General features: G+C 37.4%; 2 protein-coding genes and 2 long non-coding RNA genes across 15 annotated transcripts; 3 read left to right on the top strand and 1 right to left on the bottom strand.

Moving 5' to 3' along the window:
- The first annotated feature begins 2,209 nt into the window (after positions 1 to 2,209).
- Positions 2,210 to 69,628, top strand: cntn3a.1 (contactin 3a, tandem duplicate 1). Of its 2 annotated transcripts, XM_084099889.1 has the most exons (24): positions 2,210 to 2,316; positions 2,415 to 2,526; positions 10,869 to 11,008; positions 19,467 to 19,599; positions 22,962 to 23,137; positions 30,412 to 30,507; positions 32,321 to 32,524; positions 33,153 to 33,255; positions 33,801 to 33,985; positions 35,228 to 35,367; positions 47,222 to 47,351; positions 52,162 to 52,312; positions 57,276 to 57,403; positions 59,168 to 59,343; positions 59,503 to 59,620; positions 59,892 to 60,050; positions 60,720 to 60,869; positions 62,460 to 62,530; positions 62,899 to 63,133; positions 64,666 to 64,781; positions 65,060 to 65,246; positions 67,821 to 67,933; positions 68,188 to 68,356; positions 68,548 to 69,628. In XM_084099889.1, exons 3-24 carry the CDS (start codon positions 10,954 to 10,956, stop codon positions 68,637 to 68,639), a joined length of 3,087 nt encoding a protein of 1,028 aa, XP_083956015.1. In that variant the 5' UTR covers positions 2,210 to 2,316; positions 2,415 to 2,526; positions 10,869 to 10,953; the 3' UTR covers positions 68,640 to 69,628. The 2 variants fall into 2 exon arrangements, with proteins under 2 accessions (XP_083956015.1, XP_083956016.1); XM_084099890.1 differs by lacking the exon at positions 19,467 to 19,599 and having other exon boundaries at positions 2,234 to 2,526.
- LOC311073849 lies at positions 37,236 to 40,679 on the top strand. Its single transcript, XR_014604216.1, has 3 exons — positions 37,236 to 38,044; positions 38,458 to 38,533; positions 40,630 to 40,679. It is a non-coding gene; the product is annotated as an uncharacterized lncRNA (long non-coding RNA).
- A 5,553-nt stretch (positions 69,629 to 75,181) lies between the features above and the next one.
- On the bottom strand, positions 75,182 to 138,202 carry LOC311073301 (band 4.1-like protein 1). Of its 11 annotated transcripts, XM_084098927.1 has the most exons (25): positions 137,961 to 138,202; positions 106,934 to 107,001; positions 106,541 to 106,705; positions 98,619 to 98,723; positions 96,978 to 97,020; positions 96,812 to 96,887; positions 95,428 to 95,646; positions 94,583 to 94,670; positions 93,827 to 93,991; positions 92,693 to 92,790; positions 91,749 to 91,924; positions 87,096 to 87,292; positions 86,545 to 86,583; positions 85,527 to 85,562; positions 84,625 to 84,777; positions 82,776 to 84,020; positions 81,517 to 81,567; positions 80,728 to 80,905; positions 80,516 to 80,637; positions 79,870 to 80,115; positions 79,612 to 79,671; positions 79,313 to 79,399; positions 79,147 to 79,227; positions 77,627 to 77,743; positions 75,182 to 77,270 (listed from the first exon to the last, which is right to left on the bottom strand). In XM_084098927.1, exons 2-25 carry the CDS (start codon positions 106,982 to 106,984, stop codon positions 77,265 to 77,267), a joined length of 3,804 nt encoding a protein of 1,267 aa, XP_083955053.1. In that variant the 5' UTR covers positions 106,985 to 107,001; positions 137,961 to 138,202; the 3' UTR covers positions 75,182 to 77,264. The 11 variants fall into 11 exon arrangements, 10 of the variants coding, with proteins under 10 accessions (XP_083955053.1, XP_083955045.1, XP_083955048.1 ...); XM_084098919.1 differs by having other exon boundaries at positions 80,516 to 80,905; XM_084098922.1 differs by having other exon boundaries at positions 80,516 to 80,905; positions 84,625 to 84,774.
- On the top strand, positions 117,918 to 119,308 carry LOC311073708. Its single transcript, XR_014604201.1, has 2 exons — positions 117,918 to 118,241; positions 119,157 to 119,308. It is a non-coding gene; the product is annotated as an uncharacterized lncRNA (long non-coding RNA).
- Positions 138,203 to 144,179: the final 5,977 nt, after the last annotated feature.

Below are 144,179 nucleotides of genomic sequence, written 5' to 3'. Positions count from 1 at the left end.
CGGCAGTATGTAACCGTTGTATATCGACATGAAATATGAAATCAAATTCACCTACGTGCATTATAGCTGCGTTATACTCGAGAATGCTTTGACGTGCTGCCTTACTACTGGTGAAATTGTGCCAATTATTCCCTGTATGTACAGGACACAATTTGTTTTTTATAAAAAAATACTTTTATTCACCTAAAGGGGTTAATTATGTTCCAAAGCTTGTAGTGGGTTCCTATTGGTAAGACTGACTTACTACAGATGAAATTGTGCCAATATGTATGTACAGTAAACAACTACAATATTTCATGTCAACATACAATGGTTTCATACTGTTACTTAAAACTAATCATGGTGTTGATATCTTTGTAGACTCTATAGAAAAGTGGCAAGGAAAACTAACTTTATCGCGTCTCAGGAGCATTTTCGTTGTGTTGTGAACTTATGTTTGCTTTTTAAATTTTGTTGTGTTGTGCACTACTGGGCCACCGTACATTCTTCCCATAAAAACAACATACCTTGCTACAAGGTAATTTCTGGAGAGGCTAGCAATAGCGAGCTAGCTTTGAAAGCATAAGATCCCACCCTCCCTTCAGAGCATCTCTAAAGACATGCCTCCTTCAAAACACATGAACGAGTACAGCAGGGACCGAACAAAGGTGAACGTGATTTCACCAAGTACCACATCTTTGTTGATCCTGGAACAACTTTCCAATCAACCAATCAGATTTGAGGGACAAGTTTACAGTTTATGTCAAGTTTAGGCTTACAACCAGGGTGAGGTGCTTCAACATCAGTGTTATTCACCTATCATTTCCCTCTGACTTTAGGGAAAAGTTATGGGTAGGGTTAGGTTTAGGGTTAGGGATAGGGTAAGGACTAAATTTTGGGACAGGAATGTTATTCCAGGATCAACAAAATATGTCTTACTTGGCAAAATCACGATGACCCCGAAGGAAAGCGCCACGAGAGACAGCGTTAAACTTCACGTCTCAAAGCACATAACATTACAATAATAATGAACATTAAAGAGCTCTGACCTGTACCACCTGACTGCTGACTGTGATTAATTTCAGAGTCGATATAGTGTTGCCATTGAAACACATTATCTGAGTCACAAACCTCTCTGAGTATAACATCACAGGTTTCCATCTATTCCAAACTACAGTTATGGTGTGAGCACAGCATAAGCTCGTTGTTTTGGTTCAGGAGGAACTGTAAAAGGTGGCTGCTGTTTCGGTTGCGGCGCTCAGTGACTGACGTATGTCTAACTCTGCATAGCATATGACACGCTGATGACGTATGGTATGGAAATACATACGTTGACAGGCAGGTAGGACATTGTATCAGGACATTCAGACCAAATGCAATGATTGGATTATATACATATAAATACATTTAGACCATATAACTTAGTTATCCCTATCAAGATGTGAAGAGACTTTAAACCAGCATAACAAAAAAAAAATTCTGGAACAAGTCTACCCTGCATTTAATGAAACTTTAACAAAAATGTGACATTTCATTTCTCTTTAATGAAACATGACACACTGATTATGCAAGCCTAAATGAGAATGGGAAGGCGTAAAGTCGAGCAACAGCTGCTAAAAGGCTGATACAGCCTCTGATTTTGGTCTCTGATGGTATGTTAAATATCAGTGTATTCCTGAAATTGAAGTGAGAATGCATTGCACACAGGATGCAGAAGTGTATTTTTTAGGTTAAGAAAGTAATATATCTATTACCCCATTTAGCCTAACACACAGCAGAGTGACTTTCACACTCATGAATTGAAAAGAAGCCAATTCTTCATTGTGGATTTTGCCCAACCCTGAGGGATGCGTTTTATTTCCTCATTAATTCATGAGGTCATTTAAAATGAATATATTTTCTAAATGTCTTTATATCTTAGAGGAGAATAATACAGCTCAGATCAGCAGGCACTTGCCACAACTTTTACCCAATGAGGAATGAGCATAAAGAGTAAGTATAGCACAGGTCTCAAACACTGAGGACAGTTTAAACCCGATATCGTGTTTTTTAATCCATTATAATCTTTTTATGACTCAAGTCTCTGTACCTCCCACTCTCTTTCCACGGGACGCGGTGTTTTCTTTCATGTGCTGATGTGCTGATGAGCTGACAGCAGCAGATCAAGTGATGTGAAGTTTGTGTTGCGTCACAGCGGGGATGTGAGCGCGAGCGCGTGGCGCAGTGTGGAGTGGGTCCGCGCATTCACCTCTGTGTGTGAGGCTGAACTGGGGATACTCCACGCGTAACGCCTTTGCTTTAGGCTACTTCTCATTTGCTGCACAATAATTCAGTGGGGTATCATCACCGCGGCTTACCGTTTCTCAAGGAATATCTGTGATTTCCGGAGGCAGAAAATAGGAGAAATATATGAATATATATGTTTTCTGTGGCAGTTGCACTTGTGAAGCGCGCTCGACTCGTCTCTGGCATTGTGGAATGGCTAGAGAGATGATGCTCTTACACTGGCAGACGCGAAGAGGCTGAAAACTGTGGGAAGTCAAACAGGTAAACGAGTTTTGAGACAGAAACACGAATAGTTTTAGGACTGTTAAAAAGAAGAGGAAGAGCTAAATGTTCTCTGTGTTTAGATTACATATTAAGTTCTAAGATTTTCACAGAAGCAGATTAGTGTTTTCAGTTCGTATGGTTATGATCAGAACGCTTTGCTACTTTATAAAAAACATGTTTTCTAATTGGCTCTATTCTTTAAAAAAATAAAGGTTTCAATTAGAACCAGACGGATTTTAACGTCTGATGTCTTATATGGAAACCATTTCAAGCTCTACAAAGTGCTTTTTATTTTCGAGTTCTTTAGAAAACCATGAATGTAACGAACCAAAATTCTGTTCTGAATAGCTGTTTAAATCATATATAACCAACTTAAGAACCATTAAGGAACCTTTTGCCATTGCAAACTTTGTCATTCAGATTAAGAATTACTGTCTCCATTCCTCTTTTCATTTAATTAATATTGCATAATTAGTCCACCTTCTAAGATTCTCCATTGAAACTTTCCATTTTTTCCCCAACCATGTTTGGTCAGTGAACCTCAGCAACATCTGTCCAGACACTGCCATGCTACAGCCTAATTGGACCTCTCTCAGTTAACCATCTGTGAAATAATTATGAAACATAGGACTGGGTGGAATATATTCCAATCTATCTAACCATTAAAACACTCAAATAAATGTGTGGGATATCATTAAAAATGTATCCTGTCTTTAAATTATTAATCCTCTTGTGTTCATGATGACACCAGAGACTTGGGTTGAGATCAACTGTCCTTTTAATGATGTGAAAAATTTTAATCAGTGTGGATTGCAACTAACTACTATTTATTTATTTGTTTGTTTGAATGAGGTAGACTAATTGTTTTCCCTCATGCTTTGAATTAGATGTTTTTGATAAAGATAGATTTCTTTCTCAAGACGAATCCAAGTTGTATTTTTCTTGACAATGGGCTGGATTTGACATAGGAGGAAAAGTCTTTCACAATGCCACATCCATGTACCTCTCTCACATAGTTATTCTGCAGATTAGAGAAGTGGTAGCGATAAGACATCTGATCCCTTAAATTGCATGTTTTTTATTATATGATTTTAGGTGTTAAAACTCTTTTTTTTTTTAGGAATCACAATCTTTATATAATAACAAAACCATGTTTTGTTTTATTTTATTGAGACTTGATACACAGTAAGGCAGTCTGTGTTTAGGTTAGGCAGCGTTTTGCAGAAAGAATAAATTCCAGAATAAAAAATGAGGACTTATTTATACATAGCAATAATTTGCACTGGAGGTTTGGCAGTTTTTGCTGCACTCTGCTGGCTTGTCAGAGTATTAAAAAAACACTGGATGATTTCTCAAGGCATCATTAGGGAAGCCAGATTGTTTGCACACTCCTCTGTGTTGATGCAAGTCAAGGGGGAAGAGACAAGGAGGGAGGCTTGTCTTCTGTGACATATTACATTTCCCCCTTCTCCCAGCATTGCTTGTTAAGTCATAGAGAGCTGATGTTTATATGCAGCAGGTCGAGGCTGAGGTGTGAGATGATATGCTTCAGATTTCTGCACCAGAGATTTTACAGACAAATAATACAGGTTTTTGTTGGAAAACGCATGAATAGTTTCAGTCTGAGTGACAGACCTTTGTCATTAAAGAGAGAGAAGAAAGGAATATTCGGGATCTCATGCCACAGATGCTGGTGAATATTACAGAAAATATTTTCAGCTCTTCCCTCTGTTTGTAAAAACAAGCAAAAAAAATAAATAAAAATTGTTGATGCATAGAAACTTACAATGGAAGTTTATAACTAGGGAGACTGTGGTATAATATCCCTTACAAATAAGAAGTTTATTCAAGTGTACTATTAGTATATTTCTTTTAAACTAAAAATAAGAAAGTATACTTTCAGTCTACTTTTTATACTTCTCAGAAATATTAAAATTCCACTTAAGTATAGGCTACTTGACTTATTCTGACAGAAAAGTATATTTGGCCTACTTGGTCTCAATCTTTTGATTGTGATATACTTAAACGTATAATTAAGTATTCTAACTAATGGCTTGTAGTTGTGTTTTCTCTTTTGATTGCGTAGCCTATTAGATACTGTTTCACATAGTTTTATACTGGCCTATAAACTTACATTGTTTGGAAATATTGATTTATAAAGAAAACAGACATGTTCCTAATTCTGAGTATCTGAATTTTTGTGTAGGCTAGTCCACTGGAATTTACTTTAAATCTACTTCACTGAATTTTCCAGCTATCCATGTTTTCACTGTTACACTGAAAGAGTGCTGAATCTCCTGATCAAAACACATGCGAAGAAGAAGCAGAAACAAGTCATTTAAGATTGCATATGCAAATGTAAAATAATGCGACCATCAAACATTAAACAGCATTTGTTTAAAACTGCCTAATGTTACTGAATGAAATGTCGACCCAGGAATGGGTAACGACTGTAACAATACTTTTCTCAGCTTTTTGTTTGAAATGTTGCTTTTTTTAGTGAAACTTACCCACATAAAAAAGGATGCATGAAGCTAGAAAATGGTCAAAGTACAGTTAAAGGTATATTTCAAGTATAAAAATGTATACCTAAATAGGAACATAGTAGTATACTTAAAGTGCAAAAATAATATATAATTAAAGCTGCAAGCAGCGATGAAAAGGGCCCTCGCACCCGTGCCACCGCCACCCGCCGCCTTTAGGAAAACAGAGCACGGTGGGCAGTAAATATAGGAGGACTATGTTAAGGTAATTTGCATTTGCCACACTTCCTGCTACCAGCAGGTGGCGCTATTACTATAACCGAATATGAGCATGGTCATGTGTTCAGGACAGGACTCTTATCAAACAAGTGAAGTTAGGGGCAGATTGGACATTGTATGGCTGAGTTACTGCAGGCTGTTTGTGGTTGCCTAGCAACATCGGAACTGCAAGCAATATTGACAGAGAACTTATCTGATGATGCATATATCACCAAAAGGCTGAAATTGGGTGTGCACATCTACATTTGTCAGGCCGCCGAGGACACGCCATTCGACGAAAACTCAAGATCTTCGCAATTTAATGTCGCAAAGGCCTTAAGATTACACTCACCAAAATTGAAGAGGATCAGATCAAAACTGTAGGAGGAGTTTGTTAAAGTACAGCGTCTGGAAATGGCAAAAACTACACAAAATCTGAGAGGAAATTCAAAATAGCTGACTTCCTGTTGTGTTTAGGGCTATGCTCCAAGATACTTTTTTGTAGGTACTGTGTCATTACATGTATGTACCGAATTTCACACCTGTACGTGAAACGTAGAGCCGGGGCAATAATGTAGGGGGCGCTATTGAGCCATTTTGCCCCACACATTTGTCAGGCCACCGAGAGTACACCCTTCGACGAAAACTCAAGATCTTCGCAATTTACCTGTACGTGAAACGTAGAGCCGGGGCAAAATGTGGGGGCAATAATTTACTGAATTTGCCCCACCCAATTTTGAAAACCATATCACACGTACATTTTCACCACTTCTGAAGCGTGTGCAAAGTTTCATGAGTTTTTGAGCATGTTTAGGCCCTCTAAAAAGCGATTCACTTTAGAGAAGAAGAGGAAGAAGAAGAAGAAGAAGAATAAAAGGAGCAAAAACAATAGGGTCCTCTCACCATCGGTGCTCGGGCCCTAAATAGTAAACTATAAGTATGATATTAAGTTCACTAAATAAACGTACAAGTATATGTGCAGTATAAAACTACTAAAGAAGTTTACTGAGAGTATACTTCAAAGTGTACTTTCATAAACTAAAAAATGTGCTACAAGTATTTAACTCGTAAACTTTAAGTATACCTATAAGTTAATTTGTAGTATAGTTGCAGTACAAACAAAACCCGTAGTTGTAAACTAGTTTACTACTGTTACACTTAAGGTATACTTAACTTTATACACCAAAAAGTGGGCCAATTTACTCTCAAGCAGTATTGATATATTACACTTATGAGTTTACTACTATTATATTAGTTTACTTAATACATAAAGTATACTTAAAATATAATTGAACTTAACTTAAGTATACTTAATAAAATAAACTTTGTAAGGAATGAATAGAAGTGTGAACGCAAACCAGCAGATTTCTATTGGTGCTTCATTCAAAATTCAGTCATATCCAGCTAGATGAATCATGTAACTGTCGTTTCTTGGCTCTTGGATGCTGAACATTAATTTTTCATTCACACCCTCTAGATTAGAGTTCAGTCAGAGTGCACTATACCAACTGGAGAATTTTTACACGCTCCTCTACCGTGTTGTCAGCCACTATACTCACGAGTGTTCATGTTAGCTGAGATATTAACAACACCAGCACTTTGCACTCTAAAGGAACTGGTTGCCTATAGGTGAAACCATGCTTGGGTTTACGCAGACACCCAGACTCAGAGATGGTGTTTGTGGATCAAGTGAAGTCAAGGAAACCAGATAAAAGATTTAGTGTTACTTTCAACCTGAGATCGTGCCAGAACTGGAAAGAGTGGGTGTCTCATTTATGTTTAAAAAGTAGAGAGCACACATACATTTCATGTGAATCCCATGAACAGCAGAGTGAAGATTCTATTAATACAGACTTCATTGAAAAATTGATGGTTTTCTAGACAGAGGTAGTGCCAAGGTCAGGCTCACCATCGGCACTGCCTTTAAAGCCAGATACTGCATGCTTTTTCGCATTTAAGAGTCTTGCTCTTAGATGTGTTTTTCTGGTGCAAAATAGTTCTGTGCTGTATTTTGCTCCCCTTTGTCCCACTGCAGTGTAAACATGAATTTCTGCAAATATTCTAGTCAGATCCCCTTTTTAAAGAATAAAACATGCTATATTTTGGCTTTTATTTGTTACACCAAGCTGAGTTATGGCATCAAGCAGAATTTAAAGGACAAAGAAATTCTCTGTGGGCTCGTTTTCAGCTCAGATTGTTGGCTGTGATCGCTCAGCCCACAGCATTACAGCAAGACATATATTGCGTGTCATGTGCAGAGTTCTGAAATGCATCCACAGGCCACATCACACAAACGAAGCAAACATTCAAAGCGGTCAGTTTTTACAGAGGAATGTAATAGGCCTAGTTATGCTGTCACTTTCCAAGTTTATATTGTAAGAACCATTTATTGATTGTATGTGGACCCACAATATATGGTTAATGATGCTGTTTTGTTGTCTTTGTGTGCGCAGATTTGTGATGTGTGGATTCCATTATTTCACTCTTGCAAGGGGTCAAGGTTTGGCTGGTTAACATGGTCAGTTTACCCCTGCTATTTGTAGATAGCATGTACACAATCTTATGTGGGCAAAAGGCTTCTCTCCATTGACAGCTATTGAAAAGTAGCCAAATATTCAAGCAAAATGAAATTTTAGCCATATATGATTTGCAAAGAAACTGTCTGAGATGAACAGCAATGCTAATGGAAATTCTCTCCAGGAATTTTAGACTTCCCTGGATGTGACAGATGAAGGATGTCTAATTTGTTAGACAACATTTAGGTAAAGATGTGGGTTGTTGGCTGGATACTAGTTTTAATCTGCCCTTCAGTTCATCTCCTGCTAATACGTCTGCCACTGGTGAGCATTTGATTTTTGCATGGGTAATGAATAAATTCATATTTGTTGTGCTACGTAAAGCACCTGCTTACTGGATGACCCTTGTGATTTAAAGCCTCATTGAACATGACAATTTTCAGACCTTGCACATCGGCAGTCTTTTAGTAAAATAAATGTAATGATGCCAAATGATACCAAAGCTAATCAGGAATATCATTTTAAAAATGATGACATGGGTACCACAGCCCATAAAAGTATCACATAAAATTAGAGTCAGCTTGAGTACACCCAAGCTGTTTTCATTGAATTTGATTGGCTCAGGCAGAGTTCCAAGAGTGCTGATAGGATTCAGTCATGTGACGTTTACTCCTCATCATCCATATTTATATACCGTACATGGTATGGATCATATCCAAAGATCTGTCTGTTCATGTGTTATTGAATTCACTGTAAAAGTCCAGGGTTTTCGGAAAAGTCACAAAACTGAAATAGATAAATAGGACTTTTCACTGTTTGCCTCACTCCACTTTTGTTGCACAAGTAGGGGGCGACAATTGAATTTGTCATGTGTCTTTATGAGTCATTGAATCGTTCACTCAAACAATTTGTTTGAAACATGATGGCTGTAGCTTAAATCGTCCTTTACACCCTCTTTCACTATTCCCAACATTACTCTGCTAATATAGTCCACTGAATGAGTAAGTGAAAATGAGTGAGTGAATTCAGACAGTCACGGAATTTGGACTGAATGAGTGCACTTAATGTCAACTATGATTTCAACTATGTCTCCTCAATAGTGCACTATATGGGTAAAGGGAGTGATTTCGGACAATTGATAGAACAAAAATACACAACATAACCAACAATATTGTCTCTAAACTGTTAACATTTGATTAAACAATGGGGCTGCTGAATGCTTGATTCTGATTGGTTGACGAACGTTATTCGGTGTGCAATATTTTCCAGTAAACACACAGATATAAAGTATTTCCAGGTCTATCAACCACATTACAATTCCATATCACTTTGCCAAATGATTTCATTTATTTCCTCATAGCCTACAACAGCAAAAGAACCACAACCCACAAAGACACTGACCAAGCAATACCTAAATATTACCGAAATATCTCTCTGCATGGACACGCATACTTTACAGACACACACTTGCACACACAGACAGAAACATACTTGAAATAAAACATCTGAACTATGTCTTAACCGTATGAATGAACCGGTTCGCTGAATTATTGAACAATAAACGCTTTGTGTCATGGCTGTATTACCACCTCGCCTATGCATTATTATTCAATAATCCAATGGCCAATCGTCAATGTTTCCTTACTAAACTTACACATGAACTTCTTGTTTATTGAACTGATATATATCTATAAGCATACCAATTTTTCACTGTATCACTCTGTGTGTCTGTATTCTCGGCTTTCCAGACAGTGTGTCAGTTTGTGTTCAGTAATGCCAAGTTTCACAAGAAGGGTAAAAATGGTGGGGCATTTGCACATCATGCAGTCTGCAGTTTTCTATTATGTTCTACTAAAAAGGTTGATTGTTTTTATTCCTTGAACCGTTTCTAGTCCCATTAAAAAAAGTCCTCCTACATCCCCGGCACGTTATTCAAGGACCAAATTACCCTTTCATCACAGCATAAATGCAATGAATTAAAATAGTGATTTTATTGTCTTCAAAACTATTCAGACATGTGTAAACTCCAGCCATTTTATTTTCCCTGGCATTCTAAATAAGATATTATATACAAGTATAATATGTGTGCATTGATTACTATGAATTTTATTATTGAAGGCAGCAAAAGCAGCTTGTAATGGCATAAAGATGCTGAATCAAAATACTTTCAAAAGAGGTCAAAACAGACTGGTAAATAAAAGTTACAGTCAGTTTGTGGGTTCAATAATGTATTCTTTAAATGAATAACAGAACAATTTTGGTTGAAAACAGAGCAGTCTAACATGCCTCGACACTACAGCGCTCATTTAAACAGACAGAGCAGCGATCGCCATGGCATTGACAGAGGCGTCAGAGAAAAATCATTACGCACAAAAATAACGGTAAAGTAAATGACTAATTGTTGGATAGCTAGGTAGAGAGGTAGGCCTAGATAGTTTATGTTAAGTTATTGTTGCAGGGACTGTTCAATATCACTCTTGCACTTTTGCTGTTGTACTGACAATATGGTTTACAAACGTCATTTTAGCTTTAACTAAAAAGAACATTGAGAAAAGAGGAATGACTTGAGTGTGTGCAGTGGATCGCTAGAGTAATCTTGTGTTAGAGCAGATGTGTGAGAGCCAGCTGCCTGAAGTCTGTCCTCCAGATGATCAGAGCTGTGGAGGCCAGAGAATGGCATAAGGGGATTGGTACCTTGGGCCAAGTTTTTAACCCTCCTAAAAGCCTTGTGTGATGTTGGCAAAAAAAGGTTTATTTAAGGCCCTACTTATATCCTTGAGTATCAGTGTAGATACGCCACACTGTCTGTCAGCTTTTCCTGATCAAATATTTAGAAGATTATCACTGTACATGTGGTAAAGCATTTCTAACACACTGCTTAGACATTTTACAGGTAGCCAATTGATCTGTACATTGTGTAATTTTACATTTTGACATTATACACAAACGATAACTTTTGGCAATGGTATATTCCTCTGATATCATCTGTGATTTCTTTCTCAATTTGAAATGTTTCTGAGTATAGCTGCTTTTAGTCTGGCTAACTCTTTCTAACTCTTCTCATCTTGTCTTTTGATTTCAGGGCACAGAGGTTCAAGTCTGGACAAAGGCGGCATTCTATTTACCCTCAATCGAATGTGAGCTCTTGCTGACCTCTAATATTTAAAATGGGGTTGTCATGGAAACTGCTGTTGCTGCAATTATTCATGGGATGCCTTTCAGGTAGGCATCCTAATAACCTGCTCTATAGACTTTCCTGTCTGTTTCTATGGCATACACTTGTCCTTGTCATTTACTATTAAGGGCAGACCTCCCATTAATGAATGTCTCTTATCTTCTGGAGCCAATTAAAGTTTCCACTTTTTTATTTTGTGAAAGCTAAAGTCATTGAACTCTTCCAGACTGGCACTGTGGCGAGGTGAGCAAAGACACGATGTTTGAGATAGGCTAGCCTTGGGGAGGTTGTTCATATTAAAAAAAGCTTTAAATCAACATAAATATAAAGTGGTCAAGGAGACGTGGTGCTCAATTGAAAGTGAGGTTGTTTTATTTGTAGTGCGGGTCACCAATGCCATTGTGTATGTTCAGGTAAGAGACTGTTTTCTGGAGAACAGGTACTGTTGCCCTTTTGGCAGCGGTGAGAAAATGCCATTATGTTCTCCTTGGTAACACTTTATTCCTATCTTAAATGATGGGATTTGACGTTTAGGCTTTATACTCATTCATCTTGGGCAAAATAAACCGTTGACATATTTCCATTGTCACTGAACTGTGCCTTATTGCATAGGCCTACAGTGTGGCCATTTTACCATGGCAGGCAGACTTCATGATTTAAAGACCACCTTACTTTGTGTCAAAGTTGGAGAACAGATGTGATAATGTGTAATTTAACAAGCCCTTTGAGAGACATGAATAGGTTAATGTGCAAATGAATCTACCAGCCATTATTTTATTGGAGAGCACAATTTATGTTCTCATTTAGCCAAGTGGAAGCACAAAAGCCCCTTTATTGATCTCTTTTTGATGAAGCAGTTACATTGTCTTTCAGTCACTGGGAGGGTCAGACTTAATCCTCTTGCTTTTAATTCTTTGATTTAAAAAGGGCTGTTTGCTCTTTTTCATGATGTTCAGGAACTCCTTCAATGTGTGATTTTTGAAACCACTCGTTTCTCCGCTAGCAGGTTGTGTAGAATTATTATCTCTCGTTATGTGGAAAGACGTCACAATGGGAACCTGCGTTATTGGCTTCCATCCGATTATCAATCAGATTTTTTTTTTTTTAAGTATACATAAAACATATATTAGTTAACTATTATTAATAAATTGCATATATAAGCCACACACATAACATCTAGCTCCGAAAACATACACTTATGCAGGATTAGATTTAGATTCTGCCAGTGGTGTTCATATTTATTTTTAAAATAACAGTTAATTGTTCATTAATAACAGCAAATAACTGATACTGCTAAAAATCTTACAGCATTGTGAAATGGTCATGATATTCATCCACTCCAACCAAATACTAATTACATTAACAGCAAACCCACTCGAAATGATTATTGGATACCTCTGTGATTTAATTACCAGCCCTCAATACGCTCTAGAAAGTAAAATATTTTACCTGTGACTCTAGATGTGAAAAAAAGGCATGCTAATGCCCACTAACTGCATTCGTTTGCTTCGTCTCTTCGAAAGGTGACTAAACAACCTGTAAACAATTACATCAGTTAAACAGTTTGCTTTAAATTCTGTCTTTTGAGCATATAGCACCAGATCATTTTAACTGCAGGAGAACACAATAGACACACGGATGTAATTGTGGTTGATTAAATGTGCTTTGATTGAGGAGTAGAAACACAAAACACAAAGAGCACAATCAGAGAAAAGCACTTACATATAGTCCTGATTCATTCAGTTGTGTTTCTCACCAGTTGAAGCCAAACTGAATAAGATGCTTTTTTACATTTTGGGAAGATTTTTCCCTCTTATTAATTTTTATCATGAGCAGATAGCCTGTGTTAAATAGAGTAAGGAAGATACTGGTGAGAATGAAGAGAAATGGGATTGGGAAATATCTTGACTCGACTGAATCTTGAGTCGAACCTGTTAATAAATGGGTGCCACAGCTCAACATGTGCAAATGAGTATATGTACACAAAATAAGTACACAATATAGCATTCTTTTAAAACAAGCACTTATTTTGGAAATCAATCATATACATTAAAAGAATATACTTCAATGCGAACTGTAATATTTTCAGACTCTTGAATGTAATTAAATGAAAAAGTATTATATAAAATGCAATTAGCTGAGCATTAGAGTGCATTTTAATTAAAGTAAAAATGTACTTAAGTGTGTTAAGAAACATAGTCATGAAAGTGTACTTTATTTAAGTACACTTAAGTGGCCTTTATTTCATTAATATTATATTTTCTGCAAGTAATTTTTTTTAAAATATATACTTTTAAGCTTTGAACACTTCTTTTCCACAAGGTTAGACACAGCTTAAAACAATTACGAAGAACATTTATCATTAAATTATATTTACCATTATTGACATATAATTGATACATATATACATTTAAATGCTTATTTGTCTTTCAGTAAGATTGAGCAGAAATGTCAATAAAAAAAAAAGCTCAAAATCATAAATACACTTAACATAATTGATCCATTGGGGTATATTTTATGACTGCATAGCTTACTGCAAGCTCATTACAATTAACAACTGAGTTAGCCTAAATATGCCGCACTTAATTCCTTAAACTGACAGTCCTCTACACTCAGAGCTTCAGGGCCCGTTGTGTGTGTGTGTGTGTGTGTGTGTGTGTGTGTGTGTGCAGGTGTGTATTTTAACTTACCAAGATTGGCTTTTTCATTTGATAAATAAAACCCTTGAATCAGAATCAAACGGATTGGAGGGCACACAAACGTCTAAACCCTCTCTCTCTCTCTCTCTCTCTCTCTCTCTCTCTCTCTCTCTCTCTCTCTCTCTCTCTCTCTCTCTCTCTCTCTCTCTCTCTCTCTCTCTCTCTCTCTCTCTCTCTCTCTCTCTCTCTCTCTCTCGCCCTGTGCGCCCTGTCTGTGGCTGGATATTCATGCTGAGGTAAGCTGGCCGAATTCATCGGCTTGTCAGATGGTATTGAATTTGAGATTAGTTTTTATTTGGGCCTCCAAATTGCTCCTTGCCCCCCCCCCCCCCCCAAGCCCCGGTGCTGCTCCGGAGGGCTGCACTGCCATATAAATTCTCCTCTCAGGTAAAGAGAGAGAGAGAGAGAGACAGAGAGACCAGCTTTCTCCGACTTCCTCAATAATGACCTCCCTTTCCACCAAGGTGGGCTTTGTGTTGTAAACCTCTTGTTAGTATTCTGTGCTGAACAGAGATAGATAATTTCTCGGCGACAGTGTCTCTCTTTGGACAGCTGTGGTCTGTTGACAGAAATCACAGCACCAGTAAAGCCCTCAGTCGAATCCTCACAACGTAACGTCAAACCCGCAGGCGACGACATGGTTTCAAATTACTCCCCATCAATATTTTAATAACATCTTGTAATATTTGCAGCATCACCAAAGCTTGTAATTACATGGTGTTTCTGAAATAGACTGTTCCGTCCTCTTGTCCTCTGGCAAATGCGAACCTTAATTGCAGCATTAATTCCTTGTATGATAGAAATTCGCTCTCTGTTGCATTTCTCAGGTTTGCATCAGCTCCAAGCTCAACCTGAAGTTTTGAAATCTCTCTCGCCCTTGTCTTTATTATGTCTTATGTCTTTTGGTTCCAGATTTGGGTATCATATCTCATTTAGAGGTTCCATGCATGGAAAATTGCTCATGCTGATTTTGAACAGCTTGATCAGATACAGACAGATGCTTTAGTCAATACTGGCTCCCCCAACTGACGTATTCCAGAGCCTTGATTATGAGACCAGTCTTTGTTTAGCATGGATGAGTCACTTGATAATTAATGTGTGTTTGTGCATCATAAGATTGCATAATAAAGTTTTTGGCGGGTACATGTGTAAGACATTATATCTACTAATCCCATGGGTGTGACTTTAGTTTAAAAAACAGAGTGGGCGGTAGGAGGTTTTGACATCACGAAATGGCACATGCTTGGAGCATGAAAATTAAGTTATGAAAAAATTATTTAAAATTGATCAGTGGTTGCTGGTTTGCTGGTCCCGATGTCTGGGAATCGGGAGTGCTGGTGGGCCAGCTACACCAGCTCAGTTTTGCTTGAAAACAGCATGACTTTGCTGTTAGACCAGCACTGTATCAGCTCTATCCATTTAAAACAATCTCATAGCAATTCGTACCTTTTTCATGTTTTCGTGAATTGGTGGCTATAATTGAATCTCATTTGTATGTTTCGTACGATCTGTTTACACCCCAGTGACAGGTATGTTTAGTGGCCGACTTGTTGATTTAAGACAAGTTGGAGGTTGTCCTAACATTAAGAGGATATTTACAATGATTTTAAAAAACATTTTTTACAATTCTTCTTACATTTTGTCTTTAGAACAATCTTAAGAAAAAAGTTATGAACATTCTTTAGAACTGTTTTTGGGACATTCTTTTTAGGGCTGTCAAGCAATTAAAAATTGTAATCTAATTAATTACACGATGGGGCGATTAATCTAATTAATCGCAAATTAATCGCACATCAAATTTAGCTGAGAAATAACCCCCAAAAGATCATTTAAAGTCATCATTGTGTTAAATGAGAAAAAGCAAAAAGACATTACAATAAAAGTAGCTTTAGAAATAAAAATATTTTATTTGATTCAACATTATTGATTAACAGTATTTATTATGTAAATGATGTAAATGATGACACAATTTTTGTTTTTGGGTGAACTATACCTTTAATGTTTTTTTATTAATATGGAAAAATAAAATAAAAAAACATTAATGAAATGATACTCTAAATAAGCAACTAAAACTGCCAGTAGGTGGCGGTAATTGTCTAAATGAGTAAGTCATTGGGCCCTAACATACACCTGGTGCAATGCAGCGCCAGGCGCAACGCAAGTGTTTTTTTGCTAGTTTCAGCCCGACGCAGTTATCATTTTCACGTCCTGCGCCACGTTGTTTAAATAGCAAATGCATTTGCACCCATTTGTGCGCCCATGGGCGTGCTGGTCTGACAACGAGGTGTGTTCCGACGCATTGTTGGCGCGATGCTATTTTGAGGCAACTGAAATAGACTGCATTTTTTTGTTATTTAAAGAGCGCTTAAGTAATGTGCGCCTATAGGCGTGTCCACAACGCGCGTACACTTTGTCCCGTAGATGGTCTGCTCGCGCGATTTAACCTCGCGCATGAGCAGATCCATTTTCTCGCTAGATAAGTGTTCAGTTTTTCCGCTTGCAAATTCCGCCTTGTAAATAGTGAATCCGCCATAGGCGTGAGCACAACTGGCCTTTAAAGGGAATGGGAGATGAGACTCTGATTGGTTTATTGCACGTTATGCCCAAAACACACCCATTACTCATTAAGAGAATAGGGACAACCCTTTTAGACCATGCGCCTGGCGCGCCGACCATTTTTCCCGTCGTTAAACTAGCAAAAGTGGATTCGGACACATTCATTCAGAAACGAAACCGCTGTGTGTTGCTCGGAGAGGCACATTTGGACTATTTGGGACAAAAAAAATTGTGTGATTTTGCGCTCGTTACTCGTGTGATATTGCTTAACAATATCATGATATAAAAATGAGACAAAAACTCATAAACCTGATATCTTAAATGAATTTTAGGGTCATTCTAACTGCATTCTATAGGCTACATCATGCAGTGAATTGTTCATGTTCATCACCAATCAACTATATGAAGGTCTGGGGCGGGGTTGGTGCTTTTTTTTTCTTTTTTTTTTTTCATAACTGATAAATTAAATGAATGTGTTAAATTGACAGCCATAATTCTTATATAATATTCTTAATAACAAGAAAATCAGTTAAAGTCCCCCTGTAGTCAATAACTGTATCCCTTAAAACTCATCTTTGATCACCAAAATGACATATTTAAAAAAAAATTCTTGAAAAAAAATTTCTTCACGTCTTAAAATAGCTTGAATGTAACCCTTTCCCTTATTTAGTATTCGTGGTTCTATGAATATGCCAATGAGCCCCGCCTCCACTCACTCACACCAGCTCTAAGATCCTCTCGTTGACAATCACGCGTTGACGTGATTGGTTAAAAGGTAGTTTGTGACGTCAGAAACACCAACGATTTCAAAACGCGTTTTTGAGACTTTCTTTAGATCACTGCAGTTTGAAAGAGAAAATACTCAGCAATGGTGTTGATGACTGATGAATTTGCACATGGTTTGACTAAAAAGCATATTACAAAACATTACATAGACATATAAACAACATAAAAACTTGATTTTCACAACAGTGGGACTTTAAGAAGAATTTTATTCTTAAGAATGTTTCATGAATCCAGCGCCAGGATGAACAGTATTTGCTCATAATTAAGTCAAAACCGAAATTTAAACAAAATTCAGAATGTCCAGAAATCATTTAAACCACATCAGCCATGGCAAAACGTGTAAATGACACCTATATTGAATCCTTTTCATGAGCATGTGGTTGAGTTTATGATTGTGTAAGTTATGAATATTGCTGCACATGTATGTTAGTAGTTTGTTAGTAGTCTAAGTGCTGCAGATGTTTTGTTTAGCTGCAGTTATTTGTAAAAGCATTAACAAGCTTCACATTTTCATATAAAAATAATCTATAATAATCTAAATAATGTAAAAATATCATAAGAGAGGATGCAATGGGAAGAGGTTGGGCTGTTGGAAAATGACTCAACTAAACAGTGGAAAGCACTGTGGTAGCTAATGGGACATCAGAGTAAATATTATGGTTGTGAAGTATCTCTTTATCATTTGCTCTCACTCTCATGTCTTTTCATCTTCTCATGTTTCCGGTTGCATTTAAGAGTTAAATCCCTTGTTGACGGTGAGATTGAAATTAGCCTTGGTGCAGTGTATTCCCCATTCAATAGATTTCAAACACCTCCACTGAGAGCTCTTCTGTGCTCTATTATCACCCAGAATCACAATAAACTCCACCTCTCCTGCATTAGTGAGATGCTAATTGAACACTAGGTAGACCAATTTAGCATTCCAGCGTGGAAAAAACTGTTAGTTCCGAATTTTCAGATGCATTAATTCAGTTTACACCCCTCTGGAACTTGATATCTGCACATGGTAAATAAACAAACCGGTGTGTGGTTAACATGAAGTGATTTCTCAAGAGGATGGTTTCCTTTGAAATTAGTCCCGTAAATGTAGGTTAAGAAAGTAGTTGGTGAGCTGTGAACGCTTGTCCGTTGCCTCAGACTCTATTGAAGAGAGATTTTCAGAAGTTGTTACAGTACACTGGAACACATACAAGTCAGACATTTTCCATTAAGGGGAAAAATTTGTGCTTGATTGCTTGATTTTTGAACCTTTATTTGGGCTTTTTTTTATAATTACATTATTAAATGTATATGTTATCTTTCATGTCAAATATACGGTGGCCGAGAGAGCTCAACGCGCTGCAACTGAAGAAAACACATGCAAATAGAAAAAACACCTGCAAATTAAGAAAACATCTTCATCAGTTTCACAACACATGTGTGCTCCAAATACTCACAACACAACCAAATACAGAAACGCGCTGCAAAAGTTCACAACACAACCAAATACAGAAACGCGCTGCAAAAGTTCACAACACAAACAAATACAGAAACGTATTTTCAAGACTTCAAAATTTTTTTCAGTAGCATGAAAAAAAAATAGCTGCTAATTTCTCTGGATAACATGTTTGAAAGGTCACAAAAGTCTAACGGCAGATACAGCAAGAAACAACGAATAGTTTCAGTGCAGATCTCATTTAAATGCTCACAGTTTATCACATTTTTTTAGACAAACCATGGAAACGTTTTGTGAAGTTTTGGACACAATGCAGTAGCATTTGACTCTATGTTGTGTTAATCGGCATAAAATGAGTTTTAGATTATGCAAATTGCATTCACTCTCGCATAAAAACTCTCCGTCCTGTTCATTGTTGGGTGGATGTCTCATCTTGCTGAAGGCCATTTGTGCTTAATAAGACAGGATAAGTGGTTTGCGCTAACCATCAACATGTAATTACGGAGAATAATAAACCACACAATTTCCAGACTTTTAAGTGTTTACACGATACACACAATTAAGCTACTTTCCTGCAAGTTAGTGGCTTTGGTATGAGGAAATCACATTAGAAAGCTTAATGGCTCACCATGTGTTTCTTGAAAATGTAATAAGCTCTTGTTTTTTTCTGTGACTATGAATTTTAAACATAGGTGGTGGATGAGCAGTACAGTATGTAAGGATGTACTGCCTCAACAGTGTTTAAGCTCAAAGCTCTGTATTTCAACATTATGGTTTGCTCTTTTGGGTGTTTGCGATATTAGCATCTTGAACGTGCAGGGTTGCTAACATCCTGCCAACAATAATCTCAAGTGTTTTTAAGATGTCTTTGATTTCGCCAAATTTATGCTGCCCTATTGAATGACAGCTAGGCTTTCGTCCAGTGAACAGATGGATACCTTTCAGATTAGCTTTGCTCTAAAAAGCACACTAAGCTAAACTTAGCACTGACTAGCCGTGTAACTGTGATCTTTTACTCCTCACCTTTAGAAGGCAGCGGTCCTCTGAGGCCAGTATTCACCAAACAGCCGGGAAGTATTGTATTCCCTCTCCATCTTAATGAGCCCAGCCGGGAGGTCACCTTCAGCTGTGAAGCCCAGGGACATCCGTCCCCGTCCTACAGGTGAGATCCCAGCATGCTGATGAATTTTGGTATAAAAAAGCAAAGACAAGCTTTATTTGATCACTATTTTGTCATTGCCAAAGACACATAACACTTGATTAACCTGTTCAATCTAGGCTTGCGTTCGAGTGTAGGGACCTTGGAAGTTTTCCAACATGTTGCGCATCCACATGTTGGATATTTCTAACATGAAGGGAACTCTTTTTCAGGCTGCCAAGGACACATTATTTTATCAAAGCCTGTAAAAGTCCTTTGCAAAACTCACAAGTGTAAGGGAAAAGCTAGTGAATTTAACACTCCATAGAAATATTTTTTTTCCGAAGTGTTGACAACGTAGTGTTAACTAATAACTGTTGCAAACTGGTACTACCAACAAAATATTAGTGGCATTCCTGGAACTGGGCGTTGTTACACTACATCCTTATCCATCGCTTTCTGCCAGGACTTTTACGGGCTTTTCCCAAATCTCGGAAGTGACCTCGATATCCAGGTTAGCGGTAGCATAAGCCATCAGGCAAGTGTTATTTAAATAAAATCCTAATATACTTACAAACTTTCCAATGCCTCGTTTTATGAGTATAGAACCTATTTGTACTACTGTAGAAGTTTGGTACCATTCTGGGCATTATTAGTGGGGTAATTTACGAGATACAACCTTGGATCCATTAGCGCCTGCACTAAGCCATTCATCTGATGGCTTGATATCAGATGATATCTGATCAGCTGATATCTCTAAATAAGCCAAATTAAGTTTGGCTCGAGGTCATGGTGCAAAGGACCCTAGGTTGAAATTACTCCGAACCATCCCTTTAACTAGAAGAAAGAGATGATCGGTTCATGAGCAGCTTTAAGAGGCTATACAGCGATCTGTCAGAACACATTAAAGATCCACAAAACTGTATTTATTGTTTAAAAATTTTAAAGTTGAGACTTTGTTTCATATCAAAAGCCTGGTCTGTTCTATCTGTCAGCACCTTTTCAGTGTCCTCTTTGCTCCGCGATGTATATTTCACTGTTTGCGAACATGGTGTGTGGCGTGAGAGCGGCGTGGCTTGTTGGACATTGCAACAGTAACTGAAGTGGGCGGGTCTTTGCGAACGGTCAGTTAGATTTAATTTCTCTTTGAAAAGTTATTTTCTTCTCTTCCATGGATGCTTTCTTTCTTTGACACCATCTTGTTCTTGACTCCTGATCTCTTTTTCTTTGTTTTCAATTTAATTGAATCTTGTTTTATGTATCAAACATTATTTTGGATGTTAAACAAGGGGTCAGACTCAGAGTCAATTTACTTAATTTAATTGAATCTCAAACACAGAACGCTATAGGTTTCTCTAGTCAGGCAGCTTATATTGTGTTTCTCCTCAATGACTATAAAAGTTACTTAAAGGGATGGTTCGGAGTAAAATCAGCCTAGTGTCCTTTGCACCATGACCCCGAGCCAAACACATTATTAAAGTTAGAGCTTATTTAGAGAAGATAGTACCATATATACAGACATATATAAGACCTGCATTATTTTCTTATGAAATCGCTATATTCAAGTTCAGTTATAAAAATAAAAAAAAAACATTTCAGACTGAAATCCACCACTTTAAGGCCCTGACATCTGTCTACAATGAGTGTAAAAATAATAATTAAAGTGTTCAAATGCTAGACACTTTGAAACAGTCTGTCCTTGATTTTTGTGCTTCTGTTGAGCTGATAAATTATAAATTTGAATATTTTTTCAGCACTCGGATGAAGCTGAAAAGAGTGGAATGTTTCTAACTGCACTATTTGGGCATTCACCCTCTCCTCGGTAGTCTGGAAAACATGCTCAATGTATTCAGAATATAAAATGTCTAGAGCAAATAGCCCCTGAAGGAATTCCATTCAGCTGAACCAATTTATTTCTTTATTTTTTTCTCTTAAAGTGCATCATTGAATTTGAGTGACAGGCAGAGCGAACAGTGAGCTGTTCATGCAAATATATCTTCCAAGTCCCATGCATTAACTTGTGCAGCACGGTACAGATTTCTATCAGTATGGAAAGGTCGTAGACGTGGCCTTTAGTGTGTGGGGGGAAACGTGACCTCATGGTTTCTTCAGTTTTTTGTGTGTTGTATTGATTTCCTTTGTACATAAACTCAGACAGGTAATTGACATGGATCATGGCTTTGTCCACATTACATCCAGATGGCCACTATAGTGCCCTTCTCTGTTTTCTCCTGTTCGTAAATTGAAATGGCCGTTATTTGCTGTGGTATACACTGCAGACTCATTTGTTTTCATTTGTATGTTACATTGACAGAGAGGTCTGGTTTTTTTCAGTGATTACGATTTACTAATGAGGAAATTCAGTGATTACGTTACTTGACTGTATTGATTAATTGTGTGATGACGTAAAGATGAGGCTTTTGTTGCAGTGGATCTGAACTCATGTGCGTCTCTTGGGTTTTGTGGTTTCTGATGTCTTAGGTGTGACTGGACTGGGCCATCGATCTGTTGTAAAAGTCATGTCTTTCTACTTAACAGCCTTTGCTGTTGTTTTTGTTTTTGTCACTTTGTGTCCATGAATGCTGAGCACTTCTTTTTATTTCTTTTTTTTTTAGATCAAAATTAATTTAAGTGTCTTTCCTTTTTTGTTCATGTTTGATTCATGTTGATAATGAAAATATATGAATAAATGCTAAAAGTATGAAAGGATTATTATTTAAAGTTCTTTAGGCCTAATTCTTTCTGTAAAATTATAAAATCATACAAATCTGTTTCAAACCATGCGTTTTAATATTGGGGTTTCAAAACTTGCAAATATCTTGAATAAACTTAAAATAACATAAGACTAAAAAATTAAACGGCTCATATATCTAGTTTGACTTGAAAGGTCAGTGTTATTTTTATAAAAATTTTGTTCTTATTTTCAATCTTCAATTTAATTTTAGTTTAAGTTTTAGTAATTATGTTATGTGATTTTGTCATTTGTATTATTATTATTATTATTTTAGTTTTTATATTTCTGTTGACCTTTATTTTATTTTAATTTCAGTTTTAGTAATTTTAGCACTTCTTGAATTTATTTTATTTCAGTAGTCCTCAAGCAAATAGTTATAGTTTTCATTTAATATTTTAGTTTATTTCAGCTTTATTTCAGTTTCAGATTACACTGCTTGAGGTGGACAGTCAATATTACCTTTCACTCAGTATTTTTAAAAGGTTCAGGTTCTATTTTGTATTCTGTTTGTGTAAAGTACCATATATTATGAATATCAAACAAACATATCTCACTATGAACTATATTACTTCGAATAAGGAGTAGGAGACTTGAAAAATATTTTCAAGTATCTACTCCAAACTCTCCATTTACTCTCTGCTGTGTTTTATAGGTGGAAATTGAACGACAGCTTCATTTCCCCTCAACCTGGCTCTCGATACAGCATCTCAGGAGGAAACCTTCGAATCAGCCAGCTCAATAAAGAAGAGGATGCTGGTATTTACCAGTGTCTGGCCTCCAACTCTTTCGGGACCATTCTCAGCAGAGAAGCTAGTCTTCACATTGCTTGTGAGTCACTGTTTAAGTAATTTCTCTTCCTAAAAACCTAAAAAACTCCATCAATGATGCTTGGTTAGTCTTTTCCACATCATTTGAGGTGGTTTTAGTGGATTTGCGAACTGTAGACACATTTTACCTTAAAGCAGGTAAAGCATGTGCTCTGAATGTAGTCGGAGTTAATATAGCGAGCAGCAATGCGGAAAGCGTATGATCCATATCGTATAAAAATGGCTTGTTAATGATGACTTAAATTAACCATGAACTGAGGGTTTGCATTTCTGGAATTACAAAGCACTTTCTCTGCAGCTTATGGTAAAAATGTTCCTTGATCTTCTGAGATAAAGTAACCATTTATGAATGCTAAACATATTGTTATAACTTTCTAAACATTTTGTGAACAGATCAATCAAACCACATTCAGAGGTAGTAAAAAATGTATGTAACCGCATTGGAGTTAGTATAAACGTTAATCCACCCTGATGCATCCTGGGCAAAGCAAAAATACAACCTACTCACTTGTTGCTCTAAAACAAGAGTTTTTGCACTAAAACAAAAGACTTTGTGGAACTTCTCCGATTTGCCCGACATCAACATGCAGTGACATACTGTAGATCATATGAAGCATGCACATCCAATATACAGTATGTAGGATCTTGACTAAAATAACGAGCATTTTGATCACAATGTCACGTTTGCATTGAGAATGAATTGTTAAATCATTTATGGAACCAGTAGTCTGTGTCACAGAAGATACTGTACATCTGAGACATGTCTGACACCTGCAAGAAGATGCTGAACGCGGTGTGTGTGTTAGAATTTAGGAATGGTGAGACAACCTTGTGCTTGATACGTTTTTCATCTTTAAACCAAACTTGGGTCTTGAGTCGATAACGTTTAAATCCTGTCTGGCTAGCGCACTTCCTATAATGTTTACACGTTAGGTCAGTAGGCGGAGAGTAGGTGGAGAGTAGGTGGTCTTTTGTGGCTGTTTATTGTACTGGAATTGTATAGCATTCAGGTTGTCTGGAGTCATTATGATCCACATAATAGGCTGATGAGATCTTGGTGAGAACTGATGTTGCATGGCTCTCGTTGACCTGTTTTCTCTGTGTGATGTCTGCTGGATGTCTGTGGCAAGGTGAACTTGGTGCTTGTCTCTTTTTGATGACTACAGCTGGCTCAACTGTAGCAATGATGCCCTGTGATGGATGTGAGACTGAGTTCAGGAACCTGTTCCCTGCTGTCAAACCCAGTGTGATCTTTAAAACGGCTCTGGTTTCTGTTATATTATATGCGGAGTGAAGGTGGAACGCATGCAGGTCCTCAAGCTTTATGTGTTATCAATGTTTTCTCTCAATTGCCTGGACCCCTAACCTGCTGTGTCTTCCGAATTGATCGCTCTCTTATTGTCCAGTGCCTGTAAAGCATCAGGGGAGGCTGATCTGAGACCTTCCTCTGCGTCTGACTCTTAGTATAACATAATGGTGTAAATTTGAGAGATTGAGTTTCTGAGTTATATTGAAGACAAAAAGTAGTTAAGCACATCTGAACACTATACAAATATCCTGATAAATTTATGGTAAATAATCAGCAGCTGTTGTTACCAGAATTGCATCAAATTTTTTGGTGACAATGTTTCAGGTTTTAAAGGATGGCACATTTCACTCTTAAAAACAGTTTGCATAAATGTTTTTGAGATTACTCTAAAGAAATAAGTTGCTCCAACTACTTGAATTGTTGTCCTGGAACCAGTTAATCTTATCTATTTGAGTTAAATACACTGCTATTATAGCACATCCTAAATGTAGCTTGTTTAACGTGTGAACAAGTAAGATATTACTTATCACTGGCATTAGCTCAATCCTTGCTTTTAGAGTCAATGTATTGTTTACCTTCATCTACAGTACTCTTTAGCACAATGGTAACCACAAAATCTTCAACATTACAGAAACTCTTTTAAATGTCAAACATAAGAGCATTAAACACTAACAGGTATTTCCCTTCACTAAAAACAAATAGAAATAACACATTTCAACATTTATTCTCCTTATCCAGTCCTATGTAAAGCATGCTGATAACTGGAAATCAACTGCCCAATTTCCAAAGTTATCAAGACAATTTCTTTAAGTTACTACAAATTATTTTTTTAACAAAAATAAAATAACACAGAAATTTGAGTTTAAATTACACACAATATTAAGTTAATGTAATGATCATCAGTTTTACATTAACAGCATTTTATCATTTTTAACTTGAAGCCATGGATTTATTTAAGTTGTGGTAAAAGGTTCCCTGGATTACTTTTTAGAGCCCCTGCTACTGCCCCTGCCCCTTTAATCGCTAATAGTAAAGTGCCCTTTCGGTGTTATTGCGGTGCCCCCCGGAACACGATTTCAACCAAGGGGGACCGCTGGGGCAGGGGTCTATTCACGCCACTGAATGGCAATGTACAGTAAAGTCAGTGCACAAAATTCTAGACCCAGAACTAACTGAAGTTACTTCACAATAGTAGTGCACAATAGTAGTGAATCTCATTTTGTGTACAACAGAAAACACCTTTCATGAACAAAATGCACCCAGCATGTAACAAAAGGATTTCATCCATGAAACGCTCAGTATTTGAATGAGATATAGTATGTACATTTGGTTTATAATTCCATCATTCCACAAAATTGGCCAGGTTACACTTATTAGTAATAGTAGTAGCAGATACTTTTCCAAAGAGTGACTTTACAGTTTGGCTGTTGCCAAAGGTTAAATTAGGCCAGAACGGCATTGTACCACCTTCAAAAAGAAAAAAGAAAGACAATTCTGGGCAAGTGGGAAGTATGTGTGCATGGCATTTTGGGTTCTCAATCTCCTCCCACCATCAATTCAGCCATGGTATCTCCCTCTACCTGCTCCTCCTTGTCCCTGTCCATCATCAGCTCCACCTCCAAAGACACCCCTCCACAGCTGGATTATAAATTAGTTCCTGTTGTCCTGCTCTGGGGTGTGTTTCCCAAAGCCAACTAGTCGCAAGTTCTGTCATTACCAATAGAGTTCAATGGAAACTGCGATCATAGTTGGCCAACTATGCTTTTGGGAAAAGCACCCCTGTTTAGTTACTGTCACGGTTCATGAATTCACTGTTTTCTTCGTGTCTCGTGTATTTGTTGTTCTGTGTGTATGGGTGTGTGTGAGTGGGCGTTACCGCTCATTCCAGCTGATCAGCGCGCCAGCTGATCTCATTCCCCGCACCAGCTGCTGCCAATTCACTCACCTATAAGTTCTCATCGCACTCTCCTCTCTTTGTCAGATCGTTGTTTGGTGTCCTTAGTGTGTGTTCATCGTGTTCCCGTCTTCAGTCCCGTTCCTGGTTCGAGTTCCTGTTCGGTGTCTTCGTGGTTTCCTTAGTTTCTGATTATCTCCTCGTTTGTTTCTGTGGTTACATATAATTTTCACCTGTCGGTCATTATGTTCATCTTGTGTACTCCCTGATATGTTCATCCCTTTTCAGTTCTCGTATGTACGTATTTAGCGGTTTGCGATTTCTCCTACTTTTCCCTGTGTGTTCCTGAGTGTTATGAAGTTAAAAAAAATACTATTCTGAGTTCTTATTCAATCTCGTCAAGCGTGCTGCAGACCACACCGTTACATTGTGTGTCTATATATATATTTATAACACTATATACACAAATTTCAAAATATGTGTAAAATTGTGAGGTATATTTTTTTACTTTGGCTCTGCTCCAAAAATCCATGCTAGCCATACTAGCCATTAATGCTAGCCTGATTAGTTATTTTAAGCACTCTGTCACTTGGTGCAGCGTAGCCATTTATTCTTTCTTCGCTTAATCATGTTGATCTTTTGTGCTTTTCTGCTTCATTTGGTTTGGCATTTGTATCTAATCTGTATCTATGGTTGCTAGCAAGCTATAAAATGCTTCACAAGCCGATGATTCCCTAGTGAATGTGCTTAATAATATGACGCACACATTAATAATATGTGTGTATCTGCATATTTTATTATGGTACACTAGTACTCAAATAATTTATATATATATATATATATATATATATATATATATATATATATATATAATTCATAATGATTCTCTCACATCCTGAGAATGGTTTGAGGAAAAACTCAAGGCAGAAGAGGAAGATTTTATGTTACTGTAGATGCTTTTGTGGACCATTTTTAAATCATTTTGAGTTTATGGTGGAAAGGCAAGGCTATTGCGGTTGAGCCAGAATGACTGTTTCTACATTAGCCTGTAACTGCTCTGAATGTTAAAGGTAGATGTTTACTTGAAGAATAAAACTTTTTGGACTGATGAATTTAACACTAAAGCATTACAGTGTTAAATCAATAAAGCTACACTGCATTTCCACAGCTACCCTAGAGAAAATCTCCTGTGTGGTCCACTTTAGTTCATGCACTCAGCCCTATATATTTTTGGTGTCTGGAGACAGCAGAGGACAATATATGAAGGACTAAAGCTTCTTCTTGGTGCAGATATAAATTCTGGTTGTTTCAAAGTATTTTTTGCAAGCCTAACCTTCAGTATGGCTCCAAGAACAAAGCTAAATTTAATTTGGAAATGGTGTCAATTTGTGTGACATTTTGCCAACATACACTCAGAAATTGCTAGTATTTTATCTCATAGTATATTAAATTCCAGCCTTGTTGAAAGTGCATCACCTTTCAGTTCAGTTAAATGTTTCACCTGGATTCTTAAAGACAACTCTGTATCTGAGTCATTGCAGTTGAATGTTTTTGAGTTCATATTAAATCTTATTCTCTACTTTTGAAACTAATTTAGTCAAAGTCTATTTACAGTAAAGATTTGGATTTTTTGAACAAGAGTAGTGCAGGGTACTATTGAATGAGATGCCTGAATAATAATCAAAAGAAATACTTCTGCTGCTGCTTATTCATTTTGCCCAAGGCAGTGCTGGTTTAATCTGCAGATTATGGCTCTTATAAATGACTATGAATGTATAAACCAAAAAATAGCCTCCAGTGGCCAAAAACTGTTACCAAATGTACTTATTTCATTGCAGTATAAGTAGAATTTGTTTTACTTTGAAGTTACAACTTCTCATCTCACATACACATTTTTTAGATGATTTCAAAAAATCACTTTCCTATCCCAATAACTGCAACAGAAATACCCCATCAGCAGCATTGACCTGTGTGTACCATTGATTTTAATTTCCAGAAGCATGCAAAGATAATGTTTAGATTTCATTACACTTAAATATGTTATTTAATTAGTGCTATTTTTTGTACATTTAAAATAATTAAAGTGTTGAAGGAATATAATGGTTCATTTAACCTCTTTGTTTTCTCAAATTCATTATTATCGTATTATTATAGAGATGCTAGAAAAAGCACTTTCCTTCACCCTTTCTTTTTACAGATCACAAATTCATTACTTCCAATACAATACTGTATTCAATCTCTGCAGCTTCACAAGGGCTTACAGTGTTTACTTTGCCGAAAGCAATGAACAGAACACAACGTATAGTTGATAACCGAGAAGCCAATTAGAGGCAGTGGAGTGTGTCTTTCTCTTGATGAATGCTCTATATGTACAGTATCCGAAGGAGTGGAATGATTTTATTGCATATGTATAGCAGAGAGCTGTCGGTTTATTTATTCTGGCCTCATAGAAATGTTTTGTAAGGACTCTGTAATGAGATATTATGTGAACTGAAAAATTTGTTGACTGAACATTCTGGAAGAAAACTTTTCTCGATGTGTAGTTCAGTGGAACTTGCGTGTGAAGCACAAAAAAGTTCCCTCTCTTACCAGAGACATGCTTTAAAGCCTGATCAAACCCCTACTTTGTGGATGGTGTCGAAATAGTTTGTGTCGCGGAGGCGTGGGGGGGGGGGGTTGTTGTGTTTTGAGTGGATGTGTGGTTCATGCATATTCCGTTTGAATTTGCCGTTCTCTAGACACAACCCCCTCACTGAATTCAGTGCAGGTGATGCAAACACAACCTCCATCAACTTCAATTATCTGTTTGTTCCATTCACAGAAAAAAAAAAGCTTAAGATATTCACAAATGAAAGTATGCCGTTTATTATTTTATTTGTTGGTTTATTATTCATTCTTTTCTATGCTTGTTGGTTTTAAAAGCAATCAAGGAGAAAAGTATTGTTGCCGTTTAATAATTTATACAAAAATGAAAAATTCTCTGATCATTCGCACTCATTATAAACCTATCCGATGCTCTTTATTCTGTTCAACACAAAAGGATCATTTAGGCACAGTGTCCACGCTGCGCTTTATCAAACAATGAAAGTGAATGATGTTGACCATGGACAAAAAAAAAAAAAGAAAGCTGAATAAAGCAAAGACAATAAAGCATCATAAAAGTAGTCCATGTGACTTATATTCCAAGTTTTGACACTATATTCCAAATCTTCCAAAGCCACAGAATAGTTCTTCATGAAGAACAGATTGAAAATCTAATCTTTAGGCTCTCAGATTTCATTTGTGCAATTTGCTCATTCAAGTTTTGTGCATCTTGATCAGTTTTGAGACACGCAAGAACTGGTGATATTTGACATCATTGGCATTTAAATATAGATTTAAGAGCTGCTAGACTAAATTATCAGTATTTAGCTTCAGTTGTGTAAGCTACAGTACATATATGGACTTTTTTATCATGTTTGAAGATTTACAGCTCCTGATCATCTTTCACATTCTTTGTGGGGAAAAGAGCAGCATGAACATTCTACTTAACATCTCCTTTTGTGTTCCTTAAAAGAAAGAAAGTCTATAACATTATGAGGGAAAGTTAATTTTTTGGGGGAACTATTTTTGTGGAAAGTAGATTCCAAACTTAATGATTTCATATTTGTTTAAAATAATATACAGTGTTAAATACTGTACATATAATTGTTATTAAAGTAAAGACTACTCAGGCTATCAAACAAGTCATTCACTGTAAAAAGTGTTCAGTTCACTTTCTTAAAAAAAATGTGTAAACCCGTTGCCTTAAAATGACATAGGCCTACATTATTACAAGTTACATAAATTAAGACAAGTTACTTAAACTTGACAATTCCACATTACTTAATTTTTTCGATTAAGCATGAAGTTTATTTACATAATAATTTTAAGGCAACGGGTTTCCACATTTTTTTTTAAGTTAAGTCAACTGATCACTTTTTACAGTGTTGTTTTATTGAAGTTAGGTTTATATTGTGACTATTAAATTGTTATATATTACAATTATTGCTTATTTCCGTCTTTTCTGTCTGACCTGTGTTTTTTCTAATAGATCTGGACGAGTTTAAAACCCAGAGGAGAAGTCCAGTGAGTGTCAGAGAGGGGCAAGGTGTGGTTCTTCTCTGTGGGCCGCCAGCACATATGGGAGGTGAGGTGATTTAATGTTTAATAATATTCTCATCCTGCACTTTTGGGTTATGGTTTACAATATGTTGTACGTGAGTGTTCAAAGGTCACACATTTAGAGTTAAACATGCAGATATAACCTGTTACCCCCCCCCCCCCCCAACCAACCAGCAATTAGAGTCCACTGTAATTACTGTAGCTCACAGCATAAAGGCTTTTCAACCCTCACTGCCCATATGCAACAGCATAAACACATATTACCTCCTTTTTTCTGCTCTTGATTTGCTGCCCTTAAGTGGCACACTACTGTGAAAATGTTATGCAAGGCAAACGTGAGTGGCCACAGAGCATTTTTAACTCGCAAAAAACAGGGCACTTTCAAAAGTACAAACAGGAAAGGTTACTACATTGATGTGTAAAACAATGTTTATTTGCTGACAATTGAGACAAATTATTAGCAGTGTCATTTCCCTATAAGAAAAAGTCTTTAAGCTGTCAAATGTATAGTAATGTTTCCAACATATTATAAACAGACATGTTTTGGTCTATCTTCGGAGACTCACTTCTCATTAAAAAGCTTTGTCTCAGATGAAAAGTAGTTAGCACAGTTGTGCTGCATTACTGTTGCGTCTGTCTGTCCCCTGCTGTCTTGATTACTGTGTTTAGTGTTGGGCTGAACACTTCAGAACTTATTGCTTTAATGGAGCCAGACCTTTTAAAACTGACAGAAGGCTGAAATCACTTTTTTTTATGTGGATCCATTAGGGGGTAAAAAGGACATAACCTGAGTTATTTTAGACTCAAGTTTTATTTTGCAAGTCTTTTTCTCATTTTATTTCTATTTTGAAATATAAGAAGTGCTTGAGTGTTCATACTGTAAATTACTTAAATCGTTTTTATTGTTTCCCCATAAATATATCATTGCAATCATGATAAAAGTTGACTTTTGGATGGATGGATGAATGGATGGATGAATGGATGGATGGATGGATGGATGGATGGATGGATGGATGGACGGACGGACACCTTTATCCAGGCTGTGTGAATTACACAAGAAAGGGAGGACAATTATATGTGATTTGTATATTATTATTTTTTTTTTCTTGAAATGAAAAATATTTCTTGTGTTTGCAATGACAATTGAATTTTCTTTATTTAAATAGATTATGAAGATATTTCATACTTGGTTTGAAAATATTACTAGTTGAGTCAGATTTATTGGTAAGACTTTACAATAAGATCCCATTAGTTAACATTAGTTCATGCATTAACTAACAACGAGCAACATATTTGTTACAGTTAATGTTACCATGGGTCATAAAAATACAACTGTTAGCTCAGGTCCATTCAATAATATGAACAAATTTTGATGTCAATAGTAAATGTTGAAATTGCCATCAAATAAGATTGATATATGCTTTAGAAAATGTTGTCATTGTTAGCTCCTGTTAACTAATGTAGTTATCCAATGTTAACAAATGAAACCTGAAAGTGTTACCAAATTAGGTCACATTGTATTCTGTACACGTGAGCTCAGGCAATAATCAGATATGCTCTTCTAGATATCTCTCTCAAGTCTGATTCATTTTAGTAAATCGATTTGCATGGATGGTTAATTTCAACGATTCCATTTGATTCGTTTGAGTTATCGCTCACTAGTGTTGCCAAATGTCCAAGCATTGCATTTTACTTTGTGTTATCAGCCATGATCAGGATTGAGTGTCTACTCACATCACAGGGTTTCTGAAATGGATTAATATTAAATTCTCTAAACATTTTTGAAAGCAAGCAATGTGGTGCAGTACAGCTAGTTTCACCTCTTGTCTTTCCCACAGAGTTGACCTTTTCTTGGATCTTCAACGAATATCCCTCATTTGTGAAGCAGGACACGCGGCGCTTTGTGTCACAGAAAACAGGCAACCTGTACATCGCAAAAGTGGAGCCGTCAGATGTGGGAAACTACACTTGTGTCGTGACTAACACTGTGACCCAGAGCAGAGTGCAAGGACCACCCACGCCACTTATACTCCGCAGTGATGGTAATGGTCTTACTACATGTATTCAGCTCATACAAAATGACTCATTTGTGGTTTTAACCTTTTAAATGCATGAATGTTGTACCAATCATTATTACATATTCGGGCCTTTAGCAGCCCGGATCTATATCTACCACGGATGGATCTCTACCTGTTGAGAAAATAAACTCTCTTGATATTAGAGTAATAATTGCAGAAGAATAAAACAAAGCATATTTTGTTACCTTTTGGAGCTTGAAATGGTTCAGTTTGAGCAGATGTTTTATACCATCATCACTGTCCTCATCAGAGCTCATTTCCCAGTACATTCAGCATCTGGCTCATGTTCACGATCTCAAACATATTCTATAAAACTATAATTTTCAACATCTTCAAAATCAATATTTTGAATGCTGACAGCTTCTTCACCAGACCCACCATCAAGTGACAGTGATACTAATATTTGACTGCATTCAGTTCTTGCTCTGCAGTAAATCACTGAGCCATTTCAAGTTTTGCTGATGATACTTCCTATTCTTTTGTTTTCTGCCTGCAGTAACTATGAGTGAAACGTCACTTAATCATTGTGTATCAGACATTGCCACCTTGTGGAATAAAGGTGAATTGAATAATCACTCTTTTTCTGTTTCAGGCATTATGGGAGAATATGAGCCAAAAATTGAGGTCCAATTTCCTGAAGTCTTGGCTGTTGCCAAGGGGTTGACGGTAAAACTGGAGTGCTTCGCCTTGGGAAAGTAAATATTACAGTTGATACTCTATATAATAGCCTACTTACATAATATCGTATGCAAAGAGCAGCTCATTGACATCAACACTGTTAATATTATTATAGTAAATATTATTTAAATGAAAACATACCTCATTAAACTCATGAACCTGAAGTTGCGATAGTCTTCTCTTCCCTGTTTTGATGTATATCCCGTGGTACGGCTTCTCGAAGTAGAAAAAATGTAGGGCAGGACTTGATTTTGTCTATTGGGATTGGTTGGATGGTTGTGGTTTGCTATTGGTGGATCTCATGTGAGTGACAGTTTGTCCCGCCCTCACGCCAGTAAACACATCATCAGAGAAGAGAAGAGATGAGCTGCAAGAGGGAGGGGAAGTTATTTTGATTAAAGATTACAAGGGCACACACAGTACAAGGGTACAATTAAAAAATAGAAAATAAATAATGATGAAATCATTTATAATAAATACTGCAATATTCCATAAAAAATAAAAACTGTCCATTTTGATTTCATGGTGATTTTAATCAATACACTTTACCTTTGGCTTTCAGTCCAGTGCCTGCTATCAGCTGGAGAAGAACAGACGGAGTTCCTTTTCCCAGAAAAGTGGACATTAGCAAATCCAGTGGAGTGCTGGAGATCCCTTATTTCCAACAGGAAGACGCAGGGCCATATGAATGCATGGCTGAGAACTCCAGAGGCAAAAACACAGTCAAGGGGCGGCTCTCCTTCTATGGTAGGACAGAAATATTTCAGGGATGAAATAAATGTAACTTTTTTTGAAGGAACAATTCAGCCATATTTGAAAAGCATCCAAACCTGTATGACTTTTTTTCTTACATGGAACACAAAAGAAGATTTTTAGCAGAAGGTTCAAGCCGTTGTAATTTTAGTATAATTGATATACTATTGTAGTTTATTTAGTTTGAGTTATTTTAGTAAATTTCTCATTTTTAGAGAGTGGTGATCACCGCTGGTTACTACTTTCATTGCATAGAACAGAGCATGGACACACTTTCCATAATCAGACAAACACACAATCGATGTGCACCATTAAGGTTTTATGAATGCTTATATATTTGAATTTATCACTGATCAATGTTGTGTGGTTTAATGTATTACCCCATGATGTTTTATAACCAGGATGTCATATTTTCACGAGAATCCCTGTACGTTGTAATTATTTGTCATTGCAATTATTTGGCAGGTAAAAATCCATAATCTCCCATAGACTGTGCTCTCCATATATCACTGGTGTTGGTGTTATGGAATAATCAATATGGGTCACTGTTGTTTATAACATAATGGTCGAAATCAAAATTATGAGCTCCAGTAGGGACTGATACCTATAAAGCATGCTACTTTGTCCATGCTTGCACTTTGCTGTGATTTATTCACCTTTCTCTCTCATCTTGTTCAGTAATGAGAAAAGTTAAGCCTTTGCAAGTCACATTGACCTTCACCATAACCAAAAGTATCTAATTTTAATATGTTTTCAAGCCATTTTTTAAAAATCGTCCTAGCTTTAAGTATTCAAGGTTAAAACTGTAACATTGACACTCCTTTCTAGCACCTATTTTGTTATTTCTGTTGTTATGTGTGTGTGTGTTTGGAGAGGGTGTGTGTTGTTCATCAAAGCCATATGAATATCAATGCATTATACAAAAGACGGGCCAAAGATCCATAAAACTTGACCCACATTTAATGAGTGCTGTGTGCTGTAATCTCTTCAGCTCAATGAATGTGGTATACTAAATTTCCTTGTAAATGATTCATAAAGTAGTATGCTTTTTTCCTCATTGTAATGCCATGTTGATTGATTAATAACTGATTTCTTCATTAATTGGCTCATAAACTGCTTGGTTGGTTTACTATGGGCTAATCAATATCCAACTCTAAGTGTGTCTGGGATTCAGGGAGGCACTATGTGAGATGTTGATATTTCGCTGTGTGTTGTGTGTTTATTGATGGATCTCAGCACCCCCTCATCTGGTAGAGAGGCCTCAGGATGTGCAGAAAGCCATTGATGAATCTCTGCTGTGGGAGTGTAAGGCGAGCGCCAAGCCCAAACCCGCATACAGGTGGCTGAAGAACGGAGAGGCGATCGAGTCGTTTGAGGTGAGTGATGCGGTCCGTTGTACCTTTAGTGCATCGGAAAGACCAAGTTAGCAGATTCAGGAAGTTAGGAAGGATATCCCAACATAATTGAAATCTAAATCTCAACATACAGTAAATTAACATTACACACTATGAAGTCTTTCCATTTTCTTGTCTTGCTCAAAAAAAAAAGTTTAAAAAAGTCAAAATGTTTACTCTTTAATCTACCCAGTTTACAAAAATATGTTCTAAGAACGTTTTACTAACGTTCCCATTAAGTTTCAAGATTCAGTTATTTTTGAATGTTCTATGAACATTCATAATGTCCATGTTTTAAAACTGTTTTTTCTTGGTTGGAGCATTCCAATATTAAGGAGGGAACATTCCATTTTATCTTTTTGCGAACATTTTGAAACAAGTAACATAAAAAAAAAAAAAAAAAAAGGCGAACTAAACATTTAGGGTAAAAGCAACGATGTAAAAATAGTGTTAAAATAAGTTTAAATATGCTAAATAAAGTTTAAATAAAGTTCAAATATGTTCAAAACATTTGTTCACCTTAGCACAAAAAACGTTAGCACAAAATGCTAACGTTTTTGTGCTAACGTGAACAAAGGTTTTATTAACATAAATGGAAGAACATTTGTTCATAACTTTAAAATGAGTTTAAGAGATTTGTGTTTTAGTTGGCAAGATGACATTTCTAATTTTAATTTTATGAGTTTAAGGTTTTCCATCTGATTATGTTGTTTTAGATTTACTGAGTAATACTGAATCAACCAACTTGAGTCAGTGTTAAGGGCCATTCACACAGAATGTGTGTTTCCATTCCAATGCGCTACTTTTCCATTGTTTTTTTATGTTGTTGTGCTCGCTTCTTGCGTCTTTTGCAGTGTCTCACGCATGACACGGCTTTCTAAAAATGTGGCGCTCAAGTTTAAATCAGTTCAACTTTTTTAAAAACGCATCTGGAGACCTTTCATTTTTGCCCCATTCCACTGTCCACGTCTCGCGTTTTTCAAAGCAAAAACCTGTTCTGTGTGAACGAGCCCTTACTTGTGTTTTTTTTTTTTACGTTTTTTTAATATTTGTGAAACCTTGGTTGTTGTAATAAAGACTGTTGAGGTACATTGAAGTGACATCACATGTACGGCAATTCTAAAAAACAAGAAGTCATAATAAAAAGGGGGACATGATGACATTCTATTGCCTTGCTCATTAATACAGTTGTTTATTTTTAGGATTCTGCATGTATATTTCCATAGATCTGGTTTAGGTTCCTCTTAGTTGTTGTACGGTTCACAGTAGTCCTGTGCTGTATTATAGTGTCATGTACAAGAGCTTGTTTCATCACTCTGAGAGATAGCGAACACGATCTCAGCGTGTGAGGCTGCACACTTAATGAGCTGAGGTGTTACCATTTTGTAAATGTCACCATCGTCTACCTCAGCATTTGATCAATCTACAGGCCAAAGGTCATCCATGTAGTCAGAGGAAGAGAAGAAGCGTGTCGTTTGTTATTTGATGATTACAATGAACAGACAAAGGCCTTGCATTTCCTTACCAGCCACCATCAGCCGAATGCTGTATCCAGAGCAAATCGCGGAAGCTCCATTTCTCCTCACTCTTAGAGCGTAACTGTAAGTAGTAATTGTACAGTAGAATTATGGTAATAGTAGTATAAGTATATATGAAGAGTTCAGATGCAAAAGCTTCTTAGTGCCATCTGAAATTTTCTTCTAGAATGGTCATTTTTATAAAGCTTGTATATTTAAGTTCAGTAATTTCACTTAAATGACAATTAATAGGTAATTTGCATTGCCATTTAAGTGAAATTATTGAACTTAAATATATGAGCTTGATAAAAATGATCATTCTACACTCTCAGAAAAAAAGGTACACGGTGGTACAAATAATGTTCCTCAAAGAACAGTTTTGTACCTTTTCAATAATAGTACCTTTAATGGTACAGGAAAGACCACTGATGATACTGTTTGGTACCTGTTAAGGTACAATTGAAATGAAGGTACATAATTGTTCTCACATCAAGGGTACAGTTATGGACCAAATTACTATTTCATTCATGATTGGTTGCTGTGTTGAGTATTTTGCATAGCAACAAGACACTGATTGGTCGAAATCGCTTCAGCCACGGAAATTTCCGAACTGACAGCGGGAAGCAGCTACACACGGCTGCAGTGCGGTCGAGATTATTTTATCAAACTTGAAGAAGACGAAATTTAAAGGTGAGTTCTTATAATTTATGTATATATTTAGTTCACAAGTCTAAAATATAAATGTTTCAGCCACTTAACGTTATTTTAGCGAGTTGCTTTGCTCCAAATGCTTTTTAGCCATTTGACTTGTAAGTTATAACGTTACACTTTTTAATTTTTTTAATGCAATTATTGACTATTATTAAGTCATCACGTGTACAATATATGGCGTTTGTTCTCCATTATCCACCATAACGTTAACTGTTAAATGTTAACTTTGCTATTAGGCGACATGAAACTGATTGCCCAAGGTTGCTGCAGCCGTTAACGTTACTGCATTTTCAAATAGACCGGAGAGCGGGAACTTCGGGAAGCAGATTACGAGCACGGAGCACCACCACAAGCCATGGCCTCCGCCCTCGTCAGAAGTACTTTAGTGGCTGGACTCGAATTATAAGACGAAGAGAAGAGGAAATTCAAAGGTGGGTTTTATGTTTATGTTTAACCAAATAAAATGTATAAAACGTTACAGCTACTCAACATGATAATAGCGAGTGTAACGTTAAATAGCTTATTTGTACGAATCCAGTCAGTGATAGCCGTCTGCATAATTTTTAAAGCAATTGAGTTTCTGTGTCGTAAGTTCACATTTAAAACATTATTGTTGTAAATGAATGCTCAACCAGAGGTGCCATGCTGGTGTAGCCTACTTTACATTAGTCCACAATACTGTATGCGGTTTTGGAACAACGTGATTGAGCGCCAACGAACAGTGCGCAGATAAAATAGTTGATCACTCGTTCTGTTTTTGAATGCGATTAACGTTACCGGATTCTGTCCTAAGTAATATAAAGTTACATGTCATATACTCAGCTAATGTGTCTTTGATTTTTAGATCATGATGGGGTAAACTGCATGGTAAACTGTCAGTGCTGGTCATCTGAAAGTCTTCCTGCGTCCTCAGCTGTGAGGCAAGTATCAGTACAATGTGTTATTTGAGTTTCTTAATCTTATGATATTCTTTTTTCTGATGAGGTTGAATATTTCTAAGACAAAATGTTTGCCATAATGACAGAGTGATGTCAATCTTGATAAAGCACAGTAACTGCACTTCAAATGAACTCTGAAAGATTTCGGTCACTTAACTGAAAGTATATTCACCTAAAACTCTGACACTCACAAAGTATGGTAACGTTAGCATACCGGTACCAAATGTCAATATGAAATGTAATGTGTAAAATGGCAATGTATTTCTGTATTTATATTTACATTTTCTATATGATATGTGCAACATCTGGAGCAAAAAAATATTCAAAATCAATAATATAATAATTTGCATTACTACACTAGCTTTAACATAAAATTAAAACATACATTGAATTTTTTTTAAGTTCAAAAATAGAAAATGAAATGTATTACAGAAATTAGATGTTTAAAATGTTCAAGCAAATATTATAGCAAAACTATAATTTAGGTTATTTTTCCTAGTTGCTTTTACACTCAAAGTTAAGGCACTTGATGCAAAGATCATCTTGGAATCCTTTTTTTAAATCCAGATTGAATTTTGCCACGTTCATCGTGGGTATTTAATAAAAATGCAATCATAAGTGTCTTAACTGTGAGTGTAAATGCAATTAAGGAAAATAGCATTTAAATTATCATTTTGCTACAATTTTACGTTGAACATGTTAAAGGGTTAATTAGTTCACCCAAAAATGAAAATTCTTTCATCAATTACGAGCTTTCTGACCCCCCATAGACAGCTAAGCAACTACCACTTTGATGCTTTAAAAAGTTCCTAAAGTGATTGTAAAACTAATCCATATGAATTGAGTGTTTTAGTCTAAAATTTGTGCTGTATGATGAACAGGTTGAATTTAGGCTTTTATTCATCAATTCACATCAGATAATACGGTAAAAGGAAGCTCTAGCATGTTCCCTTGACATGCAAAAACAAATCTCGTGTGTTGCGCAGCACGTTTGAGAAAGAGGTTTGTTCTCACGTGTCAAGCATGTTCGGTTGAGCTTCTGAAATCTGTTCATCATATAAAGCGATCATGTCTTATGAAAATTTGAACTACGGTAAACTGCTCGATTCAAAAGGATTGGTCTTACGATCTCTTTATGAACTTTTTGAAGCATCGAAGTTTTAGTTGCATGGACTGTCAATGGGGGGACAGAAAGCTCTCAGATTTCATTAAAAAGATCTTCATTTGTGTTCCAAAGATGAACGAAAGTCTTACAGGTTTGGAACAACATGAGATTGAATAATTAATGACAGAGTTTTTTTAATTTTTGGTGAATTGTGCCTTTAAACATCTCTAATCATTTTGTAATATGTTTAAATTACCGGTATATGTTAAAACAAGTGTAGGAGATGGCTAATTTAATTATATTATTGAATTTGAATTTGTCACTTTGCCCCAAACATTGCACATATGGTATGGAAAATGTAAATTTAAATAAGAACATTGCCATTTTATATATTACATTGCCATTTTGCATATTAAATTTCAAAATGTCTTTTGATACCTGAATGCTACCATAATAAAGAGATCGTAAAATAATTTGAATTGAGCAGTTTAGTCCAAGTTTTTCTGTAGAGATACAATCATTTTATATGATGAACAGATTTAATTTAGGCTTTTATTCACATAAAAATATACATCAATTCACACATCAGTTGCAGTAAACAGAAGCTCAATCATGTTTGCTAAACGTGCGAAAACCGATGATGTTCATTCTCATGTGTTTTGCAGCACGCTTGAGCTTCCGCAAGAACCACTGAGGTTTGTTCTCGCTTGTCAAAGCAAGTGCGGTTGAGCTTCTGTTTGTTCAATGTTTAAATGTGAATAAAATCCTAAATTTAATCTGTTTATTATACTAAGCGGTAGTCTCTTCAGACATTTTTTACCAAACTTCTCAATTCAAATGGATTAGTTTAACATTTTACTTTTCTGGGTATTTTATATGAAGCTTTAAGTGAATCATTTAAAACTTTGTGGGAAATGTAAAAATGCAGAAAGTTTTTTTGTGTGTGAAAATTGTTTTCTTATCTGCATTTCAGTTATTCCAGAAAATGGACCGAATGCATGCTGTGGTTGATTTAAGGTGTTTCCAGTATTCCTTAAAGGTATAGTTCAGCCATTTTTTTTAATTCTGTCATTAATTATACACCCTCATGTCATTCCGAACCTGTAAGACCATCGTTTATCTTCGGAACACAAATGAAGATATTTTTGATGAAATCCAAGAGCTTTCTGTTCCTCCATTGGTAGCCTACGCAACTAAAACATTCAAGCCCCAGAAAGGTAGTAAAGACACCATTAAACTAATCCAAGTGACTCCAGTGGTTTAACCTCAATTTTATGAAGCGATGTAAGCTTTGTTTTGCCAAAAAAAAAAAAAGAAGCATAATTTACCTCTATATTTACAAAATAATATTATCTAAAGCACATTCATGGAACAACACCCGGTCTTGAGTCAACACAATTCGCATGCGTCGTAGTGCTCCCCCTAATAAATAAAGTGTTAAATTGTGTTTTTTTGCTAAAACAAAGCACCTGCATCGCTTCATAAAATTGGTTAAACCACTGGAGTCACATGGATTACTTCAATGATGTCTTTCCTATCGTTCTGGGCCTTGAATGTGTTAGTTGCATTGCTCCCAATGGAAGGACAGAAAGCTCTCAGAATTTCATTAAAAATATCTTCATTTGTGTTCCGAAGATGAACAAAGGTCTTATAGGTGTGAAATGACATGAGGGTGAGTAATTAACAAAATAATTTTCAGGTTGAGGTTTTTGAGGTTGTTAATTTGAGGTTGGCTAAGCTGAAATCCGTTATAGAAGCACATTACATGGATGCCAAACGAGATGTTGAAGGATGTGTAGTTCACCCAAAAAATGAAACAGTCAATGGGGCCCCATTGACTTCCATAGTATGAAAAATATTCTATGGAAGTTAATGGGGCCCCATCAACTGTTTAATTTTCGATTCTCAAAATATCTTTTTTGTTCAAGTTAACAGATTTGGAAAAACTTGAGGGCGAGTAAATGACAGAATTTTCAGTTCTAGGTGAACTATCCCTTTAAGTCTAGAAGTGAAATTTGAGCTTGTCATTGGAAGTATAGATTTAATAAATTTACATCTGTCTTTACTAATATTGATTCTTCATTATGTTCAGGAAGAACCGGCTATCTCAACTCACTGTGCAGATCTTGGGAATGTCTTGACTGGACGTGTCTTCAGTGAGAGGAGAATCTTCAGCAGTGTAAAAATGGAGGGATCTGAAATTGCCGAGCAGTTCGGTTGGATGATGGTGTTTTAAAAAGTTAAATAAATGCAAGGGTATTGTGTGAAAAGTGGGGGGAAAAAAACAAGTCTAGCTTTGTTGTAGATAAGAAAATATATTTTATGTACTGTAACATTTTTGCATTTTAAATTCTTTCAAATCTTTTTAAAGAAGTGATATTCTGTTAATTTTGCTGTCTTTATTGTATTGTGAAATCTTTGATGTATTTACACAAAGATATACTTTACTGTAAGTTGGAATGAAAGTATTCAAATGTTCATATGAATTTGATATGTATTTACAGAAATTATTAAATTGATGCCTTTTTGATTCAGTTGTTGAATGTGCTTGTTATTCAATAGAAAAATAGCCTTTCTCGTAGGAACAAATTTGACACAGTTCAGGTACAAAGGGGCTTGTCACTGGGGCGGTACCTTAAGAGATCAAATTTGTACCTTTGATAAAAGGTACAATATTGTACCAACAAGTTTTTAAAAACAAAAGGTACATTTTGGTTTGCCCATGGTACAAATCATGTCCTTTAAGGTACAAACTGGAATGGAACAAATTTGTTCCTCTATATTAAGGTACAATTTTGTACCAGTAAAAGGTACCGCCCCAGTGACAAGGGTTTGTACCTTCTTTGGTACAAAATTGTACCTTTTTTTCTGAGAGTGTAGAAGAAAATTTCAGATGGCACTTAGAGGCTTTTGCATCTGAACTCTTCATATGCTCTTCTAGATCTCTCTCTCAAGTAGCATTGAGTCTGAGTCTGATTCATTTTAGTAAATTGGTTTTATATGGATGGTTCATTTCAGTGATTCGAGTTATCGCTCAATAGTGTTGCCAAAAATCCAAGCATGGCATTTTACATAGCATACAGTATGTATTAGCTTTTTTAATGTAATAAACAACATTTATCTTCATTTCCAATTTACTTATAAATTAGGCATTTTTAAAAAGTTTAATTAGCTGTATTTAGTATTTCAAAATAACCATCATTTAAAGTTATCTGATCTTTAATAATTTTCTCAAAACGTTAGTACAAAACGTTAATTAGACATCGTTCATGAAACGATTTTCTGAAATGTTTTAGGTGGATGTTTATATAAGCTAAACTTGTTTCATAATGTTCAGAGAACATTCAAAAGGAACGGTCCCGTAATGTTTAAATAATGATCAAATGGAATGTTTCCTTAACGTTTGCTTATGTTTATACAAGAAAAAAAAACGTTAGAAAGAATGTTCAGAGAAAATTCAGAAATAATATTTTTATAACCTAATAGGAACTATAGCAAATCCTTATTAGAACATATTTTTGTTAGCTGGGTCCATGACTCATTTGAAAATATATATATTGTTAGATTTGTTCCCTGAAACCACAGCAAATCATCCTCTGCTTGTGTAAGTGTTTACCTCAGCAACAATATTTCGCATGCCAAGCCAATACCCATAATGCTGGGGCAATCTTTGTGATGTCTATTTAGGTGGGCAACTTAATCAGTCTGGTGCAGCACAGCCCCCTCAAATGTCACTCTCCCGTCGAGGGGGAAAGTGCTGATTTCAGTGGAATGTCACCACTAATTAATTACCCCCATAAAGCTGATTTATGCCACCATTTGTCTTTGGTGCTGGAGGCTGTACTGATCTTCTCTAGTTTACTACAGTCAACACCACACATATGAAGCATTCTGTTTATGATATAGGTTGGTTCTCCATGTTGGAGCGGATCACATGTGGAGAGAGTTACACCATTTTCCATGCTGAACTGGAACTATGAAATTCAAGTGGCGTAAAGCTAATACCATCAGACTCTGAAGTGTCCGCACGCACAGCGTGAGTGCAGATATCTGAGCCCTTTAAATCTCAGTTCATTCAACCTGAATGCACCATTCAAAATTTTCACACTCAAGTGGGCACAATGGCAGCATAACAGGGGCTTTATGAGTAAGTGTTCGGCCAGGATAAAAAAAAAAAACCCTATATACCGCCCATCAGCAGCAATCCACAGCTACATGGATTGAATTCATCCCCGTTCTGCTCCTTTCACATCTGTCAATTATTTTATAGTAGGCACTTTCCATGAATACTTTGGTGGTGTCCCATTATTTAGTTATTTAGTTATTTTAAGCATTACAGGCACAAATTCCGTTTTTTTGTTGTTGTGACATAATAAAAAATAAAGATCTATCATTAAATGTACTAACATGAACTATAGCTGAACGTGTATTCCCTATTTGAAAAGATGACTTTGCCTTGTGTCCAATCATTTAACACAAACAACGTCATAATTTGGAAGATCTGTTGAACAGATATTTAATTGTAAAACAAATATTTGGCTGTTTCGCATTGTTTCCACATGATTTCGCCATTACAAAAAAATATTTTAGACCCTTTGTACAGCAAGAAATACATAACAATAAATGACACAAATTTGCAACCATTTTTGCAATTTATATATATTTATATAAATCAACTTGGAGAAGTCACATTAAATATTATATGAAACATTTTATTTTATACCCATTTCAATCAAATATTTAACCCGTCTAAATAAAAACCCTGATCTGTGTGATTAATTCAAGCAAAATTAAAACAATAATGCGTTGTTGTATATATTTTGTATATATAGATGTCAGGTGGCATCCAACTTTCTTTGGACGTTTCGATCCTAAACCACAACGTCCTCCAGTCAATTCCCATCATTTCCTGAATTCAAGCTCAACTCCTTCTGCCTATTCCAAAGCTAACAAGAGGCTTTTTCTGCTGCCTCCCCCAACCAATGTGTAGCTGTCTTCATCTCCCTTTCTGCAACCAACCTCAATTGGAAATAACCAGACCTTCCACCTTTTGTCCCTGCATTGCTGGAAAACACCCTGGTACTTGGTGACTTTCCTCTCCGAGGCTTCTTTGCATCCATCTTCCCATCTATCTTCAATTATGATGATCCTCCTTCCCTCCACATAACTTACACACTGCATCCTCCCTCATTCCCTACCAGCACAAGTTTGCTGGTAATGGAAGAGTATCATACACTGATCGGAGCAGGAAAGACATGCGAAAGGACTCCAGTTTCCAAAGTTAAGTCTACGTGATCTTTCGCTTTGGCTGGGGTCATTGCTCTGCATTAGCTCCACCTTCCCCCATTGCTGGAAATGGGTAGTTCCGAGTCCTTGTCTCCCCATACACTGGCTCCCAATGATGTCCTTCAACTTCAGCCTGCTCTCTGCCTGTGCCTCTGCTACATCAGCTGCCCACTTGCATCCTTATCTTCTGGTGACCCCTGAATCTCTGATCTTCTCATCGCCGGAATCTCTGGACAACATCACAGCCCTACACAACTCAAGTATAGTAAGCCTAAATTGATCGTAGGGACCATTGGTGCCAGTTGTTCTATGATCAACTAAGTTACAATGCATTTGGGAAACACAGCCCAGATCTGATGTTTAGCCCTACTGACGTGAAACTTGGTGGAATTCCGAGCCACCTGTGAAGGTGTGTATTCATTCACCTCTCAAGTCCTTCCACTAATGCCATGAGCACTTCATAAATTATCAGTAGCCACATAAGTCTTGGTAGCAGACCAAGCTGAAAGAGCCTGACAAGCATTAACTAGCTAGCTTGCTACTATTTACAGCTTCGTACGGATGCAGTAAATGGCTACGAAAGACAACATTTCGCACCTCGACTGCCATGAAAAGAAATGCTACTTTCAAAAAATAATATTGTTAGGGTGTGATCCCTACACGATACCTGATGCGTACTTCTAGCCTCTGTCCACTGCTACCGAACTACCAATCCTGGCATTCAATGATATTATATGTTGATCCGACTCTTTTAAGCGTATATTTAAATGGTCCAGGGGCAGAACTTTTGCCAAGCGTGTCAGAGGTTCTGGGTTCTAATCCGCACTTGTATAGTTTTTTTTTTTTTTTTTTTTATCAAAACCGATTATGTTTATCAGTGGTTGTATATCAGGCAGGGACACGTTTGTGTGCATTTTGTTTTGTAATTTCACCGGAAAGAATAGAGAATCTCTTCACATTGAAGTGCGCGTCCGAGTGAAGACAAAAAAACAAAAAAACACAGTATCCACGCCACAAACAAACACAGTATCCGCGCCACTGATCCCAGCGGCAACAAGCACTTTGATCACTTGATTTCAGAAACAACACATTTCAGCGCTAGATCGCCTCTTATTTAACAAACAAACTAAATGAATGCTCTGCTAGTTAACTGGAGATGTTTTGTTTATTTGTATTGGTACATTCGTGCCACGAGATGTTTCAAAAGTGGTGGGGACATGTCCCACCCATAAATTACGTTGCCTGAGGTAGCCTGTAAAAGGATATTTTGGGGTCTCATTTTTTGTTGTTGCACCCCACCGCACAACATATTGAAGGCATAGCTAGCTAGTTCCTTTGCGACTGACGTGAATCAGGTACTCAAGATGGCGGCAGACAAGTTTTAGAAGTGAGTGACGTCAGTGAGGAGACGTTGGTGACATCATCTGATATTCATCTATAGGCTTTTTACTGGGTCTTCCTCTGTTGATGGTATAACCTCTCTCTGGACTTGAAGTTGGAACTTGCTAGTCACTTTCCCATTTTTGATCACAATACTTCTTGAATTCCTTGGTTTGAACCTAATTCTTGCCCATGCTGCCACATCATCAAGTTCCTTTTGGATCCACCTAGCTTCCTTAACTTCCTTCGGGCTGGTCAACCTCCCGGATCTTGCTTCTCCCAACAAAGTTTTGGTTAACCTATATAGATCCTTCATAAACTGAGCTCACTTGGCCTCCTTCTCTTTTCTCAATCTCTATGACCTTTCTACCCTTCTCATGTTACACAGGTTGCAAGTTGACATTTTATGAAGTTTAAGCATCTTTTCACTGACTATTTGTTGGAAAAAAAAGTATATACCATATTCATATAAAAGTGCCTCATTTTCCAATTTAAGATGTGACTTTTATTTGGTGATTAGTAGTAATTCAGCAAGGGATGAAAGGAAAGGCCATGGTCTGTGATGGCAGGTGAGACCTATAGGCTTGTGTTCTCATTGCAGACAAAACTGTCAAAAGAGTTTGGGTACGAGTTTATGTTGTTTCATGGACAAGTTTCATATTTTATGTTTAAATATTGTGAACATTGTCTGCAAAAAAATAAATAAATAGGAAAACGCCACATTACATACTGTATAAGTGATTTCTCAGAATTCATTTCAATGTAGAAAAGTTTTTCAATATGTAACTCAAGCTACTTCTCTGATTGTTTAATTTATACCAGTACAGTTAAAAAATAAAATAATTTTCATTAACCTTTTTGTTTTAAGTTGCATTGTGGGATTGTTGTTATGTTTCCAGGACAGAGTCCAGGTGGTAAACGGGGCATTATCCATCAGCAGTCTGACCCTGTCAGATACTGGGATGTACCAGTGTATCGCTGAGAACCGTCATGGCCGGATGTTTGCCAACGCTGAACTCAGAGCCATTGGTAAGGGATCATTAAATTCATAGTAACTAAAGATCAACACACAGGCTCATTGGAAAAACATGCCTCTACCTACGTACGAGTCACGGCAAATTCACATTAAAGGTCCCGTATTATGCCCCTTTTCACAAGATGTAAAATAAGTCTCTGATGTCCCCAGAGTGTGTATGTGAAGTTTCAGCTCAAAATACCCAACAGATCATTTTTTACAGCATGTTTAAATTGTCATTTTTTGGGGCTCAGAAAAACGCGCTGTTTTAGTGTGTGCCCTTTAAATGCAAATAAGCTGCTGCTGGACGACCCAGGGGGCGGAGCTTCATGAGCTCACGCTCAGTCTGAGGAAAATTTAATCTCACGGAATGATGATAATATCAGAAACTCTCAGTAACGGTGTTCATTTCGAGTCGGACAATAATGCCTACAGAGTCAGAGTGCTGTATAGAGATGAAACAGATATAGTTTAGTAGTTTAATTACGGTTATTATAACGTATTTGTCATCTGCTTGTATGTATCCATTATTTATTAATAGCCTACAAGTCTGCTGTCTGAATGATGATCAAACATATACTGATGAGTTTAACCCTCAGAGAGTCTTCGTTTAGCAGTCACACTCAGTGCCTTCCCGGTCAGAAGTGACCGGACACCTAAAAATGAAACTTCCTCCATCCCAGTAAAAACCAATGCAATTTAATTTTGTTCTATAATATTTATTCTTTTTAATTTAGTATTTTGAGACAATTTGATTGAACTTATTAATATTTATGCATTATTTATAGTCCATTTTTTGCCATTGAAAATAATGATGAATTTTTTTTTTTCAATTTAAAAAAAAAAAAAAAAAATTATACAGTATTTTCGGTTAAAATAGAGACTAGGCTTTCAGAAAAAAAATAAAATTAAAATAAATAAATAAATTTATTAAACATAAAATTAAATAAATCATGTTATTGCATGGGTTTACCACTAGATGCCTGTATAGCTCTAAATGGAGATGCTTGTGAATTCTAGTTGTTTTTGGACCAAATTACTTACTTTTAAGATGTGGATTGAATGTATTTTTTTAGAAATTCTCAAATAATACTTTTTGCCAAGGTTTATAACATTTTATTAATTATTATTTTAATAATTTTAATAATTATTATATTAATTATATATATATATATATATTAATTATAATTATTAATTATGTTATGTTTTTCACTCTTGATGTTTTAGAGTTTCACCCCTTCATTGCTGAGCACTTTTTTTCTGCATCGTGGCCGATTTGTAGAGAATTTTTGTGTTTTTGTCAATTTCCCATTCATTTCCTATGGGGGTCATTTTTGACCAAAGACCACGAGTGTGACTATTTTTTGTATGACCACTTAGCATGCTCGGATCATGAACTAAATTTTTTTTTGTGCTCACATACCTAATGCCAGAAAAGTCACCAAGTTTCGTAACATTCCGATGAAGCTGTGATTTTTAAAAATTCAAAACAGATTTTTTGTAATCTGAATTTATTGGTGTGTATGTGTATAAAAGTGTGTTTGTATGTGTGTGTGTGTGGGTGGGTGTGAATTTTTTGCACTCTTGATGTTGTAGAGTGTCACCCCTTTACTGCGGTGTACTTTTTTTTAGAATCGTGGCCGATTTGTAGATTGTACAGACAAAAATTCAGAGAATTTTTGTGTTTTTGTAAATTTCCCATTCATTTCCTATGGGTCGGTCATTTTTGACCGAAGACACTGAGTGTGACTATTTTTTTTACGACCACTTAGCATGCTCGGATCATGACCTCAATTTTTTTTTGTATTCACATACCTAATGCCATAAAAGTCACCAAGTATCATAACCTTCCGATGAAGCTGTGATTTTTAAAAATTCAAAACAGAAAATTTTTCGGTCAGAAGTGACCGAGGACTCTCTGAGGTAAAGTTTATTGTACATCACACAAAAGATGAAGCGTCAGTTTTACTTCAGAAAATCACCGTAAGAGCTGAGTAAACACAGTAAGTTATAAGAAGTGCGCAAGTACATAAACGAATTTCGGTAGAGTTGAGGGAGCATTCCTGTGGGCGGAGGTTAGTAAAAAAAACTGTTCTAGTGACGTCATTAAAAAAGGAAGTAGAGGGATGTAGTCCAAACGGGCCGTTCGATGTAGGCGACTTCTGTTAAATAAAATATCTCGCTTGGCATTGAACTTTGAGCTTTATAATTTTACAGATATTATTTATGCTCTAACAGCAACATTACACACTAACTAAAGTTTGAAACATGGGATCATGAAGAACGGGACCTTTAATCTGTTTCAGATAAACGTGAATGCACGTTTAGTGCCAATCACTGGACATTTAACTTTGAAAGTGTTGTGAAACATGCAAGACGCAATGTAAAGTTTTGCAGAAATGTTGCCACAGGCACATTTTTCCAATGAGCATGGGTTTCTAACGATGTAGCTCCTCAACTGTTCTTATGCTCTCAAACATGTAGGCAATATGCAGTTGGACATATGCCGTTATACAGTATGTTTCCAAATATGTGTATGCACAACATGAAGAGCAGCAGTGCTGTGTAGCAGCACTTGGGTTTCGTTCCCTCATAAGCTCATTCCAACCATATTGTCAGTGAACGCCACCACCCATTAGTCTTACCATGCCCTTTTGCGCTGCATTTAAAAACAGTTGACCCGCTATTATGAGGAGCAGAATAACTTTTGACAGGATCAATGATCAAACCCATCTCTGCGGTGAAGATTAAAGGAGTTGACGTTCAAGGCCATTTTATCATGCGGCAGACGAAAGAAGTGCTCTGTTCCCTAGTCCTGTCATTTGTCAGCACAATGGGTGCTTTGATGCTGTCAGCGCTGAGTGCAGATGGATGCCAAACAGGCAGGAAAGTCTAGTATGCTGAAATTGCTGCCTGGGGGAGACGTGAGGTAGACGGTCTTCACACTTTAGAGCCTTTAGATTTGTGCTGGCTGGCTTGACTCAGTTTGACTTAGTGGTGTGTGGGGCTCTTGAGTGTGCTCTTTGGTGTGCATATTGCATTAAAAACATCCTCCTCGCCCGCCGCTGGAAAGTGAGACGACGATGAGATTTAGCTAAGTGGGAACCAGATAGAGATGTAGACATTTGACAGGTTGTGTGGAAGAACACTTTTGAAGAACACAGATTGTCAGTGACATAACACTAATTGTTTTGTCCTGTTTATTAGTTCACTCAAAAATACACTAGCATTCAAAAGAAAAATGAAAAAAATAAATGAATTACTACTTTTTGTCAGCAAGAATGGATTAAATTGATCAAAAGTGACAGTATAAGACTTTAAAGTTTTGTACTACTGTTATAATCAACTCGATTTCATATAAATGCTGTTCGTTTGAAATTTCTATTAATCAAAGAATAGAAGCAAAGCATGTAAGCAGCACAACTGTTTTAAACATTGATAATAAGATATGTTTCTTGAGCATCAAATCATCATATTAGAATGATTTCTGAAGGATCATGTGACACTGAAGACAGGAGTAATGATGCTGAAAATTCAGCTTTTCATCACAGGAATAAATGACATTTTATAACAAATTAAAATATAGAAAACTTTTTTCACATTATTACAGTTTTACTGTATTTTTTATACCTTGGGAAGCAAAATAGATTTCAGCTACACTTTATTTGGTAACACTTTATTTTACAGTGTCTTTGTTACATATGTTACATGTACTTACCATAGTAATAACAGTAAATTATGCATAATTACATGCAAATAGCCCTCAACCAAATCCTAATCCTACCCTAACCCTATAGTTAGTACATGTAGTTACTTAATATTACACAGTACTTAAATATATAGTTACACTGTAACAATGACACCTTAAAATAAAGCGTAACGTGACGTTGTTACAGTGTAATTACATAAATAAGTATTGAGAAGTTTTATTTTACTTATTGTAGAGTAAGAGTTTGGGGTTACACTTTATTTTAAGGTGCTATTATACATTTAAGAACTGAGTAATATAAATTAACTACATGTACTTACTGGTTAGGGTATGATTAGGGTTTGGTTGAGGGTTAGTTGCATGTAATTATGCATAATTTACTGTTATTACTATGGTAAGTACATGTAACATATGTAACATGGACACTGTAAAATAAAGTGTTACCAAGACAACCTTTTGAATGGTAATGTACATTAAAAATGCACTTCATGCCATTTTTATGATTATTTAATATCTTGCCTTTTGGAGAGAGGGTTGTGTTTTTTTTTTTTTTTTTTTTTTTTTTTTTTTTCTCGTTGTTTTCTTTTTTTTGTGTGTTTTGTTAAAAAATGAAAACTATAAATAAAATATAAAAAAAAAAAAAAAAAAAAAAAAAATGCACTTCATACTACTGTGACTTGAATACACCTCTTCTATGATGAGCGTATTTCAATTCCTAAATTAAAATTTGATATTATTTTTGGGGAAGTGAACAGGTAAAAATCTCAGAGTGTAATGAAGAAGAAAAAAAGCGTCATTAGAAGAATCAAATTATTGCTAATAATATTTTGACAAAATATTTTATTTTTTATTTTTTTAGAAATAATGATACAATAATATAAATAATATTAGAAAAATATTGTTTCTGTATATTCCAAGCCACGTTTTGTGTGACATGTCTAGAAAATATGATTTTTTTTGTTTGGTCACTGTTCTTGAGCTGTTTCTCTTCAAAACGAATGACACTTTTTGATATTTTGACATGTTCGTTACTTTTTAAAACACTTTTAGGAGTCATTCTGTCTTTCTTTCTCTCTGTCAGTTTTGTAAGATGCTTGTTTTTCTCTTCACATCAGCAGTGGCACCAGATTTCTCCAACAGTGTGCTAAAGGCACAGACATTGGCTCGGCAGGGTGGAGATGTTTTGATTGAGTGCAGGCCTCGCATGTCTCCACGCGGGATGATCTCCTGGAGGAAGGGCAAAGAAGCCTTGCGAGAGAGCCACAGGTATTTTTACCAACCCATTTCCCTTTGTCTGCCAAGAACCTGTTTATTAAAGTGATACAGACAGAGCAATATGATTCAGGTCAGGCGGAAGGTTGTTACTGATCAAAGGTTATTCACATCAAACCGTCTCAACACAACAGGCGCTGCATTTGCATATACTTCATCTTAAAAAGAAAAAAAACACCTTTTTCACAGCACAGAATAACATCAAAAGTGCTTGAACAATCAACCAACCTCTGATTGAAGCTGTTTTATAAACTATTTGAATTTAGTAGAAAATTCAGTCTTCCAAATGTTTTTGTCCAACATTAAATCTCATTTTTATATATTTTTAGATGGCTGTTTGAAATGTCTAAACCTCTGATGCATACATTATAAAATCACAACATGTATTAATGTTTTTAAATATTTTTCATGCAAGAATCTGTCAGAGTCAGAGTCTGTCCAATGTAGTAATTATCCAATGTAGCAAGTCAGTGGCAGTCTGTAAGCAAATAATAATTATGCACTTTTACAGTGAAATAACAATAAAAGCATGACATTTTTTTTTTTAAGCATTGTGTTACCATTCTAAAAACCATTCTTATTTTATTTGAAATATTCTGAACTTTTGTCAGCCATTTATGTATGAATTTCTGTATATATTAAAACACAATGACATATAAAGACAGACGTCCAGTCAATGGTTTGGGGGTCAATATTTGTTTTTGAAAGAAATTAATGTTAGTGAAGATGCATGAAATTTATCAAAAGTGACAGTACAGAAAAATAATCTGTGTTTCAAATAAACACTGTTCTTTTGAACTTTCTATTAATCAAATTCCTGACATTTTTCTTTATCACGGTTTCCACAAAACTATTAAGCAGCACAAACGTTTTCAGCATAATAAGAAATGTTTCTTGAGCATCAAATTAGCATATTAGAATCTTAAGGATCATGTGACACTGAAGACTGGAGTAATATGATGCTGAAAACACATTTTAAAATACATTATCATAGAAAACAGTTATTTTAAACTGTAATAATATTTCAAAATATTATAATTTTTACTGTATTGTGGATCAAATAAATGCAGCCTTCGAGAGCAAGAGACTTCTTTCAAAAAAATTGCAAAATCTTCCCGATCCCAAACTTTTGAACACTCTGTCGGGCTGCACGTAAATCCGCTGGAAGGATGCTTTCCTGTCACATATCACTCATGCGCACGTCAACAAGCCGACAGAACACGCGCAAAAAAAAAAAAAAAAAGGAAAACGGATTTGCGCGTTTACATGACCACGTGCAGTGTCGGCTTATTAAGCATATAATGTGCATGTAAACGACAGCTTGGAACCTCCTCTCAGACACTGTTATGCCTCCAGATCAATGGTCTGAATGTAAGGCAGTGCATCACAGAATTCTCATTAGCATACACTTTAGATGAATCCATAGAGGAATAAAGCAGTATGGCGCTGTCTCCATGGAGAGAGTACCTGTGAACTCTTGAGTCTGGAGCCGCTGTAAGAAAATCATTAGTAGACATCACTGTCCATCAGCCTTGTGCTAACATCCACCCACAATCTAGAGCTCTGAGGGACTGGGTCTCTCATTAAACACTGCTGCACTACTGGGAGTGTGTTTGTGAGAGAGAGAGAGAGAGTGAGAGAGAGAGAGAGAGAGACAAAGAACAGCTTTTCAGGCTTCTTCTATAATGATCATGCGGGAAAGGAAAATGTTGCTTTCATTTCTTTATGCCCAATTTGGCTTTTATATGTAGTACTTGTTAGAAATCTGCTGACTGCTCTATGCAAATATGATTGTAGCCAGTTTCCAGCTTTTCATGTTTGTGCATAAATAAGGAAATTTATTCATGCATAATTATACTTTTTTTTCACTTTTCATCAAGATCCTGTCGCTTCGGCTGACAGATATTAAAAATGCTTTGCAGTGAAATTGGTGGTAACACGTTACAGTGAGGTTCAGTTTGTTGACATAGTCAGCGCATTAGGAATAATGACAACAAAAACAAATTTTACAGCCTTTTTAAATCTAGGTTCATGTTAATTTATAAATATTGTTAATTAATGTTTGTTCATAATAAATTAAAAAGTAAAGGTATTGTTTGTTGTTATTTCATGTTAGATATTGCATTAACTAATATAGATAAAACACATTTATAGTTTTCAGTCACGTGACCTGGAGGGCAAAACCTTCATAGAACTGTCGATTTTCCATCTGTTTCAAAGCATGAATTTTTAGATCACCTCTCAAAAGAAGAAAAACAAAAATATTGAACAAAATATTGTGCAAGTTTTGGGCACTTGTGATCCATAAAAAGCACCTGTTGCAGTATTTCAATCACTAAAAAAACATGCAGCGGGACATTCCGGGAACATCCTCTCGCATTACAGGCGAGCAGATGAGCCCAGAATATGAACACAACGCGCAAAATGGTTAAGTGCTTTCTTTTTCTCTTGGTTTTCTATGGAAAAACACTGCTTTTCGGCCTAAGCTTTTCCGGGTCAGTACATCGACCTTGAGTTGATTCGCCAAGTGTATAGTGTAAATGCAGATATCGCATATGGGTCACTTTTAAACAAAAAGATGCTGGTCGTCAAAAACAAAAACAAATATAAGACGCGTTTCCACCGCAGGAACTTTCCCCAGGAACTAGGAACTTTGGTGTGGTACTCTCTGTGTTTAGACCGCAGGTCTAAATGAAGTTCCTGGTAAAAAATTGTCCCCTCAGAAAGTCCCTGCTCGTGAGGCAGTACTTCTCCAAAGTTCAGGAACTTTCAGGGCTGGGACTTGGGCGTTGAACATGCTGATTGGCTGACTGGTTGAGCATGCTGATTGGTTGATTGGTTGACACACCGCATTTCAACCACAATTTTTAAAAGTCTGTTGCGGTGCGTGGAGTAAGAGTTGTGTGCTATTCGAATCAAAAATGGAGTTATGACAGATGGACCGACGACGAGGTTCAGGCTTTATTAGAGGACACAATCCAGCGGGAACTGGAAAGTTGCGCGCAGTCCTACATCACCGGACTAATTTGCCTAATCTTCATGGTATTTAGACCGTGATGGAAACACAGACAGCAGCAGCTCTGGGGGGAAAAATGTTCCTTGTAAAAAAAGTTCCTGGGACAAAATGTTCCAGGTAATTTGGGTGGAAACGCGGCTATATTCAACACATCGGAATTGGGCATCAGGACCTGCAGTGTAAATGCGGTTTATTACTGCTTCTTTTAGCAATGAAAGTTCCACGTTATCATCTGCGAGTAATTTTGGCCTCAGCTTGAGTTAGACTTGTAGTCAAGACCGCCTAAACCGAGACCAAGACCAGAGGGTATCGAGACCAAGACAAGACAAGACCAAGACCAAGACCAAGACAGACCAAGTCGAGACCAAGACCGAGACCAAGTCGAGACCGGAGGGGAAAAAAACAGACTAATGTTGAAGCTAAGCAATAACTATGAATTCAAGAACAGCAGCATACTAGGGTTCAGCCGCAGTTTACATTCAATATATATTAGACGGTATTACTTCAACTACACAGGCAGAACAATACAGAGACAGACCATGTCATGTGTGTAACTGTGAGCTCACTGTAAATGTTTTTGCAGACTGGGTGAGATCAACTATGTGTAGCAATTGCATGACGGCTGTTACTGCACTATTAGAGGATTGAGACTCCCTTAAAGGTGCTCTAAACGATGCCACGCATTTTTTAGGCCAAAACATTTTTTGTCACATACAGCAAACATCTCCTCACTCCGCTAGCTGCCTGTTCCCTGAACACACTGTAAAAAAACGCGGTCTCTGTAGACACACGAGGCTCCACAAACGGCAACAAAAACAAACTGGCCTCACCCGCACCATGAAACACAACAAACAGTGTTCCAGCCAATCACCGACAAGAAGTATTTGAGGGTGGGGTTTGGGGGGTTAGTGAAGTGGGTGTGGAGCGTGTGGAGGAGAGAGAAGCATGAAGAGGGAAGTTTGAATTATGGCCGAAACACGACCAAAGAGACGACGTTCCGATAAACAAATTGCAAAGAAGAGGGACAAGGATAAGGAATGCGCGAAATACCGAATTTACATCGGACAAACCTTTTAAAGGTGGCGAGAACTCCGCCGGCAGAAGGGCTTCCGATCTGTTTGCCTTGGTGGTGGGAGCAGATTTGTCTTCTTCTGCTGTGAAGACCACTGCATTGTGAAAGGTCACGGTGTAAATGAAGCACATCCCGTGCTTTGGCCCCTGCGCTTCTATAAATAAAAGCTAATTTTCACTTTTTCTTCTGCACTTGTAGTAGAACATGTAGTGTAGACTTTATTAAGCTTAAATTTGTATTTTGGGAGGCAAAATCAGTCTGTTTTTCAATTTTATGATTCTTTTATGGTGCTTTTTTTGTTATTTTTGAGCTTGGCCTTTCCAGTCAAAAAAGCAGTTCACCTTTTGTGTTTCACAGAATAAAGAAAGTATAATAATACAGGTTTGGAATGACATGAAGGTGATTAAGTAGTGACAGAATCACCAGAACATTGTTGTTATGTGATGTGAAAAGCCTTGGTAGACTTAAGTAGCAGAAGAAACTTCTGAAGAATCCTTTGAGGAAAGAGCTTGAAAGTGAATATATCAGAGCAAATGCGTTTGGCTTTTCAATGTTTAATTTCACATGATTGTAAAAACACAAATACCCAATAATCTGAGATACAGTAGTAAAATATACATTACATACAGATTATTTTATCATATAATGTAAATTTATATTAAAATTGTAAATAAAATGATCTAACATGTGAATTTAAAATCGTAAATGTCCTGTATAATTGTTTAATGATGTTGTATTTATGTACGTCCTATCGCCTATTGATCTCTGTGTCCAGACTAAAGTTCATTGATCTTCAATATAATAACCGTTTTTTATATAGTGTGTATGAATGAGTTGCAAGGCTTTCATCATGTCACTTTGTTGTCTAGAGTCTCCGTGCTGGATAATGGCAGTCTCCGGATATCCAACATCACCAAACTAGACGCAGGTCTTTACACGTGTGTGGCGAGAAACCAGTTTGGAGTGGCAAGCAGTGCAGGCACACTAGTGGTGAAAGGTATGCTGGGACATTTAAGATGAAAGGATGCATTAAATTGATTAAAGGTGACAACAAAGACTTTTACATTGTTATAAAAGATTTCTTTCTTTTGAACATTCTATTTATCAAAGAATCCTGAAAAAAATGATCACGGTTTCCACAAAATATGAAGCAGCTCGACTGTTTTCAACATTGATAATAATATGAAATGTTTATTGAGCATCAAATCATCATATTAGAATGATTTCTGAAGGATCGTGTGACACTGAAGACTGGAGTAAATTCAGCTTTGACATCACAGAGATAAATTACATTTTAATACATACTGTTTTTACTGTATTGTTGATCAAATAAATGTATTCTTTGTGAGCGTAAGTGACGCAAAAACAGTTTTAAAAAATCTTACCAACTTCAAACTTTTTAACGGTAGTGTATAATATAATAAAAAGTTGAATTACATAATATTTTGTACGACATATAATAATGATTTACTACAGTCTTTGCCACTCTGACAGTAAAGCGCAAGCTTCTTATCTTATCTCCACACTCTCTGGATGAACTGTGCTCGTGGTTAATGGGGAATTGATTTATTCGGCGAGCATTAGAGATGCATGATATGTGTGGGAACAACTGTGCTGTGTTTCATTAGAGCTTAGATCCATCTAAAACAGCCTTTTTTGCAATTTTCTTCATTCTTCACCCATCTGACAAGACGACGATAACAATACCAGCATTCTATTAGAACAGCAGTTTGGTGGTCCCTCTTGTCTTTGAAATTGGTTTCTATAGAAACTCACTGGTTTCTTCTCTCGCTCCCATTTTCACATGAAAGCCTGAATCCTGAATACATGTTCATTTGACATGTTAATTCGCTAACAAGTAAAATTGCCCCAGCAAAATTCACATGTTTGCCTTATTAAAAAGACATATCTGCAAGAGTGTGCACAGTGCGTGATAAAGCATGAATAATTCAGCACAAGGGAATCCAGAGATTACTAATCAGTAATGATTCATCCCGTAAATCAAAGCTAAACCAGCTGTTTTATTAATTTGCAATATTGTTGTTTTTGTCATCTTGACCCTTTCATTGACATCCCTTAAATAAAACAAATACATCAGAAGAATATCAAACAGGTGTGATGATATATCAAATAAGATAGATAGATAGATAGATAGATAGATAGATGGATGGATGGATGGATGGATGGATGGATGGATGGATGGATGGATGGATGGATGGATGGATGGATGGATGGATGGATGGATGGATGGATAGATAGATAGATAGATAGATAGATAGATAGATAGATAGATAGATAGATAGATAGATAGATAGATAGATAGATAGATAGAGATAGATGGATAGATGGATAGATGGATAGATGGATAGATAGATAGATGGTCTTCAGATACACTCTTTAAAATAAAGATATATTTTTAAAAGGTTAAGCTTATTGGAGATTTTTTAGGGGGATATTAAGAATCATTGATTATATGTGGAGTCAGTTATTTCAGAAGATGGAAATCTAACAGCATAGTGACATCTAGTGGTGGCAGAAGTGTGCTGATCAACACACCGCCTTCCTCAGCTAAAAAGAACCGGCTCGACTAATGGTTAACATGTTACATGTGTAACATCTTGAGCTACTAGTTTTTTTTTTTAAGAGCTTGGTCATAATATACTTCAATACAACAACTGCTGTTTTGTGCACCAAGCTGCTGATGACTAGTAACGTACAGTTATAAATGTATTAGCTGCTGACCATCTCGTTGTTATTTCAGAGCCAACCATCATCACTTCTAAAGCCACCCAGCTGGACGTTACAGTCGGAGAGAGCGTTGTTATTCCGTGCCAGGTGTCCCGTGACCCCTCCCTGGACGTGAGATTCACATGGTTTTTCAACGAGCAGTTGATCAATTTTGGAAGCCATGGGGGATATTTTGAAAAAGTTGGTGGGGTACGTGTCGTTCTTTTAGCATTATATCATTTTATTTTCTGATATTCTGATATTCATGTTTGTAGAATTTGTAAAGACGCTGAAAAATCTGAATCTAACAGAAGACCACAAAAATGGTCTTACCTGAAACTGTATATGTTATTGTGTGTTTGCTCATAGACATCTGCCGGTGACATTATGATTCGTAACATTCAGCTAAGGCATGCAGGAAGGTACACATGTGCTGTACAGACTAAAGTGGACAGTGCGTCTATAGCAACAGATGTTGTGGTACGAGGTAATGTTTTTCCAAACAAAATTTTGTACACAAAACCCTACTAGGATTAAACTTCAGTGTCAACAGGTCAACAGTGTAATTATAGATGTATTTACAGAAATTAATTACAGTTGTAATTACATGCAGGGATTTTTTTTAAATATAAGTACAGTGTAAAAACGTGTACACAATAAGTGAATTGTATAAAATGATTAATTGAAATGTTATTACAAAATACTTAAAGACACTTCATAGGATATCTTTTTGAAGTTTTAAAATCATTTCCTCACAGGTCCCCCTGACCCACCGCTGGACATCAAAGTTGATGAAGTGACAGAGACAACATCCTTTGTGTCCTGGATTCCAGGTCCTGATAACCACAGTCCTGTCTTTGCTTACAACATTCAGATCCGAAGCCCCTTCTCTCTCGGATGGCAGGCAGCCAAAACAGGTGTGCAGGAATTGTTCGTTTTGATTAATATGCAGTTTATCACAATGATGTGTGAGTGTCTTATAGTCACCACTCATGTTTGACTGGTTTGGCATAAGCCCTATTAATTCTTTTCAGTCTTTTATCATTTCTTTATTATATGTCATAAACACATTTTTTTGAGACTTTATTCTTTTTACTCAGTGTTTATGATTAAACTAAATATCTTTACAACCTCTTGCAGAGACTGTCACGGCATTATCTTTACACTGTTTGATTGAAGAAGTGCACTTCACTTCACAAGTGTGTTATAAGTGTGAACTGAATGTAATGTTTCATGACAATTAATTGCATGTTAATTGCAATTAAATGAAAAAGCATTATTTAAATTTATTTATTATGTATTGCAGTTAATTAATCTTTAGAGTGCATTTTGACCCACTTAAGTAGGATTTAAGTACATCGTTATATATAATTTCATAATTGTATTGCCTTTAAAATATGATTAAAGTGTACTCCCGAATGTATTGACATTTATAGTAAACTAAACTTGAATTCTATTGAAACGAGTATACAGCATGTCATGTATTTAAATATTTATGTAATTACACACTTGCTCACTCAGTATCCAAGTGATTATTTTGTTTCAGATTTCTTGAAATATCTTAATATCACCTCGTCTTTTCTCAGTGCCAGAGTCTCTGGGAGGGCAACAGCTGACAGCCCGTGTGGTTGAATTGAGTCCATGGGTTGAATATGAGTTCAGAGTGCTGGCCACTAATTCCATAGGCACCGGGGAACCCAGCAAACCCTCACAAAAAATCAGGACCGAGGACACATGTACGTAATATATGTAGTTACTTGTTTACTCCCAGGCACTTATCCTCGATTTATCGAAATCAAAGAATGAGCTAGTGTGACATCATTTCGAACAAAATGCGGACAAAACAAAGTTAGTTTGGAGTTTGTTGCTGTATTTCGAAATAGTTGCCAAAGCACACTTCCGGAAAAGTTGGTTTACGCCGTTGGACTACTATTGGTTTGTGGCGATTATGTCATAGATAGGTGTGACTCTGAGGCTCCGCCTTCGTTGATGTGAACATCTTCTCTGGTTCATTTCTGCTGTTCAGTCCGTCGAGGTCAGACGTCCGTGACTAAAAACATGAACACACTGGACAGCCGCCTTTATAATAGAAAAATATGTTGTAATTCTTATTGAAAGCAACACTGACTTTTTCCTGTTTAGTACTGTCCACCAAAGCGTTTTTTCACGCAGCTGGCGTATTTTTCCAACTGTTTTCAATGGGAGCTGAAGTTCTGAGCGCGCTGCGTTTTTTACCAGTCGCCGAGAGTTGAAGAATGTTCAACTTTGGGTAAAATGCAGTGCTCATCACTGTGACTTTTTACCCAGCTGTCCAATCACAGTGGAGGAGGGGTGGGACAAATACCACACCGACCAACCGTCACATTCTGCTTGTACAACGTCAACAAATGACAACAACAAGCATAATAACGGAACAAAATCATTTAAAGGTGAACTAAGTAACTTTTTTACCTTAACCGAACAGCTTCGGAGTCATTGGAATAGTTATATGACTTTTTTCGGGTTGAATGGTGGTCGTCTCGCACCCCCCAAGCGCCTGTGAGCCGAAAAACCACCCTTGCAACTTTGGGCTGGCGGGCCGTCGGCCTCAGCGTCAGGAAGTATCGCGTGATATCAGGTCTTACGATGTAACGAATTTCTTTACGGCAAAAAAATCTGCTAAAATTCTGTCATTATTGCACTTCCTCACGCTGTTCGAACCCGAATGAAGAAGACGTTTTAAAGAAAGTCCCATCTGCTTTGATGTCGTTGATCTATAGCCTCTGGTGTCTGAGAATCACCAACGAGTTTTTACAATAGTGTTGTCAAATATCTATTTCGAAGCTGTAGGGGGAGCTCTATAGAGAAACCTGCGAGCAAAAAGCGAGAATACAGTGAAGAAATTCCTGCAATTGCATAGCCCTGCTTTAAAACAAGAGACAGAGCAAATACTTTACATTGTATCGACATTTTATATAGAAAAAACAAGGAAAGAAGCTATCTGTGAATTGAGATACTAGTAACACTTCCGCAGATATACTGTATCAACTGACGAAAAAGCCTTCATAAGGTTTGGTAAAGTTTACAGGTTTGCTATAGTAGTACATGGCACTTCTACAACATTTGATAAGACTGACATACTCTTCCAACCATACTATATATTAAACCTTTTTACTCAAAACCAAGTAGCAGAACCCAGGAGAAGAAAGGGACCAAGTAGCAGCCAGGAAAGTGTCTCTGTGGCATCATGCTAAACAGATGGAGTGGGAAAAAAATGCCCTGTCTGCACTTCTGGTGTTTCTCATCTTGTAAAACTGGCGTAAAAAGTATTTATTTTTTTCTTACAGTGCCAAGGACGACCCCAGCCAGAGTCAGCGGAGGAGGTGGCAGTCACTCTGAGCTTGTCATCACTTGGGAGGTAACAAAACAAGCTCTTGCTCACACATTTAAGTGCACAACAGTAGCTGTGAATGGTGGACGGTCCATTGGCCTGTATCTAAAACAGACCCATCATGCTGTCAGCTTGGTTGGTCTGCAATTTAACTTTAAAAAAAAGGTAGGCACTCTTCAGTGAGGCAGACAAAATGTTTATGGATTTTAGCTATTATGTTTCAAAATGTGAAAAGCGAAAAAATATGTTCAAGGACCGTGAAAGGGATTTTCCATAGTCTGTTTATACTGAGACGAAGCCTCTTGTATAACACTGCTGCGATATAATGATGCATCTCTCTTTGACTTGCTCTTTCTTTGTTGTGTTTGTGTCTTTGGGTCCTTGTGTCTCTCCAGCCAGTCCCAGAAGAGCTGCAGTGCGGTCCAGGCTTCGGCTACGTGGTTGCTTTCCGCCCTCTCGGTGGTCAAAGCTGGATGCAGGCAGCCGTGACGTCTCCTGATGCATCTCGATACATCTTCAAAAACGAGAGCATCCCTCCATTCTCTCCATTTCATGTGAAAGTGGGAGTTTACAACAACAAAGGAGAAGGTCCTTTTGGACCCGTGACCACTATCTACTCAGCAGAAGAGGGTAAAACCAACTAACCAATATTTAAAAGAAGTCTCGGTTACACTTTATTTGGTAACACTTTATTTTACAGTGCCCTTGTTACATATGTTACATGTACTTACCACAGTAATAACAGTAAATTAGGCATAATTACATGCAACTAACCCTCAACCAAATCCTAATCCTACCCTAACCCTGTGGTAAGTACATGTTGTATAATTACATTGAAACAATGACACCTTAAAATAAAGTGTAACCCTTTATTTTAAGGTGTCTGTGTTACAGTGTAATTATATATTTAAGTACTGAGTAATAATAATTAACATGTACTTACTATAGTATAAAGATAGGATTAGGTTTGGTTTTCGTGTTAGTTCCATGCAATTACGTGCAATTTATAGTAATTAGTACTAGAATAAACTACATGTAACGTGGAACAAAGTGTTAAAATCTCTTGTGCTCACCAAAGCTGCAAAATTAAAAATGCAACAGTCAAAACAGTAATATTGTGAAATGTTATTACAAGTTTTCTATTGAAATAGATTTTAAAATGTAATTTATTCCTGTGATCAAAGCTGAATTTTCAGCATCGTTACTCCAGTCTTCAGTGTCACATGATTCTTCAGAAATCAGTCTAATATGATGATTTGATGCTCAAGAAACATTTAGTATTATTCTCAATGTCGAAATATAGTTTTTGCTACTTCATATTATTGTAGAAACCCATGATAAACTACCATTCAAAAATGTAGGGTAAGTACTATTAAAAATAATAATAATAATACTTTGATTCAGCAAGGATGCACAAAATTGATCAAAAGTGACAGTAAAGACATTTATAATATTCCCAAAATATATTTTTTAAATAAATGCTGTTCTTTTGAACTTTCTATTTATCAAAGAATCCTAAAAAAAATAAATAAAAAAAGTAGATTTCCACAAAAAATGGTTTCAACATTGATAATAATGTTTCTTGAGCATCAAATCATCATATTAGAATGATTTCAGAAGGATCATGTGACACTGAAGACTGGAGTAATGGTGCTGAAAATTCACAGGAATAAATAACATTTTAAAATATATTCAAATCGAAAAAAAATTCTTACAATTTTAATACTACTTTACAGTATTACTGTTTTTACTCTATTTTTCATATAAATGCAGCCTTGCTGAGCATAAGAGACTTCTTTCAAAAGCATTTTAAAAATCCTAATTATTTCAAACATTTGGTCCGGTAGTGTATAAATAAGCCATTCGTAAGTCCAGTCCCTCAAAAAGTATAAACACTCTGTGGTGCTCCCAAACACTCTTTGTGTGAATGGTCCAGCATAGGCAACATTGGCTCAATCAATGATGTTTGTACAATGAAAGACAGTGCCAGTGGACCAGAAATAACCTTTAAGTATACTCATTATGCGCAACATTATGTACAGTAGCTGCAGTGTTGTTTTGTGTTTACATAGAGAAAATTGAACGTACTGAACATATGCTAGTGCATCATTGCTCTAATTATGAGCCTAAAGACATTACAATAATGATTATTCTGACCATAGAGCCGAGTCGCGCCCCCAGTCGCATCCGTGCCAAGAGCCTGTCAGCCTCAGAAGTGGAGGTCAGCTGGAAGCCTTTACCCTGGAGCACCAGTAGGACACGCATAATGGGCTATGAGGTGAGAATAGCACAACTAAAGAAGGCCAATTAAGCTGACTGTTCCTATAGTACTCATAACAATTCTCACATTATTGTTATTGTTCTTAATACAATAACTACACATAAACAATTCTATTAAGATTAAGTCATATTTTCGGGAATTTAGGTAAGATCTTTGGTTTAGGGAAGTGAGATTTTTACATTATCAGAAATAGAATATTAATTGGCAAGACAGACTTGAACCCACATTGCCCTTTGTGATGCTGATCATGACATCTAGTTGACTGTGAATTTCAGCTGAGGTACTGGAGCACAAAGGACAGAGTGGACACAGCTAGTGTGATGAGGACTGTGGGAAACAGGACGTTTGCTGTCATTCGTGGACTGGACCCCAGCAGTACATACCACATCAAACTCAAAGCCTATAACAGTGCTGGTGTGGGACCTGATAGCGCCGTGGTGAATGTCACCACTAAGAGACCCCGTAAGTGTGACGTGGGCCTTGGCCATTGGGTTATTCTCTAAAAACATAACCTCACTTTAAAAAAGAAATTGTAGGCTAATTTTTTTTTTTAAATGTGCCAAAAACCTGTTAGGGCCCTATTTTAACAATCTTAAGCGCATGGTCTAAAGCGCAGGGCGCAAGTTCACTTAGGGCGTGTCCGAATCCACTTTTGCTAGTTTAACGACCATTAAAAAAGCATGGTCTAAAAGGGTTGTCCCTATTCTCTTAATGAGTAATGGGTGTGTTTTGGGATTTACGTGCGTTAAACCAATCAGAGTCTCATCTCCCATTCCCTTTAAATGCCAGTTGTGCTCGCGCCATGGCGGATTCGCTATTTACATGACGGAATTTGATAGTGGAAAGACTGAACGCGTCTCCAGAGCGCAAACGGATCTGCTCGTGCGCGAGGTAAAAGTGCGCAAGCAGACTATCTACGGGACAAGCCGGATTCCACCATATCTTTATGTACACAATATTAATCTTTTACATTGTAATCCTTTTATTTTAAATATTTGGCACGTTTGTGTGCTGCTGTGCGTCCCTGTGTGTTTAATAAGCAGAGTGTACGCGCGTTGTGGACATTACACATTACTATAGGCCCACATTACTTGCACGCTTATTAAATAACAAAAAAAAAATATTGCGCCTTTGACTTTGGCCCAGGTTTCAGTTGATCAATAGTGCAGTCTATTTCTGTTGCCTCAAAATAGCAACGCGCCAACAATGCGCCAGAACACACCTCATTTTCAGACCAGCACGCCCATGGGTGCACAAATGGGTGCAAATGCATTTGCTATTTAAACGTGGCGCAGGACGTGAAAATGATAACTGCGTCGGACTGAAACTAGCAAAAAACACTTGCATCGCGCTTGGCGCTGCATTGCGCCGGGTGTAAGATAGGGCCCTTATTGTTAACACATTAAACTTAATGTGTTAACATTAAGTTTAATGTTCCATCTTATGTTGTTAAAGTAAGGTTTATTGCATTTTAGTGTTGTGTGTTACCATGATGGTATTTTGTATTTGTGTGAATGACACTGTGTGCACCCTTTATACCCAGATAGCAACATAGTGTCGGCCCAGATTCGGCCCACATCTGGTAAGTGTGGAATCCACATGTACCAGATCTGGGCCGACACTATGTTGCTGTATCGGTATACTAGTATTTACCTCAGCTCGTGGAAAAGCTACTTGTGATGATCTTTGATTCATCATGTGGTTTTCTCTTTACCACTAGTGTTATTATGGTGGATGTCAGTATATGTTAAAAGTACAAAACAGATTTTAGTAGCAGTGTGGCCTTGCTAATTCAGCAGAAAGTGCTGTTGGATTTAGCAGTTTATTTGTTTTGTGTAAATTACTAGCCTGACTACGTCAGACTTCGTACTTCCGCTCAATTTCAGTTCGCTTCTGTACTCAGTCTGAGATAGCGACCGTTTTCCCTGTTTTCCTCCGGCCTCAAAACAGCCGGCCAATCAACGAACAGAGGGCGGGATGAGAGCCGTGACGTAGATGCTGATTGTACCGTGGATGCGTAGATTTACTTCACATAATCTGCAAAAGTCGTTCACAGCCATGTTCACTCCGGTATTTCGCTCGATGGTTTTGTTTTCGCATCATACATGTGTTTACAGTGGAAGTTCGATGCGGCTGAGCATGCGCATAACACACGCCATAACCAAACGTTATGTGATTGGCTTACGGGTAACCAATGATTTTAAACTTCAGACAAGCGCAATTATGCCATGCCAGACTCTTTCTACGAAGCAAAGCGAAGTAGCAGAGTTTGGTATTACCAGGCTAGTAAATTACAGGTTTAAATTGGGAAATGTACAGGTTTTTCTGTAAATATATTTAAATTTTTACTGTATTTTTACAGAATTTTTCTGGCAACTACAGCTGCCAGTTTTCTTCTGTAAAAAAGATTTTTTTTTTCAGTACATATTTCAGGGATTGTTTCGATTTTAGCATTAGTAAGGAAAGTTAAAGGGATAGTTTACTCAAAAATGTAAATTCTGTCATCATTTACCCACCCTCATGTCGTTTCAAACCCATAAGAATTTATTTTATCTTCACAACACAAATGATGTTTTAATGAATCCCGAAAGATTTCTGTCCATCCATTGAAAGTCCATTCCACAAAAATCATTATCGACATACTTCAAAATGTTCTTGAAAACATTGTAAAATGAATCCATATGCACATGCACGGAGCTCTTCAAATATGGTAAACAGATCCTCAAACATACTTTCTTGATGCACAATAACCTTGGATGTCAAGCAAGCAGGGTCAAGTTTCCATTTGCCATATTTGATGATGTGTTTATCAATGCTCACATGTCAATAAAAGCAGTAAATTCATATGGATTACATAAAAAAAAAAAAGTGTTTTGAATGAGTGTGAGTAAACGATAACCGAATTTTCATTTTGAACTATCCCTTTAATGTTGTAAGCAACTTTCAAAAAACTGATTTCATACACTAGCATTTAACACAGAAGTTTTAAACTGCTCTGAAATGTGACGTTCAGTTCTTTGAATGTAATTTCTCCAGCGCCGAGCCAGTCTCCAGTGAAAGTCATGTGGAATACTACAGACTCCAAACTCATCCTCAAGTGGGATCATGTGAAGGCTCTGGAGAATGAGTCTGAAGTTATGGGCTATAAGGTATGAACTGCCTCTGATCTATATCTGATGTTTACATCACAACATTGTTGGATGCTTGATTCTGATTGGTTGACAGATTACAGCTCCATCCCAGACAGCAACATAGTGTCGGCCCAGATCCGGCCCACATCTGGTACACGTCACGTGACACTATGTTGCTGTCTGGGCTATATAATAACGCACACCCTGAATTCAACGGTCTACTTATTCCTTACATATAAACTGAGTTTAAAGCATCTGTGTTTGTTTTGAAGGTCATGTACAAGCAAAGCAGACATAGTCGGCCCAGCGTGGTGGAGACTAACAGCACATCTCTCGAGCTCTCTCTGCCTGTGGATGAGGATTACATCATCCAGATTAAACCAGTCAGTGAAGGTGGGGAGGGAAGCAGCAGCAAACAGATTACCATTCCCAGGATAGCAGGTCTGAACTTATGGCCCTTGTGGCATTTATAATATTCTTCAGTATGCTGACCTTGTGGTTTATCATTTTCAGCCTATCACGTCAATCATGCATTTTTTATATACATTATATACAATAAAACAAGTGAAAAATACTTAACAGAAACTGTAAAATTGTTCATTCATTCTATTCATTTTTTTTTTTTTTTGCAGTTGCACATGCGATTGGATTTGCACCAGAGCGGAAAGCACTACCCCTACTCGTAACACTAGTACTCTACTGTACGGTCAGGACTTTCTTATGACAGATGAACTGAACTCTACAGCGGAGAGATTTACAGCTTTTTCCAGTATGTTTTACAAACGAGACTCTATTCGGATGGAACGTTGTCCTCTCGCTTTTTCAAAAGAGGAAGTTTGCTAACCTGAATTCGATCGCTGACACCAAAGCTGTCGAAAGACTGTGCAGTAAGAGCTATCTCATTGTATTTGGATAAATGTATCGACAGACCACGTGGTTTTCCAACCAGGAACTGGGTATTTAAGGGCATAAAATGACATGCAGTTCACTCTTAAGGATTCGCTTACAAGGACATCTGTTCGGTCGAGAGGAATCCATATTCATCCATTAGACGGTTGGCAGTGGAGAACCACACAAATGCCTTTTTCATAGGAACCTTGGGACTAATGAACTCCTTTGTAGAGAATCCCTTCAGCCATACCTCACAGACACTTTCATTATAAGAACATCAACCCATTAAATCAGCTGTCCTCAAATCAGACAGAGTTTACAGTCCCCCAGTGTTGACATGCCCCCTGTCTGTTTGAAAGACGAAGCTAATGCTGCTGGCCTTACCTATACAGTAAAAGAGCTCACTGGCTGTCTCGAGCTGGTTGTTCCTTCAGTCATGCACTGAGATCTTTGTTTTGCTAGTGTGTGTGTGTGTGTGTGTGTCTCTTTAATGAGAAACAGTATGTAAAATATCCTCAGGACCAGAACAGCCTTACAAAGTTGTCTTGATTTCTTTTCTTGTTCAGTTTGTTCATTTACAATTCCATTATTTGATGATGCATAGGGGATAACATTTTGATTGTAAAAGACCAGCTTTTCATTTTCCGTCAAGGTGCTTTCTTAAGGTAATAGCTGTGATCATTTAAATACCTAGGACATAATGCTTACTTTCCATTTTCAAGCTGTTTAGCATGAACTGGCTCTGTACTGGCTTGAAAAAAGTATTTGAATGGACTGTCTGCTTTTAATAAATTAAGGAACACAAGTAATGTTCTTAAGATATTTGTGAGTAAGACATCATTTTTATATTTTATATTGACAGAGGACTGTTGCTCAGGCCCTTTTTTACACATCCTTTCCCTCTCACCTCATGTGAACACACACACACACACACACACACATATATATATGCGTGTGTGTGTGTGGACTTGACTTTCATCACATAAAAATCACTCAACCCTATATATATATAAAGGGTTGAGCGATTTTTATGTGATGAAAGTCAAGTCGACGTCGACTAGTCGCTGATGACGTCATTGATGAACAAATAAGCCTGAACCTATATTACTCACAGATTTCTGCTTGTTCTAAATCAGACATAGATAAAGTATCACAGTAAAGATTACACTTATATGAATGCATTAGTGTGAGAGAGAGTGATTGCACATTGCAGCGTCTCTCTAATAGTGAAGCTGTGGGTTTTAGTTACTAAGAAATATATGCTAGAACTTTTCAGTTTCTAAGCTATTTTATTGATAAACCACTAAACAGAGTTTACAATACATTTCTGCGCTAATGAATGATTATGTGTGAGCGCAATCTTCACGTGATATGCGCACTTCTGTGTGTGTGTGTAATGCAGTTTATAACGGCGATTCACTTACCTGTACAATAAGCCATTTAAAACATGCGTTCACATGATCAAGTTTGAGCATCCAGATGGTATAATCAAACATGTCTTGTGGAGCGCTCTCTGGGTATGCATGTATTTGTAATTTTAACTGAAACGGAGCGTAAAAGTGGACTTCAAAGATTTCTTATCCTGTTGCGGTCTCAATAAGCCATGAATATGGAAGCCCGTTTCGGCCACATTGAGTAAAAAAATAAAGATTCTTTAAGTCATAATAATGAGAAACTTTCTCATAATTATGACTTAACATCTCGTTATAATGAGAAACTTTCTCGTAATAATGACTTAACATCTCGTAATAATGAGAAACTTTCTCATAATTATGACTTAACATCTCGTAATAATGAGAAACTTTCTCATAATAATGACTTAACATCTCGTAATAATGAGAAACTTTCTCATAATAATGAGAAACTTTCTTATAATAATGACTTAACATCTCGTAATAATGAGAAACTTTCTCATAATAATGACTTAACATCTCGTAATAATGAGAAACTTTCTCATAATAATGACTTAACATCTCGTAATAATGAGAAACTTTCTCATAATAATGACTTAACATCTCGTAATAATGAAAAACTTTCTCGTAATAATGACTTAACATCTCGTAATAATGAGAAACTTTCTCGTAATAATGACTTAACATCTCGTAATAATGAGAAACTTTCTCGAAATAATGACTTAACATCTCGTAATAATGAGAAACTTTCTCATAATAATGAGAAACTTTCTCGTAATAATGACTTAACATCTCGTAATAATGAGAAACTTTCTCGTAATAATGACTTAACATCTCGTAATGAGAAACTTTCTCATAATTATGACTTAACATCTCGTAATAATGAGAAACTTTCTCGTAAAAATGACTTAACATCTCGTAATAATAAGAAACTTTCTCATAATTATGACTTAACATCTCGTAATAATGAGAAACTTTCTCATAATAATGACTTAACATCTCGTAATAATGAGAATCTTTCTCGTAATAATGAGAAACTTTCTCATAATAATGACTTAACGTCTCATAATAATGAGAAACTTTCTCGTAATAATGACTTATTTTCTCGCACTTCTACGCATGCGCACAGCAGCGGAGCAGAAGGGCGTGCCACACTAGCGACATCCCCTGGTCAAAGCCGTGTAAATGCATCACAGCAAATGGCACGCTCTGCAGTGAATAACATTAATGATCAGGGCCGTGCACAGGGGGGTGGCCCGGTGGCTAGAGCCACTGCCCTTCTGCCCTCATCAGCTGAGGTGCCCCTCTCGACCCCTCCCTAACCCTCCAGAAGATTCCCATAAAAACGTTCTGTTATCGCTCCGCTAAAGATCCACTGATTCCGCTAATCCGCTCCGTGTTTTCCTGCTCGCTCCGCAGCGTCACTCGTAGACAAGCATGTGCCCGCTCTCCGACGACAGTTTCAGAATAGAATTTCGTCCCATTCACAGGTCGATTACAAATTACAATCCACATTACAGACAGTAATCGATCCACAAAATTAGTATTTTGGTAATATGTTTTTGTATTTCTGTCGCAAAATGTTTTGCTCCTGGTCTTCAAATAGTGCTAACAAGTTACAACTCGTGCAACATCCATGTTCTTGGAAGAAAAGCAAATGTGTTTTGTGCCGTTAGCCACCTTGTAACCTACTATACTAAAGTACTATTAATTTAGATTAGAACACATTTAGATAATATATAGTATATTACCTTTTTATTATGTATAATGTTAATATGGTCTCATTAAAATATTATAAATATGATGTATGTTATAGATAGATACTATATCAACTAAGGCAACTGATTATAATGGGAAATATATTTACAGGAGTTAAAGTGTGAAAAACTGTCTGCTAAATATTCTATACATAATGATTTACCCTCTGGCTTTCTAGAACTTTGATTCAATTTTTGCCATGTTGAATAGGCTTTGTCTTTGCTCTTTCTCACTCTGTTCTTCTAATTTTGTGAAGGCATTGTTTTTTTGTCTACAAAATCTGCAAACAACAGAAAATGTTATTTATTTATTTGTGATTTATTTATTAGTGTTATTTATATTAGATTAGATCAGGTTAAATAATTTGATTGAACAAGAATTCTAATTTTCACTACTCCCAGTGTATGACTGCAGAACAATGTTTGAAAATTTATGGAGCAACAGATTTGTGTGAAAATAAATCAGAAAGGTGGTTTGTTTAAAAATCGTATTAATGTATGAGGTGGCAAGGAGGTACACACGGGGTAAAACCAGCATGGTAAGACACACAGTATTGATAAAAATACTTAAGCTAAATTAATATGCTTTTAATAATGTCTAAGTTGATACTTGTTCAAACCAATCACTTTAGTAAAGTTTATAACAATTTTGGAGTTATTTTGATAAATTAAATAATAAATGTTTGTTCAATAAATATAGGCTATCTGTCATAATTTTCATTTTAAAAATACAGAAACAAGATTCTTGAGATCTTTGTATTTAAATTGCTACATAAGTCTAAAACATAAAAAAAATATACATAAAATAGTAGATTAAATTAGCACAGAATCAACTTTGATCAAGTCAATGATCAGCCAAATTTCCAAGTCCATCATCAAAAGCGTTTATGAAAAAAAGTGCTGAGCAGAATTTGTGCCATTGAGTGGTATAAAAGAGAATTAAGTCAAATGCGCATTTTACCCCGGTGTGACTTTATAACTGTTGTAACCTGTATATCATTTCAATTTATACTTTAAGTGTATAATATTAAATTAAATGTCTATACTACTTCCATAGGATGAGGCAGCTCAGAGAGTGAGAACCCACTGAGCATCAGACAGTTAAACTGGCATTGACATTGAATTATTTAATTGGAAGAGTAATTATAACAACATAACTTGATTTTGCACTAAATCCTAATTGTAATCTTATTGCCCATATAAAATAGTTGTTTTTAATTTTCTGTATTAAGATGATACTGCCTCATTCAAACTCCTTATAGTGCTCCCTTTTTTGGTTTAAGCCACTGCCCCTCAAAATGTCTGTGCACGGCCCTGTTAATGATAAATGATCAGTATATGAGACAGGCTTCCATACTAGATAGTCTTTTATTCATTTGTAATATTCATTTGTATTTTTGTGTATGAACAAGCAGCAACACAAGGGTGATCCATGGATTTCAAATAGATGGAGGAATGATAAGACAGCACACCTTTCCAAATCTGTTTAAGAACACTTCATCTGGAAATCTGTGTAAGGGTCCGTTCATACAGAACGCGCTTTTTCATTGCTTTTCTAGGCAAACGCGCACGGACGTTGCGCTCGCTCTTCTGCAGCGTCTCGCGCATGACACGGCGTTCTAAAAACGAGGCGCTCAATTGAAGAGAAGTTCAGCTTTTAAAAACACGTCTCGACCTTGCGTTTTCCCCCATTCCACTGCCCACTTATGTTTAAATGTCCCCAAAGTCATAAACATCTTAAAGGTGATTTCTGTAGGCCTATTGATATCTTCCAGATGAACCTGCACATCAAATATCCTAGAAGCATCTGCAAAATACGTGTTATATTAACACACATATGTGTTACACTTAAACTTGACGAATAAATGTAATATTCCAACTTTAATCTGATAGTTTTGTAAATTCATGTAACAATTTCCATCGGTGTGCACAAGCAGGCGTCCTTCGTTACCATGGTAACCGTCCTGCTTCCACTTTCACACCTTATCGTGCGCATGGAAAAGTATGGAAGATATAGGCCTACTGATGATGTTATTTAATGATACTACAGATTGCACTTAGTAGATCACTCTGACTTTAATGAAAACAACTGTTTTGCAGAGCGTGCAATGTTTGCTGTGATGCATTTACACGGCTTTGACCAGCGGATGTCGCTAGTGTCACCTTCTGCTCCGCTGCTTTGCGCATGCGTAGAAGTGCGAGAAAATAAGTCATTATTACGAGAAAGTTTCTCATTATTATGAGATGTTAAGTCATTATTTCGAGAAAGTTTCTCATTATTACGAGATGTTAAGTCATTATTTCGAGAAAGTTTGTCATTATTACGAGATGTTTAGTCATTATTTCGAGAAAGTTTCTCATTATTACGAGATGTTAAGTCATTATTTCGATAAAGTTTCTCATTATTACGAGATGTTAAGTCATTATTATGAGAAAGTTTCTCATTATTACGAGATGTTAAGTCATTATTACGAGAAAGTTTCTCATTATTATGAGAAAGTTTCTCATTATTATGAGATATTAAGTCATTATTATGAGAAAGTTTCTCATTATTATGACTTAAAGAATCTTTTTTTTTTTTACTCAACGTGGCGGAAACAGGCTTCCATACATGAATGATCAGCGACTAGTTGACGTCAAGCTTAAAGCGTCATGGCAGCCCCATTCATATATGAGGTGAATCTGTCTATCAATTTAGCTGTTCGGTGACAATTTCGTTTAACTGTTCCTTACACCTTGAAAACTACTTTTGCCAAGTTTTACCAGGTCAATATCATATCAGCAAAGCATCACTTCAACCATAATGATGCTGATACACTATATAAACCTATAAAGTGATAATTTGGAGAAAACGACCATAACTGCTTTTTGATTTTTATGGGAACAATTATATGGTCACTTCTGAGTAAAATGAGCATTGTTGTGGTATGTATAGTCTAATTAGTAAGGCGACTACTGTACATGGAGTCATATTCCTGGTTTGGAGAATGTTTTTCAGCAGACCACAAGATGGCAGTGCAATAGAGGTAATGCAACATTTCATGAACAAAATGGGAAATATTTGTACCTAAACCGTTCGAGGATAATACAGAATTCTCAGTGAATCTGTTTTTAATTTAACTCAGATGAACTGTTCGGGGATGATACAGAATTCTCAGTGTATCTGCTTTTTATTTAACTCAGATGCACAAAATAGCAAACTTGACCACATGGATGGTTCTTTATTTCGAACACTGTACAGCAAACACACAAAACCAAGCAGTAGAAAGAAGAGAATAGCGGTGTAAACAGAAGTGCCTGCAGGTGGAGTCTCAGGGGGAATATAGTTTTCTAAGCTTAACTCGTTTTCCTCGAAGTTGAAATCCTCAATGCAACATTACAGCATAATGACGCTGCCTTGTAAGAGACGAAACTCTTGACACAGGCTTAGCAGATAGGCTGGCGAAAGAACACTGTGGTTCACTCGGAATCCAACTATCAACCTTTGCATGGCACTTCTTTTCTTTTTATTCAAGCACCTGTGTCCTCAAAAATCTGTAACTGCACAAGTTGGAAGTATGCCGTATACAAATTTCCCTTCAGATATCTGCAGGTTGTGTAAGTGTTGTAATTTTCACATAGTGCACAGTCCTGAACAAATGCATTAGTTACACAACAACAAGCCTTGACCATGTTAGCAAAGGTTATTAAGACTCTATCCTGGCCTTCTTTCATCCTAATATAAAGTATGCTATGTTTTTCATTTGGCAATACACACAATTCAAAGCTCATTCATCCATTCAACACTAGAACACATACACGTCCTGTCCAGGATTTCTACTGCTTTCACAGAGGAAACGTTTGTAAAGGGAATCATGGCTCAAGGGTCACGCTTCACTGAAAACCACAGGCTCATGACATTTACACATAAAAAGGTCTCATATCTAACAAATCAGAATCATTACGACAGTGTTTAAAAATCATTAGTTCGTTGGCACAGCATTGTGTGGGAAGAAACAGTTTAAAAAATAAAATCACAGAAGTTTCATAAACGTATCTAGGGAGTTTGTTAAATATTGGCTTTTTGGAAAATAATACTAATTTGTTTTCTGCAATCTTCAAATGCTTAAAGTCTAAATGCACATAACACATTAAATAATTATGTAATTGTGTCAGCATGTACTGAGCTCAAATTAGGTTTGGCTTCTTTGGACTTCAATTCATTTTTCACAGTTTAACAATATGTGTATGAGATGAAATTCACAAGCAATTCAACAAGCAAACGTGTTTCTGTTTGTAGCGTGCATTTCAAAACTCTCATACTTTGGGATATTTTCAATCTAAAATCTAAAGTTTGATTACTATTGGTACCTTGTTTGTACTGAAAATTGGCATGTTTCATTTTTCTCTGTTCGTGATATCTATATTATTTAAGGGCTCCCGAGAAAAAAAAGCATTCTTGACATCTGTAAAACAAATACAGATGGGGGGAGGGGGGGATGGGGGGATGGGGGGGGGGGATGTGCAAGTACACTATCTTCATATTATATCTAATATGGAAATAAATACTTTTCAGAGGACCATCAAAGGTTTGGCAATCACACATTGATACAGTCTGTCCCGTTTTCCTCTCTGGTTTGTAAGGACACTGAACCAGAGTTTTTAGTTAGCTGGATGTATATGAAAATATTTGAAACCCTGCTTTGCCACATGCAGATGAGGTTCAGAATAGCAACATAATGTTTGTTGATCAGAGAAGCATGACATACTGTATGTACGCTATCTAGGCTTTTCCCTACAGTTCAGTGTTTGTAAAAAGTGTTATACAGTATGAGCCCTAGAAAAACTACTCAATAGACACTACTGTCACTCCACTAAGCTAAATCTTCAGCATTGTTCATCAAAAAGCCCCGTGCCTCATGCTTGATGTTAGCATCGGGCTGTTGATAGTACGCTTGGTTAGTTTTCACATTCGTGAAGAGAAAGCAAGAGACTACAATGGCAGCTAAATCGTCTGATCGATGTGATGCTGAGTCTGTCCTTCCCAAATGGTCCGAGCGCCTCTTGAACGAGCATGTCCATATTACCACAGCGAATGTAGACACGAAATAGAAATTACATGAGAAGGAATCGGTTCTGACGTCTGGGAGGCAGCATGTGTTTGTGTGCATGTGTAAATGTGTAAATGTTAGTGTTGTTTATGTAAGTGGAAGCAAGAAGCTTAGCATAAGAGGTCTGTAGATGTTGGCGACCCACTGGCAGTCATTGAGGAACAGTTGCTTTTCGTTGAAGTCCTGAGAACTGAGGAGATCAGGACTAATGGAGAAAGAAACAAAACAAATAACAGATCATGTAATACAACCATTTATTAAAGTACATTTAGAAGAAGGCATTCAGAGTGACTGCTGTTGTAAAATGGAAAACAAGGCTTGCAATTGATTTTTGATAACTGCACGGTTCGCAGTAAAATGAAAGAGTGTGTTTGTCAGCGCCATCCACCTAGAGTTAACATGCGGCACTGACTGAACTGGTTTTGACATGTCATTACACCCTTGTCAAACTGCTATACCAGCAGGCTCAATATGACAGATAAACGCTGAAGTGAAAACATAATATGCATTTTTGAAATGGATGTATTAATTGTGCATGCGAGGGCTAGCGGTGACAAATACCTTCAATTCCTCATGTGGATCTTGAGTGGAAGATTCGGTTTCCCTGACAACTACAGCCTTGGTTACCAACATGTCAGGGTGCTGTTGCTTGGCTTCTTTTATTGCCATGGCGAGAGCCTTGGGAAAAAGTCATTTATTTTTCAAGTTAAATGAAAAGAAGAGGAAACAAGCAGCCAATGTAATAGTAATATGCTTTCTGACTAATTAATTTGCACTTTAAAGTCGCCATGAAACAGAAATTGGGATTGTCTTTTCTTTCCTATTGTGAAGTATATTAGAGTGAAATGGCTTCTCGAAAGAGAAATATTTATGAGGATGCTTATTTTGTCCATCAGAAATTGATTGTTGTTTGCTAATCTCATGTGATTGAGAGACTGCTTGGGGGGAGGGATTATTTCCCAGCCCTCATGCACAGAAGTTAAAGTGGACCTATTATGCCCCTTTTTACAAGATGTAAAATAAGTATCAGGTGTCCCCACAAATCATTTATTATACCATGTTGAAAATGGCAATTTTGGGGTGGGAAAATACACATTGTTTTTGTGTGTGTCTCTTTAAATGCAAATGAGCTACTGCTCCCTGCCCCGTTTCCAGAAGAGGGTGGAGCCTTTACACATTGTGCCTCGGATAACTACGGCAATAAAAAAATTCAGGAGAAGCAATATGACTGTCAACGAAAATAGCGATTACAATACAGTATAAAGCTAAAAAAATGTTTATCATAAACTAGCGCTAAGATCCAGAATGTGCCCTATACCTAAATTTATGGTCAGGAGCTGCTACTGCTATACACACAGCGAATTTAAAAGTGATCCCCCACCCCCGGTGTTATTGGCAATACCGGTGTTGTTGCAAGTTTATATATTGGTGTGAAAATTTCCTCACCATGACAACAACCCTATTTCAAACCCATTAGATTTTCGTTCATCTTCGGCACACAAATTAAGATATTTTAATGAAACCTAAAATATAATTCTGTCTATCCACTGATCAGAACTAGGTAATCAGAACTTTCATGCTCCAAAAAGATCAAAGAGCATTGTAAAGTCATCCATGTGACTCCAGTGGTTTAATCCTAAATTTATGAAGCAATGTGATTGTTTTGGGTGTGTATTAAAAGTATGTATTCACACAATATCTTCACTTCCACACATCTGCAAAGCTCTCCAATGTGCGTTCACAGGAGAATCTCTTTGGCTGTTCACATGACAGCAGACATTATTGCAATGCAAATGGTCCTGGAAGTGCTGCACTGTTAATAGCAGAAAAAGTGGCTCTTCTTCTTCCCTAGATTTTCAACGGATGGGCAGTAATATCTCAGGAATTATTTAAAAAACAACTTCATTTGTGTTCCAAAGTTGAATGAAAGTCTTATGGGTTTGGAATGTGAGTGTGAGTAAATGATGACATTTTTGAGTGAACTAACCCTTCTAAAGTTGATATAATCAGATATCAATATATATCTCACTAAAATGCATTAAAAAAAAAAAAAAAACAGCCCTAGTTCCTCCTGCACCTACCTGATCTTGATCAACATCATCGTCACCAGTAATGATAATCCTCTTTTCAATTCTTGTCTCTGAGTAGCCTCCTTTCACCGTCTACAAAACAAAATGACATATAAACATTTTCAATCCTCCACGAAGACCTATTCTATACAAGAGGCTAATAGCTTATTTCAGATACCTTAGTAACATGTGTTGTAGTGGCTGATGTTACGTTCTCAGTAACCATTAGAGGAGAACCATCTCTACCTAATGATCCCAAGTTCACCTGTACAAGAATATAGTGAAATAAACACTAGTCAAAGCAAGAAAACTATAAGGTAGGGACTTTCATACATCACAAATAACGCAGGCCATCTGAAGCAAACTCTGGAACTAAAGTTGGAAATAAAAGCAACAGACAGAAGGACAGGGCAGAAGCAGAGACAGAAGAGGGTTTGGAAACTCAAGTTCACCAGATGAAAGAATGGACATGCTTACAGGAGAGACTCTCTCTGTCATAGAGTATGCAGCCTCTCGCATACCACTGATACCGTGGTCCTATGAGAGCAAACAGAGAAGTTACAATCCAGATGAGATCCACCACTGTGCAGGTAAGTAACAAGAGAAAGTAATTACACTTACTTATGTAATTGATGATAATTGACATAATCACAGTCTTCACAGCATGTTCCTCTAACCTATCACACAGTGACATTTCCCCAGTAAAGTATGTATGATGAGCTAAAAGGTCTTTACCGGGTCTGCAATCTCCATTATGGTCGTGGTGACCTCAGAGCCATTGGGCTGCGTCTCGATCTTGACCTCGGTCTTCCTTAGAGCTTGGGAGGCAATGATTTCACTGCTCTCTCTACTCAGAGGATGGATTGGGGGCGATTCAGAGCTCTCCCTTCTCATCGACTGGGCATTAGCTTGTTCTTTAGATTCTTTCCTCATGGCTTGGGCAGCTTTCACTGACCGCGGAGCTTTCTTTGGTACAAAAGGCTTGGGAAAGAAATGAAACAGATCAAGTCGAAACCTGGGAGTGATCATGAGATTTAAGAAACACAGTGCCAATCAAATGAATTTAACAGCATATGGTGAGTCATGGTTCAAAAGAAAAGAATAAGAAGCAATGAAAAATATAACACAATTGTGAAATCAAAGAAACCAAACCTGAACTGACTGACTGAACTATGGAGGGCAGCATCAAATGGAATGGAATTAGCATCAATCAACAACTCAAATTCCAATGCAATTTCATGCTTTGCTTTGATGCCCTGTAGAACGCGAGAAAAAAATAAATGGGACGTGATTGCATTCATCAGCACAATATGCACATTTACACTAACCAGTGATTGGGTGAGCCAGCAACTTTGCTAAAAGAGAAAGGATGCTTGTCTACCTCCGGTTTACGTTCCTCCGGTGGCTTCTGTTCTACAACGGGCTTTGGTTTCTCTACGGGCCTCTGAACTTCTACATGTTCCTCCTCAGGAAGGTAGATAGGATCTGCTCCCAGTATAAAGGCTGGATGAGTGGGACGGTCAGAGAGGCCAAACTCAGCTGAGAAGTCTCTCTCCCCCAGCTCAGTCATGCCTCTAGAAAATTCCTCCATACCCGTTTGGAAGTCCATGAGCACAGTGAAGTCCACCTCAGCCTCCAGGCTGGACGTTGAGCTAACGGTGATACTCGAGCATTTGCGCTCAATGCCCAGGTGAGTCTCCTTCAGGTACAGAGTGTCTGGGTCAGGGTCATCTTCTGATACTGATCCCAAGCGTTTCTCCCAGGGCTCTCTCTGAAGAAGCACAAAAAGAGATCTTGGTGCAAGGAACCAGCTGTGCTACAAGAGCAAATGTCGACTGACAGGTAAAACAAGGCAATATAATGGATGTTACATCTTCTTCACATGACAAGAATGAGACAACATTGTGGTGACTGATGGTTAACGAGTCTAGTAGGGATGCAGGGGTTAGTTCAACTCAAAAGACTAGCTGAAATGTCAGAAGTGTTACATGTCTCTGAGGAAAAACTGAGACTATAATATGCTGATTTTCACCCTAGGGTAGAATACTGCACATCTGTATTTCTATGTCATATAATATTCCTCTGTAGGACATTTGTATAGACATTTTTTATGACTTCATGTTAAATTCATGCTAAGTGTGGCAAGCCTAGGACTTGCTAAACAGTGCCAATGAATCAATGCATGTGGTGGATGCATTAAATGACATTTCTGTGTAGGACTGTTGTGTAGGATGGTTCGGATCATGCAATCATGCTGTGATGATGAAAGCAAAAGACAGAAGGCAAATTGTAGTGCTTATGTATACAAAAAATGTGAAAGCCAAAGATTTTGCAAGATTTTTAGCAAGGAGGTAGCAGTGGATGAGTGGAAAAATGAGGCACCTGGGCTTCCTCCTGAGGCTCCGCATGAATTGCTGGAGTGGGAAGGGGCTCCTGGAATGTGAGATGAAATAATAGGAAGAGCAATGCAAAGTTAGTGCACTGAAATTTGAGATAACAGGGAAGGAGCCCAGACTAGGCCCTGAACCAACAACCAGACATTTATATAACTGATCGAATACACTGACTGACACAGATACAAATGAGAAGTCTTTACAGTGTGAACTACAGCGTACAGTACATTGCACCACAACAATTGAAGGTTAAAATATATTTTGGCAGCTGGGTGCAATTTTTTGCACTAAATGCCACTACAGAGCCTTTTAATCAATCAAACCATTATATCTATAGTAGACATCATGATACCCAAAGAGCAGTTTTGCAAGGTTATTCGTCAGGCTCTTCTAGTCCAAAGTCTTTCTACTGCCAGAACAATGTTGCATCAGCACTTTTTCTTAATTTAATTTCTTTCAGTTTCAATGTTGAGTGAAATAAGGTAGCATCTGCGTTGACAACAACAGTTGTCTATGGAAACTGCTGCTCAGTGGGTGTTTGCATAAAAATAAATTAAAAAAAGCCATCAAGGTTCCCTGCAGTTTGTTGAAAAAACTGAACAATTTCTTTCCCAGCTAAGTCAAAGAACAAATGCAAAATCACTAATAATGAAGCTGGGTATATTATTTTCTAAACAACAGCTAAAACCATTCCTTGTTAAATCAACTTTCAGAGCCCTTCTCATGAACAGTACCATGGCCATTTTTGAAAGTCTTGCAGAAGCCCTTTTGTTTGCAAAAATGGCACTTTAGCATAACAGTATGGTGCACAGGCCTTTAATTCCTTGCAACAACCATTCCCTACATGCCTGGTAAGAGGGAACCAGAGAAAGAATGTTGGAAGGAAAGACCGCATATCAGGTGGAAAGTTAGTGGAACGGAAGCCTGAAGCTTAAGCAATGGAGATTATGTGGAAGATCCTAAGTGTTTCTCAAATGCGCAAGCAGATGTTGAGCTGTGCAGAGGAAGGAGAGGAAAAGAAAGTGGCACATCCTCATCCAATCAGACAGCGGTTATAGTACATCATACTTCTATCAGCCAATAGTAAGATTAGACAAAAAAACTACTATTCTGCTCATCTCTCCTCAGAAACAGGTTTCTTATGTTTTACCGACATGTGCATTACACAAATCTATAGATATGGATGTGCCGTTTCATGCGATGCTTTAGTTCCTGTGAGTGACAAGCAGATTATCAAGCAGTTGTTACCACTGGTTTCCTCTTGGAAGATTCCATGGTGGAGCTCTTGTGAAGACTGTTGCCAGAATCGCTTTTGGTGATTGGTTTGGTACGTGTATCTCTTGCCCACTGGGATTTTACAGGTGGGTATATAGGGGGAATCTGGTCAAAGGCTGGAAATGCTGAATTGGCGGGAAAGTCAAACATAAACAATGGATCTTCAAAAAGAAACTGATCTTGTTCGATACTAAGTCTGTGTTCTGCACTGTTCTTGAGATCTCTTAATTGGGGCCTGTCTTGGACAGACTGTCGGTAATATTCTCTTACTTCCCTAATGTGACAATTACTCATCCAGTCTTGCTTGGAAAAAGTTCCAGTGCTTTCTAAAGCTGCAGAATTTCTGGGCTGCAACAAGCCATCCAGGGCATTATCGAACCCAACTTGCTCTTCCTTAGAGTTGGTCCCTTCACTTTCTTCAAATGATCCCGAAATGCTCTTCTCACTTGGTTGTCCTTGCAGCTTGGCTCCTTTATTGCCTTTCAACTTCTTCGACCTCTCAGGCTTCAGCGGAACGATTCGTTTCACCTCAGACTGTGATGTGTCGCTTGCGGTAGAATCGTGTCTCTGGATTGTTGAGCCTTTACCTTTAGGATCTGGTTTAGACATTTGCCTTTGTAAGGTAGCTCTGGTGTTCTCGGATTCTTTTTCACAGGATTGTCTCTCCCATCGGCTTTCATTATATCGATCTCTCATATATTTGTCTATGGCTGCATTGGGAGAAGCCTCTCCGAAACTTCTCTCTACATACCTTGCCAAGTCTTTATTCGTGGTCTCGTCTTGTCTATTGGTTACCCCCATGTACTTTTTATCAACCCAGAGTCTCTCTGTTGCATATTCATCGCATCCATTTGTATGAATGACATTCTCTGACAAAGATCTGTCCTGCGGGTGCCCATTATCATATGCTCTCTCCTCCAATGAACTGGCGCCCTGGAAATGGTTGTACCTTAAAGCAGGGCTTTTAGCACGATTTCTCAGGGGTTTCTCTGGTGATAGGATGGTTTCTGCTGAGGTCCTTTTTACTATACTTTGTTTTTCTCTCGTTTCACTGTGTGTAGTGATGGTTTGTTCTCTCATTCTGTCTTCTGTCTCTCTGATGAATCCAGTGGCTAATGAAGCTACTCTAGGACTCCTGCTCTTTTCGTCTTTTTTACTGAGGGGCAGGTCTCTTTGACAACCATCTTGCTTCTCAATCAATAGGGACTCCTCTGAGGCCTATATATCAATAGAGTGAACAGTTTCAATGGCCTGTCAATGCCAACACTCCCTCTACTATAACTTGTATAGCGCATATCTTTGCAATATGAATCAGACAAAAACTTATAAGACAAGACAACAATTTTTGATCTGAGGAGGGAAAATTCATGTTATCAAGTTATATGTAAAATGTTGGATGGATGTTTTAAAGTTAAACAAAAGGGAGACATTTATGTACATAAGTACTTAAAATGTCATTTGCTTTTATTATCAAGCAATATCATTGTCTTTATAAGACTAATTAAAGAAAATGCGTTCATGCTGTGTTCAAATAAACCACTCCAGCCAGATTCTATTAAAGTTCAATATTGCTGCTAGCACTTGACCAGAGGCATGACATGAAATGGTTCAACAGCATCCACTTAAAGAGAGATTAGTCACATGAAAAAGAGTGCATGAATAACGAATCAAGCATTTGGCACTAAATCCGAGACTGGTACTGACATAAATCTGAATAATCCTCATCAGGAATCTTAAGGCAGAATCAGTATAATTTTTTTAGCATCTTTCTTTTTAAAAAGTCACCCCACAATACAATCCCTTGCAGGTTCTATTTACTCACAGATTTTTTCTCCGGAGTGCTACCGGATGAAGCTCCAGAGAGACGTTTCTCTCTGTGGACCAGTTTGCTGTTGGGCTCTCTCAGCGCTCTTTTCAGCTCATTGATGCTGGCTTGATGTTTTTGCAACACATCCTCTGGTTTATCCAGGAACTGCTATAAAAACAAACAGGTCAATCGGTTGAACCACTTACCTCCAGCAATTTCTTAAGTGAAGGCTTTCTGGAGACCTGCACAGTTGTTTAAAAAATGTTTATCTAACAGAGGTGGGTACATACAGTAAGTATGTAAATGCAAACATCACATGAGAATCTTAAGTGTAGTTCTGTTCTTAAAACAAATGAATTCGCCTTCCAGTTATAAATGTATGTTGAAATAATAGAAAACTCTGATAAACCGATATGAAATGCCACTGAAGTGCAACAAGTAATATAAATGAAGGTATCTGTTCGATCGCTTTAGATTGGACATTATTCCTTTATTCAAGAGAATATTTTAGACGAAACATTTTAATCTAACACTCTAATACTGTGCATAGTAAACAACCAAACATAGTGTCGGCCCAGATCCGGGCCACATCTGGTACATGTGGATTCAACACGTACCAGACATGGGCCGGATCTGGGCCGACACTATGTTGCTGTCTGGGCATTGTGATGCCTACAAATAATGACAAATTGAACCCCTGTCTAAATAGTTTGAGCCCATTTCTTTATGCCAAAAATAATCACTACATCTTTTCTTCAACATTTAAGACAACAAAGCAGCACATAAAACATGAAACATGCTGGTGTAGATAACAGATGTCAGATGGACTGCCATCTTTGCTCAGTTTTCTCTCACTTCCACTAGAAGACAATTACAGAGAGTGAATGCTCAGGCAGTTGATCGATGAGAAACAGTACCTCCTGTTTAGGACGTGGGGCCAAGTCCTGGTCCGACTGGGATAAAGGGGTGGTGGGGAAAAGGGTATGTTGGTGCAAGCCAAGGAACGGAGGAAGAGGCAAAGTGAGGTAGTGGAGACAGAGAGGCAGAGCATGGTTGAATTCATAAAGCAGGCAGCCAAACAGAGAGAGGAACTCTCATACAAACATCGATGTTAGCCATGGAAGTACAGAGAGTGAAAGCGGTTGTGCCACTGCCTCAGATTCAGTGTTTTAAAGTTGTCTTAGTCACATAACATTGAGCAACAGTGGCATCAAGTTCAGTGACACAAATCTCCTGATCTTTCTTTTCATTATTCATACATGTCTTATGAGGTGCAGACAGGCGTGTACTGGAAACTATCCGTGAGCATGGATAAGCGATACACCAATGACATCCCTAATCTCTACAAAATCTCTCCAGCACAAATCAAAACATGAACTGTTCTGCAAGTAGTCTAAGTCAACTCTGCAAGTAGGTGCTAAGTCTAGACTAATCTGGAAGTATATAAAAACATAAGCTCTGCTAGAACAGCCTAGTGGCAAAACAAAAGTAATTTCAGAGGCAAATTAAGTTATTCAAATTTGACACAAATTTGACATCAAATGTTTTTTTAGATAATGTGCCCTCTTGAATCGCACGCAATACGACCAGGAATGTGTATTAAGGAACTACAGAATCAGCAGTGATTTCCTATTGACTTTAAGTAGGAAAAAAGAACAACAACAATCATAAAAATATCTCCTTTAAATAGTTGAAAAATAACCATTATACCAAGATGATCCAGCTGTTAATGGTCTCATCCTGTTCTCAAGAAAAGCCATGAAGGCTGGAAAACTACATGATCTGCCTGATGGCTAACAACACAGCAATCACGTTGCTATTTTTTCGAGGCACTCTAAAGCCATGCTAGCAGTGTGTATGCAGATTTAGAGTGCAATTGAGACAATGACAGACAGACAATTAGACACACAGACAGATAAATCACGCTAAAAATACCTCCGTCTTAGAGTCTACAGGAGAGCCTGACTCCTCCCTCTGTCCGCGAGAAGAAGCGAGAGAGAAGCGATAGTTAGAGGACAGCAGTGAAGTGTTAGAAGCAGGGAGAACAGTGCAGAATCTGAATTAGACTGAGGAAATTAGCAAATAGGGAGAAGAAGGTGAGTGTTCAGGCAGATTTGTAGAGAGGCTGGAAAGTTAAATTCAAAAGCATTGTTAACAAAACAGGCAGGGATAAAAATATATTTTAGATTAAGTCAGGGGCAGAGAAGAAAGCCAAAGGTGGGAAAAGGTGTCGGAGTGGAAGACTTTTAATTAGAAGGGACAGCAAGGGAAGTGTTAGTTTAACTTAATGTGATTGGAATTCTTGAAACTATAGTAGTTGTTTGAATCTGCTAGGAAGAATATTTACATATTGCCACCCATAACGCAGAGACAATATGAACTTAAAACTGCTTCTTTCTCATAGAATACTTAAGTAATTTATTAGAGAAGGGGAAAACACAACTATATCAAGAAGCTGACACTAAATACGGTTGTGTGCACAGAACCTTGAGCTCCATAGTCTTAGAGGGAGTGGAGTCACTCTCTAGTCGCTGATCTTCAGCTTGTTCATGATCTTGGTCCAGGTCCTGATCCAGACTGGGCTCCAGGTAGTCCTGGTCCAGCTCATCTCTCGGAAGACTAGGCACAGGCTCGCTACAGGTGTGCTGGGAGAGTCTGTCCATAGTGTCCCCTAAAGCTGACTCTGAAAGAGATACAAAGAAATAAAGCATGTAGGGTTAGAAACCCAAGTAGAGGTAGACATTTCACTTTCTAGAAGCCTGTTCCTCCACAGCCCCCTTCAAATCTAAAAGGAAAGTCTCAAGTAGATGACCTCACAAATATAGAGTGGGGTCCAAAAGATGTGATCACAACAAAGTCACACAGAAGCTCACACAGAAGGCTTTGAGACCAGGCAGCTTTCTGTTGATCAACAGGGGTCAACTCATGTGACGAACTTGAGCACGAGCAATATCTGCATGGGGATTGGCAGATCATCCCAATTCCTAGTGATTTAACTGGAAATTCCGCAGAGCAACGTTACATGATTATTTTAAAATGCAAAACTGTTACCCAATCATAGCAGTGGGCGTTTACTTCCAAGTCTTGAGTGAGACACACCCATCAAAATGGAGTGTTTGAAAGAGAGGGTCAAAAACAGGATAGAAAATAGCTTATTACATCTAAACTAGGATGATTTTTGATGTAAAAAATCTTGATGAAATTATAAGTGAATCTCATAGAACATAAAATTAAAAAAGACATCCCTTTAAGACGTTCTGCAATTAATGTTTGTTTTTCAATTCAATGCTTCACTCTAACCAGAGGCGCCGATTTATGTTTCTGCTGGTGGATGCTCACACTCCATACACACACGTTCAAACCAACCAAATATAAAACACATTTCCATGAGCAAATGATAACTGGACTAATTATACTGTACACATACGCAACAAATGCCCCATAAAACATTTTAATATTCTCATTACTCAGTAATTAATTATAGCCTACTGTTAGTTTTTCAAGAGTACGCTACAGTAATTTTTTCCATTTAATGGTGCGCTTGATGAATTCATTACACAAAAATTGTATTGTGAGGAGAAACGCATGGACTGCAAATACATTACCAACCAAACAAAAGCACATTCTATCCACGAGTGTTTTCATGAGTTGCACTCTCGCTGATATCTGATGATCAGTAGCAGTTCACTAAATAAAATAATTAAATAAATACCTATTTACAAAAAGCACTTTACTCAAAAATAATTAAGTAATAAAATAACTAGAGAATTGGCTTACTAAAATCAGTATGAAAACGCTATCTCTTGAAACAAAGGTAAGCCTAAATCCGTAATTTATTTACAATTTAAAGGTACACTGTGTTATTTCATCAGTCAATCGTGAAAGTCTAGTGGTTGAAATCTTCTGGCAACATTAAATCCAGGAGAGAAGACGATTCTAGAGAAAGAATAAGTAGAGATTCATGAGTGCACAAAGTTTGAGCGTGCGCACGTAACATCTGAACGAGAGCAGAGCAATGACTGTATATTTGAGAACGCGCGTCCAGTTTTGTGCAACAGTGGGTAACACTTTATAATAACGTTCAGTTGTAAGTCATTTATAAGTGGTTAGTTAATGATTAACTAATCATTTACAAAACATTCATAAATGATTAGCAAGTGATATACTAACATTTTATGTATGTTTTGTAAATTCCGTTACAAGTCATTTACAAGTGATTAGTAAATGATCAACTAATTATTTACGAAACATGACTATGCATTCATAAATGATTAATAAGTGATATGTTAATTATTGTATGTATGTTTTGTAGATTCAGTTATAAGTCATTTACAATTGATTAGTTAATGATTAACTAATCATTTACAAAACATGAATATGTGTTTCATAAATGTTTAATTTTTTTTTTTTGTTGTATGTATGTAGCAATTAGAGGGTGCAGAAAGTGTTGTAAATGCCTTGTATACACGTACAGATCATTTGTAACAGGTAAGTAACAATGTTCAACACAATGATGTGTAAACGCATGAATAAATCATTTACAACACTTTCTGCATCCCCTAATCTAAAGTGTAAACTATTCATCACTTGTAAATTACACATCATTCGTAGATCAGATTCGTTGAGCTTATGCCTTATTGATTCTTGAAGTGGTAATCTACGAATGATGTGTAACACATTTACAAGTGATGAATAGTTTACACTTTAGATTAGGGGATGCAGAAAGTGTTGAAAATGATTTATTCATGCATTTACACATCATCTATAACATGTGTTGGACACTGTAGTGTGTGCTGCAGTGTAAGTGCTAACTGGTGAGGGTATAGACAGCTGTCTTCTCTGAAACACATGGAGTCTTTAACCACTGTGCACTTGACGTGAGCAAAACATACAAAAAAATTTAACAATTTATTAAACATTTATGAAACGCATATTCATGTTTTGTAAATTATTAGTTAATCATTAACTAATCAAATGTAAATGACTTATAACTGAATCTACAAAACATACAAAAAATAATGAACATATCACTTATTAATCATTTATGAATGCATAGTCATGTTTAGTAAATGATTAGTTAATCATTTACTAATTACTTGTAAATGACTTGTAACGGAATTTACAAAACATACTTAAAATGTTAGTATATCACTTGCTATTCATTTATGAATGTTTTGTAAATGATTAGCTCATCATTAACTAACCACTTATGAATGACTTGCAACTAAATCCACCTGCGAGTGAATCCGCCTCTCGACATTTTACATTGAAATAAAGCCATAGAAACAACCTAAAATGAATGTTAAAATGTTAAAATGAATAGAGAATATCTCGTGTTTTCCCGTGGGTGCTCAAAAACTGTTATTTTTATCATTTGTAATGAAAAGTCAGTGTCAAATCTTAAAACTGCAATTAAAAATGCTTTTTTTACTTAATGATGTCAGACTTTCAGACCTCACTGTAGTTCTTTCTAAAAACAGATTCACTCTACAAGCATTAATCGTAAAAAAAAGAGAGTATTTTTAGCAGGAGAATGTGAAAGCTTTCAGGTGGATATCATTTTCACTTGGATAATGGGTAAAACATTTGTAGACTAAATTAAAGGTCAAAACTTGAGGTACAAATTCAAGTACGATTTGGGCAATTAAAGGGCCCCTATTATGGATTTTTGAAAATGACCTTTCATGTAGTGTGTAACATAGCTCTAAGTGAATGAAAACATCCTGCAAAGTTTTAAATCTGAAAGTGCACCGTATATAAAGTTATTGTCTTTCAAAAGTAAAAGTCGACTCTGAGTCAGTGAAATGAATTGTTTTTCAAACGAGTCATAAGCCGTTTCGTTGTGACGTCAAGACGAAACATTAGCATATTTCCCACCCACTTATTGCGCGCGCAGACACCAGGGAAAACTTGAATGCCCTCAAACCAGCAGCTGATTCCTGTGGATACTGGATAGCATCATGTCGAGAAGACGCTGTGCTCTATAATGTGAAGGTAAAGCCAGTTTTTTTTCACTGCCCAAAAGGACGAGCATGTGAAGAATCAGTGGTTAAAATGCATCTTTACCATGGTATCACAGCGGTATAATCCTAAACTTTTGCTGTGTTCCCTTTATTTCACTGACGACTGCTTCTCAAATGTCGGAGTTCAATGCAGGATTCGCAAACCGCTTGCTCTTGAAAGATGGTGTTCAAAATACTTAGTTTTGAGTTTTATATTGTGTAGGTCTCCTGCTAGCTGGCTAACTCACGTTATCACTGTCTTACTGAAATACTTCTGCTGATCAGTTGTGGGACACTATTACCTAAAACTGTGTCTATTAATGCAGAATGTCTGTCGTTCTCACTACTTTGAGTAAAGATTAAGCATGGAGCAAGATTTCTTTTACCAATGTTTATGTTACATCAGTCATTCATGCTAGAGCTCTGCTAATGTATACAAACATGCAGTGTTATTGATAGTTTCCACGTGTTCACCGCAATATATTACAAAAATACTCTGTAAATAAATTAGTACAGGTAAAATAATTGGTTTGTTGATGGACATGCACTTGTTAATGCTGATGGTGAGGAATTACAGTTGCAACATCTCATAATGTACCTCAAACTGAGTAGTGTATCACTGAGAAACACTGAGTCCTGCTCGTGTCGTACTTGCGATGGAGGTTCGGGTTGAATAACAGTTCTTCCGATAATGTTTCATCATCGGACTCGCGCTCGCATTGATATAGTAAAATCAACGTCATTGTTCGTTACTGTGTTTAGTTTACAGTGTAGGAAGCCTCAGGACAGCGTTGTTATGGCAATGGGCGTTTTTGTTTTCGATGGGCAGAGTATGCGGTAAACCAATCACAACAGACTGAGCTGTCTGGCCAATCAGAGCAGAGTAGCTCGTGCAAAGGAGGGATTTAGAGAGATTGATTCATTTGACGAGTCGTTTGAGAATCATTGAAAAATGTGGTGATGTGCAAATGTATATTATGAGGAAATTAAACTGTTTTTTGACCTTTGGTGCATGTAAACCTGTTGCAGGAGACTCCGAAACAACATTAGGAAACTTTAAAATAGCATTATAGGGGCACTTTAATGCATGTGATGCATTAATTAATGTGATGATCATAGTATCAGAGAAATACTTACCACCATCTATGCTGCGGGACAGCAGATACCTCCTACTAATTGATCGTTCAAATTGAGGAGCTGGCCTGTCAATCAAAGCACTGGCCTGGCGAGTCTGGGCTTGGGTCCGCCCACTGTAGCGGAACTTCGAGCCAATCACAAGAAAACCTTTAGGGGGAGGCTCAGGAGAGACCAACCTATAAGAGAAATACCAGAAACAATGTTAGAAGAAAACATGTAACATGACAGAATGAGAGTGGATTAAACATTTCAAGTGTCTAAGCCCAAGTCAGGCCTGTCAGCACTTTTTAACGCCGTCAATGAACAGAGCTGGAGTCAAGACCAAACACTACAAGACCAATATTACATCCCCAGATCCATACTAAGATCTGAATTAAGTTCTTAATTAAAAACTTGTTTTCAGACTTAGATCACGGCGCCAGGTAATGAGACTTTTTGTGCTCTGCAATGTCGGACCCTGTGGCTTTTTTGTCCGATCAAGCATGTTGAATCAGTCGGCGTCCGTGCTGTCACTGAGAGAGAGAACTCTGATTGACTTTTGGTTTGGATTGGATTTTCCCTGAGCAAAAATGTTCACAATGACATGGCCGTCTGGAATGAAGTGTTCAACATGATTTATATTCAGAATGGTAAGCAAGCACCGCTTTGTTTACATTTTTTATATCCACAGTCCTAGTTTCGGTTTCTCTTTCTGTTCAACCCCAACTTTTTTGACACAGATGCACACGTCGCGAGGCGATAACACAGTCGGCTTTCGTCACCGCTAGTTCTTTGATGTCATTTTGGTGTGTCATGGCCAATAGGCCCATGTTTAAGCGGAGACTCCAACTCTGTCAATGAAGGTACAAAGAAACAAAACAAGACCCAACACCTGCATTCTCACACTTAAAAAAAATGACTGTGCCCAGTGTTGTGGCAATGGTTTTAGAACAGTGAGCGCCTACCTGAAAAATGTGTGGTGTTCAATGCAGACCTTCCACAAGCGCTTAGAAGCACGGTGGTTGGGAAGCTTGAAGCCAATGGTGCTCTCAAACTGCTCGTACTGGGAGTGCAGGGGAGTGTTGGCATGTGAAGGGGAGGAAGTGGGGGGTGTGAAGGGAAAGCAGAGTTGTAACGTGTTACTTGACAGGAGATTTGACGAGGTGTAAAATCTGTGTGCTGCTAAAGCTCAGATCAACCGACAGGGCACAATTCTGCATGCCTTTATTTATCCAAACAGAACGTAACCAGAATTTCTAACGAATGCTGCACAGAAACTGCATAAGAATGAGAGTAAATATTAAAATCTAAAAGATCAAGGTCCACAGAATGGAGCCTGTTATGCTGATAAGATGCTGAACAGTGAAGCATCTTGAACAAAGGCGTTGAGATATTGTCGAGCATTCATATTTGACCCTCGCACATGTTGTGCAGAGTCAAAGAAATACCATGCTTTTGTGATAGAGTCGAGAATCCCATTGTGAGAGGAAAATCAAAGAAAACAACTCTGTAAAAGCACACAGCAGAATCCTTAAGACTTCTAATAAAGACTTCTGCAACTTATTTTGCCTTCTTTCTTTCCTCTCTCCGCATTGAATTCTCTCCTAACCTCATCTCTTCTCATTTTCTGCTTCTCTCTCTGTCTCTGTGCCCACTAGGCAAAAAAAATTTCACAGCTCAGCCTAATGTTTTAAAACCCTCATCCTTTCCACACTCAGCAAGCTAGCAAACACTAAAGAGCAGAACCTCAAACAATACAAGTAGTGTTTGTTGAGACATAATTAAAGACATTTTTTAAATGGCGTAATTAGAAATGTGCTTAAGAAATATTTTATTTCTTTTGTGCGAAGCGGTGGAAGAACACCCACATCAGTCTTCAGAGCACTGTGTAATTTGAAAGCCTGAAGAGTGATTTCAAATACTCGAAAAATGTCCCATTCTTTTCTAATAAAACCACATCATGCAGATTATCCGCCCATTTTCTCACCCACAGCATTTCTTCACCCACAGTCTTAGTACGGCATCCTTATCTAGCTAATGCTTGAACATGCATCTACAAGCGAAATCTAACAAGAAAAACCTGGAAAATCTCAAAAGACCTTTTTCTCTACCTCTCCAGGTCGGATTTTGATGTAGAAGTTGCTTCTCTTGTAGGATATTTTGAGGATCTTGGGCCAGGCGAATCGGTTGATTCGCAGTCGGTCTCTATAGATTAAGAGTCCACTGGCACACACTCCCAGCATGATGTCAATGCCTTCAGAGTCCTTTAAAACGCATAAACACAAAAAATCTAGATGCTTAGCTTTTCAGTCACATTTCAGTTTCAGACTGTCAATGGCACACCAAGGGGTTATTGTAGGATTTCATCCTGATCTGAGCCTGTAAAATTGCAAAATTGGATCACAGGTCTGTTCTAACAGGGTTGTGGACCGCAGGGGAAAACATTGTTAAATCCCAAAAATGTAAATACAAATAACCATATAATCATGCAGAGTTGGGATGGCAAAATAAATAGGCTTATCTTCTTTCAAAAGCCATGATAAAACACTAACAAAATCTCTTTTTGACATCAATTTCTTCTAACTTGCAAAGGGCGCGTCCAATCAAAATTCAAAGTATTTTGATGCAAATTCGTATGTCACTTGGTTATAGAACTACTACAATTGCCATTTCTGGCGCAGTGCGTGTTTCATGTGTTAGGCTGGAAAATCATTTTCTTTTCTCGTTGTTCTTTTCAGACCCCCTGAACGGGAACTAGAATCACCTACGCACCAAATATACAGTTTAGAATGTACCATGTACAACACGGACACTTCAATTCAAGCAGAACCATTTCATAAATCACAGCATCATACCTTAGCATGATGGAGATCAACGCCATACATGGAAAGTTTCTTGGCGTTCTCCAGGAAGTTGATCTCAGCCTCAGCAGGACTCATGCCCCTGGGCACAGGTCATCATTTTGAGAATTTCATAATTAAAGAAACTGTATAAAAACATATGTTACATGTTGCTGAATATTTGAGCTATTTAATTGCTTGTGCTGCTTGCTATCAGTATCTGTAATTAGAACTTTCAATTTAATTGAATCTGTTAATTTAGTGTTTATTATTTAGTGTATATTTATTATTATTATTATTAAGTGATACAAATGTGGGCAATTATTTATGCATTTTAATAGGGAATTTGGTTACACTTTATTTTAAAATGTCTGTGTTTCAGTGTAATTATACATTTAAGGACTGAGTAATAATAATGAACTACATGTACATACTATAGGATTAGGTTGTGGTTAAGGTTAGATGCGTGTAATTATTAAATTCAATTCAATTCAATAAAGTGTTTCCAGGAATTTTCAAACCGTTTAAATTCGGTACTTTATATTTTGTGATCCCAGACCTATCTTGGACAAACTAACAAATTGACTGCAAAAATGGCTTGCTGTGGTCTGGGTCAGGATATAAAACGATATATTAATTTATTAAGATTCTAAAGTCTATTCAATGCTTTAATCGTCTACCATAATAATGTTATGTCTTTAGGTTATCTTCATTTGGGGGACTTTCTCAGCAAACACTGATAAATGTGATTAATTGGGATTATTCCAATTAATTAATCAGCATATCATGTAATTAATATGACTAAAATGAATTGACAGCCCTGGAAACGACTGCTCCCTATGCAGGCCAGCTCTTCTCACCTGTAGGTGCGGTGCAGTTCCATCACCCTCTCCTCCAGCTCACGGGTCTGATTGGGGGCGAAGCGAAACTCGCTGATGTAGTCTGTCCCGTGTTCCTCTGGGTCATAGTCTCCCAGCTCAGCCTGAACGGCGTACGAACCCAGCAGAGCGTGAGTGACGAACGAGCAGGGCAAACGACCTGACAGTATGTCCTCCCTCAGCTGCAGACACAGGTAATACCTGTCCATACAAACACACACGCAACGATCAAATCACAACCAAAGTTATTTAATCGCTTTAAATTACATTATTAGTGGTCATTTGCCTTTATATATTTTATTTATACCATACATTAAAGATACAAGAAGAAACATATAGAAAAAAGACACGAAAATACACAACGGAGTGATATGCGTACCATGGCTGTGCAGTAGCTTGATCTAACATGTAGTACTATATTTTGTATAAAACAGAAATGCTAAGTATTTCAAGTGAATTAGTCTTGGAAGTCTAATACGTAATACGTATCAGGGTTGTTATAGTTAACAAAAACTTTACTTTTCGTTACTTGTAATAAAATAAACATTAACTGAAAAATATATTTTTTTAAATCTTACTATATTAAACTTATTAATTTATTTTGTCTAGTTGTCTAGACAAAAGTTCTCATTTTCATTTAGTTTAACTTGATGTACTAAAAGAACTAAAACTAGAAATGAAAAAAAAAAAAAAAAAACTGCATGGACACATATGTACAAAAAATCCAGAAAAAAAACAATTTGTAAATTAAAAATAGAAATAAAAACGAATTCAAAATATTATTAATAGTAAATTAAAGTATATTAGTATCTCACTGATTCGTATAAATAATTTACCATTGAAATTAAATTAATGAAATATTTTTACATTACACTGAGGACAATTTATAAATTATTCTATAAGATGATTATATTTGTAAGAATATATATTCTTATGAATATAATTATATTATAGGTACATACTCAAACACATCAAATATATTGTATATATTATTTAACATTATTATTATTATTATTATTAACCATCCATCCATCCATCCATTTCTTAAAACTGCTTGTCCTATGTAGGGTCACAGGGATAATAAAAATAATAATAATTATTATTATTATTATATACATTTTAATTTAATTTAACATTTTCTCCAAAATTAGGTTAATGTGGGTCCATTTCCTTAAATAGTGCCGCTATCAAAACATCACAACCAGCACAGCAACACTGGCTCAAACAATGACGTGAATTTAGGGTGGAATTATCTGTTTTGCGGACCAATACCAGACAGTGGCAGTGTTCGGCAAACGTTTTTAAAGACAGTCTTTATTTTCGCCACAGAAATTACACATTTCAGCTTGAACATGTTTACACTCACCGTGTGATGTCTTCAATCAGCTGAGACGGATCGGGAGGATAGAATTTGACAGCAAAGGAGAAATGCCAGGGACCCACTAAAAACAATCAGACACAAACTCACATTCATCATCAGATTCGGGCAACCAAGGTTACAGAGCCAAGGTATCTTATTTTCCTACACTTACCACGGATTTGTTTCTTGATTTCTTTTGAAGGATCTAGCCAGTTCTGAAAGAGAGAACAAAAATTCCTCTATCAAGCAGGTCACACTGATAAGCAAATGCCGCAGTTTCAGCACAGTCTCCTCCACGGCAGGAGCAATCACCTCATACATATTCTGTAAAATGGTCAGCGCATTAATATTCTACAGCCACAGGAGCACTAAAAGAGTAGATAAATGTCATCTCTGGCGCACCGCACTCCAGTAAGGTCACCCAAAGCCCGGTGACACACAAAAACATTTAATGCCAGCTCATCTCGGTCCAGAGGAGATGAAAATAACTGCCTTATTCACATCTCACAGTATCACTAATCAAATCAATAAATGACCACTGATATATGTAAAATATAAAAGCGGGAGAGAAATTGTCTCAGAAACTACTTAAAGATTTTTCCACTAAAAGCCTGGTTATTTTTATCTGCCCACCCGGCCCGCAAATGTCTTCATACTGTAACATAAATCTTCTACATTACATATGAAAAATGGCCAATTTCTGTTCCTGCCTTTACAAGTTTCTCTGACAAACCTTGCACTCTCCATAGGTCTCGCTTCTCATGCTTGATACATGTGGCTTTCAAACGGAAATCATTCAAACTGCAGTGTGATCATATTTGTTGGCCTGGGAACAATCCCTGCTGATCACAGCAGCAGGCACAAGAGTCTCAACTGGGAAAAAGAGCTAAGTGGAACTAGACTGGGATAGCCGTGGGAGTGCAGGCAGGGTCATTATGGCTAAACTAAGACTGGGGAGTTCCTCAAGAACATTTCAGTCAATCAAATCCTGCCCCTAACAGTCTCAGTCACAAGGACTCTCAGAGCCCCCTAATAACCACATTACCTCAGCCCATGTATGTGCACGACAAAGCCAGTAGTGCTCTATTTTTAAATAAAGAGGTCATGGTAGTGGGAATATAAAATATATGGATGCTCTTGTTAGAACGAGATCATGCATATTGGTCAACATACCCTGTTGTCTAGTTACGAAAAGCATAAGATTGCTTTGGATGTTTGCATTTGAATACAAGTTAACAATCAAGTTATTCACGTAAACAATCGATAAATGAATCTATAGCATTACCATTAATAGGACTGTTTATGGACAATCAGAATGTGCTCTGTTAAGTTACAGCAATTATATAAGAGAAATTCTGTCATGTCAACTCTGAGTGTTTGGAATTCATTGTAATTTATATGACAATGTTGATTTATTTGGTCTTGGGAGAATAGATCTGCTACGCTGCTGCTGCAAAGCAAGTACAGGACTTGCTACTGCCAATACATACACGACATGCTGCTGAGAGCAAGATATGCTGCTGCTTTACGATATAACGTATATGAATTACCCGTGGCAGATCTATACAGGTGGAGCTGGGGAAGGTGGAGGGTTTCTGAAAACAAGCTGCAACTTCTACAGCAAATGCTGAACAAGCATTTGAAGGTTGAACAGCGAGCTCATTGGCTACTGATACAGCAGGAACCAATCAGCTGTGCCCTACAGAGAATGATGTGATTGCAAGCAGATTGAGTTGAGAACCGATCAGCCAGCGCCATCTAGAGTTTCATGACAGAATTTTGTTTTAGTACAATGGGAGGATGTAACTCTGACCTTTTGGCTCTCCGTGTCACTGAAGGATAGACCGAAGTAGTCCTTCTCCAAGAGGTTGAGATGTTCACATACCGCATCCAGCAGCACTTGTCCTTTGCAGAGCTTCTTTACACAGAGATGAAGAAGAACAGAGAAAGAGCACAAGAGAAAAGGGACTGATTTAGTGTTTGTCGTAGAAAACACCCCCTTCCGATTTTAATCAAAGTCGGGAGCATTGCTAGTCTCTTTACTGGGGGAAAGTAACCTTTCCTTGAGTAAATGATGGTACCTGGATTTCTGGATGGTACCGGGATTCTAAAGCAGATTAGAGCTGGGCGATAATATAGTTTACATTTTGTGAGGATACAAGCAAGCAAGCAGTTGAGATTTGCTATATCTAGAATATATTGCTTTATGTCAGGTATAATGCATGTACGCAGATAATGTTGAATATGCTTATTTATACCATGGTATGTCTGAATACTCAATTCTGATTGGCTTAAAGGAGTGCGTTCAAACCGTTTAATGCACAAGTAGTTCCAATCAGTTTAATCACTGTTATACTAAAGGTACACCATGTAACTTTTGCACTCTAGCGGTTAATAAACAAAACTGCATGCATCTCTCTCACACACACACACACACACACCAATAGCAGACTTTGCTATGTTTCACCCGTTTCACTTGAAATAGTTCAAACAGTACAGCCATTGTGCGTCTCTGAGCAACACGGTTTCAGTTTCGCTACTGAATGAATCCACTTTTTTGAACGAATCGTTCTAATGAATGACCCATACGACTCCCTCAGTCACTACTGCAGCCATTTTGAACGAATCGTTTGACTGAATGATTCAATGGCTAACTCGGTAAGACAATGATTTGCTGCCACCTACTGGCGGTTTTAGTATCATTTAATTATAGCTGAGGGACTGAGGGATTATAACATATAGTGTAGGCCCAGATCCAGCCCACATCTGGTACGCATTGAATCCACTTGCACCAGATGTCGCCTGGATCTGGGCCGACACTATGTTGCTGTCTGGGATAGTTCTGGTTAAAGAGATAGAATGCATTTATAAATAGACCAATAAGAGCAAAATATGATATAACATTATAAATATAAGAGAGCTAAAGTAATTGCTGTCGCATTGCATACAATGTTTTTGCCCGTCTTTTTTTTTCTGGAGAAAGGTAGGGCATCCTGCTGTTTCATTGAAAAAGGCCTTCGAATTGCAAAGGCCGCCTCTGACACACACACACTCTCTCTCTCTCTCTCGTGATAATTCTTTCAAATAAATGTTGTAATTCATTCAGATAAATCTTTACTACTTTTCTTTGTGTCTGATTTAAAGCATGCAGAATGTAATCCACGGCTAAGTTTGCATAACTCAATTTTAATGCACTCCCTTACACATCTAACTTAATATAAGTAGCTGGGCAATAATATGTGTAAATATAAATATAATTAGATTACAGTCAAGAAGATAAGATTTCTCTTCAGTCATAGCTAAGCATCTGTGTGCCTATCTGACCACACCCAGTTATTCTGCACAAAAGAGTGGCATATGCAACTCGCTTGAGACACCAGCTCTGGCTTTGCCTTTCTAAAGAAACACTAAGCACTCGCTGCCCAGGGAGCCCGTTTACCCGCGGCGACAGAGATACAGCGCAGCTGTTTCCATGGCAACAGAAGTGGTGAGGTTTTATGTGTGTGAGTCTGTGCATGTGTGTGTGTCGCTTCCCTGGCCTCTCATGGCTGAAGCACAAGGTTTTTTTTAAGAGGGAGAGAGAAAGAGAGAGTGGGTGTGCTACCATACAAAGGCTTCTTAAGTTAGCTAGGGAGCCCCTCAATTGCAACAGAACATTATTTTGGTATGTAAAGGCAATTTCACCGTTTTTACTCCAACATAAATTCACGTGAAAGACTCAGTTTGAATGGATCCCTGGGTGCAGAACTGTACTCAGAGTTCTGACTAACATCGGTATACTGTATTTGTTGCCATTTGTGATTTCAGGCGGTATTGTACTTTCACAGTTTGCTTCCATCAGCAAGGCTCGTAATGAGATGTGCTCTACTGTTTGTATCTACAGTATAGTGCAAAGATTTTTATTATTGATGATGTGACAGAAAGAATAAATGAAATGTATATTAACATGCTTTGGTACTTTAGATCTATTAGACTCTAGAGATTGTTCTTCTCTCTGTGATCAACTCAAGAATAAGCCATTGTTTCAGTGGAGTCATCAGATATTTAAAGAGACAGTTCATCCATCCTCACTCAAATCATTCCTTCATCTGTGGAACAGAAAACAAGATATCTAGCTATATTCTCAGGCTGCTTTTTTCCATACGATGAAAGTGAACAGGTTATTATTATTGTAGTTAATAAACTTCCCATCACAACTGTCACAGCAATATGTTAATATCTTAAAGTCCTCCTGTAGTCAATAATTGTATCCCTTAAAACTCATCTTTGATCACCAAAATGAAATATTTAAACGGTCCATGAATATGCTAATTAGCCCTGCCTCCACTCGCTCACACCAGCTCAGAGATTCACTCGGCCAACTTACTGAGGTAAACGCTGCACAATGGTATGGCTCTTTACACATAGCGGTAATTAATATGATTAGCCTTTTGCTTGACTATGTTATCAAACAGCTAATAATGCTGCTAATGTTACACAAACTATGTTCCCATTCATTTACTCACCCTCATGTGGTTCCAAACCTGTATGACTTACTTTCTTCTGTGGAACATGACAAATATTTTGGCTTCCTTTGTATGAAGAAAAAAATAATAATAATAACATATATATATATATATATATATATATATATATATATATATATATATATACATACTACTGTTCCAGAGGAGAAAGAAAGTCATACAGGTTCGGAACAATGGGTGTGTGTGTGTGTGTGTGTGTGTGTGTGTGTGTGTGTGTGTGTGTACTGTATGTATACGATTTGACAGCACTAACAAATAAACAATTTATAAAGAAGTATGGCAAATGGCCTACAAACAATAGAAAAATCATAGATTTTATTTGATGAAAACATGATATTGGTTTAAAATTTTTAAACAGTTGTAAAATTGTTTTTAGGCTTAATGATATTGTGTTGATATGGTTTATTAAGCAATTTATCCATCCAGATCAGTGAGTGGTAACTAAACTAAAACTAAACTAAACTAAAACCATAAAAAAAAAAAACATTTTATTTACTTAAAATAAAATAAATGTTAACTAAAATAAAATATATTAAAAAAATTAACTTATTTTATTTCAGCTAGTTGTCAGGGCAACATTTCTCATTTTCTCAGCTTGATGTACTAAAATAACTAAAACTGAAATAAAAATATATAGAAAATATAGATAAAAAAAATAAATACAAAAATGTTAAAGATAGGGTAGGCAATTTGTTCCATAAACATTTTTTGTTATTCTGGTTGAAACTCTTTGCACATCCTGATAGTAATCAATAATAGAATAAAAAATTACACGTCGTAATCGTAATTACAAGATAGCAAACCGTGACGTTCTACCCGGAGCTGTTCACGTCCTCAGACTCGGATTTATGCATTTCTATATCAACATTAATAACTCTGAAATTAATCTGCAGCATTCAGGTGGTAAAAGAAAGAGCTCTGTAAGTTGTTCACATTCATTATTATTGTAATGTTATGTGCCGTCTCTCGTCTCGTAAACCTTTGCAGACTCTACTGTGTGCGTTCATATGTTTTGAAGGAGGCGTGGCTTTGGAGACGCTCTAAAGGGATGGTGGGATTTCATGCTTTTAAAGTTAGCTTGCTATTGCTAGCCACTCAAAATTGCCTACCCTACTTTTAAATGAAATTAAAGTGGAAAATATAACACAAAAACATAATTCAAACTATTAATAAAACTGTAATAGTATCTCAATGATTCTAAACAGACAGTGGCATACATGTAATGATTCACAAAGCATGGCCATAAACATGCTTATGAGCGTTTGAAAGCAGCCACTTGTGAATCAACATCCTTTTTTATTTTCTTATATGGAAAGGAATTTGGATATTGTATTCTTTTGTGCTCTATGGAAGAAAGAAAGTCAGGCAGGTTTGGAAAAATGCTGAGGGTGAGTAAATGAAGACAAATTTTTTAAATCAGGGTGAACTTTAGCCAAGGGTGACAAATACACAAGCCTGGTATACCCTCCTCTGAAAGGCTGAAGTATTATTTACTCCATGGGACCACCAACATGACACAATTATAGATTTCCCATCCTCCTCCCCTTCAGTGAAGCGTACAAGACTGGAAGTATAGGCAGCCTTTGACCTTTAGATTGGACAGTCTGTCTCTCTTGCAGTAGTGTTGCAGCATCAGTAATGGCACATGGATGGGACACACTACCAGAGAGAGCTACGGATAAGACCCCAGAGAAGAGACATGTCTGAATACACCCTGGATATCCATCAGCCAGCAGACCCCCGGGGCACACAGGCAGACATGGCACTGATCTCAGAGCAGTATGTGGCACTCCCTGGAGAGCTTTTTACCTATCAATGAACACCCTCCGCCCCCATCAGCCCACACTAGCATTCATTTCTCATGTGCTGAAACTCCCCAGAGCACTGCAGCGGGGGAACATGAAGCTGCAGTGCCGGGCTGTGAAATTCAGATGAAGGCATTGAAATGTGAGGTCCAGGGATCATCATTGTGATTTTTCTTTTTTAAATTGTAATATCTATACATATTCCTATTGTCAATACAGCTGATGGTTGGTATGGGTCAAATAGTGTAGCTTCAGTAAAGTTATTTATTTATGTGTATAAAATACAAGAAAAATGTGCAATATACTTCTTTGAAGGAGATATAATATTAAACTGAATTTATTTTTTCACTCCAAATAATTTTTTTAATTAAATTAAAACTTATATTGCAGTGATTCTAATTTGCTTTTGTTTTGCTGTTAAGTTTTCAAAAGACTAGGTTCACACATGCTCACTTGAGTATGAAAGTGATAAAATTATGTATTTTCATAGGACCTCTAATTTAAAGGTAGGGTAGGCAATTTCGGAGTAGCTAGCAATAGCAAGCTAGCTTTGAAAACATTAGATCCCACCATTTCCAAAGTCACGCCTCTTTCAAAACACATGAACGCACACAGCAGGATCTACAAAGTGTCATGCGTTAAACTAGGGAACACGATGCAGACGAAATAAGAATAAACAGGCTTTAATAGCAGAATGCATACATAACCAAACTTAACTAGTGCGTTAACGAGAACTGACAGGAAACAGAGAACAACGTGGAACTAAATACACAGAGCTAACGAACATGATGAATGACAGCTGGTGAGATGGGTGTCCATGGTAATTGATGATGCCGGGAAACTCAGACATGGGAAAACAGGAACTAAAGAATACAAACTAAAAGTCCATGAAAACAAAACTAAAAGAACATGACTGTTACATTACGCCCCCCTCGAGAAGGCGTGGCCTTGCGCCGTGATGAGGAGAAGGAGGCGGCTTTGGAGGCGGACGAGGAGTAGACGTAGGGCTGGCGAAAGACAGGCAGGCTGATAGTCTAAACCAGGAAGGAGATGATGGAACAGGAGGTGCTAGTAGCCATTGAGGTGGTTTATGTGGGCGGAGACCCGATGAACCCCAGATGGCCAGCCAGGTAGTGCCCCATGGTGACGTTGCCATGGTGGTACAGCATCCAATGCCTCCATGGGGACAGACGACAGGGACATTGCCGATGGGGAAAGAGTCCTGGGCTCAGACGGAGGGTTGATTGACCTGTGCGACACCGTGGGCATCGGTGGCCACGGCGAAGCTGTCACGACAATTCTCCGAGGTGGAAATGGAGATCCGGAGGGTTGCGGCGAAGCTGGTGGGACTGAGGACTGATGTGGAGCCTGAGGAAGGGCAGAGCCAGACTGAGCCGCAGGGGTGGAGAGCCTAAGCATAGCGACAGGCTCGAAAGTCCATGGCAAAGGGCCGGCGATGTCCGACTCAGATGAAGCTGGCAGGTCGAGGGAGCCCGGTGACGTCGCGGACCCGATGGTCGATGGTGGAGCCGAGGGAGAGAGCAGTGGCGACGGAGGAGTTAGGGTGACGGGCCGAGGTGGAGTGGCAGGAACAGCGACTGGAGGTGGAGCCAGGGAATCCACCAGCCTGGTCGAGGATGGCTCATTGGAAGCCCCATGTGAATCCCCGACACAGTGAGGAGGTGAAGGGTGAACAATAGGGCAGACAGGAGACGATGAGGGCAGGGCTGGAACTAGAAGCGGTAATGGAAGAGGGAGGGAGGGAGGGTGGGACCAACTTATCTGTCTCCAGTGCGATGGTAAGCACGTCCACTTCTCCTTGTGTCGGCAGCTCCATCGCGGCAGGCACTGGCACTCCGTCTGTCGGGAACTCCAGCTGTCGCTCTGTGTCGCAGGGTGGTTGTGGGCTGGGCTCTGGGGTTGTAGATGCAGATGTCGTTGTGAATTGGGGGTACTCACTTTCCAGACAGCGGAGAATGGCCTCCCTCCATGTTCCCTCCGTCAAATCTGGTAAATCTTGCGGCTGGTAGTAATTAGCCCCTATCCAGAATAATGATTTCAGAGTCCCATCATCGAAAGCAGTCGGTTGGGCTAGTGTGCAGAAATGAACAGAATAGTCCAGCAAAGAAAGTCCTTGCCGGGCTAAGGCAGAGAACATAACTGCATAATCCATTCTGTTTGGTCGGTTCTTCTGTCACGATCTGGCTCAGCTTGGCTTCAACAGGAACACGATGAAGACGAAATAAGAATAAACAGGCTTTAATAGCAGAATGCATACATAACCAAACTTAGCTAGTGCGTTAACGAGAACCGACAGGAAACAGAGAACAACGAGGAACTAAATACACAGAGCTAACGAACATGATGAATGACAGCTGGTGAGATGGGTGTCCATGGTAATTGATCATCCCGGGAAACTCAGACATGGGAAAACAGGAACTAAAGAATACAAACTAAAAGTCCATGAAAACAAAACTAAAAGAACATGACTGTTACAAACATAACATAATAAAAATGAATTTAAACAACTTACAGAGCTCTTTCTTGTACCACCTGACTGCTGCAGATTCATTTCAGAGTTGATAATGTTGACACAGAAACGCATAATTCCCAGTCTGATGACGTGAACTATAAGGATGTGAAGAGTTTCAACCAGTAAAATAAAAGGTGTTTATGAAAAATATTGCCTACCCTAACTTTTAAGACTCAGTAGCAAAAATGGAATTAGGAAGTTTGACTCATTTCACTGAATCAGTTCTTTCAAACTTTTTCAGTAAATCAGTTTAAAACACTGATTGAAAAATCTGTTTGCGTCATTATGGAAGTCTGTGCAATTTTACAGGTTTTAAAATATTTTAGTAAAATAAATATGTACATATTGTTTTTTTAATGCAGCTGTTTTAACAAGAAACGATAATCATAATCTACTTTCTACTAATTCAACATTTAATAACAAACAGTTTAATCTTCCATCATATTTCATCTTTAGTATTCAGTAATAGTTTCTTGCTAAAAAAGTTAATATTTAATATGCTTAATATTTTAGTGGAAACCATGATAGTTACTTTTTTCAGGACTTTTTGATAAATAGGACAGCATGCATTTATTTGAAATAGAAATCTTTTGTAACATGAATGTCTTCACTTTCACATTTGATCAATTTAATGCATCCTTGTTGAATAAAAGTATAATTTCTTTCAAAAAATACATATAAACTAAAACATTTTGAAAATCAAAACTTATCTAGCTGGTTAAGCAGTCGGCAGAGGTGTGGTTGACTTGACAAAGGAATTGAGCACTACAGCACAACAGTGTGTGAAATAGCTGTGAGCCCTAGAGGTCTAGCACCGTGTTTCTACAGAGCAACACATATTAGTTTTAGCACACGCAAGCAACTGCTGTACCTCCACCCCGGTCTCATAGGCAGATCCATCTAGCAGAGTGACTTTCACAGGCACTGTCTTTGGTCTTTTGGAGGATTTCTGCGGGGATCTGGACATCCTACTTGGCGTTTTCTCCGAAGAATCATCCGTGTCTCTGTGCTCATCCGACATCTTTGAATCGTGATCCTGAATAAAAGTGATCAAAGTGTGTAGTTTAAAAAGTCGAAACAAATTTAAAACAAAGTTAAAACAAATCCGCTTTCCGGTCTAGAAACGAAAATGGTCTGAAATCAAAAGCAATGCATGAAAGTTTGCATGTTTTACGAATGAATCTCAAACGATAGAAAGTTGCATGGCATTGTCAAACGTATTATAAGGCATGATATTTTAATAAACTAAACATCTTAAGCTTACCATATAACCTCCGTCTGCTGTATTCTTTGTGGTTGAACTTCTCTCTGACATAGCAATCACTTGCAGTCCTAAAGTAATAAAAAAAAAGATTAGGACAAACTCAATAAACAGAATAAACTTTCCACTCACTCTACATATTAATTTCATATTAACTTCTTTATGGGCCTAACAGGCTAATGAGCATACTTTAATGAACATGTACATACTGTGAATTTGACTGTTTACAACAAACTGGTGCTACTTTCATGTCTCTCGTATCCAGTATTCCACAAAATGAACATGGGTTTGGAACAACCTGAGATTATTGAATAATTGTCCGAATTTTCATCTTTAGGTGAACTATCCCTTTAATATGATTCGATAGTAGAAGAACAAGCACATCTGTTGGTTTATCTAATGAGCCATGCTGTGAACTGTTCATGTGTGCTGCATAGCGAATGTTTCAGTCACCAAATGACCAGTACAGAGTCTCTATAAGCTATACTGAATCAATACTGAATCAAGAGAGGACATCTGGTGACTTATAATGCAAGGAATGTGTTCATTGACATATATTGATGGAAAAACAAACATTATGTGTCAAACCTTATGTCTTCTTCAACATAGTGATGATCTCATATCAATAAATGAACAAGCTGTGATACACAGTTTGAGTAAACAGATGTACTGTTGAAATGAAGCACTTAATGAAATGAGTAAAATATTAGCATTTTATTTATTGGCTATGCTATTTTTCTTTCTCTAGAATAGAAATCTTGGTAAAAATAAGAAAGATGGATGTAGAAGTTGAATCTAAAAAAGCAAAATGCTTAAAACCTGACTAAATCGACAATCCTTTTTAGCAAATAAACTTCTCCACGTTTAATGGTGTTGAGGTGTTGCAGCTTGACAGTTTGATACCACTGCGAATATGCTAATCACCTTAATTTCCATCTCATTCACTTGCACCACGCTGTGCTACTAAAAGCCCCAAACATCTCCCCCATGGAAAATCTCCAAATATCACTCAATAAAAGCATTGCAGTTACAACAAACAAACCTCCTTATATGGCCATGCTAATTTTCATCGTTCGTTCTTTAAGTACTATCCACTATCCGAATGTACCCGTGATTCAGTCAGAAGACAAACAGCCAGTCCATTAAATGGCTAATCTATACATTTAACTCTGGACGCTGACTTATCTCTTTTACCAATTAACCGGTTTTAACTGAAACTCTGCAGTTTGCCTTAATGGAGGACTTAATGCTTTAATTATTTTAGCTGAACTGTTATGGCCTTGAGGGTTTAAGCTGTCTTGATGCTTTTATTCATAGAACAGAGGACAAGAAATGATGGGGAGAAGTTTAGGATCGGGAAACATCATGAGTCAGATTTAAACAAACTCTCCACGTGATCCAATTGCTAGGTCATGACAGTTCTATAGATGCTATATTCTACAGGAGAGAATATAGACTGATAGAATAAGATAAAGTATCAAGAATTGTGAATTTATAACATTTAAAGTCAGTAAACACATTATCAGAGAAGAGAAGAGATGTCGCAGCAAGAGGGAGGGGAAGTTATTTTGATGAAAGATTACATGGGCATGGGAATTCAAAACAAACAAATGATGTGCACGGATAAATCATTTATAATAAATACTGCAATATTCCATTTTTAAAAGTCCATTTTGATTTCATGGTGACTTAAAAATTGACAGGCTTTCTCTTCTGGAAAAAGGGACCAAAAATATTTATGACTCATCCTGCACAACACAGAATTTTGTCGAATCAAAAGCTCTCTAGAACAGGAATACCTCTCCCTCTAAAACCATTTACAACCAACTAGTAAAGTATTAAATCATGGTTCATTTTATATGCCCCGCGCACACAAATGACAAAACTGCACTCGTCAAATTAAAACACTAATGTGATGAAAAGAGCTTTTTTTAAAATCATGTGCTTAAAAAACTTCCAGTGTTAAAAAACACATCATCTACTAAAAATGAGATGAGCCAAATGAAATGGCATCCACAGAAATGTATGAAGATTCAGAATAGTAACAGTTGCTTTTCCAGCTACTTCTCTTTCAGTTAATGTGTCTTCGGATCAATATATTGATGAGGCCTTTAACTGGACTAAGAAGGTCAGTTTATAGTCTAGAAATTCATTTATGTGCCTCCATGCAATCTAATTAAATCATGTGCTTAATGCAACTAACTGATAGTCGTCAATGTTACCACAAATCAATGTTTAGATGAAAAAATGTTTTAATGTTTGACTAAAATTATAAAAAACTTAAATTAAAATATAACACAAAAGAAATATAACAATTTTGACCTCTATTTAAAACATAATGTGTGTATGTACAGTATGTGCATATAATGCAACATGGCTTAACATAAACTCTAGAGAACTGAACCTTAGACGTACACTGAAGGCTCATAAGCTAACAGCTTAACAAAACAAGCCTGTCTCTGCTGAGGTCTCAGTCAACCCTGCTTGAGCTCAGAAAACAGCATACATGTTAATGTGACCATAGCACAACAGCCTGAAGAAAACAACTAGGAATAAATGAAATAACCTAAAACACTCACACAGAATGCAACTAAATGAAGAGGAGACACACATAATTAAATAGCACAGTTCACCCACTGCTAATGTAATGAAATGTGAGCCTTTTTATTATAGCTATATAGTCTAAATGTTACAATTGATTTTATTCTCAGTACAGGAATACTGTGACATACACTGTTATATAAAAAAAAGGATCGGTGGGTTTCTATATAGAACCCTAGGGTTTCAAAGAACCTTTTATGCCAAAAAGGTTCTCAAATGTCTTAAACGACTGCATAATACTTTCATGTTTAATGGGTTATTTAAATTTTTCTAGTGATAAAATATATTTATGAGCTTTTTAATAATAAAAAATGAATTAAACCAAAATGAAATACTTAAAAATAAATCCATAAAATTATCCCATAATGGGAGTCACTAAAGTTTCTAATATAAGAAGCGCCTGACAAAACCCTTTAAGGTTCCATATAGAATCTTTTCTTCTAAGAATGTAGAATAAATTATCAATTCAACCTGTGAATACTAATAAATAACTCCCGTAAAGCATTTTCAAATCTTGGATAGAGCAGCAGACAGGCATGTAACTGAAATATTATTTTTAGTTTTACAAAAGTTCCAAAAAATATGCCATTTCTAATAATAACAGTCTCAGTTCTGTTAAACACTTTTAATCATGTTTAAATTAATTCAACAGATTTTAACCACAAAAATTGTCCAAATAGTGAAAATCCAACACTTGGATGGCACAAAAGATGGCAGGTAGATTTGTTACAAACGCCTGGGGTTCTATCTCATAAATTGACTCTGATTCTGATTATGCATTCATTAATAAGACAAAGATAATTTATTCTTCTCAAACATATGGGAAGCTTCTGAAGAAATACTAAGACAGGTGGAGGGGAGACAGGGGTGCAGTTCAAAGAGACAAAGAGAAAACACTTCTTTAAAAATGCCAACCAAATTACTGCTACCTAATAAGTGAGACTTTAATTCCTCTGTATAATTACATCTTCCTTGTAAACAGATGAAGGATAATGTGGCATTAGGAACCGTAGTGTTGAAAAGCCGAGATTAACATTCTACATCCAGATGCTCGTATCGGGATTTAATGCTGTCGAGTTTTTGAACCACACGCAAGACAATTTGCACAACAAGAATCTGGGGAGATTAAAAAGAGCAATATCCAAGCACTTCAGAAGACGACAGTGTGTGGATGTATATGAGTGCTAAAACTCCCGAGTGAAATATTTCAGGAAACTGCGGCTCTTGGAAAGAGCACAAGATGAATTGCAGAACATCTGTCCCTTGTTGCTAACATTCAGAAAGTTACAGAAGCACCTCGGCTCAAATGCTGCACAAACGCCAACACATCTTAACCTTAATAGGTCTCTTTTGAGTTCATACACCTGGGACAGTTTGATTGGAGAGCATTTGATTGGACAGAGATGTGATGAGAAGCTGTTGAATAAAAATCTGTGATTCATTTTAGCGGAAGTGAGAGTCTATGTTTTGAATGCTTATATCTCCTAAATGCGAATTTTGTCATTGTTTTGGAACACACCAGCTTATTCATAACCTTAAGGCTAATATATTTATGCTAAAAGCTAAAAAACTTACATTTTGATTTCAGGGGGCCTTTAAATGGATAGTTGCCAAAACAATGAAAGTCACTGAGGTCCAATGTTGTCCACTGACTGATTGTACGGACAAAAACAGTTGCAACATTCTTCAAAAGTTATTCACGTTTGGGTCAACATGAGGGTGAGTAAATGATGCGAAAATGTTGAGTGAACTAAAGCTAGTTTTGAGTAGGCAGTCGTTGGACCATCATCTGTTTCAGGCGCAGCTTATTTTGGGCCAAGAACTGCCCACTAAGACAAGAATAGACTGTCTGACTGAGATGAGAAGCAAAAAAGTTTTTGTTTTTATTGCGCCGTTTAGGAGCTCTTCTAAAATAGTGCATTGCCACATTAATAGACCAGTGTGGAAGAACTCATTAAAATAATTGCACAGCACTGTACACACTGCACGTGACCAGCTGTACACAGACTAAATTAGCAGAAATGTGTTGAATGCGTTACCAGAATGTGCAGCTTATTTCCGAGATAAATCAAAATATACAATTATACTTAGTTTACTTGCTACCTAAGTGCATCAAACAAAACCCTGAACATCTTTCATTGATGCCAATAACGTGGCATACTTCAGCAAATCCAGTCACTAGTTCTTCCTTTAAAACACAGATTGTAACTTAAAAGACCCATAAAAACAGGCACAAGTCATCATAGGTTTATGGAAAATCCTGCACTGGTAATCTTGTAAACATGGATAAGCAAATACGATGTCGAAATACAATAGCTTTTCATTGAAGAATAATGAGTGAAGGATTACAAGGCGAGATAAAATGCATTGCATTGTCAGAGATGGGGCCTCTCGTTTAATGAAATAACATGCATGAGATTCGTTTCTCTAATGTCATCTGTTTCACCCCCTGATCGTTATACATGAATGACTGCTCTGGTCAATACACACCTAATCAGCAGGCTGGGGGAGATAATAAGGAATCCGACATGGGGCGGTTCTGCCTCTGTCTTTTTTTCTTTCTTTTTTTGTCTGGATATTTCACCTCAAGGAGTTTTTTCATTTGCTTGCAGATGTCAGTGTTAAAATTTGCACCATTATGGATGAAAAGATCAATGGCATTTTAGATTTGTGTTAACTTGTTAAAACTAAGATTTTTGACAAGCATTGCAAGATTGTACATTAAATTATTTAGCCAATATTACATGGACCATCAGTGAATCACTTTGAAAGTAATGGAATTGGAGATTTGTTTACTTTTAAAAGATACTTACATAACTGGTCTCATCTTTCAGATCATATGATCAGGGATAAGGGTATATTGCTCGGGATAACTTTTCTCATCCAATAACTTTACAAAATAGTAAGCTGAGACATGTTATAAATTATTTAGACTGCTGAGCAAAAAAATAAATAAAGGAATAATCTCATGCCTTCCAACATCTGTATGATTTTCTTTCTTTTACAAAAGATGAAATAGTCATCCTGCAATCCATGGCAATCAAACATATGACCATTGCTAGTGCCATGCTCGACCGTTTGAGCTATGGAAAATCTCATTTGGACTTCCATATTTTCAAATGGGCCACTGTGGTCAGTACAAACCTACTGCGACGTGTCTTCACTTGCCAATATTTTAATCTACACATGAATCCAAATAAGATTTGAGAGCTGTAGTGGAAGGGAAGACAGACTTAAAAATTACCTTTAGGATAGCACAAAGTCATACACGACTTTTATGATGCTTGGTACCTTACCTTTTCGTTTTCATTAGGGATGCACAATATATCGGCCACCATATTGGTACCTCCTGATATATGTTCATTTTTTATGTTATCGTTAACGGCCCGATAAAAAAAATTGTCCGATATATTAAAGCCGATAAATAATGGATTATTTCCTTCATCTGAGACACTTCAGATGAGCACTGTTCGCCATGATGTTTTTGAATTGCTTGAAATATGATTGGAATCACAAAGAAAATATAGTTAATGTGCAGCTAACAGTTAAAGTGGCAGTTGTCTGTCACATAGGCTAAATAAAATTATAATGAGAACATTATAATTGTGTGCTTGGAACATGGCTTTTAATGATGACACTTTTGTTTTTGTAATCAGGCTCTCAAAAATGTTATACTAATTTGGATTTAGATTTATCGGCCAATATATCGGTTATCGGCTTTCACATATAAATAATTATCGGTTATCGTATCGGCCAAGATTTTCATATCGGTACATCATTAATTTTCATGGCATCCCTGCAAGCAATTTTACGTTTAAAAGACATCTAATAGCGTCCAAACACATCCCAAACGTCTAGGCTAAAGCAAGGCAAAATTTGGGCTGTCAGTAAAAATTTAATAGACGTCTAAACCATAGCCCAAGAATAGACTAGTCATCAATTGAATGACAATGAAAAAATGAAACCATACACCTTGTAATCACTGTTTACTTTGCTTACATGATGGAATATCATACATTTCACAAGTTATTTTGGCAAAAACAACATGCAACCAAATTCAAGGTTATTTTGGCTAGAAGTGGGTTACTCATAGCCGGACTATGTCGGGTCTATAGTTAACCTAGACGGTGAAATGACGGCTAATGTTTGCTGGGATGGAAAAGAGCAGTGTTGGCATTCTGCTAAACATCTTCTTTTATGTTCCACAGAAGAAAGTAGGTCATACAGGTTTGGAAAGACATGAGGGTGATGTTTTTCATTGTTTGGGATGAACCAACCATTCAGAAGAAGTGGTATTGTGAAAGTAGCAATTCTTAAATTATTAATTCCCTTAATCTCTTAATGAACAGCAGTGATTAGATGAACACTTTGACCTTTGTGTAGTAGCTTTCATGGTGGGGTAGCAGAGGAAAGGTCTGCTCTTTCATCTGAAGTGTTTCCTCCAACTAAAGCGCTCACCATGATCAAAACTGCATAGATGTGATGGATAATTAAAATGCCCAAACAGAGATCAAGCAGCTCTATCGTGTTGCACTGAGAATTAAAGCTGATCAGCAACTATAATGTTGTTTGTACATGTAACCATGCCTTTTGTTTATTATCAAGTCAGGGGTCAGGTTTGATCGCGGATAATCCAAATTTATCACTGATTCTGTAGAAGATGACTTGGACTCCTATAATAGCAGTTAATTATAGTGTGTTTGTGAATGTGTGTTTGCTCAGATGTAGTAAAGACTAACAAATGCTGCAAAATATCTCTGCAGTGCTCATGAGATTATCGAGCACAGACATTATGGAACAAGACTGCCCCCTCTGACTCGCTAAATTTCCCAGATCTGCCATAATGCACACTGGGAGCGCAGTAGTGAGCTGGCACTGCCTCGGGCCATATGGACATATGGTGAAGTGAACCTGATGTAGCCAGTCACAAGCCAAACACTTTTTTTTTTTCAGTAGCATGATGCTATCAGAGCAGTAACCTTCATCTGCTGGAGCATGAACATATCAGAAAGAAAAAGGAATACGTAGTACATATATATATATATATATATATTGGGCAGACTTTTGTTGCAGTTTCTGTGCTGATTTGGGGAGAAATATGCAGAATGTTGTGGAATGAATTTTAACACTATAAAGCCTACTGTAATATATTTGGTACACACATTTCTGCTTACTTCCTATTGATTATCAATATGATCAAAATGTTGCTTAAAAAACTGTTGTGTACAATCTACTACATGCCTTTTGTCATCTTATTGATAGTTTATACTTCTTTTGCAGCAAAAGGCCTTTTGGTACAATTGTAAAAACGTCCCCCTTCAGGTCATGGTACACGTCTTTTTTCTCTGAAATCTTTAATGCTTTTTATAACGTACACAGAATAGCTTTTACATTGTTTGTATATTTCAAGATGAACACTTCCTGGACTGAAGATACCTAGATTTACTTGTTTATCCATATCCATTTTTTTTTAGAAAAATTTGAGTATCAAATATGATACATCTGGCTTTTGAGGAACGTTTATTTCTCTATCATCACTGTTTTGCATTGCACTATATGTTTTGTCAATATAAAAATAACAACAGAGTTCTTATCTTAAAACTAAGCATTTAAATATCATCCTAATAAGGCATATTATTGGTCTGCTATACTGTTATAAAGATCTCATTGATCTACATTGCAAGCTTTCAGAATTTCATCTTACTTTTTGGCCATATGATTATTAGCAACTGCACTGAATTGCATATTTTTGCCCTTTGAATTAAACTGAGGTGTTTATTTTCACTCCTTAAGTACAATATGAGCCATAAAATCCTGATTATTAGATTGTTTTAATATTTTGTCTAAAAGTTCGATAAACTGGTACATTTTTAATGACTTTTCTAACAATAATTTAATGTGTCAGGCTTTGCAGGGTTATAATGGAAATGTGAACTGAAATACACATATTACAAGCTGGAAGAAAAATCAAATTAGCTGAATTATTTAATAAACATGCCTTGGTAATAGAGCTTTATAAAGGATGGGATTCTATTAAAATCTGTGGAGCTTTCTGATGGGTGAAGCAAAAAGATGGACAGCATAATAAAAGAAAGATGCTTAAATTACTCTCAAGGACAAGCATATATATAAGTTAAAATATTATCTAAAACATGTTTCATTTACATCTCAAGTGAACATGGTAATGTTGACAGCCCTAAAAAAAAAACATTTAGTAAAAGGAAGACAATTACCCCAAATTTAGTAACGTTACTTAAATTTAGTACTCAGTTTACAAATTAGTACCCAATCAGTTTCTTAATAAAATTTATAAAACGGTTAGTTCCAGTCCTTGATTCTGATTGGTCAATAGCTGTGTTTTATTCACGATAAAACACGACAATGACCGCTTTACCCAATGGTTCTATGTATCTCTACACCAGGGTTCACCAATCTCGGTCCTGGAGGGCCGCTGTCCCTGCAGAGTTTAGCTCCAACCAGCTCCAACACACCTGTTTGAAAGTTTCTAGTATGCCTAGTGAGACCTTGATTAGCTGGTTCAGGTGTGTTTAATTGGGGTTGGAGCTAAACTCTGCAGGACAGCGGCCCTCCAGGACCGAGATTGGTGAACCCTGCTCTACACAACCCCCCTAGTGTGGTATATTGAAATACATGTATGAACAGTAGGTGTCACTAAGGTACCAGTTGCCTAGTAGGACATGAATGTCACAAAGAAGTGTTGCTAGAATGAAGTTTATTACCGTGAAATTTACAACATATTGGCGACGAGGATGGTCCTACTTGCTCTCTCGCCCCCTCCTGCATTTTTGGAAACTCCGGGTGAGCCGACGATACCGTTTAATTCATGGATTCGTATGTTTGATAAGTACATGATTGCACTGTCGGCAGAGGACATACCGGAGAAGAGAGAGCGTACTTTGCTTATTCATTGCTTGGGTACGGAGGGACAGATAATTGTTATACACTCACTGTGGCTGATGATAGTTATGAGACTGCGCTGACTGCTTTACGAGTATTTTTTGTTCAGAAAGTGAACGTGGTTGCTGAGAGGAATAAATTTCGCCATTGCGCTCAGAGACTCGGTGAACCTATCGGGCAATATGTGGCTGCTCTGCATGAACTGCTTGTGAACTGTGACTTCGGCGCGCTCACGGATGACATGATTAGAGATCAGATCGTAGAGAAGACATGCACTCCACGTATTCGGGAACATCTGCTTTTAGAAACGGACCACACTCTTCAAAAGGCAATTACTATTGCCGGACAAATTGAGTCTGCAGTAGTGGAAGCTAAAGCTATGGAGCGCACTGAAGCTTCAGTTAAAGTGGAGCATACTGACTCACTAGACTGTGCAAAACCGCAGTGGCGACAGAGATCTACTCCACGTAAGTCCACAATTTCTCATACGATGCCATCAAATGAATCACAGAAAAAGATGATGGATGCAAAAACATGCCTCCGTAGCAGAGTTACTTCACATCTTGCAAACTACCCCAAATGCCTAGCCAAACAGTCTAAATGCAGACAGTGTGGTAAAGTTGAACATTTTGCCAGAGTTTGTCGCAGTTCTGCATCCACGTGCAATGTACAAGAAGTTTCTGCACCTGAGTTAACTGTCTTAAGCATTGAAACGCCACTGCCGATGAAACGGAAACAAAATCTTACATGTAATCTTTCTTTGCACACTGAGTGGGGGAAATTAGTCGATGTTGAATTACTGGTGGAGACTGGCTCAGCTGTTTCCATCCTCCCAGAGCATCTGTACCGCCAACACTTTGCAGATCTCTCCCTTGCTGTGCCCAATGTTCGTTTGGTGACGTATTTGAAAAATACTATTCCAGTTTTAGGGTGCCTTGCCATTACAGTTAGATATGAGTGTCACCATACGCAGGCTTCTTTCTACATTGTACCAGGCGGAACACCATTACTTGGCATGGATCTCTTTACTGCTTTGCATCTTGAGATAAGGAATGGATCTATTGCATCTTTCGCAGAGGACGGTCAAACTACTGTTAACTTCACTGAGCCATTGGGTGTGGCTGCTGGTTTTGTACATAAAGTAAATGTGCGTTCAGATGTGCCGCCAGTACAACAGAAATTGCGCAGATTGCCATTTGCAGTGAGAGATGCAGTCACACAAGAGCTACAGAGGCTAGAATCTGAAGGGATCATAGAAAAAGTGGCGTCATCACCTTGGGTGTCGCCGCTGGTGGTCATTCAATAGAAATCTGGAGGAATTCGACTTTGTGTTGATTTAAGAGAGCCAAACAAAGCTGTCGTCATAGATAGTCACCCTTTGCCACATATTGAGGAAGTTTTTACAGAACTACATGGGGCTTCTATGTTCTCTACAATAGATCTCCAGAATGCATACACTGTAAAAAATGATTTTATGTCAAAGTAAATAAAACAGAAAAAATCATGTATCTTTTGCTAAGAATAATTTTGTAAAAATGAAAACTTTAGTATATTAAGTAAATCCTAATTATATACTCATTTTTTACTTGTAAATATTAGACATCCAACAGACAAGTGAAATTGACTTCTGACTCTCTGGCATATTTACATACATTAATTAAGTACTTGAAGCAAATTTTAAAAAATCAAGTAAAATTTAGTCCTTGAAGAAAGGAATCTGCGCATGCGCAGAAAGAAGAACACACGCGATGATTGAGGGATTTCGAATCTCCACTCCAACGGCTCTCGACAGGTAAGCAACAGTAAAAAACTGCATTATATTACAGATTTATAATGATTTTTTGATTAATTCAACGATTGTCTTGTCATCACTTCATGCTATACATTTGAAAAGTTTAGTGTTCTTAAGTTTAGAGACGTGCTCCAGAAAAAAGTTCAGAGAGAGGCAGAGGAAAGCACCCTGTTTATTTTACAAAAGCACAATGTTTTATTTCGATTGAAAGTGGAAAAAGTAGACATTTAACAGTTTATTTTTTCATATTTCTTAAGTCTGTAATCTTTATGACCAAAAATGACGGAGTATAAGTCTAATTTGCTGCTATGTGAAAAAAAATCGAGCAAAACGCGCGGGCACTTTTGCCGACTCAAAGAGGGTTAATATAATGACGAGTTAGTTTAGACGTTAGCCATATTTTTGTTTTAAACTTTACGTTTTACACGATTTATCAGTAATTACGCCTAAAAACCATGAATATGTCACTTAAATCATGATCTTTTTGTTTAATATTTGTTATTTTGTGTGCAATTTTCTTTATAGATGACAAATATTGGCCACAAATTAACAATAGGCCTAAGTGAGAAGGTTCTCGTTCCCTCATCGTGCACAATATAATTCATTTCCTCATTCATTTGCTAAATCGTGCATACTATCTATTAAATGGTGCTTTTACTAAATCGTGCCCACGTTGTAAATGACAATAATTCGTACTCCCAAATGCCTAATTCGTAGCCTTGATATCTGCTGTGTGTCACATGTTAGCATTAATGTGTGTAAATTGACTATGAGAGTAAGGTCATGCAGGATGTTTTTAATGATTTGGTTTAAATGAAATGAATAATGTGAATGCAAATTAATTAACTTTTAATTTAAAAGTATTTGCTGTTTACTGATTATTGTTTTTTTCTCTCTCTCTTTTCTTAATTTCAGGATATTTCTCAAATGCATTCAGCCCTTTGTGCCTCTGTTGCTGTAAACCGGTTGAGAGGGACAAAGAGAGAGACCGAACACACTGAATTGTTATTATTGTCATTATAGGTTTCTGTATATGCTTATTTCTTAATAAATTACTCTTAACTGCACATTGTCACAGTATTATTTTGTCACATTATAAGAGTAACATTTAATTTAATTTAAAATAATTACCAGCACTGCATAAAACAAGTAAAATGTATTTAAAATATCAAGTGGTTTTACTTAATTATATTAATTATATCATATTTGTAAGTAAAAATTACTCAATATAATTTAACAGGCCAAGTTATATGTACTTATTCACTTTGTGAATTTTACTCGGCTTAGTTAAGTAGATTTACTTAATTTCCATCAATGTGAAATTTACTTGAAAAAAATTCGTGCAAAAACTTGCCTTATTAAAATTGAGTAAATTCTACTTATTGTTTTTCTCAGTGTACCACCAAGTGACTTTGCATCAAGATAGTAGGGATCTGACAGCTTTCGTTACCCATGATGGACTCTATTGTTTCACACGGGTCCCTTACGGTCTGGCCTCAGCACCAAGTGCTTTTCAAAGAATGATGTCTCAAATTTTGGCTGGTCAGGATGGTGTGCAATGTTATTTAGATGACATCATTGTCTATGGTGAGAATCCGGAAGTACATGAGAAACGACTTCAAGCTGTACTTCGGTGTTTGCAAAGCAGTGGTTTGAAGCTTAATGAGGAAAAGTGCCACTTCAGGAAAACTGAGCTACCTTTTCTTGGCCATGTTATTTCAGCTTCAGGCTTGCATCCAAATCCAGATCATGTTCTGGCTATACAACAAGCACCAGCTCCTCATGATGCACAGTCCTTGCATTCTTTTTTGGGTCTTGCAGGCTGGTATTTCAAATTCAATCCCAATTTTGCGACATTGGTGGAACCTCTCCGTGCACTACTCCGAAGGTCTACTGGCTTTTGCTGGACAGAGGAGGCTCAGGAACATTTCAGCCGTGTGAAAAATCTTATCACTGCTAGCCCAGCCCTTCCATTATTTGATCCTTCTTTACCGACGACAGTCACAACGGATGCTTCAGATTATGGCATTGGTGCTGTGCTTACCCAGTGTCATGGTAGTACTGAAAGAACAGTTGCTTTTGCATCTAGAACATTGTCTGACTGTGAAAGGAAATATTCTACAACAGAAAAAGAGGCCTACCTATGGGGCCGCCATTTCACTTTTTGCACTGACCACAGTCCCTTATCTACACTGCTTTCCACAAAAGGCCTTGGACGTGCAGGTATGAGAATTGCCCGTTGGTCTGCACGTCTTCTGTGTTTTAATTACAGCGTGGAATACAAACCTGGCCGAGACAATGTCACAGCTGACTGTTTGTCCAGACTTCCACTTCCATCAACTGAATATAGCCAATACCAAGAGCCTGAAATGGTGGCTCTACTGTCTCCTCAATTTGCAGCTGTTACTGTACAGGAGCTGAGGTCTACTTGTGATGCCTGTCCTATCCTTCAACAGGTAAAGACCTGCATTGAAAAGGGGTGGCCTTGTAGTGCAAAAAGCTTGAATTCTGCTATAGCTCCATTTCATCGTATCCGGAATGAGCTGGCTGTACAAGATGGATATGTAATTCGTGGTACACACCGAGTGATCATTCCGGAAGCTTTGCAGTTACAGTTCACCCAGCTGGCGCATGCCACTCATCAAGGGATGGTGTGCACAAAGCAGAGACTGAGGGACTTGTACTGGTGGCCTGGCATGGACTGTCAAGTGGAAAATGCCATCAAATCCTGTTCCACCTGTCTCCAGCATGACAAGACTGCTATTACCCATGCAGCTCCACTCTGTCCTGTGCCTACTCCAGCAACTGCTTGGGAGAAACTGACTATTGATGTAGTTGGGCCTTTGAATAATGCTCCCCAAGGTTGTCGTTTTGCAATGACACTCATTGATTACTACAATAAATTGCCAGAGATTGCGTTTGCACCTGATGTCACTTCTGTGACTGTTGTGAAGTTTCTGTCTGATGTGTTTAGCCGTGAAGGAAATCCACTTGAACTTGTGACTGATAATGGTTCACAATTTGTTTCGGCTGAGTTTGAGGCATTCCTTGCAGAAAGAGACCTTAAAAACTACCGTAGCTCTGTCTATTATCCACAAGCGAATAGTGAGATTGAACGCTTCAATCGAGTGTTCAAAGACTGTTTGCAGTCTGCTAGCATTGAAGGTAAAGAGTGGAAAGCTTTTGTGACAGAGTTTTTACATACATACAGAGCAAATCCTCATGCTGTGACAAAACTGTCACCTGCTGAACTTTTGCATGGCCGTCAAATTAAGATAAAATTGCATGTGGCTGGTCTTCCATTTGTGGGCCCGCCAAAGGACCAAAAGAACTTGAAACAAATCATCCGACAGTCACAAAACAAAATGAAAGAGTACATAGATCGGCAACGTAATGCACAAAAGATATCCAAAGATTCAAGTTGGTTTGTTTGTGCGCATTAGGAGGCCGGGAATCGTCAAGAAAGGACATTCCAAGTTTTCTCAGTCTTTTAAAGTTGTAGCTCAGAAAGGCCCTGCAACATATCTCCTCTCCGATGGAAAAGCTTGGAATGCTATTCACCTGGCTCCGTCTTCATCCTGTGTTACCACTTCTGGTACACCTTCTCTAGCAGAAGACTCCTTTAGGCCTTTTCAAGCACCCCAGACATCTCAAATGTCAATCTCTCCTCCTGGTACTTCATGTCCTCGTAGAGTGTGTCGTGCCCCAGTGTGGTTTAAGGACTATAGTACATAAAGGTACTCAGTAATTTAAATTTTAAAAAAAGGGGAGAGATATAAGGTATTGAATATTGATCATAGTCTAGAAAAGGTATTTGAGACGTTTATGTTGTTATATTTTGTTTTCGTGTTGCATGAAAAAAAGGAAAAAAGAAAAGAAATAAGAGTGATAGAGAAAATACTTGTTCACCCTTTTCCACAGACTGGAAGCAGGTTAAACATTTGAGTTATTTAATTGCACACTTTTTGAAATATTCAGTGATATAATGCTATGCAAGTTGTTGACATTCAGAACTGTTGGTTTTCTTGTGTTCTGTGCTTTGTTTTTGTTTTTTTTAGTTTAATTCAAATCTTGTTCTTTAAAGAAAGTATAATATGTGGTATACTGAAATACATGTATGAACAGTAGGTGTCACTAAGGTACCAGTTGCCTAGTAGGACATGAATGCCACGAATAAGTGTTGCTAGAATGCTGTAATAAAAAGTATATAGATCAACGTTGAGTTCTCTGAAGTTTATTACTGTGAAATATACAACACCTAGCAACCACTCTTAGCAACATAAACATATGTTCTCATTGATATTGGTCATTGAAGCTTATATAGAGAGTATGTGAGAGATCGAGTAAGAGAGTGTACCTGAATTTACAGTAGATATAGCATTTTCCTTCAGGTCAGTCCTATCGTAATAAAAATCCGTTTGAATGCCCGCTGCGATATCTTGTCCTTTTAACAAGGGGTTTTCCGTGCCCTGACCTGACACGCATTTGTCAGTTGTGTCTTGCTTCTCTGTGTTCAAAACAAGTTTCAGTCATTTCAATATAAAAGTCTTCTCTACTGACAGACTCACTCATAAAGACAGTCTTTGCCGCCATCTAATGGCGAAATAATGTAACTTCTGTTTCTGTTTACGGTCAGGGACAATTTTTTCCAGCGGAAGGAAGGCTTTTAGTGATTTCACTTCATGAAAGTAATATTGATACATATTGTTTGGCTTTAATATTTGTATTGTGTGGTAACCGTTTTATAAAAGCAATAAGGTACTCGAGGCTAGTGCTGTATCGTGAATAAGTCACGGCTGAAGGGCATTGCAGGCTCTCAGCTTCGTATCATGCCTAACAACGCCCCTTCAGCCGTGACTTATTCACTATACACCACAGCCTCTCGTACCTTATTGCTTACGTAAAACAATTAATTGTATTGATGTTTAAATAAACCTCTGCTACGTCTCTTCAATAGACTGACATGTTGTCATAAGGTGGAAATTGGTGCAGGTCATTTTTTGCACTCTTTCCAGTGTCGTCCGGGAATACAAATGCCTGCTCCAGTCCAAAGCATTTAAAATGTCAAAATGTTCACCAAATGATTGCAAATGCCAAGCTAAATGGGAAATTATCTTTTTTCCTCCAATTATGGTTTTCTGTAAGGCCAAATCGACAACAGATTTAACGGGATGACGAAGGCTTGACTCAAACCTTTTTCCTCGTCTTATATGTCATGATAATACCACATTCTACCACGGCTCATTGTGCTTGCAATTTTATCCCGTTACTTGCTATTTCATAAGCAGCCTGTCTATCTATGCTGACTATGAAAAGTATAATTAAAACTTAAAATTATTATTTTTAAGACACTATTCATGTACAGAACACTCGCTAAAACCAAATGCTAAAACTGTTTTAGCAGCCGTTTTAGAAAGCAGCTCAGGATGCCGGCCTGCTTAGATAAATGCCCTCAAAGCCAGCAAAATGATGGGAAATAATTTCCTGCAAAATGACGGCCATACTACACCATTTGTCATCGAGGATCTTCCCCTTCATTCTCTCCCTGCAGCCTTGCTGTTGGAAAATAGATCTGCACTTGGCGACCAGTTCTCCGTAGCTCTGAGCACAATCACTCATCTGTAGTGCAATCTGCTATAGGAATCCATCATTTATGGCATAATGCATGCTAGTAGAAGAAAGGCACAGGGCACAGGCTCTAGTAACTCAAGACAAACATGTCAACAGTTCGCACAAAACGATTTTATGGAAGTGACAAAATGTGCATGAGGAAGAAGTAATGAGGGAACGCCTCTCCGTATTTTCTCATGCATGCAAGGTCTAAATCTTGGCTTGCTGCCTATACTGCATAAATACATTACATAGCATCCTAGGTAGCATCCTAACAAAAAATGGAACCTCATAAGGACTGCTTTTGAATGCTGTACTGTAAATATTCAGGAACTTGTATAACTGATTTTAATATAGGAGACACGAGAGAGATGACAAAATAAAGCAGCGGTTCTCTATTTTTGATTCCAAGGCCACATGTCGTTCCAAATGTGGAACATAAAAGGAGAATTTTAGCAGAATGTCCAAGCTGCTCTTACAAAGAATGTGAATGGTAACCAACTAGTGTAGCGACTGGGCTATTTGAATCATTCGTTCGTTTGATTCTGAATTAACCAATTCGGACTCTGTGTTTTTCTAAGCACATTCCTGTCCAAAATGTTCTTTGCTAAGCTTACCGAAGCTTGTAACCTCCTGACTTCAAAGATTGCAAATCATACGCCAGGCTCCAGAAAGACTGGAGCAAATGGACTTTCGTGACACTTTATTGTACCTTGGAGGATAAACAGTCAACATCTTTCGTTAACTCTGCAAAGTTCTGCATTCCAAACCCCCTTCCCCCTCTCTGGACCACAGAGAGATAACAAAACCTTCTCCTGCTACGTGACATCACACCCCCACACACACACAAACATCCTTTGAATTTAACTTAGAACTTAGAGATATTCTTTTTGATATACAATTCCACTATGCATGTGATTAGTTTTGTGTTATTCTATAGTGTGATTCCCTAGTGTGTAGTTTTGAATTCTAAGTGGGTATTTTAAGAATGATACACTATATTTGTACCCTAACTCCCCCCAGACCATAAAATTTTATGGTCCTAACGGAATGTCGACAACCCAGGAATCTCACTGAGATTCTGGCAGGAGAGCAGAATTAAAGTGTTCATCCTAGATATTTTATATGTATAACCATTGAAGAAATATGCAAACCTGAATGTATTTTCTCTTTTCCACGATTGTTCTTCTCTGTGATATGTTTTTGTATTCTTGTAAACCTTAAAGGAATAATGTTTCAGAGGTGCACACTGTTGCGAATTCATAGGTATATGTCATGTGGTCTTTTTAAAAGTCCAATTTTCATTCCCACTTGTAAATGCACATCACATTTTAGGTTAGTCTTATTCCCAGTTTGTTAATCGAACTTTTAATACTTATCTTACAGAGTAAGAAGGTACTTCTAGGCCGTAGCTTTTAAACATACCAAATTTGGTCTTGAATTGAACCTCCATATACCCGTAGGAAAGATATGGATACCAAATTATGATAAAATGCATTTTACTGCAGTTATAATTGTTTAACGTAGAAATGGCATGATCCTAAGACTGCCATAAAACATGCAAATCAAACTCGTAGTGAGACAAATAACTTTTATCCCGCCTGGAATTTCGCGTTCCAATTGGCTCAAGCCCAGGGAGGAGTGAAATTCCTGTGCCCTAGAAAAGCGGTTACACTCCGCGTTCCGCTCTGTTCTGTTCTGTATTTCCTTTCGTCTTGTTTTGTTCCTGCACTCTCACGAACCCGCCTCGTCAGCGAGAAGACCTTATGGCTCCCTTTTGGGAGCGTTTTCATTTTCTTTAAGTCTTTTCTTTATTTTCGTCTCCGGACTCCACGAAGCAAACGCAGCAGACAACTTCAACTCAAAGAGAAAGACTCTTTCGAAAACCCCGCTACCGCGCTCACCAGAAGACACGAGAGCGCGAGCCCTGCTTTCTTAAAGAAACACACGCACGCTGGTCTTGGGACACACGCATGAACTCTGCGTTCTTCAGCAACAAAGAGAACCATTTTGCAAGATAAGTTTATTGAACTTTTAATGTGATTTGATTCCTTGCTGTCTCTCAAAAGGTTACATTGCCTGTGATTTTGCCATGCAGAGATCATCTCGGTGATCTCTCTCATCCTGAACTTTAGTTTCACTTTCTCCCTTTCATCCTCTCCCTCTCTCATCTGTTATCCGTTTGGTCTTGTAATGTTTTCATCCGTATGTTTCTGTTGTAAATATGTATTTACTCTGTGTATACTCGTAGTTTCAATGTAGTATTAGTCTAATTATTAAATTCCATATGTCCTTGACTGACTCTGTTTTAATTGCCCATGTTACTTAGTCCCTGAAATGTTCGATCTTAGCTATATGCTTTATCTTGGTACGATTTAAGTAAGCTAATTTTACAAACATAGAAAGTTGTCTTTTCAAGGCCTGGAAAAGATACTCTTTCTCGTGTTTGTAAGAAGGATAATTTTCCTTGAGAATTAAGTTAATCTTACGTTCAAAACAGATTGTTTGATAACTAAATTAATTCCATTAAAGTTATCCCATTACTTCGAGCTGAAATAAGACTATTTGATGTATTAATGACGAACCATAACCCGTTATGGTAATCATTCATATATCAATCTAGTTCAGCTGCGATAAATTAATTTAACTGTAACATACAAAATATTAATCATATTCATGATTAATTATTAAAATTCCCTATAGATCATTTGAGCTAATATTAATATTAATGTACAACCCATTGTTGCTACACTAGTTTCCATCTACTTTCATTTGCAAAAAAAAGAACATCATTCAATTTCGAAACAACATTCGGATGAGTAAACGATGACTTGTTTTCATTTTTGAGTGAATTACTCCTTTATTAAGGATAAATATTCATAGTATATTGATTATTACTGATAATTTTCAGTACTGAGTTATATTTATAATCAACATTTCTCTCAAATCGTCCACCATCTTGGATTTCTTTCTTTCACTGAGCTTGTCACATTACATTGCATTATCTCCACAAAGGACAAACATGACGCTTGTCTTTGAATTTGTCTAAGAGAAGGCAACATAATTGACTACATTTTAGAATAGCTTTTGCACCAGGAGCTTATATAATGCTTTAAAATGTAGCCTACGGAGGCAGCTCACTACATTTTGGAACAGAGTTACGCTGATGGCTGGAGTTCTTTTTGAGGGAGCTGTGGTGCCCTTTCAGAAGGCACAAAACCCTCCTTGTTCAACACAAGAAAGCACTGCTCCACTGTAAAAAAGAAAAAAAGCAACCAAACATCAGCCGAGTCTTATATCAACTGAGTTTATGAAAAATCTGACAGCTCAGTTTTGCAAAAAATCTACTTACCATCTTGGAACAAATTTGTTCACAGCAATGCAATAATGGCATAAAGCATAGAACAACCTTCAAATAAACGAATAGAATAACACAAGTGCTCGTATGCAAAAAAACATATCAACCTTAGATAAATTTGTAGCCCCGAGCCCATGAGTCGTCAAATGGTGGCATACAGAAGAAAGTGATGACGTCACCGGTGCAATCAGTCTCTTAGAGCGGTGAACAGGCAGAGAGGAGGAGCGCGAAGAAAGAAAGGAAAGCAGGTTTTCTTCAGGGCCCCTAGTTAGCATGCACATCATACACAGCCCCTCTCAAATTAATTGGAGCATTCATATTAATGCTGTTTACCTCCAATCCATCAATCTGTCCTGACCGAAATTTGGCTGATGCAATGGAGCGGCGTGCAGTCCAGCACGGAAACGTCCTTGTCCCAAGAATGAGACTGTTCTTTCCACAGTTTAAAGCTAAAACCCATTCAAATTGACTGGGGGGATGTTGCCCAAGTTTCTGAAAGGCATTCTATGAAGCAACAGGAGTTAAATTGAAAGGCTGCCAAGTGATTCTCAGTGAGAGTGTAAAACCTCAAACCAGAGAGGCCTTTTATTGCTCGGTTGCGATAAAAACGCAGTCCGGTGAAAGTGCGAACAAACATCTCTAGCCAAAGGAGCATCACACCAAGTTAGGGAAAGGCCATCCCTCAAAAATGTGGGACAACATCTGCCTTTATCCATACCATTGATAAATACATTAACGGAAGAAGAGCTGTGGAAATTTCCTATTGGAGAATTCTGCAGGGAAAAAGTGAGAATACACAGATGTAGACATCATCCTTTAAAAACGTGCCATCTCGCATCACTGAGCAGTTCAAGGGCACGCAGATAACTGCATATTGGATTAGACATAGATTCTGTTTCAATGACACGCCATAAATTCCTAATGAAATGTGGGTCTCTATGGCACTCACAAACAGATAAGGACAAAAATAATTAGAAGGTGAAGATTTGCAGCGTGCAGAAATCTGAGATTGTGCCGATTGAACTCCAGCATTTTAAGCAGTACTGAGAAGATTCTAACTAAATGAATACACTACATTTTAGTACACTAGCAAACACTTGCCGACTTTGTAAATGGTAACAGAGAAAAACTGAGATACATTCACTTACGGGCCGTTTACACAACGCCATTTTCAACTAAAAACGGAACACTTATTATGCGTTTTGTCCGTTCATTTACACGACAACAGCATTTTGGTAGCCTGAACACGCAAACTTGAAGTTTTTGAAAACTATTCCCTTATCATATCCATGTAAACTACAAAAACGTAAATCTGTGAAAACGGTGACGTCATGCACAACACATGTATGTGTTTCATCTATAAGCTTTTTTTTTGCAAATGAAAGGATACAGATATTAACAGTAAGAAAAGGCATACGGACATCATCACAAAAGGTTATAAGAATTACATAAATCAACACAATATACAATTTTGTCATCGTGAAAAATGAAAGGCTCCTTACAACAGACTCAAGAATGATACGTTTTCAAAGCCTTTGTGTTTAAAGTTTTTGAATTTTTCTTAAAAGGAATTGAAAAGGGACTTTATATCAGAGAACATTCTAAAACTGGGATAACAGTGAATGTTTCTGGCTTTGTGAAGATGAAATTTACCCAAAAGACAAAGTAATAATACAGTTTTATCAAGATTAGAATGAAAATCAGACAAAAAAATTATAGATTGTGTAATTTGTGTCAATAGGCATGTGCGTTCGGCTCGAATGCACTGTAGTAAAAGAATGTGTATGTGCGCAGGCGCGTAGTCTTTCTTTACAAAGTGACATCGCCAACTACTGGACTGGCAGCATAATGCAGCTTTATTAGTTGTTTTCACGGATCTGTGTGAACAGGGATCGTTTTGATAACGCTGTCATCTGTGCAAAGAAAAAACGTCTCAGTTTTTAGCACATCGTGTAAATAAATGTACTCTAAATGACTGAGGTTCCCACACTTTTCCAGACTGTTCAAGTTGTTCTGAACGCAACAAACTCGCACAGAAACGTGCACCTACTTGCTAGGATGTGTGCTCTAAAATCGTCTCAAAACATCAAACTTGTTTGATATCCTCTGACTGGATGGAATCATAGTTTAGTTTAATCAAAATCTGCAAACTAGCTCTGACTTTCGACAACTAGCAGAGACTAATCCAGACTATAATTTCGGGGTAAAAGTCATGTAGTGTATTCCAGCCTTAACCTTAAACACCTCTGATTGGATATTGCAGCCATGAGCTCAACAGACATGTCTGTGATTGGTTACACTGCTCAACGCTGAAAAAACACATGTAATTGTAAACCTTTGACATTCCTCAGAGCGCAAATGCAAATACGAATGAGAGCATTTGAAAGCAATGAGTTGGCACACAGTAACCTACTTCCCAATTATAAAATATATTATACAATTGCGGGCCCTGCAAGTGTTGTGGGTTAAATGTGGCCCTTTTGGCTTCTGAAATTGAGTATCTCTGGGCTACAGGTTGAATTCTTTTGAGTCAATTATTCATTACGCATTGTCGTCATTCCGATCAAGTCACAACGTGCTACAGCAACCAAAATGTGTTTACTACCTCCACAACTGTCACAAAGCTCCTTTAAAAGAGTCACGGTGACACAATGACAGACTCTAAGTCTGACACACAGATTGAAGCCTGTTTTACTGAACCCATTTCTAAAGACAGGAAAATGACAGCAAAAAGCTATGCAACATTGAGGTAAAGAGATTTTCAACAAAGAAGGGTGTTCTTTGTAAAGTTCTGTTTCCATGGTGACACAAACACGAACTGTCTATACAGAAAGTGGCTATTGAACAAAAAATACAAATTTTGCCAGTGGGTATCCTCTGACAACTGACATTAAAGGTTGATCAGTTTGTTTGTTTTTATCACAATTAAGTAAACCAAGCTTCAGAAATTATAATTGATTGTGACTTGATGAGCTGAATCCTATAAGCAATGTGAACGTGAGGACCTAAACAACTGTGTAGCTTTTTACTACAGAAGATGGTTAATTCTCATGCCAAAGATCTTAAAATAGCCACAGGGATGAATTTCAAAGCACGAACTATAGCTAACTCTGGAAATCTACATATAAGCCTATGATTTTGAAAGTATGAAGGGTTTGAAGTAAATAAGCTGCATCTGAGGAAGTCTGCTTCTTAGATTAGTCCTTGTCAGTCCTGGCAAAGCGCAATGGCAGAAAGCCTGGGGTAACGAAATGCTCATTTACTGATTAAACTAATTTCTTAAAACGGCAGTCAAAGTAGCCAACTCAATTCACAAATGATTGAGACTTTCCTTTGGCCAGCCTCATTCACTTGTCAATACAACCTTCCCACTTCCCTCACCGACTCAGTCTCAGCAATGGCTGAGATGTATTGCTCGACTGTGAGATCAAATGGACTTTGTAATGAGCGTATAGGCAGACAGACTCATTAGGGTTAGTTTTTAACCACGACGATATTACACTAAAACGCTTTAGTTCAAATTTTATAAAGCTCCTTTTTTTCTGAATAAAATGTGAGGTGCTGAGCAAAACTCACAGTCAGGCCATTAATGTGCAGATGCTAATGTGTTCAGTGTGGTTAGGCGGTTAGACTGAAGTCAAAAGAGCCCACCATCAAGCAGTGTTATTTTGGCAATATTTATGTATTATTATAGTAAAACTTTACAATAAAGTCCCATTTGTTAACATTAGTAAATGCATTAGCTATTACTGTGCTAGACTAACTGATTACTCACAGCACTTACATATTCTTGCCCTATTGTTGGTTTGATTGCTTCTATTGTTCTCCTCATTTGTAAGTCGCTTTGGATAAAAGCATCTGCTAAATGATTAATTGTAAATGTAGCAATGAGAAATATATTTTTAAAGCAATTATTAATCTTTTTTTTATGTTAGTAAAAATAAAGCTGTTTGTTGTTTGATCATATTAATTCACGGTGCATTAACTAATGTAATCAAACAACTTTTGATTTTAAACATTAGAAAATGTTGAAATTAACAGTAACATTTAAAGCCCTTATGTATAACTAGCATGTATACACGTTAATTAAACGATTTAATAATCAAATAAGAAGGAGTTTATTACGCTGTACCCACATTGGACCAGCGGTTTGGAAAACAGATGGATGGATGATTTATCTGCGAGCGCCATCTTCTGGTCAGACGCGGGAATTAATTTACAGCGACTCTCACAGTGCATTATGGGTATTCTCTAGCCATTGAGCAAACATCAGTTGTACACTCATTTTTGCGGTGCAATGTGGAATTGAATGACTGCACTCGATAACGTCCACTATGGTTTCAGACTCCACTACAAATGGCAGTCCCCTCAAATAGTGCCCTAGTTACGGGGCGATTTCGGACACAATCTTTGTCTGGATCAGATTCAGAACGATGGTCAAATAGATCAAGTATCAAGTCCATCCTAACCACCAAAGTCCTATACCTCTTCATGGGTTCGGCATTTCATTCGGTTACGTTAGGCAGTTTTGATTTATATGCTGTTGAATGTTTGATGATCAAATTAGCTTATTTGAGCGTAAACAGCGTGATCAGCGGAAACTGCCCTGCAATCGATTCTAACGATTTTATTGGTCATTTCAATCACAGTTTTGATTGCCTACACCAAACACTGATCCCTAAACCACCCGTCACTGTAACCTTAACCAATGAAGTAGTTTGGAGGCTGGAAAAACGTGTCAATGGCGGAGAAGCTCTGTGTCATAAATGATGGAAAATCTTGTCAGTGGCAGGGAAAGAGTTAAAAAATAAAGTCACACTATGGCATACACAGTCACAATTACAAAAAATAAAGTCGCAATTGCACGCAAGCTGCACAATTTGAGTTCATCATGTCTGTAGCATAAACGTGTAAAGCCCTATTCGCACGGGATAAGTATAACCTAGTGACCTCTAGTCATTTGTAATAATTGCGGAGGTTGTCTGTGATCTTAATCCCGTGCGAATCGTCCGTGTCTGTAATTTGTAAAGTAAAAATTCCCCCGCAAATGACCTACCATATTTCGCCGAACACCGAGGTCCCGTGATAATATCAGTCCCGTGCGAATCGGCATCTCTGTGATTTGGCGGGGTCGTTTATAATTTTATAAACGTTTTTTGTTTCCTGTGCGCCTTTTTATCCATCTTATCAGGAGATAAGTCAGTAAATTCAAGTAAAATCACAGGCTTCGCTTATCCCGTGCAAATGCGCCACACGAAATTCAGATGTGGGGGGGTAATTTCTAAATCACACGTGGTCCCCAGATTAGTGTTGTCACGATACCAAAATTATTGTTTCGATACCGATACCAAGTCAAGTATTGCGATTTCGATACTTTTTCGATACTTTTCCTGAAAAGGGAGAAACACTCTCAAATATCATTGCTGTGCTTTATTTTTAAACCGGGACAACATTCTAATCATATAACACACTAATAAATGAACATATGAACAGCAGATATATTAAACATTTGAACAAAATATGAAATATCAAAATATAAAAAATAAATTAGAGCAATGACATTCAAGGTACATTTTTTTATAAATTTAGCAGCATTATCTCATTTATCATAAGAAACATAAGAGCTTTATCTTGATTCTGAACTTTGAATAAAAATATGAACAGTGATTATATTAAACAATGTTTAATATTGGTAACATATGATAAGCCTCATTGGTGATATATTTGGCATATGGGGAGAGAGTTGTGGAAGGCCTATACTTCATGTTAAACATAAATTTATAGCAGCAAAGACAACGTCGGCAGTGTTGACGGCAAAATAGGCTACAGAATAATTCGTTCTGTATTAAGAGGTGCAATATTTGAAAATCGATAATATTTTTTTAAATTACATTTATATTGTATTTATGTCAAAACTTTCAAACATCAAAATGTCATTTATTAATATGTATTCGTGTCAAAATGACATAGAAACATCTTTTCCTATTCTATTTTGCCTGGAAACGCTTCCAACACGCTTGCGTGTCGCGTGAAAAATAGGCGTCGGTTCTATTTCTAGAATGCACGCGTTTTCCGCGCGTCTCTCGAGCTGCACCCAGACGCGTGTGTCACGCAGGCAGTTAACATGGGAGCCGAAATAAAAACGGACACGACACGCAGCCAGTGTGTCGCCGGCCATCTGGAACGCGGTCATTCTTAGAAGTATCGATACTAATAAATTAAGGAATCGTGACGTTTTTAATTTCCGATTTACTTTTGAAGTATTGGTGCACCGTGCAACAGAGCAAGGTAGGCAACGTACTTCCATATGTCACTCCCCGCGTCATCTTTTTCTACGAGTCGTGGACCACTTGTGCTCGCACATGCAGCCATCTCGCTGTAGTGTTTTGTCACATGACACTGACAGCGGCAGGTTCTTTGCTGTGTGCGTCAGGAAAAAAACACAGACGTCCATAGGGAGGCGTTTTTTTTTTTTTTTAAGTATCGATACTGATAAATTTAGGTATCGTGACGTTTTTAATTTCCGAGTATCGCGATACTTTTGAAGTATCGGTACACCGTGCAACACTACCCCAGATAATAGTAATCCAGTGCGAATAGAGCTTAAGTCACCAAAGTCTTATGTACGGCTATAGGGGAAAAGCTTGGGGGCAAAGTAGCAATAATAACAGTGATCGCCTTAACAAGTGCCGCTTATTATAGTTGGATAAGAGGGGCATAGCGATACAACAGCCAGCAGTGATATTTATCTGAAAGGTCTGCGACTCTAGATTTCCACGGTAAAACATCAAGATGGAAAGTATATAAGGGTCTCCTAGCCAAGACACAAAGACAAAGCCAGATTCGATATTGAGAGAAGCAAAACTGCTTTTAGCTCCAAGGTATCAGTGCTTCCTGGAAGACATCGACACATACCCCTTCATTTTCCACATGGTGTCCATTTAAAAGATGTCAGTGAACCCAATGAATGTGAAAGGGTGTCTGATGAAGCGGCAAGAGAAAATTGCGCTGACTCACGGCAATCAGGCCGAATCATGCTGTCACCCACAAGACCACAAAGCTTAACTGCCTTCTGAATAATTTACATTCTTCTGTACGATCAGGGCAGAACTTCATACACACAGCTGACTCATATACAGGCAAATAAGCTCCCGTGGGAGGCTGCCCTCCCCCTGTGAACATCAAAACCTTCCCAACCCTGACACAAAGGCACAGGCACAGGCACTCTCTTCTTGGACATAAACGGCAAACGGGACGCTGTTAAATGTTAAATGTTGATCTACACTCTCTGAGCCCTGCGAAAGGGGGTGGAGAGGTAGAGAGAGGATCAGTTTGTCAGTCCTGGAGGCCATAAGAGCGCACAGTGCAGAGAGGATGGATCTTGCCGGGTTACAGGGTGGAAAAAAGGCCACAGAAAGAGGCTTATATCAAAGATGAGCTTTATGTCATAGTGCAACATCCTGTCTATTCAGTTTCCTTCTTCTGGTTGATTTTTGAGGGCAGCATGGCTGGATCCCCACAAACTAAAATCATTTCTTAAAATAAACATTAACGGAAATAAAATCTCATTGGCAGAATAAAAATGAAAAAAAAAAGAGATAAAATATTATATTATTTTTTCTTTTATATTTTTATGATTCTTATGATTAAATTTCTAAGCATTGTAGTCAGTACTGCAGATATTATAAAAAGTGCTTCAGAAATGTAAGCTTGTCTTGCAATGGACCGTATGCGAAATCTACATCTACGAGACAGTAGGGTTTCCAAATTTTGTCATTTTATGATTCTAAATGTTTTTCACAAGCACCTTGATGCATCTTTTTTCCGGGTCGCATCTGATGCGGACTCCACGGCGGACTGATATACCTCACAGTTTGTGCAGCATTACGTCACCAAAATGTGGTGGATAAATGGACCGCAAGGGCTAAGGGTGGCATTTTGGAACGGGCCCATTGACTGTCTGTGCGCCAAGACAACAAAGCAGCTATTGTACCTCCAGTTTCAGACTCAGCCTAAGGGGCTGTCTAAACCGTTTTCAACTAAAAACGGAAAACTTTTTATGCATTTTGACCGTTAATTTACACGACAAAGGCGTTTTGAGGGCCTGAAGACGCAAACTTTTGAAAACAGCTAGGTTTCAAAGTGCAAGTTTTTGAAAATTATACCGTGAACGTCTGAAACTACAAAAACATGAATTTGAAAAAAACATACGAGTTACTGTGCCCCCCTACCGCATTCGCAAGCTAAAACAAATGTGTGAAATGCACACACAAGGGTTGGTTGCTTTCCATTGCGAATGCAAAGTTGAACCAACATTAACATGGCTGGTTACCTCAAGACTACCTTTGTAACACATTCACCTTTGGTTGTACTTGTGGGGGAAACAAAGTTTGTTAAAACAGGATTGCATTGCATTCCTACCAAATGTTTTGAAACTGCCAAATGCAGCATAGTGCAATACAAGTCAGCAGGAGAACTCATGGGACGTTATATAGGGGCGCTGAGAGCATGTTGGAGGCGTGTGTAGGACGGGATGGTTGCAGTTTGCCATTAATAGCACGCTGTGCTCAATTAGTCCAAACTACGTGCTACTGGAATAGCAGAATTTTTGCCACTTTGTGTTGCTACAGCCTTGACATGAATTAGACATTTGGTTTTCAGCTAAATAGAGGTGCCTGCTGTTTACTATTGCTCATACATATGTTTTTTTTTTTTTTTTTTAAGTAATTGAACAAACCTCTAAAGTATTACACTTTGGCACATTTTCCAGCAAGTTTCTGCTAAAGAATGGCACATCAAATCATGCGGCTTGTTGAGGAAAGGTGTGCAATTATAATTTTTACCCTTTCACACGTTTAAAATATTCTAGTTGCGTTTTTTAAACTGGCCATTATTTTTAGAATGTATCACCTATTTCTACCCCAACTCTTCAAGCATGCCTTGGAATAGATCTGTATGAACGATGTGTCTTTTTATTTAATTGTTCCTTTTTATTCAAAATATTCACAAAGGTGTTAACTATTGTGAAATATCTGATATTCCGATCCTCAGACAGTTGATCTGTAAGTTATAACAGGCGGTGGATGTTGTGATGTTAGCGCCACAACTCAGAGAATCAACACTGTTGGAATTACAACATATAAAATTCATCGACTTTTCCTGAAAGACATGAAAGTAAGTGGCCGGTGAACTGGGATAAGAATAAACTTTATAGTTACCAACACAATGTCTGATGTAAATAAAACACGTTTTCAAATTGTTTAAAATGTGTATTATTGCCTCTTACATAGACCAGACTAGTTTTTTTTTTTTTCTTTGTTCAAGTACTTATGTGTATATAAATGTCTGAAACCTAAAATAAACATTGTGTGGATAAAAACATTGAACAGTTGTCATCCATGACAAGTGCTGAGATATTTAAATGAGAAATAACTAGGGTTTACTTTTCCCACAACCTATCAGCTGTTAACTGGAGAACGTGCACAATGATTATAGTAATTTTAATGACTTCCCAGTAAGCATACATCTCCAAGCTCTGAACATCTGCAAAACATCTCATTATTGTGTACAACATCTAATAGCGTCTTAGTGAAAAATATTAACTTGCTAAATTATAAACATCACTACATCAGAATGTCTTTTTAACATCTGATAGGGAATAGAGCTTTAATAGAGCAGTACTGCAAATGAGCAAACTCTCTAAAAGCACATCTTTCATCTCATCCAGATGAAAGAGCAGACAGACATCTGGGTGACATATAGATTTTAATCATTTACATAATTTTTCCAGACCTGGAAGACAGCATTTTAAAGCTTGAAAACCAATTAGACTTTGTTATCCAATTGATAAAGACCTTTGTATACTCAGCTGAGCCTCTTCAAACAAAACATAGCAAAACAATCTGGCTTGAACCACAAGGGTGCTGTATAAACAAAACACAATAATACGCCAAAAAATACATAAGTCCAGTTGTTTTCTACAAATGCGTTGGCAAATGTATTTTTTCTCTCAGCGTGCTCCTTAAGCTCTATTATTGCAAACTAACACGGTGAGTACTGGAGCTATGTACTCGCGCGCTCTCCATAATTCTCAACAGCTTTCAGTTAATTGGCTTCTCGAGCCACACGAAGCGCGCGCGACTGCCCCTAGTGCCACACCCTCTTTTCATTAAACAGCCAAGACACCTCAGTTACATCTGAGTCACCAATAAGCAACATTTAAAATTAAAGTAAACATGACCTACCACCGCATTCAGACCACGAAGATAAGTGTTATTCTGCGCGTGATACAATAACATATAGGGGGTTGGCCAACCATTAAATGCCTCGGGCCAACGGTGAGGAAACACAGCACCTGAAAGCCTAATATTTCCTATGAATCTTTATGCACGTAATACATAAGCGTTTAATATCAGCGTTATCCTCCTTCACAAGGTGCACTGACAGGCGCGCGCCGCTCATTTACACGTATTGTTCAGCATAACAACGGCATCCTTTCACTGTCTTCTCTAACAAACCAATTTTTTTATGTTGATGAATGACCACATGACCGAAAGCAGTAGCAAGCCCCCGTTAAGCCACCGGCCTGCTGCACGAAATGTTAAATGACATAATAATATAAAAATGTAAGCCTCGTCACAAGGACATATGGACTGAGCCCTCGCTGCAAGCGCTCTTTCAACCTGTTTAGTGCACACTTTACGGATAGTGAGCGTACATACACCGGATGACATCGCAACAAAGAGCCCTACCTGTCTCTCCAGGTTTGACGCGCGTATTTCCGTCCAAATGCCGACCATTGAGGGCTTGCGAATGCCACCGCCCAGCTGCTTCTATTCACCGTCAAAGGATGGAGACTGTCCGAGAGGATGAATGAGCGGACGGAGGGGGAAGAGCAGCTCCTGGATGGATGAGAGGAGAGGAGAGGAAAGGAGATGAGGAGGAGGAGGAGAAGAGCGTAGGGGGCGTATACGCGCGCTGGATACACCAAACTCCTTCCTCACAACTGAGAGAGCAGCGCTGAACTGAACACGCACTGATTTCATCATCACGGATGCGCTGTGAGCCTATTCCGCTTTATGTACGTCCATAGGCTACACTACCGCATTCATGTAATTCAGTGAACCACTTAGGAAATAGATACATTCATGTAAGAGTACATTTTTGCCTATCTATGTAATTATATATTGCGAGAGAGCAAAGTACACCAGAATATAATTGAATAGAATACTTTTTTTTGTCCGAATACAGAGAATTCTTCAACACGCTGTAAAATGTTTTAAAATAGGTAACCTAAAAATGTGTTTCAACCTCCCCCGAAAGCCTGTAGACTGATGTTTATGTGAAGGACGTTTTTGCCGGGAAAATCGCGTCAGGTGTGTAGGACAAAAGTGTGAACACAAGCAATAAGTTGCTTGCTGCAGTTCACTTAAAGGGGTAGTTTGCCCAAAAATGAAAATTCTGTATTTTATTTATACATTTAAACATTGATCAGAGAACATAAACAGAAGCTCAACCGAACCTGCTTGAGATCAATCCTCTGCATAATACACTAAAATAAACCTCATTGGTTCTTGCAGAATCTCAAATGTGCTGTGTAACACGAGAATGAACCTCATTTGTTCTTGCTGAAGCTCAAACGTAACACACGAGAACAAACCTCATTGGTTCTTGCTAAAGCTCAAACGTGCTGCGTAACACGAGAATGTACCTCATTGGTTCTTGTGGAAGCTCAAATGAGCTGCGTAACACATGCGAATGAACCTCATTGGTTCTTGTGGAAGCTCAAACGTGCTGTGTAACACGAGAATGAACCTCATTGGTTCTTGCAGAAGCTCAAAAGTGCTGAGTAACACAAGAATGAACCTCATTGGTTCTTGCAGAAGCTTAAAAGTGCTGTGTAACACGAGAATGAACCTCATTGGTTCTTGCAGAAGCTCAAAAGTGCTGAGTAACACAAGAACAAACCTCATTGGTTCTTGCAGATGCTCAAACATGCTGGGTAACACGAGAATGAACCTCATTGGTTCTTGTGGAAGCTCAGACGAGCTGTGTAACACGAGTACAAACCTCATTGGTTCTTGCAGAAGCTCAAATGTGCTGCGTAACACTAGAATGAACCTCATTGGTTCTTGTGGAAGCTCAAACAAGCTGCGTAACACGAGAACAGTGTTGGGGTAACGAGTTACAAAGTAACGGATTACAGTAACAATATTACTTTTTGGGGTAACGAAGTAAAGTAACGCATTACACTAAAAATATCTGTAACTACACTACTTTACTAGACTATAGGAACACGCTTTCCTGCGTTACCCAAGCCGTGTTTGCCTGCGTGTAAAGCTCTGATCTGTTTAAGTGGTGTGTGCATGCCTGTGTGTGTGTGCTTCCCTGGGCACCGTTGTCATAGAGATCGATTTGAGTGACGTAGCTGCTGGTGCGAAGGGGAGCGGGAAATGGAGACGGAGACGAAGACAGGGGGTTTCGGCCAGTGGCGATATTCACATTACTTTCAGTTTATTGCTCAAAAGGACAAAAACATTTGCGTGAAATGCACTCTATGCCAAGGCAGCAAGTGCTGGCCATCGGGACTACCAGGAGATTCCCAGTGGGCTGACGTGCCTTTTGGGCCGACATCTCATACTTTTTTTCTTTTTCTATTTTTTGTCTTAACGGACCATAAAACTCGAACATCGGCGGCCCATTCGTTTTGTTTTGCTTAATTGGCGGCGCTGGGTTAAGTGCGTGCCGGTGTAATGCATTAGTTAAAAAAAGTCTGCGTCAGTTTTTTTTTCCTGATAGCTGACCAGCCCATGAAACACCTTGGCCCATTGGATATTTTCTTGATTGACACTGGGCTGTCTACCACCTTTATCCTGTTGTTTGTGGATTTTACAGTGAGGCATATTTCTTTGTGCAGACATGGATATTGTTCTTTCATATGGTTTTACATGCCATTTTGTATAGGCTACATTTATAAACACTATGCGGACAGGCTAAGTGATGATAGGGCTATGATGTTTGTCCATGTAGGCCTATCTACACGGTAAATTAAGAAACGGGAAAGTAAAGTAATAAGTAGTGAAGTTACTTTTCAAATGCAGTAACTAGTAAAGTAATCTCATTACAATTTACAGAAGTAACTAGTAACTAATTACTTTTCTTGAGTAACTACCCCAACACTGCACAAGAACAAACCCCATTGGTTCTTGTGGAAGCTCAAACAAGCTACGTAACACAAGAATGAACCTCATTGGCTCTTGTGGAAGCTCAAACGTGCTGCGTAACACGAGAACAAACCTCATTGGTTCTTTCAGAAGCTCAAACGTGCTGCATAACACGAGAATGAACCTCACTGGTTCTCTTACGTCAAGAGAACATGCTTGAGCTTCAGTTTACCACAACTAATGTCTGAGTTTATGAATGTTTATATGTAAATAAAAGCCTAAATTCCTATAAAGTAATCGTGTCTTTTAAAAGCCTAAATTCATATAAAGTGACCGCTCAATTCATATGGATTAGTTTTACGATCTCTACATGAACCGAAGATGATAGCAAATCTCACGGGTTTGAAAAGACATGAGGGTGAGTAATTAATGACAGAATTTAAATTTTTGACATGACTGATAGAAATCCTTCACTTATGAATTAAGTCATCCAAATGCACTGCTGATGAAACTGAAAGCAATCATGAATTGTGAAGGCATATTTTATTATTTTTAGCAAATGTTTTAATGTTGTTATAAATATATTACCTCATACTAATACATATTATATATATATATGCCTATTAAACAGTGAGGTACAATAGCCTAATAGGAAATGTGCTCTGTAGTGGGAGTGCATTTGTAATTACAGCACAGGAAACGGGTGTGCATGCTGAGAAAATTACAGCGGAGTGTGCAAATGACAGTCCTTACACAAGTGTGTGTACAGGCATGTATGAAGCCATTATTCTAGAGAAAGTTTTATTATTTCCTTAACAAATGGAAAAAAGCAAGAAGAATTCCTTTATATTACACTCCGCTGTAATTTTCTCAGCATGCACACTCATTTCCTATGCTGTAATTACAAATGCACTCCCACTACAGAGCACATTTCCCATTAGGCTATTGTACCTCACATATATATGCTAAACAATCACTGAAGTGAAATGATTAACAATAAACAATAAATGCCTACATAACAAATCTGCTTGGTAGCCTACAGCTGGAACTGTTGCTATTAATATTTCAACCAGAGGATGGCAGCATAATTTTTTTCCTGACCATGTAATGGTTCATTCACAGGTCTTTGTGCTTTGTAAACAGTGGACTGTGTTGTAAATGTTACTCCCATTTGCATTGCACAGAATATGTGGGAAAACCATTGTCGGGAGACGAGGGCGATCTTTCGAGTAATTACCATCATTATGCATATTTTACTGGGAAACAACACCCTTGTTTTCAGTCCTTTGTGGTTTGGAGAGAATGTCAAGAAAAGTTCATTTGTCATGTTAGAGATAAAATCAGATAGTAGGGGAACAGTTTGTTTGTCATACTGTTTGTCATAATGTCGCACAACCCACCTACTCTAGTAGGTCGCAACCCAAAATATGAGCCACATGTCAGAGTTGCACACAGCAGGAAAAAATAATGCTAAATGCAAATAATAAAAATCAACTAAACACTGTAAAAAAAGAAAAGTTGACTTAACTTAAAATTATAAGGCAACTTGCTGCATAGATTTTTTGAGTTGACTCAACTAATAGAGTTTAATTAACTAGAGATATTATAGTTGAGTCAACTCAACTATAGAGATGTTTTAGTTGAGTCAACTAAAAAAAATCTGTGCAGAAAGTTGCCTTATAATTTTAAGTTAAGTCAACTTTCCTTTTTTTACAGTGCATATAATTGTGAATAGAATAAATATGCTTTGTGGCCTTTAAAAGGGAGGAGAAAACACATCCTACATCTTTTGCTGTAGATGTCAAATGTGTGCGTCCAAATCTTTTGACACAAATTCATCTGGCATTTTGTAGAAGCCATAGCCAAGTGAGGCAAATGCCAACATGGACAGGCTGCGTGACATGCCCTCATCCTTTCAAGCTATGAACAAAAGTACGCAAAGTAAAACATAAAATACAACCCAGACTTCATTTAATATGGGTTCACTTACAGGAGAATGGTTTGTTTTAAAAAACGAGAGCATGAAACCATGAAAACAATTCAAGACATTTAAAAAAAACAGCAGGTTAATAATTTCCGCATAATTTCGAGTTGATGGTAATGTAATACATTAAAGTGTTTAAATTGAAGGAAATTCGGTTTACTTTTGCATGATGTATTGGGTCGCCACTTGATATCCATTGTAAAATCTGGGCCTTGATAGAAAACTTGATTCAACAACTTGCCTGATACAACAAGGCTTGTTATCTGGAATGATCAATTGGATTGGGGAGGGAGGTGTGTCTCAAACCAAGATAAAACACCTCTTTCAGTTCATCTTACTCGTTGTACATATTGGAAGAAAAAGGGAGAATTTGCCAGAGCTGACTTTTTTAGGGAGGACAAATATAACAACCAGTCAAATATTGACCAGATTTTGTCATTATGTTTCACTCTTTCCACCTACACATTTATCTGAGGGAGAGGGTGCATTATTATTGCTGTGTTAAAATGATATAGCACATTTTCTCCTGAGAATAACATGGTTGATAAGTGTGTAAAAAAAGATGTTCATCGATTTTAACATAAAAGAAGGCAATGTTTTTAAGTCAATTAATTATTGCAAGAAAACGTCTTGCCTGACTTCTGCAAATTGTTGCCTTTACCTGCATGGTTTAAACTTTATACTATGTTATTTGTCTCATATTTTCTGTACAAAATGTGCATGTCATGGAGAACAAAGTTCTTGTTATCCTAATCTGCTGATAACATCATATGAATATTCATATTCATCCCATTACTCATGAGACAAAAACATGAAATAGGCTAGACCTCAAAATTTGGTACACGACATGGAAAAACCCAACAAACTCATTATTTTGAATGCTGAGGAACTAACTCATCCTGACAACACAAAGCAACAAAGTTACAAAAATGATTTCGAAATGAGCATAAATTAAACAAACCACAATCAAACAATACAACCATAATAATAATTTGTGCGCATGCTGACAGTGTGAAAAGGACTAAATAATGCATAAAAATAACTCCCTATAAAAGCTGTTGATATTTGGATGTTTTGCAGCATTATGTACTTGATCTAAAAATGCATTGCATTTTTTTGTGATACTATGGAACCCTTAAGTGACATTTGGTTTTTTGCTACTTGAATGTTATCTTCGCTTGTTGGATTGTTTCTTGGTGTCTGTTAAATACTACTTAACTAATTTTCAAGCCTGATAATTATGGATCAACAAGCAGGTGTCACATATACAGTATGAGCAAGGGAATGTTTTCTTACGCACATACTGTAATGCCTATACATTTCTCGTGCACAAAATGTTCTTGTAATGTTATTTTATGGACGGCTAGGTGTTCTTTTTTTTTTCCTACAAATTGTCACTTTAGAGGCTCCATAATATGGACACTACTATGTCCTTCTTAAGGCTGGCCCACACTAAAAGATTTTTAAAATGTTATCAGATTTTCAAACTGTGAGAGACCACAAACATGACGATAAAAAAAAAACATAGATTTAACAGTTTTGTTCCTATAGTGTGTGGGGAAGATTGAATCGAAAACTATGGCATAAATGGAATCGCATTGGCATAGTTCAACTAATCTGGGTGAATGTGATTTCACCAAGTACAATTTTTTCTTTGTTGATCCTGGAACAACATTCCAATCAACCAATCAGATTTGAGGGACAAGTTAACAGTTTATGTCAAGTTTAGGCTTACATCCAGGGTTAGGTGCTTTTACATCAGTGTTATTCACCTATCATTATTGATTTTAGGGATAACGTATGCGTGGGCTTAGGTTTATGGG

This window comes from Abramis brama (assembly GCF_963993115.1).
Source record: "Abramis brama genome assembly, chromosome: 22".
Classification (NCBI taxonomy): domain Eukaryota; kingdom Metazoa; phylum Chordata; class Actinopteri; order Cypriniformes; family Leuciscidae; genus Abramis; species Abramis brama.
The sequence above is the reverse complement of the archived record's forward strand: the minus strand, read 5'-3'. Positions and strand labels throughout refer to the sequence as shown.

What these genes read in the sequence shown, in the direction of transcription:
- cntn3a.1 (XM_084099889.1), top strand. Translation starts at nt 10,954, where the DNA reads ATGGGGTTGTCATGGAAACTGCTGTTGCTGCAATTATTCATGGGATGC. An exon ending in AGCTAGTCTTCACATTGCTT is followed by an intron (nt 23,138 to 30,411) that starts GTGAGTCACTGT and finishes TTTTTCTAATAG; the next exon opens with ATCTGGACGAGTTTAAAACC. An exon ending in ATGGCAGGCAGCCAAAACAG is followed by an intron (nt 60,051 to 60,719) that starts GTGTGCAGGAAT and finishes GTCTTTTCTCAG; the next exon opens with TGCCAGAGTCTCTGGGAGGG.
- LOC311073301 (XM_084098919.1), bottom strand. Translation starts at nt 106,984, where the DNA reads ATGTCAGAGAGAAGTTCAACCACAAAGAATACAGCAGACGGAGGTTAT. An exon ending in CCCCACGTCCTAAACAGGAG is followed by an intron (nt 84,778 to 85,526) that starts GTACTGTTTCTC and finishes TTGTTTTTATAG; the next exon opens with CAGTTCCTGGATAAACCAGA. An exon ending in CTTCCAAGAGGAAACCAGTG is followed by an intron (nt 81,568 to 82,775) that starts GTAACAACTGCT and finishes CTCACATTCCAG; the next exon opens with GAGCCCCTTCCCACTCCAGC.